Source organism: Protomyctophum parallelum, assembly GCF_964188405.1.
Source record: "Protomyctophum parallelum genome assembly, chromosome: 7".
Taxonomy (NCBI): domain Eukaryota; kingdom Metazoa; phylum Chordata; class Actinopteri; order Myctophiformes; family Myctophidae; genus Protomyctophum; species Protomyctophum parallelum.
Window position 1 is genome coordinate 33447964 of NC_139705.1, and position 138283 is coordinate 33586246.

A 138283-nucleotide genomic window follows, 5' to 3' on the forward strand; every position below is an offset into this window, starting at 1 on the left:
AAAGATATGAAAATATGCAGAAATGGGCCTGCTGTACTGTACTGTATACATTGTCAAAGAAAATGTAATGACAAAATGTCTGATGGATTCCTTGAGTAACCTGTGCAGCCACTGGAATCCACTGATATGATATACATACTGCCCTAGGCCCCTAGCCCACCTGGAGCTGAGGAACACATTTTGTATGTCTGGATTGTCTGTGAAAACTCGCTTAATTGAATACAGTTTCACTCAACTCACGATACGATTCGTATCACGATATGAGGTTCATAATACGATTTTTCACGATATTTTAATCATCATTTAATCATTTAACTTCCCCCTGAGCTTTTTTCACATTTTTTATGTAACTACATTGCAAAAGAAGTATAGCATTACTTTTGACAGTGCAGAAACATAATTGCCTTCCTTGATGTATATACATCAACGACCATCACCTGGGTACAGTCACAGACACACAGCTCCCCTCTACAGAACTCTACTACTGAAAGTGACTGCATGGAGTCTGTCTCATTTCTGTAAAATTACTTAATTTCTGTGCAACAACTGTAAACATGCTTTCTTGTTTAGAACCTAGCTGTAAAAGAAAAGCCTTCTTTGATGGCATCTTAGGATAGATGTAGATCTATTTGACAGTGCCTTCATTGATGTATTAATGAGCATCAACAGCACTTTTTTATCGATTATTTAATTTTATTATATCGATTCATATCGTCAGGATTAATATTGATATATATCGATATACGATATATCGTTACATGCCTACTGATGAACCCTCCAAGCTCGCCAGCTGGAACCTGGACTTCCTGACAGACAGACCAGTGGTGCTGATTGGCACCAGCATCAGTGTCTCTTAGCGCTGGGGGACCCCATAGGGCTGTGTGCTCCTCTCCTGTATTCCTTGTTCCCCCACGACTGTGGGGCCACACACAGCTCAAATTCCATCATAAACTGTACTGACACCACCATCATCATTGGCTTCATTACAGACAATGATGAGATGGCCTGCACGGAGAGGAAGTGAGAGCCCTGACATCGTGGTGTCAGGATTACAACTTAAATCAGCAAAGTCAGCATCCCAGCGTCAGCTACAGGAAGGACATGCCCGCATTCACGTCAATGGGACTGCAGTGGAGAGAAGAGCAGCTTCAAGTTCCTTGGGGTTCACATTCAGCACGGATCTGGGCTGGATCGCAACACATTGGCACCGTCATCAAGGTGGCGAGACAGTGGCTCTTAATCCAGTGTAGGCTGAGATTCAGGCCTCTAGAACTCAACAGGTGTATACAACTTACTACTTAGTCTTTAAGGCCTATTCATTTCAGTTTTAGGTGGTCAGTAAAAACAGAGATGTGTTGTGGTGAGCGGTGAGTCGCTTATCACCGCGGCGTGACTTCATGCTGTAGTTTCAAGGTGGTCAATCACCTAAAACTGCATGGAGTATGAATAGGCCTTTAGAGTATTACTGCCTGTTACAGAAGATGTTCCACTCATGACACTTTTGACAATAGGTCAAAACAGTGAAGGCCTATTATCAAGAATGTCAGTTTCCCCATCTGATAAATGCACGTCTCTGTCTCTCTGTCTGTCTGTACATATGTACGTGTGTATGGCTGTAATCGACACATGCGTTGAACTACTGTATGATGTATTAATGAGCATCAACATCACTTTTTTATTGATTATTTAATTTTATTATATCGATTCATATCGTCGGGATTAATATTGATATATATAGTCCAGGTTCCCTAGTGGGTATCTGTGGAACTGCGCTAGGGTGGTTCAGGTCCTACCTGACGGGCAGAACCATGTCTGTCAGCGCTGCTGGCTCAGAATCCTCCCCGGCGCCGTTGTCGTATGGTGTTCCACAGGGCTCTATTTTAGCCCCAGTGCTCTTCTCCCTATATCTCCTGCCGCTAGGGTCCATCCTCAGAAAACATGGCATTTCGTTCCATTTCTATGCTGATGACAGTCAGATCTATATTCCCCTAAAGAAGAAAGACGCTGATCCTAAAGCTCTTCTCTCTTGCCTGGATGACATTAAAGCCTGGATGGCCCTATAAGCTTTCTAAGCTTCAATGACAAGAAAACTGAGGTGGTGGTGTTCGCCCCAAATGGTTCTGGTAACCCCCCTCCCTTTGATCTAGGCCCCCTGGCACAGTTTGTGAAGCCAACAGTCTCCAACCTAGGTTTTAAAATGGACAACGACTTTAAGCTAGATCGCCAAATTAGCTTAGTGGTGAAGTCTAGCTTTTTTCATTTGCGACAACTGGCAAAGGTAAAACCCTTTTTAACCACTCAGCACCTTGAGACAGTAATCCATGCCTTTATTACATCTCGGCTGGATTACTGTAACGCCCTCTACCTTGGAGCCAGTCAGTCTTCCCTTGCTCGGCTCCAGTTAATTCAGAATGCGGCTGCCCGACTACTAACTGGCACGCGTAAGAGAGAGCATATAACTCCCATCCTCGCCTCTCTCCACTGGCTGCCAGTGAACTTTAGAATCCAGTTCAAGGTTCTGCTTTTTACTTTTAAAGCTTTAAATGGTCTCGCCCCTCCATACCTCTCTGAGCTCCTCCACCCCTACTCTCCCGCCCGCTCCCTCAGGTCAGCTGACCTGATGCTGCTAGAGGTCCCGAGGGCGAAGCGGAAGCTTAGAGGGGACAGAGCTTTTTCAATCGCTGCCCCCAAGCTCTGGAACGACCTTCCCCTGCAACTTAGGCAGGCCCCCTCTCTGGCCATTTTTAAAACCTCACTGAAAACGCACTTTTATTCTTTGGCTTTTAACACAGCATGAGACCTCTGTTCCTGAACTTGCTTCCCCCCCTCCCTTTCTTGTTTTGTGTGTTGTCTTTGTATTCTGTGTTTTTAGTCTATGTGTTTACTTACTGTTTTACCTATGTACTGTACAGCACTTTGTGGCAGCTATGGTTGTTTTAAATGTGCTATATAAATAAAGTTGAGTTGAGTTGAGTTGAGTTCCACACCCCCACATGGACTGCAGTGCCCGGTGTCGAGTCGGTCGGACCCACGGTTGTCCAGAACCGCCACAAAAGGCCTCTGCCTGCACCTTAAATGGTGCAGAGAAAGCAGGTAGGGATGTAGCTCTGATCCATAGCCTGGGGCTCACTTCCTCCCTGGACTACAATTCCCATAATGCTTTGGTGCACTGCTCCTCCTTGTTGATAGGGGGAGGGCTGTCTTACTGAGACAACATCCAAGTCCAGTGAGCCCAGTGTCCATGACATCAGAGACACTGGGCTCACTGATAAAATCTAAAATATCTAAAACCACATATTACACACATAAAGACCCCCAGGAAAGTCTTCTAAACGTCATTAACATATATATTTTTGCAAAAAGGGTGACGTTTCCCTACTAGGCCTGTGTAATGTCAGGAACTGATTGAGGGAAGTAGGAGGATATAGGCTACCACAACAACAATGGAGAAATTATAAGCTATGCTTTATTTTATCCTCTGCATTTGGTATTGGAGTTATATTTAAAAATATGTTTTCATGACACCTTAGCAATTAACCCACCAAGAAATACCTTAGCAACCTGCCAACCTTCCGTCCTTCCACATACCCATGAAGGCTCATCATTCAGAGACAAATGAGACAATTAATAACATTATTATTCAACAATCCAAAAAGTAGTAGTTTGTTCAAACTGTTTAGTTTGTTCAACCACAAACTTGGTTCAGTGGACACAAGCCATAAGGATGCCTACTCTACATCGATTCTAAGACACACACTTTCAAATGCCTTAGTCATACGAGCTGACTGGAAAATATTGTTTAAAAAACATTGTATACATAATACCTATAGTTGAATCTATTCTCTGGAGTCTGGCATCTGATGTTTTAAAATGCAACATATGGGTGGAGGGATTTTCTAGCAAGCATGGCGATGTTCTTGCATGATATTTTGCCTATAGCCGCTGCCTAGATGTAAATGCAATGGCCTTTCACCCCTTGTCTTTAAGAATGCACAGAGGACGAGGACGGATTGGACGTAGCCCTACTTTTTTTTTTTAAATAATAAAAATAACAAAAGGTCATGAATGCCACTGTAGCAGACAGTTTTCACCAATTGAGTTGTGTAATTTAAAACAAACTATATGCCTATGCCTAGGCTAGCCTACATTTGGTATGCGGGCTACTTTAACTTAATTAACACAACACAACAAAAATACAGGCATAGCCTACAGCTCATCCAAAAACAAACTCCATGGACTTGGATGGAGTGAAGAGAGCCTGAGAGCCAGAGTCCAGAGGTAACGTTTGTCCTCATTGATTCACTTTCTCCGAGCTACGCGGCGTACGCGCATCATCCCTCCTCCTTCACATGCTCTCATTACCTCGACGTAGCCTACGGACGTAGTCTCTCTCTCTCTCTCTCCCACGCACGCACAACGCACACAAACACTCTGAGATGTGCTTCTCCGCAAAGGCAGACTCCTAGTCCTATAGCGTTAAGGATAAATACTCGGTCGGCGAGCAGCGAGCATCTCTCCCTCTCACACATTTCCCCCTTTCGCCTTAATTTTGCCCCCATCTCTTCTCCAGGGGGAAGATCTAGTGCGGTCTTTATATCTTCATTCACCTCGATCCATCTTCTCCACCGTGTCGACCAGGCTGGAGCAGCGGGCACTGCACCGGGCTTCAGCAGAGGACAGAGGTGGGTTCTAATAAAACACACTCAACTCAATGACACACGTTCATCTTCATCATGTCATGTCTCATCATGTGTCGTTATGTAGCGCCATAGCGGCATCCTCCACCACCCGACAGGGGAGTGGTGGTGGTTGCACATGCCGGAGGACAGACAGGGAGTATTGGGCTGCAAGTGGCTGCTGCAGCAGCAGAGTCACGGATCCTTTAATAGCGGTATTGCAGCAGTGTTTGACAGAAAACGGGGTTGTCCTATCAGGCGACATCTATCTACCGCATGCCACGCAGTGTGGTGGAAGCATACAGTTTTTCAATCTTTCAATGTTCAAATAATCTATAGTTTGTAAAGGTTATATGTCATGTTGGTAGGCTATACTTTCTGTCGTATTGGGCTAGGCTATTTTAGGAAAATTAGAATTAGGCTACGGGGCTGTACGCTACCGCTACATCGTTTTAAAAACTTGTGCAGTGTCAAAGAGCTAAAGTAGGCAAGTAGCCATGGGCTATTTTACGCAGTCTAACTAACAACGCATTTATTGTGCGCAAGAATTGAAATCCAGGTCCCTCCAGGCTGTGCTTTGGTGCAGTAATAAGCTGTTGAGTTATATTGGCAGCCTACAAGTTAGCTGGTATGATCTTATACTTAGCTGGTATGATCTTATAATGGTAATTTGCCATTATATCAGCTAACTTGCCATTGGCAATGAATGCAATAAGAATAGCCCGACAATAAGAATCTATAGGAAACTCTGGAAAAAACATATTTTCTTTAGAATTTTTCAAAAAATAAAAAAAATAAAAACTAATTCTGTCCAGTGAACATCACTGTGCTCATGTTCACACCTGGGACATAAGCTATATTTGGTGCAGCTACAAATATCCACCCATCAGACCTATTGATGCCAGTGCCACGCACGCACGCACGTGCACGCGCACACGCACACACACACACACACACACACACACACACACACACACACACACACACACACACACACACACACACACACACACACACACAGAGAGAGAGCAGCGCTACTCTTTCTATGTTCCCTTGTATGATGCCAGTAATGAGGGTCATGATCTTAACTTGTCTCCAGATGGTGTACATTAAGAATCCTCTGCACCTGGGGCTCTGCAGAGCCACTGGCCTATGACAAATCTTACATGATGTCTTTGTGCTTTTGAAAGGAGCATCTGTTTAGCCTGCTGGACTATACGGTTGTGGACAGAAGAACTTGTATTAAGTTATTCTTTCCGGGAATATGGATTTTAAGCTAAAGCATGATTCCCTTTTCTCATTCAAATGGTTGTTTAGCCTGAGAGCAACATGGTGAATACTACTTTGGCTCACTGATAGCCAAGCCAAACAACCTTCAGAGATTATAACTTAGTTCTAACAGTGCACAGTTAGAGTCTGTTTAACATCAGTTATAAGTAATCCTGACACATTTGCATTTGATCAGCAGAGAGAGTTCATTTCATTTTGGTCTGGGCATGCTCCGCCTAATCTGGTAATGATGACTATATGATGGGGCTTTTCTTTTCATATAGGCTATAGTTGTGTGAGTTGTGTCAGCTCAGCTACACAAAAAAAATGTTTAATTTACCCATTTGTAACATTACATTTTGTGTTGAATCGCATGGGGAAATCTTTGACACAGCAATGCCGCAGTCAACCATACAGGTGCAGCTGCAGTATTGTTTTGTTGCAGCTGTGAAATTGCAGCCATAGGTGAAATGAAAGCTGTGATGAATGCCCCTCGTCAGTGACTCTGCACTCCATGCCGTCATCAGCAATATGTTTCTTATGGTGTCACATGACTTCTTGTTTCCATCTCAACATGAAATATTGACCAATGTGAAACACAATCACTGGCTATATGTATTCCAAAAACAAGAGTTTATTCATTTGACAGAACATTGGGACCAGACTAGAGTGAAGTGAATGATGAAATTAGAAATTATATTTACAACAACTAATGACCCTGGCTCTCTTGTTCCATAACTCGTTAGTATTAGGCAAATTAGCTCTCTTTCAAAGCAAGAAATCTGAGAAATGTCATTATGATATAAAATCTCGATGGCATGATTGATGAATTCTGTGCATTATTTACTGACTGGACTGCAGGCCACATGACTAACATAAACATACAGGTGTAAATCTCTGGCCTCACCAAATTGTCTGGATTATGATTCAATTTTATTACATTTTCGGAAAATACATGGCAAACTTGCCAGGAGGAACTATTTTACTCAGTATTGAAAAATAGTACTGCAATCAAGACAACAAATATTAGGCCCAAACCGCTCCAATGATTCGCCATGCAACTCCTTGCAACCAGAATTGGTTGCGAGTAGTTGCATGAAACCATTATCCCAATGGCAGTTGAAAGGAGTTGCATTGGTGTGACATGTCCTTAAAGGTATATTCAGTGATTTCACTCAAAAAACCTTAGGTTTCGTTTTTGGCTGTGGGACCCAGCCTTTCGTCCAATCAGGATAGAGAGTCAAAAACGAAACCTAAGGTTTTTTTACCCCCAGGGGTTAACTGGGGACAGGGAGGAACTCCCAGCACACTCTATAGTAGGGAGGATTATCACAACAAAACAAAAAAATAAGTGATATTTGAATTAAGTGAAATCACTGAATATTAATTAAAACTGTTTTGTTGCAAGGAGTTGCCTGTTGCATTGTTGCGGTTTGGGCCTTACATACTGTATCCTACCAAGCTTAAAGTTCTAAGCACATTTATATTGAGTTTGTCTTACTGATATAGCCTACTGTATACTTATAAGGGGTGTACCCTTATTAGTCAAAAGTTTTATTTACCATTATTCAATATACCAGATTATTTGTTCCTAAGCACAATTGGAGAGCCATATAAGGAATCTATTGACAGAGGTCATCACTCATCATAATAATCATAACTGTTCATGACAGTCGAGTTGATGTATACCTACAGTACTTTCATATTTCTAAAGCCTTTTGTTGCCCACTCATGGCAGTGTGTATCGTGTACAATGACAGTGGCTAAATGTACTCCATTATTATGTGATGGGGAAGGGCCGGCTTACACAAGGGCTTTAGGGCAGGGGTTCTCAACCTGAGGGGGGGGGGGGGGGGGGGGGTCGCCAAATTATTTTGGGGGTGTCCCCAGATTATAAAAAAAATCTCCACTTTGTGTTTGTGTAGGACAAGAATAGACACTAAGCCGATTTGCTCAGTCACATATGATGTAAATTCTCCATTCATTGTCAATGGGAATTTATTGTTTGTGTAAGATGAAAATCTACACTAATGAATATAGGAGGGGCTAGCCCCTTAAAAAAAACTGAATAAAACGGCGGGGAGAAAGTGAAACAAGACTCAACTATCGCCGCAAAAGTGCCAGAATGTAGTAGCAATAGCGCCTTCGGATGATATCACATGATTTAATCTCTGTCATCAGCCGTTATCAGCAGCATGCAATGCAGCCAGTATGGACATTTCCACATACTGACGTTGTTGTCAACCATTGTCTTGGTTGTGTTGTCCGACTATTTACTAACCATAACCCTGAATATATCCTTAACCCCTAACCTCAGTCTAAACCAGCCACGTAAGTCCCCTAACCTCATATCAGTCTTAACCGGCCATGTAAGTCAGTTTCACAATGTTTTCACTTCCGCATTCCCTAATGGCCTACTCGCGGTAGGCAGTATGTGGAAATGGTCCATGGTCCAGATAAGAACATACTGGTGATTACTATAACATTCGAAGCGGGTGGTAGCAAAGGCGCTAAAACGGTGAAGCGGCTACACACACACACACACACACACACACACACACACACACACACACAGTCCCAGGGGGCACCGAAACAGGTCGTATAGCACCGGGCACCACGAGGGATTAATCCGGCACTGTGTAATACTGTAGCTGGTTGCATCTTCTCACAGGAGTAGCCTACTCCCAATGGACTTTGCATCCCACAGAGTGAGGGCAAAAACAACACAGAATCATCCAGAATCGTTAATGAAACATTGTGCTGGTGGTCTGCCCAGTGCCACACAATAAACTTCCTCTTGGGACTGGCTCACACAAAATAATCACTACATACTGTACAGTACAGTACACATGTACAGTAACATACAGAATGCACATGAATAGGGAGATGTCAGTGTTAGGGCCGATTCATACTGTAGGCTCTGTAGAGCCTACAATGTGACGTCATTTGAGGTTCGGGGGGGGGGCGGGTACCGTCCTAAAGTCGGCTCTTCGGTGCTACTGAAAATTTCTGACGAGCCAAAATCATTTCGGCACTACAGCGCCGAAACAGCGGTAACATAGGAGTATGAATTGGCCCTTAGTGTATTTGGGCTGACTCTGCACAAAATTATATTTCTGCTGCAGCAGTCACACACTGTAAATCAGGTCTGGGTCCGCCCAACCATCAAATCTGCTGAGTGTCATTCATTGTAGCACTAGCTGAAAGCAAATACACAACATGTCTAGACAAGAGAACGTATGTATTACTTTAAGGACATCTTGGTATTTTTAAAAGATGTCTGGTGTTTTCACATCGTTACTTGAGATGGGATGTTTGGTGGTTGTTTGTTTTGGTTGTAGATTTAAGATTTTATTTGATACTATACCAGAATTATAATTCAGCCTGTCTGGTGTTATATTATGATGTTTCATGTCCATCCATGGTAAAACAAATATCAGAAATGTGCATAAAAGTTATTATAACTCAGATGCCCTTCTGAAACTGCAATCACACATTTTATCACTCCTGGATGTCAGATGAACAAAATGTACCACATGTGTCTTGTCCGTTTTTAGTGGTACCGAGATCTCTCCTGGCCCATCATGGACTAATCTCCTTGCACTGTGTCAGCTTGTCGACATCTCTCCTGTAGGCCATTTAGTTTTGCTGTCAGCCAACAAAGGTCGCATTCGCACCAGAATGTCGGAAAGTGTGCTTCGTTTGGCAGGTGTAAAGGCTCATTCGAATCCTGATGTGCAACCGCATTCTACTTTCAATTCCTACTAAAAACGTGGGTTTCACTTCGCTTCCAAGCGCACCTGACTTCGATTCACTGCATGTGTGAATTAGCCTGGTGAAACCACTCCCCCTGCTGGACAACATTTGCATTCTGCCAGCAGGGAGAGTCTGGGAACTCTCAGGCAGAGATGATACACTCCGGTCCAATTCTGGCCGGAGCGATATGCGGCTGTATGAGGCCGCTAGAGGCGGGATCAACGTGAGACTTATGACATATTGAAGCGCTGCCACAGTGCAAATGTAAACACAAGACTACAACTCGAAATTATTATGGAGATATCAAATGTTTGTCCCGCTGCTTCCGGGTTCATCGTTTCTGCTTGAGAGATCCCAGATGCAGGCAGGATGAGGGAACTGGTGAACTCAATACTGCCGCATTCTGACGAAGTCAGGTTAGGTGTGAATGCAATCGCATCAAGGAAATTAAGAAATCAATGTGGCAGATGAATGAGGAGTAAAAACAGTTGGAGACGGAGAAGGCATATATAAGTGCAAAGATGTCTCGTTATAGACGTGGACACCGAAGGAGACCGAATACGAAATATGGTCAGACGAGCACACCTAGTGTACAGATGTCTGTCTGTGCGTAAACATGTCACTGTGTGTGGGGATCCGAGTGGAGACTTTCTTAATCTTGTTTAAATATAAATACTCAGCATGATCTATAAACTGTATAGCTAACATGGCATATGAGCATTTTATATGATGTCATGATAATCTATGGGAGTACAGTTCATTTTGCGCTCCCATCTCTGCTGTGCCTCGGTGCGCCTCGGAGCACACACACACACACACACACACACACACACACACACACACACACACACACACACACACACACACACACACACACACACACACACACACACACACACACACACACTCACACTCACACACACACCCACACACACACACACACACACACACACGGGTGTAGGGAGAAGAGAAGTCTGGCAGAGTTTAGATAAACTTCACCCACCTTAAACTCCCTCCAGACATATCAAGATGAAACATTCCCAGATGATATGTCTTATTTCCTGTATGGCCAGTGCCACATAATTCCAGTAGTTGGAATGACAATTTTGTCTATAAATTACACACCCCATGAAGCCGTGAATTTATGGATATTTTGGGGGTCCATGAGATTTAGAAGGCATTTCTAGAATCCACCTGTCATGAAATGTAGGTACTTTTTATTTTGCAATAACTACAGTTAATATATAAATTATTGTTTTAGGAATATTTGACTTTTGCTGATCAATTTGACTTTCGTTAGGTTATTGATAATAAGCTTTTATTCTACCCTTAGTACTTCACACATTGCTCTCTCTTGGCTCCTCAGCCAAGTGGGAAGTTATGTTTGACAGTTTATTGAAACAAAATGAGATGAATGTGGAATGGGATGAGGAACCCAAGGTTAGGACGAGAATCTGGGTGAGTGGGTGGGGGGGAAGTCTCGGGAGCTGACGGCCATCATTGCTCTACTTGAGCTCAAGGAGGTCGTCTCTGCTCGGTCACTGCCCCCATTGGATTCCTAGAGCTAGAGAAGTAAGAGACAGAAGGAAAAGCAATAATCGAGGACGAAGGAGGTGGTTGGGGTGGAGGACGATGAATTTGAAAGCATTGAATGGCAGAAACAGACGATCTACAAGAGCAGTACTCACGACTAGAGATATCACGATCCTGTATCGTTATTGGAAAAGTATCGGTATTGGCGCTTTTTGGTATCTTTTTGGTTTTTCGGTATGTGCAAATATGCCAGTCTAACCACTGATCCGGCACAGGGGTATTAAAGGGGTTGACACTATGGCAAGTAAATAAAATGTTGGGGCATGTGGAGTTTGCTTTCGAGTTGCCCAAACTGCAAGTGCACATTTGATTGAGGAGTCTGCTATAAACAACACAAGATAAAATAATTAATTTTCTTTTTTTACCAGCTGCTGTGTAAGCACAGCTGGTCAATGTTCTCTCTGCGGTGCTTTCACGCCCACTTGCTGTAGCTGAGACCTATGTTTCTCATTGGCTGTACTGACAATCTATCGTCCTGATTGGCTACGTTGTCTCTAGGCAACCACACACCTTTTGCCTCTAGCCGACCTCTCAGCCATGGGATATAAGGCAGCAGCTGGTATTTAATTGATGTCATCAATTCTTGTTTATTATTATAAATATCATTCTCTGGTATCGGTATTCGGCCAACACAGAAATTGTGGTATCGGGATCGGATCTGGAACGAAAAAAGTGTATCGGGACATCCCTACACACGAGTCACGACCCATGTCTGTTGTGAAGCAGAACAAACAAGCCGGCCGTGAGATCACAAGTGTATTTATACTGTGGTGATTGCAGCAAGGATTAGGCTGTGGTGAGTGGAGGCAGGTGTAGTGGATACAGGTGATTTGAATGGGGAGTGGCTCATGAGTGAGGGCAAGTGTGGTATAGGGAAGCGATTGAGAACGGGGAGTGGCCGTGATAAGCAGAGAGTGATCTCTACTCCTGAACCTACGTTGAACACAACTACATTTCTGGAGATATAGGACAGACAGACAGACAGACAGACAGACAGACAGACAGACAGACAGACAGACAGACAGACAGACAGACAGACAGACAGACAGACAGACAGACAGTCAGTCAGTTGTGGAATTTATAGATGGCCAAGGGTACCATAACTAATGTAAACTGTATACTATTATACATATACTATACTATATCCCACAATTATGCAAACCACTGTAATAACTACTGCTGATATGAAACAGACAAGCATAGCATAATATAAAGCAGGTTTGTGTGATTTTGTAGACATACATCTGGGTGAACCAGCTAAAGTGTACTGAAAATAGCAATGGATGAGCTTGCGACTCACTGTATGCTGGTAGACATGATACAAGTGTAGGAGGATGGCATAAATCGTGGTCCTCAATCATTGACTCCAAAATAGCAGTGTGACACACCCCATACTGTACAGTATCTCTCCTCCCACACCAGCGCATGACGAATACCGAAGATGCGAGATGGGGGGGGGGGGGGGGGGGGGGGGGTTTATGTTGTTCCACAGAGCCCTATCTTCACTGACAGAAACATAACTATGGCATTTTATCGGCTATTTTAAAGTTGTGTTTTGCCTACCAGCAGCCAATGCATCTTTCTTCTGTTGCCTCTCTCCACATTTATGCTGAGACCATATGGCTGCATCCTATAGAGTGAATGTGGCTGGATGCAGGATTCTGTAAATGGAAGTCTAACCAGTAGTTTTTGAGATATGCGACTGGCAAATCAACTGACAAAGCCATCCTTAGAGCCCTGCTGCTAGCGGGGCTAAACACAGACAAAAGAAATTGAGAAAAGACCAAAAACAATCAAACGTGGGCTGTCAAAAGACAATCAAACACAGGCTGTCAAAAGACAATCAAACATGGGTTGTCGCGTAGCTGGGAACTGCAAGTCTTAGGAAGCCTTTTTGAAAGAGGCTTTTTGAGTGATGGCACGGTGGAGGCATCTATGATGTTGTTTTGTGTGCTCTACAAAGAGGGGGCGGCGACTGAAGCGTTATTCATAGTCTGGATCTTCGGTGGTGAGGTGACCACCGAACTACAACATGACGTCACGAGCCGCGGTGAAGAGCAAACCACCGCCCTAGCCCTTCTCTCTATTTTTACTCACCACCGCTATTTCAGCTCCGGTGGTCACCTCACCACCGGAGCGGTGGTCACCTCACCACCGAAGATCCAGACTATGAATGAGCCTTGAGAATGCCCTGTTCGGTGCTTCGTCTGGGAGATCTGCAGTAAGTTTGAATAATCGGATCGATAGCGACAGAGAACACTGCTGGCTTCCCACTTGCAATATAATATAACACAGTAAATTGTGTTTGTTGGAATGCCCGGCCAAGCTGGAGGCACCGGCGCAGAGGAATCCATGCAGTCTCAGTGGGCAGGTACTTCACTCCACCACCACCCAAATAAAATGCTGCATCCATGTTTTGATGTCCGTTTGGAGGTGAAGTGTAGTGTGGGTGCATGGGTGGGTGGCAGCAGAAACAGATACACAAGGTAAAAACAAAGCAGCAGATGTATACAGTAGACAAGTAACAGATAGAAGGTAAGGCAACTAAGCAAGGCAAATTTATTTCATTATTTGTATGGCACATTGCATTTGAAAGGCTTAGAGATTAGAGTACAATAATACAAAAGAGGTAAAACAGAAAAATTACTCTTGTTTTTAAATGAATAATCGATTATTCGATTATTAAAATGAATAATCGAAAGACACTCAGGGCACTGTTCGACAGTCTAAGACTCTAATGGCAGTGAGGTGGAAACTGTCTTCATATGTGTATGCAGAGGAGCTTGAAGTCACTGCATAACCCTTTCCACTGCAACAACGTCGATGACAATAGGGTGTGCTCCTGTAGTCCACGATCAGCTCCTTGGTCTTGTATTTAGCCGTGGACCCCCATCTAGGAAAAGAGTTTGTGCGAGGGAAGGGACCCTGATAAGAAAAGATTAATTGATTCATGATTAATGTTCCAAAATGTACAGTAAACAAAGGAAAAAAAATAGCCAATCTACAAGCTCATGATGCAACTTGTTGTGAGCCTGTATAGATATAATATTTATTTTTGAATAGCCAAAATATAAAATAGGGTTCAAGTGGTTAAAGGATTAGTTATTAGTTAAGATTTTTGGACTTAAAGCTGTAGGAAATACTTGCCATTAATATAGTGGTTGCAAAGGTATTACTTGATTGCCTGGGTCCTGTGGTGGGAGTTCTGGTCTGGTTTTGGTGAATATGAAGTAGTCATTTGGTGGGGGGGGGGAGGGGGGGACTTTTAGGGTGTAAAACGAGCCCCACATTACTTTTTGCAATATTACTGTAGTGCCGAGTGCATGTGCCACTCATAGATTGGTTGTTTGAGGTTTTTATATTTTATATTGTATTTACTATGGAAGCCAATGGAGAAACAGGATAGGAAACGCCAAAAGAAAATACTGTTGTAAGGAAGGAGGAAGTACAGGTTGGTCACTTCAGGTTCTACTACATCACACGATGAGGTCAAAGGATTGAGGATAAACTATTATCATTAATTATTATGGCAAATACAGGATCATACCATTTAAAAATATTGGCCTATATTGGATATGTTGAAAGGTAACACAGAGGACATTTATTGTAGAAAGTTGGACATGATTTTGTTGACCTTTTTGTTGAGTTCCACTTTGGTGGCATCTCTGGACTGGAAGTAGTTGCAATGTGAGCACTCACACAAAGCTGCTGAGAAGTCTCAATTTTGCTTACTCACTCTTTTACTCTCTGCACCGTGATGAGAGAAAATTGTGCCTACATTGATTGTACCTATATGTGTCTGTATCTGGTTCTTTCTGTCTGTCTCCATTAAAGGAGAATTCCATACTAAAAGGCTTTCTTACCTTTCTTTGTAGCTGTTACGTCCCCACCAAAGAGGTCCAGGTGTTATTTTGTGTAAAAGCTCCTTATTGGCTATTTCCCCTACCATAAGCCCTAAATGAATTGCATTGAATTGAATGGGAATTGAATGGGGCTATGGGGTGTTAGATAATTCACTTATTTCCATCGCTTTTTTTGTATATATCCTCTCTTCATAATGTAAATAATATCCCAAGCGGCACACTTTACTACTTATTTCGATGGAAATAAGCGAATTAGCACAACACCCCATAGCCCCATTCAATTAATTGAGGGCTTATAGTAGGGGAAATAGCCAATAAGGAGTTTTTGCATAAAAAAACACCTGGACCTCTTTGGTGGGGACGTAACGACTACAAAGAAAGGTAAGAAAGGTAAAACAGCCTTCTAGCATGGAATTCTCCTTTAACCTCTGTCAACCCCTGACATCCCTGTCTTGGGCATGTCATTAGGTGAAAGCGTTCAAGAATTTTCACACATTTGCTGAAATGTAAAACATCTATATCTATCAATCTATTGTTTGTGCTATTCGTCGTATAATGAAGTATATAGGCCTTAAGTGCTTAAGTCTCACTTTGCGCTGCATAGTAACTTCATCTTCTTCACATTTGCCCCATCGCTCCCTCTCTACCTCTCTTTTTCTGTCTTTCACAGCCTCTGTCTCTCTCTCTTTCCCTCTCTCTCTCCCTCTGAAAGCCGATGATGATGGCATGAGGCAGCAGAAATGCGAGCTGAGGGTTGTACATCAACGCGTCCTCTCCTCGCGAAACTACTGAGCGAGCGATACGGCCGGGCGCAGTCAGTACAGTATCTGCTGACTGTCCCAGACGCACTGTCATTGGTGCAGAGTGTGCTGCATAGCCCCGCTATGCTTGGCTACCCTTCTGGGAAGTGAGTGGTCTTAACCTCTCCATGCCTATAATTAAACTTTGTCGTACGATGGTGCCAATAGCCGATCTGCAAGCTCACAACGCATACGCATTGTGAGCTTGTAGATCCATCGTGCGACAAGCCAGGCATACGGTAAATAAGTAATTTCGTCCTCTCAACCTCTTATCTCTCTGTCCTCTCAACCTCTTATCTCTCTGTTCTTCCAGAGATATTCAAAGAGGATTTGTTTTACCTAATGTTGCATGGTTGTGAAGTTGATGTCAACATTCTCCTCCCACGAAAGAAAGCATGTTAGAGAAGCTATAGCTTGCCTTGTGCCTAAAGTTGTGTAACTCTTGCACAACAAAGTGTTCAGAGTGCAGAATGTGATTATACGATAGAATAAACGAGTACAAGTTAGAATAGCATGGGCTGGCTGGGCCGCAGCATCAACTATTTGGTCCAGCACTCCTGCAGATATGGTGCAGAATCTACTCTCATCTGGAAAGCAGTATCAATATTCTTACATAATATCTGTCCATATCTGCTATGCATCTAATTCAGGTACTGATTCCCAACTCTTGGTAACAGGCCAAAGTCTGTCTCCACAGTACAACACAAATTATTTAGCCTATAAAATAAGCCAGTAGTTAAATAATGCATCTGTCTGTGGGTTTTGCTCAAAGGGAGAGCTTTGATTATTGTGTTCAAGCTAGACACCATTACTTAACTGATTGAAATGAACCGCAACACTGTAGCAGGTTTGCAGCCTTTCTCCTCCCTTCTCTTCTCTTCTCTTTTCTTCTGTCCTGTCCTTCTCTAGTTCTCTCCATTCTGTCCATATGTTCTCTGTAGTTGAGTGTCTGAAGCTTTTCATTCTCTGCCAGGAAAATTCTACTTGGCTGCCTTTCACCGCTTCCCTTGGCCAGAGCCAGGTTCATGACGTCTCTCTCTCTCTCTTCTCTCTGTCACACTTGCACACACGCACAGACACACACAGGCGTGTGCACACAAGTAGGCGCGAATTGCCATTGGAGAATTGAATATTATTAGATCAGAAACCAGGTTACTGCTTTATTTTAACTTGAATGCCTAGGAGAGACACTTCATTGGTTCCTCTGTGCTGCTGCTAATGTGTGCCATAGTTTTCATGGCAGTCATGCAGTAACACCCAGTAGGAAGGAAATCAAAATGTCAATGTTTCAGGAGTGTCTGTCTGTCTGTCTGTCTGTCTGTCTGTCTGTCTGTCCGTGCGTGCGTGTCATCTACAAGCTCACAACCCTGTGTTGTGTTGTAAACTTGTAGATCAGCTATTTTCAGAAGTGACACGGTCATGCAAGTAAGTATAAAATTGGTCTTAAATGATAATTCCATGCTAGAAGGCTTTCTTACCTTTCTTTTATTTGTAGTTGTTACGTCCCCACCAAAGAGGTCCAGGTGTTTTTCTGCGCAAAAACTCCTTATTGGCTATTTCCCCTACCATAAGCCCTCAATGAATTGAATGGGAATTGAATGGGAATTGAATGGGGCTATGGGGTGTTGTGCTAATTCGCTTATTTTCATCGAAATAAGTAGTAAAGTGTGCCACTTGGGATATTATTTACATTATGAAGAGAGGATATATACAAAAAAATCATAATTTCGACCGATGGAAATAAGCGAATTAGCACAACACCCCATAGCCCCATTCGATTCAATGCAATTCATTTAGGGATTATGGTAGGGGAAATAGCCAATAAGGAGCTTTTGCACAAAATAACACCTGGACCTCTTTGGTGGGGACGTAACAACTACAAATAAAGGTAAGAAAGCCTTCTAGTATGGAATTCTCCTTTAAGTGGACCGTGCTACTTTGAGCTGTTTTACAAATCCAAGATATTGTTCTGTCGGCCTATGGTTCTAGTCATGTACTGTACTGTGCTGTGGAAGTGAGGGCATGTAGACTAGTGAAGTGTCTTGGTGTCAGGACAACAATGGAAACAAGCCCCCGTGACTTTTTTGTGTTATCCTTTTAGCCTTATCTGACTGTACCACATGCTTGTTTGCATTTCTGACTAATAAAGTGTACAATCAAAAAAGAAAAAGTCAGTAATAATGGCAGTTGTAAGTCTTGTCTAATATTCAGTATTCAAAATCATATTTTCTACTTCTAAGAGGCAGACTGAGAACTGAGTGCAGATGGAGATGGACAGAATTTAACAGATGTCAGAAATGGCGTCTAGTTTGCATTACAGCTGCTTAACCCATTCTGTGCGGGAACCCCTTTTGGTGTTTTACAATTTAGGCATTTAGCAGACGCTCTTAATCCAGAGCGATTTACACTGCGCAAAAAGCATGGAATACGGATGTGTATATTACAGGAAACTCCCGTTAAACTTTCCAACAAACTCCGGTAAACTCACGAATTGTACCATCACACCTGCATATTACCGTATATATTAACTGTATATGCCCGCTAAACTTGAGGTTTACGGGCAAAATACAGTGCCCATAATTGCCCGTTAACTCCTCTTTTCACGCAGTATTACATTAAGCAATAACAAAAAGCATGGCATACATCACATATATAAAAAGTAGTTATCATGAAACATGCGTAAGCTAAGAACGTAACAGTGGAGTATCTATATCATGTAAACTATACATACTATGCTATATTATATATTATACATGTGTACTATAAAGTGCTATGACTACATGAAATGCAATTCTAGTGCTGTCTACGTAACATGCTATAAGTCTGTTTACATAAGTGCTATCTAAGGGGCTAGGCTAGGGCAAGTGCTATGGGCCATGGTGGAGTCTGAAAAGGTTGGTTTTCAGACTACGGCGGAAGATTGGGAGTGAGGCTGCATGCAGTTCCGATTGTGATGGGAAGTGCATTCCATAGTTTTGGAGCCAGAAGGGATAAGAGTTTGGGACGTGTGGAGCGTTGTCCCGGCGTTTTTAGTGAAGGTACTTCCAGCTTCCCTGCGTTGGCTGATCTGAGTGCACGCCGCGGGAGGGTTTGTAGGGTACGATCATACTTGTGAGATATGGGTCATGTACTTTGCCATGCCTTTGGTTGCTTTGAATGCCAGCATCAGAGTTTTGTATTCTGTGCGGGCAGCGACCCGGGAGCCAATTGAGTGAGCGGAGAAGGGGGGGTTTTAAAGGGTTTTAAAGAGGGAGTGCCACAATGTTTGTGCCACAATTTTTTTATTTTTCCAGTTTTTCCTGTGTCTATGAGGTGACAGTACTTCATTAGACACCCTGGAGTCGTTTTTATGTGCAATGGTGCATTAACTTTGTATTTAGGGTTTCTTCCTGGAGGCTGAACCCTTGACAGTCAAACGAGCCAATGAAATAAACAGTATACATATAGTGACATCACACTCAGCCCCTCCCCTAACCCCTCCCCCTTTATCATACTACCGCTGTGAGTGCGGCTTCAGTTCAGGTGGATCACCACCCATCACCACCCACCAGGCAAACCAGACATACTTAATAAACTGGTGGGCGAGCCCACATAAAAACAACATTTTAACAAATACTGTACACTTTTTTGAAAAAAGTATACCTCCTTATATAACAATAAGACCCGATGATCATGTTTTAGGGTGGAAAAAAATCACAGCACTCCATCTTTAAGCATTATGCTATACTTTAGCTATTGAAAAATAGCAGATCTACAAGCTCATAGCAAGCTCGAGCTTGTAGATCTGCTATTTATTTATTTTTATCGTGAAAATGTGGTGCAAATGTGGTGAATGTTTTTAACTCAAATCTTTGCTTCTGGGCGGGTCGCTGGAAAAAACACCACTGACATAGAAACAAAGGATTTTGAGAAAACTTTTAGGAAGACCTTTTTTTAGAATCGGCATCAGTCCTGAATGGGTTAAGCCAATATATGAAGTGGAGCTCCTTGGAGCACAGGTCTCGACTACCAGGCTAGGTGGAATCACATGACTCCAGAGAGGCCTTATTACAATTTACAATTTAAGCATTTATCAGATGCTCTTAATCCAGAGCAATTTACATTAAGCAAGAACAAAGAATAAAAAAGCATAGCAATACATCAAATACATACAAATCATACGTAAGCTAAGAGCGTAACAGTGGAAAATCTATATAATGAAACGATGCATATATATATACTATACAGTGCTATGTCTACATAAAATGCTATACTGTAAGTCTACATAAACTGCTCTCTAAGTCTACATAAAAATGCTATCTAAGATACATAAATTGAGCCTTTTCATACGCCTGTAGGAGGTCGAGGTTAGGTCAAGTACTACGGCAAGTGCTATGGCCTAAGATGGAGTCTGAAGAGGTGTTTTCAGACTGCGGCGGAAGATTGGGAGCAAATCTGCAGTTCTGATTGCAATGGGAAGTACATTCCGTAGTATTTGCATACTAGTAAACCTTGGGCAGTAACAGGTTTGCAGCTTTCTTAGGGGAATTGATCCTCAAGGTTATATCCTCTGCATATTTCTGTGGCATTCTATTCTTGGAACACAAGAAGTATGTATTACCAATCTCACCATTTCTCTCTGAATTAGTCATTTGATTCAAGGACATATAACTGGCCTCACACAAAGGAATAGCTCCCCTAAAAGTCAGAGTTATCAGTCTGGCTTTATATTGGATTGACGTTTTGCATCTAGGCCCTACCCTTTTATTTATTTTGCCCCAGTGCCTAGGCAGTTTGTCTACAATTTTGTATTAATACTTCTGAGCCCCTTTTTAGCTTTGGTTAAAACTTGATCATGAATTTAAATTAAAATGCTAATTTTGTTTGTAAATACATCAAAGATGCGATTATAATGGATAAAGCCTTGGCCTGTAAGAGAGGTCATCAGGTGGTCCCCAACCTTCTTAGAGTGTTTCAGAATTACTAAGTTAATTGCTAGCTATTGTAGCTAAAGCAAATGCAATCAAAATTTGTTACCTTGTCCTAAAGCCTTAATATCATGGTACTGTAATGTGCACGTTATCCGGACCCCCGTCCAATGATATATGACTCAGACAGGAGCAGGCTTTGCCTAAAGAACATCTGGTAAAGTGTGGGTGGGACAAAAACGTAATACTGTGATACATCATCGTACATTGTCAAGTAGGCCTAACATGGTATTACATCATGCAGGTGCTTTACATTATGAATCCCCCCCCCCCCCCCCCCTGGTGCGCAAACTTGCGGCACAAGAGCACATTTACATGATGAATTAATGTTTAAGACTTTGTAGTGTTGGCCCCGTGGCTACGACCAGGCCTAATACCCCCTGAGACCCCGACACACATCACCTCACAGTGTTTCAGCACCATAGACAGCAACTTATTTTACCCAGACAAAAGCAGTCTGTGTAGGCCTCTTCTCCAATCAATTTAATTTCCGGTGGCTACATTAAATGTTACCAGTACAAGTTATGATAAAATAGAAAATAATAATAGTAATACAATTCCATTCCATTCCAAAAACCTCTATTATATCACACGTATACACAACATCAACGATACTAAATCTATAATCTCAAATTGAACTCTTTTGTCACTCAGAAGCACTTCACAGGTCAACAGCAACTAGGCCGGATGGCCGAAGGCCAGAGACCTGTCTGTCCGTGTGTGCTAGAAACCTCTGTATACTCGTACTTCTTGTATGCAAGCTATGAAGCACACAGTCCACAGAGGTTGCAAATCTCTACTATCGGAAAGAAACAACTACAACACTTCAAAATGTTATATTATTACTATATTGCGACCGAAGGTCGCAGTAAAATATGGAATCGCGCATTTCCCGTCAATGTATGGGTTAGTCACACACCAGGTAATAGAGCATGTGACATCACGTGACATCATCAGGGATGGAGCATGTGACATCACGTGACATCATCAGGGTAGAGATCCCTGATGATGTCATCAATATTAAGCCCATATATGGAGATCCCTGATGTCATCAATATTTAATGGCCAGCAACTCTACATCTGACCTCAAACCTCAAACCCTTAGATCTCCATATATGGAGATGACCTGTTCTGACATTCCATATGTTGATCCTTTCTTATACTCATTTTTTCAGGAAATGAAGAAAACCTTATATTTTGAAAACAAAGCAATAATGCCTCATCAAAGTTGGTGTTTATATATTGTCAATTACTTGCATGAGACAGGGAGAGGTGGTGGATTTAGCTGCTTTAGCAGATAGTTTGAGGGTCCAATGGAGTTAAGAGGTTTTGTCCGAAACGCTTTTTAATACTTTCCATTAGTTCAATATTGTTTTAACCAACACACAGACGTAAGGGTGTTTAATAGCACTGATTTATGCCAAAAAAAAAACACAATCAAAAATGGAGTTACGTGGTTTCCTCCCTAAATGCACCCACTACATTAACAGTGGTAGTTACAACGGAGCAGTTTAACGTCATACCAAGGACACTTACAGCAAGTTACAGGCACGGGATGGGGGGAAAATTGGGAAATGAGCGTAGTTGATTGGCGCTGCTGTGTGTGTGTGTGTGTGTGTGTGTGTGTGTGTGTGTGTGTGTGTGTGTGTGTGTGTGCGCGTGCGCGCTGCGCTATTTGGGGAGAAGGCCATTCAGAGAATAAACACAGCAGAAAAAGATGGAGAGCAGACTGTCAACCTGGGAACTGCATCCAGCCCTAGAACAAGAAACGGCTGAGTCAACACAACAGCTCACTGGATGCCAGAAATTCAATAAAAACCTCATTTTCATTTGCTCGCATCTCTATTCTCGAATAAAACGTTGCTCTGTGCTTCATAATGAGTAGTCAACTTTATGGATGCGATTTTTTTATTGTGATTAGGAATGTCCTGTATAATATTGATACTAGGGATAGATCCGTTTCCGATCATTTGAAAATGGGAAAATCGGGACAACCCTAATTGTGATATTAAAGATAATGAAAAGAGGAGACATTGTTATTAAATTGATGTTTGAAAAATGTTTAACTTTAGCATCTGAGTAAAACCAAACCTAATTCATAATTACAAGAGGTCATCCATGCTGGCATTGATAAGTGTCATGCATGTGACGTAACTTGTTTAGAGGAAATTCATATGTTGTTGTTGTTTACAAGTTATTATTGTTATATCAATTGTTGTTACTGTGTTAAATTATTATTCATGTCATGTGTAAGGGTATGGGACAAGCATGGAAACAAGACTGCAAGGTCTTTCTTCGGTGAAATCCTTTTTGGACAAAATGCCTGACTGTACATTGTGCTGTTTGCTTATGTTGTCTAATAAAATATTCAATTCAACTCCCTGTGTAAAATATAATGGAGGCTTATATTTACTCATGTTTTATTCAAATCTTTGAAAACTGTTAAAAATATCTCAAATAAACCTCTCCATCCCTGCAAGCCACAGCTCCAACAACTCCATCAAAACAAAAGCATGCAATGCACTTCTGATCAGCATAAATCCTTCAACACGCATGCATGGACGGTAAATATTTGCTTTACTGTATACTGTATGACACCCCATCCTACTCCTCGTAATGTGAAGTAGGAGTTCTTCTGGCACAACTTCACGTTAATATCCATATCCTTTCTGTCTTGCCTCAATGCCTTGGCATTAGATTCAGTGTCGGGTCACCTTGTCATCTGACTATAGTTTATTACTCTCATGTTCATAGTCTGCTGCAAGCCCTTGTATTGTGCAGAGTTAATGAGTCATACAATGGACACATTCTCTCACATTCTCCACCTTCTCTCCCTTTAACCCCTTAAAGCCTCTGTAAGTATTAGTAAACTAATACTTAGTTGATCAGGTCTCCAACACCTGTACCGCTGTGTGTATAAATAAATAACATTTACTTTTTTTAAACAAAGTTACAAGATGTTCCACTGGAAACGTGGGACAAAGATTCTTTATTGGATCCAGGCCAGGACAGCAAAAATGACAAATAAACAAACACAATACTAGATAATAAATAGGTTATAGAAAAACAACTTACATGGAGAACCTCTCCCCATGGCAGCCAACTGAGCCGGTTTCCCTTATTTCTAATAAACCAACCACAGAATAATAGCAATCCACCCAAGATGCTGCTACCCATGTTCGCCTGTTAGCCCTGTTAGCTGATTGATAAGAATCTAATCAATAAGCTAACAGGCACCCACACACAGCTAGGCAGCCTAGCTTCAACAGGCCGCTGATTCCAGATTTCCAGTCATAATAACAGAATGTGCACTAAGCTTCTGTGTGACAAGTTGCAAGCATAATATGCATTTCAATATGAATGTGTAGCCTACTGCTGAACATATTAGAGAACATGTGTGTGTTTACAGGATGCTCTGTGGCACTGGAACGTAATTGCCATAGTGGTTTATGTGTGAATTATTATTAGTATGTAGGCCTACTGTGCTGATTGATTTGTGGTCTGCCCAATTGATTGGCCACTGTGTGTTGTAAGGGCATGGTACTGTAGCTGATGTACGGTATGGACAACTTCAGTAGAAACATTCAGTTTAAATGAGAAATGTGCATGAAAGGTTGCTTACTCATCTCTGAAATGGTTTGCATTTTACCTCCACCTAACCCCATGGTTAAGGCAATCTCGAGAATGGTTATGGATTCAGATTAAAGATTATTTTACACAGTTTAATCAAGTCAAGCACGGAAAATAGACTTGAGTGCACTGCACAACAACACTGGATTAAAATAGGTTGAATATACTTAGTGCTACCCTTGCAGACTGGGTCCATCTGTTGGCTATGTTTTGTAAGTACACTCAGAGAAGTGCACTGAGAGTCGTGAGGTTCACGTTTTCTGTGTTTCCTGTGTAGGTTTTACTGTAGGTTTTAAGGCAGGTTCATTATCAAAACCTGTATGAACTTTTAATTTAGAGAGTGTGAAGTGGTGCTGGAGACTGGGTGTGCCCTAATGACTGGCCTGATTTCAGTTGCACATAAATTAGCAAATAAATCCTATTATATACAGTAATATATACTGAATATATAATACTGTATGTTAGAACATAACATCGGTTGTGATGCCCATTGCTCATTCACAACGTTGTCACATTCACAACTGTTTGGAAATAAATTAACATACATTTCAGAGAGTCGTTTTCACATACCGCCATGATTGTTCTCACATAAAAATGAATATACCGCTAAGAGGTGTCTGTAAGACTAGGGATTTGGGGATGCTAAAATATCCTATTTTTGGGACTTAACAGCCTGTGTGTGTGGTTGCCTTGCTGTGCTGTGGGCTGTCACACAGCATACTCTCTCTTAGCCAGGGGGCCAGCACCAAACATTTGAGTGTAAAATGTGATGTCATGAGTCATGACATACTTTTAATTTGTGTTTTTTCTATTCACATCCACAGAATGAGAGGTCTGCTCTGCCAGAAATATCGCAAATATTTGTGGCCATTTTTGTATGTGTTTTTGTATACTGTACCACACCACAGACAACCATTATAAGGCAAAATTTCATCATACTTTTTAGAATGTGACATGTCAAACTAGGGGGTTTTCATGATTCTGAATCCATTAGTTTTGCACAGAAAACACTCCTTGGCCTAAATTCGGCCATATCCACTATCCAAATGTGCTGACCTCATCACATTTGTGATGACGGCTATGGCCGTATTTAGGCCAAGGAGCGTTTTTCATGCAAAACTAATGGTTGGAATGGATTTAGAATCAAGAAAACCCCCTAGTTTGACATGTCACAATTTTGCCTTATAATGGTTGTCTTTGCCTGGTATAAAAAAAATACATACAAAAATGGTCATAACTTTTTTTCACGATATTTCCGGCAGAGCAGACCTATCATTCTGTGGACCTTAAAGGACCACTTCACCACTTTTCAACCTATCTTTATATAATAGGTCCTCACTAATAATCATGAAAAAATGGCGCAATTTTTTTCTACTCAGTCTGTGTCTCATAGGAGGGCTGTGGGCAATTCAGAAACCGTCTTCCAGTGACATCATCGATGGGGAATACAAGCTAATAGAAACTGCAGGCTTTCCAGTCCTGAAAAGTTGCAATGCGAAAATGGAAGCCATCGTTCTCACGATAATGAAAATCTAAACATTTTTGTAAAAAAATCTTGTTTAAAAAAATAATCTGCCTAATGATGATGTCACTGGAAGACGGTTTCTAAACTGCCCACAACCCTCCTATGAGACACAGACTGAGTAGAAAAAAATCGTGCCATTTTTTCATGATTATTAGTGAGGACCTATTATATGAAGATAGGTTGAAAAGTGGTGAAGTGGTCCTTTAATGACAGAGTGAATAGAAAAAACACAAATTAAAAGTATGTCATCCCATGTTAATCCTTAACCGTTGAGCTTTTGAGCCTGTGGCTCCCCGGCTATCTCTCTCTCTCTCTCTCTCTCTCTCTGGGTATAAACAAAGCTTTACCGTTCACTAGCGGGTAGTACGGCACACAGTTTATGTATGTGCGGCTAGTGCTGACGGCACTTGTGGAGCACCCGGTATGAGTATAGTGATACTTTGCATTCGCACTTGAGTACGATGAATGAAGTAAATTTGATTCTGGATCAATCAGTAATATTGATGAGGCAAGAGGAGATGGAGACAATTTCAGATGGTGATAGATACTGATGGGGAGAAGCACAATAACACTGATGTCAGTGTATGGTAGTTCTGTGAACGAGCACAGTGATACACTGATACTATAGCTCAGGGGTGGGCAACTTTGATGATGGAGAGGGCCACTATAGTTCCACACTCACTTCAGAGGGACACTATAGTTCCACACTCACTCCAGAGGGCCACTATAGTTCCACACTCACTCCAGAGGGCCACTACAGTTCCACACTCACTCCAGAGGACCACTATAGCAACAGCAAATCTGTGCCTGGTTTGCTGGGACCAGATCACATAAATGACCATATGTCTTACGTCATCATTTAGAGCTAGTCATACGTATACTATATACATAATCAGTAAAATAAAATAGCAAATTGTGCCTGATCTGCTAGGACCAGAGTACGTGGTGTGTATATGTATGACTAGCTCTCAATGATGACGTAAGAAATATGGTCATTTATGTAATCTGGTCCCAGCAAACCAGGCACAAATCTGCTGTTTTATTTGCATACGCATCAAATGGCGGGTTGGCTGTCACGGTTTTTGGCACAAAGTAACCACAGTATACCGCTAATCAACTTACAACTACATACTCTATATAGTATATGTATATGTATACGTATGTCTTACGTCATCATTTAGAGCTAGTCATACGTATACTATATATACATAATCAGTAAAATAAAATAGCAAATTGTGCCTGATCTGCTGGGACCAGAGTACGTGGTGTGTATATGTATGACAACTCTCAATGATGACGTAAGAAATATGGTCATTTATGTAATCTGGTCCCAGCAAACCAGGCACAAATCTGCTGTTTTAGTTGCATACGCATCAAATGGCGGGTTGGCTGTCACGGTTTTTGGCGCAAAGTAACCACAGTATACCACTAATCAACTTACAACTACATACTCTATATAGTATATGTATACGTATGTCTTACGTCATCATTTAGAGCTAGTCATACGTATACTATACTATATACATAATCGGTAAAATAAAATAGTAAATTGTGCCTGATCTGCTGGGACCAGAGTACGTGGTGTGTATATGTATGACTAGCTCTCAATGATAAACCACAATATTTTTCCTCCTGATTGTCATCTATGTAGTCATTGTCAAACTTATTTTCATCTCTAACTTGTTCCTCATGAACGAGAGCTGACTGTCCAGGACAACACCAAGGTTCCTGGCTGTTGGGACAGACGTTACCAGGGCGTTGTCTACGGAAATAGTTAGCTCCCGCATAAGAAGAGAAGCTCAGTCTTGTCTGGGTTCAGCTTGAGGTGGTTGGAGGACATCCACTGTGAGATGTCAGCCAGGCATGCAGTGATGCGTTTGTAGCGTGGCCGGGACAGATATGTAACCAATGAACACATTACAGGCACGGTACACAAACCCCCCCCCCCCCCTTCCCCATGTTCTCAGGGACACTGCTTGGCGTGCTGAGAATGAGTTTGGGAGTTTTATTGCCCATTGGAATGCAGGATGCTGATCGCATCTGCAGGACACAAAGGGGAGACCCTCAATATCAGAGTTGGCCTCTCTGATATTCTCCAATGGAAAGCGAACAATTTGAATAAAACTGCTCACGTATTATGCCTTTGAACCACGCATATAAATATTTGTATATATATCGTGTTGAATTAATGTGTGTCTGTAAATAATTATTTTCTGACTTGCCTGACTTCTAATTGACATACGGCTGTACTGTTTGATATCTCCACATGTATAAATTCATGCTGATTCCAAATATTCAGTCAGATGTGTTAACAGGAGTTCCCTAAGACTGTTTAATGCAGAAGTAGTACTTTGGGCTTTAAGCAGAGGGGCAGTGCCACCCATGACAGCTCACACACATCCTGCAGCTCCTTGCATGACAAGGACCACTAGTCTCCGCCTCTTCGATATAAGATGGCTGTCCAAGCAGCCATCTCGCTCTCTCTTCAGGCTCTCTCTACCTCCCAACTACTGGCGAAGGAGTAGGGAAGGTAGACACATGTCCCTTCCCCCCACAGCTCTCCTTCACTGACCAGGCCCTGGGTCGACTTCTGTCCCCACACCAGAGGAGCCATTCTGGGTAGACTCAGTGCCACAGCGGCCGGTTCCCAGAGACCGTGAGGCAACCCAGAACTGAACTGACTACAGCTCCTCTCTACACGCCTCTCAACACCACAGCGAGGATAAGACACCTCAAGTCTTCTCCACCGCTCAAATCTTCAAGAGGGTCAGCTTAAGCCAAGCGTCACCAAGAACGCACAGCTGATCCCGATGAGGGAAACCGGGGAAGCAAGCTGCCTTTGACGACTACAAAACCACCGCCCAGCTACATCCTTCTGGGCCTGCCATCCGCTGCCCCTAGCCGCCCGGGCGAGCTCAGCAGCACACGGCCCCAGCTACCACATGATGTACAGCTACAGACAATGGCTGGCGCCAGCCACTAGCCTCCCTGGCTAGCAACATGCAGCTACATCATCCCAGGCCTGTCATCCACTGCTGACGTCTCCTCCACAACACAGGCGAGCATATCTCACATGAAAAATGGCAACTGAGTGTAGCGTTCAGGGCAGGGTAGATTGTTATTTTTGAATGTAGATCTGCTAATTTTGAAACCTCTTTATTATTTCATGTTTCTCTTTCTTTATTTGTTTCATGAGATATCACTATTTACTTTTACCTGACCTTACTATGATCAAAAGGGTTCATTTAAACCTTTGTCAATTTTGGGATTGTTTGTACACATTTTGATTTTTAATAAATGTATATGATTTTCATTAAGAAGTCGTTGTGTATTCTATCTCAATATTTACAGTACAAGTACCGATTGGAATATTTATTGCAAGTCTGTCCAATAACTCATGTTACATTATACAGTGACGTGAGCAATATAATTATTATATTGTAATATTTTAATAATTCAAAATTCATAAATTATGAATATTGATATTTGAAATATTACGTCCTGTCAGCTATTACCCCATTAGCGATTTATTACACGCTCTTCCACCTGAGTGGCAGAGGGGGGGGGGGGGAGGATAGAAACAGTTGTGTGTCATCGGCATAGCAGTGATAGGATATATTGTGAGTAGAGATGATAGTGCGAAGTTATTTAGTGTACAGTGAGAAAAGGAGGGGACCAAGTACAGATCCCTGTGGGACCCCAGTTTGGGTGCTCGAACAAAAAGAACAGACTGCAAAAGAAAGAATAAGTCTGCACACCATTTTGAAAGCTCCCCAAAAACTTTATTTACCAAGGCGGGGTAAAAGACACAACGTTTCGGGCTCTGTGGCCTTCGTCAGGTAGGCCACAGATACTTGATGAAGGCCACAGAGGCCGAAACGTTGTGTCTTTTACATACAAACATACAGGGGCGGCCTTAGGAATCTGGAGGCCCGTTTCAAGACCAAATATTTTGTTGATACATCCGTATATATTGATACGAATAGTTCGACTGTTCAATATCACACGCAGCTATTGTTTTACTCGTTTCTCCGACATATTGTAAGCCACATTTTTCACATGTGATTAAATAAACACAGTTGCTGGTGCTGGCTGTTATCTGTTGTTTAATCTCCAACATGCGTTTGTAGTTGTATTTTTAACTATTTGTTTGGGTTTGAAGTATTTTGGTCTCTGGCGTGCTGGTGTGTTGATTCCTTTTAGCTTGCTGTGTACCAGATAAAATGGTAAATGGTGCATTTATATAGCGCCTTTATCCAAAGCGCTTTACATAGATTGTGCATTATATTCACCCATTCACACACACATTCATACACCGATTGCGGCGGAAGCCATGCAAGGTACCAACCAGCACATCGGGAGCAATTTGGGGTATAGTGTCTTGCCCAAGGACACTTTGACATGTAGACAGGAGGAGCCGGGATTCGAACCGCCGACCCATGGATCATTGGACGACCTGCTCTATATCTTGAGCCACAGTCGCCCTTAAGAGTTTTGTTTTTTCTGTAGGCCGAGTTTCGCGATTATTATTTTTTTGGCAGAAGGAGAAGGAAAAAAACTAACTAACAATAACAATAGAAGATCAAGTCCTTTCAGGACTCCTTGGTCCTTTAAATAAAAAAAGATCATAGAAATAAATATACAATAAAGAGAGTTCCACCGTGTTCAGTTTGGAACATACAGACACAGGTTTGTGTTTCCACCGCATTGTGTTGGACGGAACAATTGTCATTGTTTGATGCCTAGCTGAATGGTTAGAGAGCCTGTCTGGAGAGAAGGAGTCTCCTGAGGTTTGAATCTCAGTAAGTGATGCTGAGAGGTGGCTCACCATCAGGTGGGATGAGATGTTGATCCATCATTTCTTGATCTTTCTGCTGTTCCTTCATCTGGAATGTGGTCTCGGTTGTTAATGTTGTTGTCGTCTGTTGTCGTTGGTTGCCATGGCTGCCAGTTCCCACCTGATGTCGTGTGGGAGTTCTGATTGGTCCAGAGCGTACTGCATAACTTCTAGCTTACATAACGTCTTAAGACGAGGACTCAAGTCTAAGATGAACAGCTCATCAGAGATAGTGTCAACTCCTTTGTATCCTCCAAAGAGGATGATACAATCTCCCACAATGCAACAGCACATACCATGCATTGGACATGGCCCTTTCCCCTTGGGCTCAACCTTCTTCCAGGAGAAGGTCTCTGGACTGAATATCCACACATCATTGAAGTTCTGGTTACCGTTCTGGTTACCGTTCCAGCCACCAAATATGTACAGCTCTCCATTGTAGATACATGCTGAATGACACCTGCGTCCTTCTGGTAGAAGTTGGGCAGAAGGTGTGTCCAGCCAGACGTTGGTCTCTGTGTCAAACACTCTGATGACCCCCTGGTACCCCCTCCAGCCCCCGAATACAAACATCTTGGTACCAATGATGGTAGCAGAGTGAGCTGATGAATCAGGAGGTGGAGTTCCTCTGGTGTTAATTAAAGTCCAGACCATTGTGCTGGTGTCCAACTTGTACATGTCATTAGTGTATCTAGTCAGCTTGTTGCGTCCATAGATAAACATGACCTTCTCCAACACACAGGCTGAGTGGAAGCTCCTCTCCTCTGGAACAGTCCCAGAAACCCTGGGTTGGAACCATCTGTGGGCGTCAACATCAAATGCATAAAGCACATTGTAATACTGCCCTTCCCAGTACCCTCCCCAGATGTAGACTGTATCTTCAACCAACACAGCTGTGTGGCCGAAGCGCTTGGATGGAACCTCAAGGTGACCGTCTCCTCTTCCTGGTTCCACTGGAGGTAACTTCTTCCAGCATAAAGACACTGTGTTGAAGACATGGACATCCATCTGTCCCATGTTGTTGAAGGTCCCTCCATCCCAGCCTCCAAAGGAATACAGTTTGTTCCTCACTGCTACAGCAGCATGATGGGCTCGCTTTGGTCCTACTGCTTTGGAAACGGTCCAAGACATCACTATGTCTGTCTGTCTGTCTGTCTGTCTGTCCCTCTCTCTCTTCTCTCTCTCGACGTCTACGGTAATTTTCAACACGGTGCATCCTCTTATACAGTATCTTCTGGTGTGACATCACACGAGACACAAACTGTTGCCATGCACGCCTTAACGACGCCAATTAGTGCAGACAGTCCACTGAGCAACTCAAAGTGAGGCTGAATGACAAGCATTTTGCATTCTGGCTCTTTGAGGGGAGCTAGCGCCCCCTATGGCCAGCTTGGTGTGTTTGTGTGTTCTCAGGGACGGCCTTAGGAATCTGGAGGCCCGTTTCAAGACCAAATATGAGGCCCCCATATACCTATGACATCATTATTTTGTTGAGGCCCCCCTGAGGGTGGAGGCCCGTTTCAATTGAAACTGGTGAAACATACTTAAGGCCTCCTATGCAAACATACAAATACAATAAGGGACCATATTCCCATCGGGCTTGGCCCCTTATTATTAGTATAATTCTTCCTCGGTCTTTCAGGGGTCTGTACTTGGCCCCCTCCTTATTTCACTATACATGACCAACTCTCTTCGAATGTTTGCCTATATGACATACTAAGTAAAGGGACGGCAGGCTTCAAATTATGCGTAAATGTTTTATTCTCTGTTTTTGTCCACAGAGGTGTGAGAGAGTAAAACACCCCCCTTCCATTGGCTTTCACCTACTTCTTCCCAGGCCTCATGTATCCTGAACCCACCAATGACTCTCCAGGCCGTCTCTCGCACAGACAACATGCCTCTCCAGGCATGATCTACAGGTGAGCATGAGTTGGTTACACACTACAGGATCTTCACAAAGCAAGACATACGTACACTTTATATACAGTACAGTCAACTCTACCAGAACGCATCTGTGTCATATTTACTCATTTTAGTTGTTGTTATATAAAGTTAGCCTGGCGCAGCCAGACTTCATCTGCCCCTATTGCATACAGTATAGCAACATTATTATTATTATTTATTCATTTTTGTTAATAATAATAAAGGTTTTTCAGAATACTTTGTCAGCATTTAGAAGGTGTTTTTAGAATCAGCCTCGGGTCTAAATCGCATAATATGTGTCTTTTTTATCAGCTTTGTGAGGAAATGGACGCTGCACTTTCTCAGATGGTTATCCAGTAGGAGATCACTGGCCAGTAGCCAGTGTTTGAGTTACGTGTTTGAGTTATGTGAACTGCTGCAGAGATTTTTTTTTTTTTTTTTTTTTTTAACAAACAGACATTACACAACAAAAACAACCACATAATAACAAACAAAAGAAAAGAAAAACAGCTCAGGCACAACACTATTATAAATAAAAAGATTGAATATACAAAGACATGACAAGGACAATGAACCAAAATGACAAGTGACTTTCGAATTTGCTTCTCAACCAGGGAATACATCCATACAGTACATTCATTACATATATTAAAAAGGCAGACAAGAGGACTTCCGGTATGGCGACGAACAGGACAGTCGCATAAAGTTGAGAGCTCCCACAGCCAACTTATTTATGCCACGCTAGATACTTGTAATGTAGAAAACAAGAACCACGGTCAATGAGAAATGCACACGAGAAAGAGAAACAAAAAAAGAAACGAGAAAAGTGATGAAACACACCAAGAAGAAGACACAAGAGGGGACACGCTAGCACCCGAGGCTAACGAAATTAGCATGGCTTCCCTCCAGGCTAGTTTGGACGCTATCAACAGTCAGCTCGGCGCCCTGCGGCAGGAGGTGAAAACGGATTTGAGAACATTCAAAGAGGAAATCGCGACGCAGATGGATAATAAGCTGATTGAATTCAACAGAGATCTCACGCAAAGATTCACCAAGATCGACACGGAGATGAAGGAGCAACGTGCTAAAATGGACGGCGCTCTGCTACGCACCGAAGAGGTTGAACAATGGAGCACCGAAGTAAACCACACTTTGCAACAAATGTTGGAAGAACGTCAAATGATGATAGACAAGCTGGATGCCGTTGAATCTCACTCCAGAAGATGTAATTTGCGTTTATATAACCTACCAGAGGACGCTGAATCAGAATGTGAATCGATGGTGAAATTTATCAACGATTGGCTGAGAAAAGAAATAGTGGACACTGAACTGTCTATACAGCGAGCTCACCGAGCCTTGGCTCCGAAGAGGAACCCGGACCAGCCGCCGAGATCAGTAGTGATTAACTTTCAGCAATTTGCTGTGAAAGAGACAGTGCTATCAACGGCTTGGGGGAAGAAGACTGTGATGTACGGGCAGAACAGAATTTATTTCGATCACGATTTCACGGACAGAGTACTACAGCAGAGAAAAGCTTATGCTGAAATCAAGAGGGTCCTGAATGCGGAAAGCCTGAGAATCAAGTTTAACACACCCTACAACAAGATGAGGATCCACTGGGCTACCGGGAAAGTGGTGTACCACAGCGCAGAAGAAGCAACCAAGGAAATGCGGAAAAGAGGTCTGATGGCCGGCGGAGAGGGAGAAGCGACGGGCGGCGGCGACAGAAACAACACGAGAGAAGGCGGAAAAGAAACCACGCTCATCGAAAGCTTGCGAAATGCCAGGCTGGCCATCTGGACACAAGTCGATCGGACTGCGGCATGGAGGAGAAGGGCGAGAGGACGGCTGCAAGCATACAGTCACGATAAGTAACCAAGAGAGGGAACCTATAGGGTTGTGAGTTAAATCAATGAAAGAAAGGACTGAAACCTAACGTGGGATATTTGCATTCTCGTGTGTGTGTGTGTGTGTGTGTGTGTGGATGTGCGTGTATGTGGGGAGGAGGGGGTTGGTGTAGTTCGCCAGTCTTTTAAAGTACTAAACAACCGAAGTTTAATTCCAACATCATGGTGAATTATACATGCAGCCCCTGATGTGTGCATGCACACGTGCGTGCGCACGTGTGTGTGTGCACGGGGAGGAGGGTTGGTGTGGTTCACTTGTCTCTCAAGGAATACCATTATGTATGAGAACTGAAGCTTTAATCTAACATATTAAGGTGGATTATATATACGGCCCCTGGTGTGTGTGTGTGTGTGTGTGTGTGTGTGTGTGAGTGAGGAGGGAGGGATAGGGTGACTGATGGTGGGGAAAAAGTGTTTATTTTTATTTTTCAACATTTGTCTACATATGCTATGTGTGTTCCCCAGTCGTCCATCTGCATTGTAGATGGAGGATTGAGGAATAATTAATGTAAATAAGACCAAAGGGACACTGATTTGTACGTATGTGGATAAATAGAAGGGTGAGAACATGTGTGATACGAAGGGAGGCAATAAGCATATTATTAGATCCTTCAACGTTTATTTTATTTATTTTGTTTTTCTACCAATAAGGAATATAGAACAATTTGAGTTGGTACAAAGGGAGGTGATGCAACTTTAATTCTAGTATGAGTAAACCTTTAGGGGTAAACTTTAATGCTAGATGGGGGCCCCTTCCCAACAAAGGGATTTCCCCCACAAAACCACAGGAGGGTCAACAAGAAGAGGAGGAGGTTGACAACTCTTTTTGGAAGTCTACATCTGTATATGTATCTGTGTTTTCGTTTTTGTATATAGTTGGAAGGGTTTACAGCTTTACTTTGATCTTTGTATATGAATGCAACAGGAACCTAAGAGGGAACCATCATAATAATTTTGTAGAATACTCTATAACCAAATATGACCACGAAACAGGAAATTAAACTTATGTCTTTGAATGTCAACGGTCTGGGAAACCCGGTTAAAAGAGCTAAAGTTATGACCAAGCTTAAAAGAGAAAAAGCACAAATAAGCTTTCTTCAGGAAACCCACCTGTCCAAATCAGAACATGAAAAATTGAAGAAATTTGGCTATAAGCACACATATTATAGTTCGCATACCAATACCCGTAAAAGAGGAGTGGCGATCCTGATCTCTAACCAAATCAAGTTTGAATGCCAAGAAGAAATAAAAGACAAAGAAGGCAGGTATATTATTGTTAAGGGAACAATTCAGGAGACAAAAGTGACGTTGGTTAATATTTATGCACCACCTGAGAGCGATAAACAATTTTTCAAAACATTATTTGACATCATAACTTTGGAATCAGAAGGAATTTGCTGGTGTGCGGGAGACCTAAATGTTGTAATTGACTATGACTTAGACACCACTAGCTTGAACAGGAATAAAAAGCCCATCTCAAAATTAGTCAAAAACACGTGGGAAGAAATGGGTTTTGTTGATGTTTGGCGAGACTTCCACCCGCTTCAAAGGGACTATAGCCATTACTCCCAGACTCACTCTGTCTACAGCAGGTTAGACTATTTCTATACGCAAAAAGAAAATAGAGAATTGATCCAGGGTTGTGATATTGGAATAGCAGATGTGTCTGATCATAGTGCCGTTTACATGAAGGTTTGTTTGTCTGACAGAAAGAGGAATACAATATGGAGGTTAAACGCTGGACTGTTAAATAATAACGAGGTGGTAGAACAAATTAGAACAGACATTGAGAACTACTTGACTGATAACGATAATGGTGAAACTACTCCAGCAATACTATGGGATGCCCTAAAGGCAGTTATCAGGGGGAAGTTAATTGCAATTTCGAGCAGAATGAAAAAGGAAAAACTGGCTAATTATAAGCAGCTATTATCTGATCTTAAGACACTGGAACAAAGACATAAGATAAGAGCAGACAGACAAATATTCACACAAATGACTGAGGTAAGAAAACAAATCAATAAAATTCTCCAACAGGAGGTGGAAATGAAAGCGAGGTACTTTAAACAGAGCTATTATGAGGCTGGCCCTAGGGCAGCGAGGCTATTGGCTAGACGCCTAAGGAAACAGCAAGCCGATATAACAGTTCACAAACTGATGGACCCTAAAACAAATAAAATAAAATACAAACAAGGAGAAATTGAGAATATCTTTCAGAAATACTATAAAGAACTGTATGCCCAATCACCCACCTCCTCTGAAGAGGAAACCAGAGCATTTCTTGATAAATTGGACTTGCCTAGCATTGGTGAACTAGAAAATAAAAGGATAACCAAAACCATAACCATAGATGAGATCACTACAGCAATAGGAAGATCAAAGGCTAGCAAGACTCCTGGAAGTGATGGATTCCCATCAGAGTGGTACAAGAAATTTGCAAGTGAACTGTCCCCAGTGTTGCATTCTACTTTTAACTGGATTAAAAAAAATGGCTCTACCCCCCCCTCTTGGAAGGAAGCTGTAATTACAGTCTTACCAAAGCCTGGAAAAGACAAGACACTTTGTCAGAATTTCAGACCAATTTCACTACTAAATGTCGACTACAAACTATATACCTCAATCCTATCAGATATAATTAAATCTTTTATCTCAGACATGATAGACGAGGATCAATGTGGCTTCATCCCCGGAAGAAAAACGCAGGATAATATTAGGAGAACTTTACACATTATGCACAAAATAAAGAATAATAACATTTCTGCAGCAATGGTTAGTCTGGATGCAGCCCAGGCATTTGATAAAGTTTCCCACAGGTTCTTATTCCTAACACTGGAAAGATTTGGGTTTGATGAAAAGGCAATTCAGTGTATCAAAACGCTCTATATTAATCCGACAGCTAGAATAAAGGTAAATGGTTCTCTGACAGATAAATTTGAAATAGAACAAGGTTGTAGGCAAGGATGCAATTTAAGCCCCTCCCTATTCGCGTTTTTTATAGAGCCACTGGCCCAGATGATAAGAGACAACGAAAATCTAGCGGGAATAGAAATCAATGGTGAAAGACATGTTGTGAGCCTTTTTGCAGATGATGTATTGGTCCACTTAAAAAATCCATTGGAATCATTTGAACACCTACTGCAAACATTAGATCGGTTTAGTCTATACTCAGGCTACACATTAAACAAGTCTAAAACTCAAATTCTCATGCTCAACTGTAGGCCGAATCAAAAACTCAAGGAAATAAATATAAACTGGGAGGCAAAATCAATTAGGTACTTAGGCATAAACATAACCAAAAACCTATCCAAACTATATGCAAGTAACTATCAAGAAATTGATGATAACATAAAAAAAGATATAGAAAGATGGGCCACATATCCAATGGGGTTTAGTGATAGGATACAAGCGATTAAAATGAATGTCCTGCCACGCCTGCTATATTTATTCCAATCATTACCTATCCCTATACCTAAGACTCAATTCACGACATGGGATAAACTTATATCAAGGTTTATATGGGATGGAAAACGACCTAGAATAAGATACAGTACGTTACAATTACCAAAGAATAAAGGGGGAATGGCACTTCCGAACTTAAAGGAGTACTTCCATGCAGCACAATTGGGACCACTCCTTAACTGGTGCAGTCTACCGTATATAGCTAAGTGGAAGGACATCGAGGTAAAAGGGTTTACAATCCCGATTCATGCGAGTATAGGAGAACGAGGGATCCAAACGAACGTGAAGAGTGAATTAGACCTGGACCCAATAACATCTTTTACTTTTTTTTTTTTTTTTTAAGATATTTTTTTTGCGGCTTACGCCTTTTATTGATTTTCTAAGGGACAGATAGTAGGCTGACAGGAAACGGGAGAGAGATGGGGGGATGACATGCGGTAAAGGCCGTGTCGGGTTCGGGAGTCGAACCCGCGGCACACCGCGACTGGATCACCAGTCCGGTGCCCAGACCGTTACGCTACGGCCTGGGCCACATCTTTTACTTTAACTACATGGTACTCTATAGTGAAACAATTGAAGGTTGGAAAGGAACTGGGTATGTTGAAATGGATTTCATATGATAAGAAGTTTGAACCAGGAAGGTTTGATTCGAGGTTTAAGCAATGGAGGGATCTGGGTGTGACAGCCATATGCCTATTGACTCAAAAAGGAGAATTGAAAAGCTTCGAAGAAATAAAAAGTACATACGACCTGACTAATCGGGACTTCTTCCGATATTTACAGATGAGAGACTATTATAACAAAAACATTAAAAGACCGACGGAAGAAATACACCCCATAATATGAATTATGGAACGGGCATATGGTAGAGTCACACCCAAAGCCATATCTGTTTTGTACTCATGTTTGATGGATTCCAAAAAAACATCCACGGTGTATGTTAAAAATAAATGGGAAAAGGAGTTGGGTGAGGACATTCCAGATCAGATGTGGGAAGATATGTGGGAAAAACACCAGACAACAACCCAATCAAAGGAGTGGAGGGAATTTACATGGAAAAACCAAATACGGTATTTTATAACCCCCCAAATTAAGAGCAAACAGCTTAAGAGCCAACAACCATGTTGGAGATAGTGTAACCACATGAACCCTGACCACACACATGTTTTCTGGAATTGTGCAAAAATACAACCTTTCTGGTTGATAATCCACACAGCTATATGTGAGGTAATAGGATACGACATTCCCTGTTCTTGCCTTGTAATGTACTTGGGTCTTATTGAGGAATCTGTGCATCAGAGAGACCAATACCTGGTCAAAATCCTTCTAGCTGCTGGAAAGAAAGCAATTACAAAAAATTGGCTCAAAACTGACATTCCAGGCTATAAACAATGGCGAGCCATCATGGACAATATTGAGGACATGGAAAAGTTGACATTTAAGATAAGAATAAGAGTAGACCTCTATGAAAAAAGATGGGAAAAGTGGTCGTTGTATAAATAAATATTTTCTTTATTATGTAACTGCATTCATATGATCCGTTTGTTTTATTTTTACTTTATGTTTTTTCTTTTTGATTTTGTTTCTATGTCTGTGTTCGTTTGTCTTTGTACCGTGTTATTGTTGTTTCTGTTTGTTTGATTATGTGTCTGAAAAACCCTTAATAAAAACAAAGTAAAAAAAAAAAAAAGGCAGACAATATAGTTATCATAGGCATCTAAGGTTGGTACGGAAAACCTCCAAGTATCGTGGTAGACAGTGTGGTTCCAATATGATTCAAATAAGGGTCCCAAATTTTGTAGAAAGTGTCCAATTTAGAATGCAACATGCATGTAATGTATTCACAAGGAATACAGCCCATTATAATGTTATGCCATGATTTCTTTGATGGAGCAACATCCTTGATCCAAAACAAAAGAATATTTTTCCTAGCAGCAAACGTTAATAAGTTGAACAACCTCTTATGTTTGACATCAATGACATGATCATCCGGGAGACCAAGTAAAAGACACAACGGATCTAAATCGATCGACACACCAAAAATAACAGAGAGTTCTGACACAATGTCATACCAATAGTTCTGAAGCTTCACACAGGACCAAAGACAGTGAACGTAGTTACCAATCTCTGTCTTGCACTTAAAGCAAAATGGGGACGCACTGACATCCATTTTGTTGTTGAGAGCAGGAGTTATATGTATACGATGTAATATTCTGAACTGGATGGATTTAGTTCGGTTACAAACTGAAATCTGTTTCGCATAGGCCCACATATCTGCCCAGCCCTCATCATGAATAGAGACGTCCAGATCTTTTTCCCAGGACTGCTTAGTAATCTGAGAGGATATAGATGAATAGGAATTCAATACGTCACAGAAAATTGAAATTTGTTTCTTAGATAATTGCAAAGAGAGGGCTGTGAAGCGGAACTATTGGCTAAAAGTGTCCTTAGTAATAAAATGTCTAATTTGTAAATACCTGAAAAATTCAGATTTTGGCAAACCATGACGCTGCTGCAATTGTGTGAAAGACCTCAAGGTATGGCCATCAAGAAGGTCTCCAAGTTTGGTAATGCCCTTCTCATGCCAGGTCCTAAAGCCTGCATCTGGGTGTCCCGGCCTAAAGTCAGGGTTGCCTACCACTGGAGTAAGGGGAGATGTCAATTTAGCACGGCCTTCAATATTACGCACAGACCTCCAGGCTTTGACTGAACATAGAGTGATGGGGTTAGAACTAATTTCCTAATAGACTTAAGGTCCTTTATGAATAATAGATTCCAAAGAGGCCATTTGGACTGTGAAGATTCAATATCAAGCCAAATCGAGGAAGGATCCGATTTAAGCCAATTCGTAAGCACCCTGAGGTGCACGGCCAGTTGGTAATGCCTTATATTGGGCAGGTCTAGACCACCATCTGCGCTATTCATTTGAAGTTTGGCCAATTTCAGCCGAGGCTTCCTCCCACTCCAAATGAAAGTACTTAACCAGCCTTCTAGTACCTTGATAACCTTGTTTGTCAACAATACAGGAATCATTTGCAATGGATAAAGTATTCTGGGGAGAATATTCATTTTGATAAGAGCTATCCTACCTAGCCAAGAGAGGGGTAAGGGGGCCCAACGATCTAAATCTGCCTTTATAACATCTAAAAGAGGAGGGAAGTTGGCCTTGAACAGTGTATCATAAGCAGGTGTTATAGTCACTCCCAAATAAACGAAACCAGCAGGTGACCATTTAAAAGGGAAGGGTTCGGACAGGTCTGGGATAGATGTGTGAAAACCAAGTGGCATGGCCTCAGACTTTGTGAGATTAATTTTGTACCCCGAAAAGGCGCCAAACCTAGAGATCATTTGAGTTAGACAGGGAATAGAGGAATGAGGTGTGGAAATAAAAATTAACACGTCATCTGCATAAAGAGTGATTTTGTGCTCCCTTTCACCGATTCGAACACCAGAGATCAGAGCAGATTGTCTGATTGCCTCGGCAAGTGGTTCAATAGCAATTGCGAAGAGCAACGGGCTGAGCGGATCTCCTTGGGGATTACCCCGTTGAATAGAGAAGTTGTTGGACCTAAGTCCATTAGTCAAAACTGCTGCCGTTCGGGATTCGTAAAGAATTTTGACCCACTTGGTAAATCTACAACCCAGGCCGAATTCCTCAAACGTTTCAAACAGATAGGGCCATTCCACGCCGGTCGAATGCCTTTTCTGCGTCAAGAGACAGCACCATAACGGGGTGGTCGACGCCCTGAGATAGTTGGATAACATTTAAAAGCCTTCTCATATTGTCACAGGAGTTTCGCCCTTTGATGAAGCCTGTCTGTTCTTCTTTAATGATGAAAGGGAGCACTTTTTCCAGACGCATGGCCAAAATTTTGGAAAGCAATTTTTGGTCAGAATTAAGTAAGGCTATAGGCCTGTAGGAGGCGCACTTTTCGGGACATTTTCCTTTTTTGAGGAGAAGTGAAATATTAGCCTCCCGCAAGGACTGAGGCAGGATCCAGGTCTCAGAAGCGTGATTCAACATTGCCAGAAAGGGATCTAATAGAATACTACTGAACTCCTTATAAAATTCACAACCAAACCCGTCCGGCCCCGGGGCTTTCCCAGATGGCATACATTTCAAGGCTTCAAATGCCTCCTCCTTTGTGATTGGGGCATCTAGTAGTACATTCTGAGCAGTCGTGACCATAGGAAGATGCATGTCTTCAAGAAAAGAATACATATCGGAGAGAGCACTATCATCCAGCTGTTCTGTTTTATAGAGATTAGAATAAAATGAGGCAAACTCCTTGTTAATAGTTTTAGTATCAAAAGATCTGACATTATTGGAATCGACAACTTAGGCTATAACTTAGCTCTTTTCTTAGCCAGGTTAGCTAGACATCTGCCGGGCTTATCCCCAAACTCATACATTCTCTGTCTAGCAAATTTAAGGGAGTACTCTGAGTCTTGAATCAACAAGGTATTCAAGGCAGCACGAGTAGCCGTCAATTCCTTAAGCAGATCTGAGCCTGGGGTCAAGATGTGTTTGTTTTCAAGGTCAGTCAGTTTGGATTCAAGGAGTTTGCGTTGTTCTTCCTTTTTACGCCTTTTGGAAGCAACATAAGACATAATCAGTCCACGGGAGTAGGCTTTGCATGTTTCCCAAAGGAAAGAAGGATCATCTGTAGATGATGAGTTAATTGAGTAAAACATTTTGAATTCTGAAGTGAAGTACGAAACAAATCTATAATAAATAATCGAGTCTAGCGTAACATTTATGAGGGGCACTGAAAAAAGTAAACTTCAAATCAGAGGGGAATAGGGCTCTCCAGACATCAGAGAATCCAATATCTGAACATAGAGAGGAGAGCATCTTGGCTTGCCTCGAGGGGGGGGGGGACAAACTAGGTGGGTGTTTGTCCAAGGACGGGGTAAGGTGACAGTTGAAATCTCCGCCCACAAAGGCATCCTCAGTAGCTAGCTCAGAAAAGTCAGAAAGAATCTTAGATAAAAAATCAGCGGAGTAGCCAGGAGGACAATAAACATTCATGAAAGTCACATCCTTACCTTTAAGAACCCCCTTAACAATTACATATCGGCCCTGGCTGTCTATAATAGACTTAAGAGGCCTAAATGCAATATTCTTATTGACCAAAATGGCCACACCCCTACTAAATGAGGAGTAAGCTGTAGCAAAAACCTGCCCTACCCAATTTGTTTGAAGTCTAACATTGTCCTTAGCCTCCATATGAGTCTCTTGTAAAAAAGCAACAGAAACATTCTCCCTCTTCAAAAATGACAAAACTGCCTTCCTCTTGGCCGCCTTTTGAAGGCCCCGAATGTTCCAAGAGCAAAGCTTGAAACTGTCGGAATTAACCATGGTCATCGAACATCAAGTGATACTTAAGCAGAATAGACCTAGAAGGGCCTATAGGCACACTATCCTTACTCATATCCAATAACAAACATGTGTGTCCTGAGCTATAAGACAATAAAATAAAAAAGACAGACAAAATGCAGAGATTTCTTAGAGGGGAAAAAAACTGTCCCTGCAGCTGGCAGCACATTTCAATGACGATGATGAGGAATGGATCCCAAAACCTGCTTACCTGTGTGACATATTCAGCAAACTCAGCCTGTCTTCAGGGGAGAATGGCAACAGCATTTGATTTGGCAGATTAAATAGTTGCATTCAAAGCCAAACTGGCACTGTGGGGATGGTGAGATAACAGGAGCATGAACATGAATATGTTCCAAACATTATCAGTAATTTTGGGAGATACTGAGACCCTGAGGCCGGTGCGTGGTCACTGTCAATGGCGTTTGGGCGCTATTTATCCCAAAGCGCCAAAGACCCAAAAAGTGCAAACTTTGTGTGTTAAGAAGGGACACAGCAATAAATAGAGAGGAATAAAGAGAAGAAACAAACAGGACAACAATATGAAATAACCCCATTCTGCATAAGTATAAAGAGAGTAAAATTGTATATTGCTGGTTAATAATGAAAAGGTCTTCATATTTATTTATTAGGTTGTTTCAATCGGCTTATTTTACACACTGGTACGTTTTTTCCGCTGCGTGTTGCGGATCCGAAAGTATAGGCTATATCTGTCAGCTAAATATTTGGCGGCAGTGTGCAAACGTGATTGACATAAAGTGAGGTAGATATTTTCTTTTAGGTCCTCCAAAATTCGCTCCGATATTTGGCTGAAAAAACGCACCAGTGTGCAAACACCTATATTGATTTTTTTCCATCACATTGGAGGTAAATGGACTTCAATATGCAGCAGAATAGAAAATCTACCTAATAACTTGAAACCCAGTATCACTATTACAATACACACAAACACAATGAAGAGGACACTTGAGAAGTCTGTGAGAGCAAGAGATATGGAAGATTTATCTCCCCAGCAAGGGATATGGAAGATTTATCTCCCCAGCAAGGGATATGGAAGATTTATCTCCCCAGCTATATGGGGAGACTTCCTTTGAGACTCTGTGGAAGACTATTTTAAGGAATTATCTGCATTATTGGACCGTAGCATGGAGAATGACAGGACATAGGGATGACATGATCAAGTTGAATGACATGTGGATGGAGCTGTATATTTGATTCCCTGACACTCATCATTAGATTATAGCATTTTATGTAGACATAGCACTATATATAGGCATAGTTCATTATAGATATTCACTGTTCTCAGCATATGTATGATGGCTATTTTGATGTATTTGATGTATTGTATTACCATGTCTTTTGTTCCTGCGTACTGTAAATCGCTCTGGATTAAGAGTGTCTGCTAAATTGTAAATTGTAAATCATTGAAACACAAAACCAGTGTAGTACAACTAGCAGCCACTAGAGAGAGCTATGGACAGCAGATGTTCTCATGTGGTGTCATGTCATTTAAATCTCTCTCTCTCTCTCTCTCATCCCCAGTGCACGGTATGGCAGCCCCAAAAGACAAGTGCAATTCTATAGGTGAGCCAACACACACACACACGCACACGCACACGCACACGCACACGCACGCACACACACACACACACACACACACACACACACACACACACACACACACACACACACACACACACACACACACACACACACACACACACACACACAGAGACCTCTTGCTTTCACTGGATACTTCAGCTCTTCGCTGCTATGCCTCATTGTGACAGAATGTGACACATTAGACAGTTGGAGGACCCATTAAAATCATATCAGTGAGTAAGTGAAGAGATTTCAAGGAGTGGCAGTGCTTTCAAAAGGGTCTACCCTAAATTATAGATTAAGTACTGTTGCAAGATGGTGAATGTTAATTTGTCAGAGGGAGATTTCGGGAGTGTGGAATGGAATCGCTTGTGCTAAAATGCCATTCTGCTCTAAAAGGGGCCTAGAGGCCAGTTGCTATCTGGTTAGATTAATGGGAGGGTTGTCCGGTTTACCACAGTTGACCTTTATTCTTCCATATTCTTCACAAGAACACAGACGTTTCGGCTATCCAGCCTCTATCAGTGTGTCCCAACTCCCAACGCACTGACATTTGTATTACTGATGAGTGCAACCCTTTTCATTTATATGCATTTTATCAGACACACACCCCTCCTTTATAAGCCCATTAAACTTCAAACTGTTAACTATTTTGAAAAATACACGTCTCTGGTTCTGGTGACTTATATTGTCATTTTTCAATTACTTACTTAACCCATTTAGACCGTAGGACGTGTGGAGCCGTCCTAGCTAATCCAACCGATGGATTGCGAGGACGTGTACACACGTCCTTGCGCATTGATATCAAACAAAATGAAAATATTAGATTTTTTGGGGGGTTGGCCTTGCCTCCTGCTCCTTGCTGTTCGCACATGCGCGCTGCCGTTCACTTCCCTGTTTACGGCTCAGAAAGAATGGCTCGTATCTCCTAATTTAGGGAGCTCTCCGTGGTTTTGACCAGATGGATATACTAAACTCTTACTTTCTTCATGCCTCTCATTTAAAATATGAACGCGAGGGATTATCGAGCGACTTTATCGTAATCATAGCGAGGCAAGCAAGCAACATTATTTCTCCCGGTTTCTGTACGGAACGGAAGGGGGGATATGGCAGATATGCCATATCTGCGCCATATCTGCACCCTGAGCTGCTAATTTGAAATATATCCCGGCACTGATTGTGTTGAAAAATGAAAGTATGAATGAAAATAGAAAGTGATGGTCGTCTATAGAAGGACTGGATCAGCAGTGGTCATCTCCATCATTCTAGACACGGTAGCGTGCAGTAAGAAACCAGATGCGGGCAACATGCCCACACTGCTGGGGGGAGGGGGGGGGGGGATGTTCGCCAATGAGAAGTCCATGCAGCAACAGCCGTGAAACCTTGCACAGTTACCTGACATGACACCAGCTCACCACGGAGCAGACAGACGTAGCTAACAGTTGGTCAGTGCACGGCTGAGCGGAGCGCCCTCTGGGAGGCCATGTTTAGTGTCGATGGACGTGCTCCCTGAAGCGGTGGCTATGGAGCGACCTTCCATCATGTGCTGCTACTCATGCACATCGCCCGCATGAGAGAGGACGAACAGTGGTGGAAAATAAGTTTACTCAAGTACTGTACCTAAGCAATTGGGATAAAAGTGAATTTGTTCCCATAATAAGTGATAATTTGAGCCAGACATTTTTGGAATCTCTTCCATTTAAATTAGTTACAACTCATTTCACATATCTGGGTCTTTAAGATCCCAAGGAATCCTAAGCTGCCTTTTAACACTAGCATGTCTGAGAGGTCATTTTGACCGTTTTTTTAAGATTTTGAAGTTGATTATCTTTGAGTCCATGAAGCTTTCAGAAGCTTCCCGTTCCATGATCATCATCATCCATCACCATTCTATCATCTCAGAATTTTTTGACATCTGAAAAAAATTCTAAATATGAATTTAAGCACATGCTACTTGTGTCTGATTTTACTTTTGGACATGATAGACAAGCTAAAAAGCAATATTAGAGACTGGAAGTTATTGCCTTTATCGATGATTGGTCGCATCAATGCCATAAAGATGGTCTCACTGCCAAGGTTTTTATACCTGTTCCAAAATCTCCCTGTTTTTTTTTTGTTTTTTTTTTGCATTTGTCTTTTTTTTAAACAACTATAGATTTGATTGTTACTTTATTTATATGGGCGGATAAAACCCCTCGCATTTCCAAAACTCACTTACAGAAGGATGTAATATTTAAACATTACTATTGGGCTGCAAATAAAAGGGCCTTGACCTTGACCACACACACACACACACACACACACACGCACACACACACACACACACACACACACAGCACCGCTCAGTTCGAACAGGTGCGATTAAAAGTTCAGTTCCATATTACTTGGTCTATTCGAACCACCACCTTACCGTAGCCTAAACCTATATTCATATTAGCCTATTAGTCTGATCCACTGCCTGTGAATACCAAGTGGTCGATATGGTCTCATCAACAAGATGTAAATCTGGCTTTCATAACAGCCAGTGAGTGCATAACTAACAAAGCATATTCCATGCCATGCAGGCAGAACTACGAAGAAAAGTTTGAAGCATATTGTCACCACAAAGTGTCTCAAAGCACCAAAAAGAACAGCACAGACTAAATAAAGGTTACTATTTATGTTATTTATGTGGTTATCATGGCAAAAAGTGTTATCGGAACTGTAACATGATAAACAGGCACTAATGTAATTTAGGTTAAAAAAAAACAACACATACTGAGATCATTGAGAAAGTGCAGAGTACATCAATTTAAATATCCTAAATTAATTATGTTTATGATGTTTGTTTCATGGTTCTGTATGTGTTCCTCAATGGAAGGGAAGTAATGTGACAGAGCACATTTTTGTGTCAGTGGGACATAGACAGCCCTTTGTACAGAACAACACACACACAGCAAGTGAGTCTGTGTATTACACACACACACACACACACACACACACACACGCTGACCAAGTAACGAGTGGCGTGCTTTTAGCATTCTATTCGCTGCTTCAGACAATCCAAAGCTTTTAGTGCCAACATGCATGCTAAATAATTTAAACTTGAGGGATTATTTTCTGGGCTTTGCGGCGTAGATGGGGGTATACAGGGCTTCGTGTGTGCCATGTCACCAAGTTGTGTGTGTGTGTGTGCGTGTGTGTGTGTGTGTGGGGGGGGGGGGCTGGGTGGAGAGCAATGTTATCCCATTTTGGGCGGGAACCCCTTTTGGTGTTTTAAACATTATGTTATAATTTAGCTATTGAAAAATAGCAGATCTACAAGCTCATAGTGCGCCAGCTTGTAGGTCTGCTATTTTTGAAAAATCGTAAAAATGTGGCGCAAATCTTTGAATATATATTCTTTCAAAGTGAATGTTTTTAACTCAGGTCTAAATGGGTTATAACTCCATCCTGGGCTCTTAGCGGTTCAGACTCAGAGGCAGCACCAGTTCATCTTAGGCTGGGCTCCGCAGAACACTGTGCAGCTACTGTACATCTGGCCGCCGCCAGCCGACAACATGAGCAGCACCGCCGTGTGCCAGAACCCCTACATCAGCCGGACCGGCAGCGGCATCCGGGTAAGTGCTGGAGGGAGCAGAACATGTTGACGGACGGATGGATGGATGGATGGATGGATGAAGAGAGACATGAGTGGACAGATGTTGCATGGATATGCCGCCCCCCCATCTGCTATATAGCTATAGTGTATGGAACTATACATGCAGGTCCTCTGAAGACCCCAGTATAACCTCATGGGGGGCGTGGGGGGGTGCTTGTATGGTCAAGATGTCAGGGATGTGGTTCTCTTCTCCACCCTTCTTTGTCTGATTTTCAAGATACTGTTTTGGCCGCAGTGGAAACACGACAGACGATGTGTTCCATGTTAGCCGTCAGGATGTGGAAAGAGGCTGTTGAAATATTGAGTAGTGTGGCATCTCCCGGTGGTTGCTGCTGTGGCGTTGAATATAGGTCTTGATATCTACAGTGGTGGAAAGTAACTAAGTACATTTATTCAAGTACTAAATACTTGCTTGAGTACAATTTTGAGATACTTCCATTTTTCAATACTTTTTACTCCACTACAATTATTTGAAAACCTTAGTTACTAGTTTGTAGATTATTATCACATACAGTACATGCATCGACAACTTAAAGGGTAAGACCACTTTTTTTGAGGTTTGGGTTGTTTTCTTACCTTATTATGGGCAAACTATTACATTCCATTTACATTATTACACTATTACATTTCCACCACTGTAGATATCAAGACTTCCATTGCCCGTTACAATGGAAGTCAATGAGTGACTATTTTTATTTCTTAAATTGCTAATAAACAACTCAACGGAGCGAAATAACTCATGGAATGATCATCATTTGGTACATTACGTATATTTTAAGGACAATCATTTTGTACTTTTACTCAAGTAAAAAGTTTAATACAGGACTTTTACTTATAACGTATAGTCGTATACGTTGTTATTGATGTACTTCTTCCACCAGTGATATCCAATTACCAATACTGTATACATACTGTATAGAAATTAACTCAACAAAATGAAGCCTCTGTGACGAACAGGAGTTTGCATTTTATTTCCCCATTCACTTGCACTGAACAAGCTACAAACTTACATATACCATGTTTCAAGTCTGAAGTTTTGTACTCTAATATAATATTAGATTAGATCCAGAAAGTATTTTGACCCGAGTGAAATAAACGTGTCACGTGTGAATCAAGAGGGTAGGACCCAAATGCAGGACAACTGCTGGAGGTTGAAAAAAAAAAGAAAACGGTATAGAGCGCCGAAGTCCTGATGTCACTCGCTCATACCCTCGATTCCCCTGGTTCACGGAAGTCATTTCTCTATGGAGAATAACATGGGGTCACCGTAAAAAAATAATAAACAAGCTGTCTCTGTGTTATTGTCGGGGAGGTGTCTCTGTATCGTTTGCGACAGTCAGTCACTCATATATGATAGCGAAAATCCTACTATAAATGCGCCACGTCTCTGCGTACGTGCGTGTGTGTTGTAATGCGAGATGACATGTGTCTAAAATCCCCCTATGGGGATTACAATGCAAATAAAAAGTACATGAACTCGTGGATTTGCTTCGGGTTCATGTACTTCGGTGCTCTATACAAGTGAAACAATCAACACAGGGATAGGCTACTACTGTACAAGTCTAACAGGACACAGGTGGAGCAAACTAATTAATCACAGGTGAGACAAGACAGGCAACAGTAGCTACAGGGGAAACCTGCAGGACACTGAAGACTACAAAATAAAAGTACACAAGTGTAAAGTAAAACTCAAACTGCAACAAGGAAACCAGGAACACAATACTTCAAAATCACAGGAATACAACAGAAAAGTAAAACACCACCGATTACTAGAAAACAGCATGAAAAACAGCACGTCACATGTCAAAATGTGCATGCCATTTTTGTATGCCAGCTCAGTTTTATTCATTGCTTGGGCGAAAAATGGGCTCAACCATGTCAAGGTATTGGATGGGTCTTTTGAAGTGTAGAAATTGTGTTGGAGGTGCAATGCAAGTGAATAAGGAGGTAACACGCGAATGTCCTGTTTGTCACATGGAAGTCCATTTATATTGCATATACCGAATATGCATGGGACACATTATAGTAACAAGCGGCAGCCCTATATTCAACGCTGAGAAATATACAGTATCACTTGCCCATTTAAAATAACAAACTATGTTGGGGTCGCCCGAAGGGTGCTGGTCTAGCAAAGCTAATATAAGATAGATTATAATGCTTGGCAAAGGCTGTGGACTTTGGCCGTGGAAATTGAAGCATCATTATGTCTGACGTTAATACTTTGGTGCACGTAACCTTTAGGTAGCTGTATACTACATCAGAACAGGTGAAATTTGTTTGGTTACAATACTGAAGAAAGTGTGGACACTAGTTTGTGATATGACTTGAATGTGAGCTCTGGTTAGCTTGTTTCGAAATTCATACTTATTACAACTGTAGATTTTTCTGAATAAAATATAAACATGCAATGTGTTAAATTGATCAACGATCACTCTGTATGAAATACGTCACAGCAAATAGACAGACATAGACAATACAGTCCAGCAAACAAAATTATTAGTGTATTTATTATACATGATACTACTTAAAGACCCCAACATTGCAGGCCAGCTTTAGCAGATTGGGAGACAGCCAGTTCTGGAGAAATAATCACTCATCTCAACAGCAATCCAAGGTGGTACAGAGAGTTATCTCTGCCCACATTTTATCATGCCTCCTGCATGCCACAATATCACGAACACTGCCAAGGTACTGTGTGTGTGTGTGCACAGCAATCTCACAGCAGGGGACACCTTGACACCTTCACCGACTTGAAAATTCACCCATAAAGTTTTCTTTTTTTCAAGGAGCCATTGTGCTTGTGTTCAAATAATAGATGTGGACGAAGCAGTGGTTGTGGGGGATGGTCGGTGGTGGCTCTGATTACACTACAGGCCGCGATGCATGGGGCTGATGATGGGGGGGCAGGATTGTCCTGTTGGCCAACCAACCCGACCCCCCTCCCACATGGAACAGGTGCTATTTAAAGCCCTGTGGCTCTGTCCCACTCCCCTCAGGCTGTATAATACCAGTGGTGCGGCACCAGCTCCCGTTCAGTCAGTTTTTCTGTGCGTCTTATTTGTGCATCTTTGACGACCCCTTGTTTGACCCACACCACCTCCACCTCCACACACCCTGTGGCACCTGCTTGACCCGTGGGCCCCGGCTGCACTTGACACGAACCCCCCGAGGCATGTTTGCGACACACCAAAACAGCGTGTCCGAGGTGCGAATCGGCCATGCGGGACGCCGCCTCAGCCGCCAAATGAGTGCATCACATCCTGTTGACAACCACCAGATGCCCAAGCCCGGAGGCGGGGGTGGCGGAGGGGGCCCGCCCGGGGCCCGAGACGGCGGGCCCATGCGGCGAAGCAGCAGCGTCAGCAGCGGTGGCGGCGGCACCGGCGGCTCCGGGGGAAAGATGCTGTCCCTGTCTTCCATGAGCGAGAGCGTGCGCAGTGGCCTGAGCTGCTTCCTGTCGGAGCAGGCTCTGGAGCAGGAGGAGAAGCGGCGGCGCAGTAACCAGCTGGCCGAGTTCCAGAGGCTGCGGGAAGTGCGCTCCGCGGCGCAGCTCAAGAACCTGGAGGACTTCCTCAAGATGAACCATGTGTCGCTGAGGGAGTGCGTGTCCTACGCCACTGGCATGCGGTACAGGTAAGACGTTGTGATGTGACCCGCACTGAGGACATCACGGGCCCAGTGCTGGAGGTTCACGGTGATGGTGGCCCCAGCAGCAAATGGCTTGAGTCGGGGGAGGGGGAGTAGCTTTGTGAGAACTGATGGCCCACTTCTAAAACACGATCTCCCTGTGGTACATTAAAGAGCTCCATGGCAGAGATTCCTGGCGACGCTGAGTCATGCGACTGCATAGTCTTATATACAGTACATGTCATCTAAGAATAACTAGGCTGACATGTACAGTCGGTTATAGGAAGGATTGACCTCTCAACATCAAAGATGGCAAGTGTTTAGCCTGAGGAGCAGTAACCTTAGTATCATGTAACTCCCAAGTATACCTCGGGGATCAAATGCAATACCTGTCCGCACAACAGAGTAATGCAGAGGTGACCCGAGTCAGCTTAAGATGGCATGTGATAACAGTTTTCAATGCAGTGTGTGTGTGTGTGTGTGTGTGTGTGTGTGTGTGTGTGTGTGTGTGTGTGTGTGTGCTCGTGCGTGCGTGCGTGCCCAACATCGTGACTGTAGGCTCAAAAAGTATTTTATTCCACGTGGCGTCTACAGTATGACACCAACTCATACAATAAATCCTATTTATGCCCGCGTTGAAAGTTCCACAGACTTGATTGATGTAAGCCTGGCCTTATACATGAGCTCCACCAAATGATTGGCATATTGTGACATTATTGTTCGGAGGAGACCATATTAATATCTTAAGTTAAGAGAGAGATTATTGTTTCCGAACACATCATTCATTCATGAAGAGCATTTACACTATAATATAGTGTAAATGCTCTTTACGAATGGATGAATGGATGAATGAATGAATGAATGAATAGCAGAATAGCAGAGAATAGCAGACATTTACAGTACATATATACAGTAAATGTCTGCTATTCTCCATTGTCTGGTTGCTAACATATGCTGTTTTTTGACGAGAATACACATGAAAGAGTGTTTGTCCTCTTTTGCCCTGCATCAAGAATCATCATGTGTTTGGCACGGCTCGGATGCAGCCTCATTAGTCTGCCCAGTCACTCCATCTGTCCCACCATCTTTATTTTGGCACACGTGCCGTGCACACATCCTTGTTTTCCAGCAGGGAGTCAGATCAAAGAATAATATACTGTAGGCTACAGTCAGCTTTTAAGTGGTCAGTTATGAATGATGAATTAATTAATAATTATTATTATTACCACTATGTCCTACCACTCTAAAGGTCCTTGTACGCTGGGGGCATTTGTTTTTGTGCCATTAATTTGGCCGAAGAAACTATATTTTCAAACTTGTTTGTGTCACAGAATGCTAATTATTATGCAGCAACAAGGTGACATCATCATTTTTATTCAGCACAAAGTCAACTCTACTGCGCTTCCACACCATGAGCAAGAAAACGGAGCTCCCCAGAGTGCATATCGTCCCCAGGTTGGGTTGCCTACCCAGGGCTGTGTCAGTGGGTGCAGCCTTAAGGACTTGAGGAAGCTGTGGGGGGAAATAGAGTTTGTACAACTTTTGATGCAAGGAAGCTTTGAGAAGGAAAGGACATGGTCACATGACTGGGCTGTGCCATGACACTTTCATGGATGCTTTCATAGGAGCCAAACTACACCCGGAAGTTCGGCAGAATGCACTGGAGTCAATGATAGCTTAGTGACAAACTCATGAACAAATACTATTTCTGAAGAACTGAGACCTATTGTAAAGTAATTGCTTCCGGAAAATAACATAAGATATGTAACACATTATTGTCTGCATGTGTTGCTTTTCGATGTGTACATTGTGTAATTTTATAGAGGTATCTAAAGAGCACAAAGCACCTTTCTGAACGTACCAAGTATTGCGAGACTTCCTGCCGTTTCCTGTCTATCAGTCAAATCTCGCGATACCTCCGAGCCAGAAACGATACCTGCTGCTATGTAGATCCTCAAATAATATTATATACTGTGCACTCTGTGCATATCGAAAAGCAAGTGATTAGAAAACAACCTGTGATATATCTTCTTTTATATTCCTGAACCGATTATATGACAACGGTCTCAATTGTTCATAAATAATGTTTGTTATGAGCTGGTCCAGCCGGCTCCATTCACTGCCATGTATTCATTGAACTTCCGGTGTGAGTTGGCTCCGGTTGGCTCCCATGAAAGTGTCATGGTGCAGCCCAGTCACGTGACCATTTCCATTCCCTCTCATAGCTTCCTTGGTTTGATGGTCATTGTCACATGACTCATGAAACTGTATCCCTATGGACTTGGGGAGATATTAGACTTTTGAGGCCACCACCAGGCAGAGGCTCTGAGCCACTCTGCTACACTCACCCCCCTTTTGACCTCCTCCCACGGGGAAACCCGATCCGGGTCACAGTACCAATGTAACGCCCGGGATTCAAACTCGGGTCTCCTGCGTGAAAGTCCAGCATCTTAACCATAAGACCAAAGGGATATCCCTATGGACCGGGGGAGATATTAGACTTTTGAGGCCATCAGGCAGAGGCTCTGAGACACTCTGCTACATAGATCCCTGACAATGTCACACGGATAATATCCAGTATACTGTATGTGCGCGCAGGCCGGCACCACATGAACCCCACCGCTCATAAGATGCAATGGAAAAGTGGTCACTGGACTCATGTGTAAAAACGGCTGTTATGACAACTAAATGTCCCCTTCGGTGTCAACAAAGGTCTATCTATCTATTAACAGAGATGACTGTCAGTGGACATGAAGTGTTTCAATGTTAAAATCATTATGAAAGCACATTATCCATGACAGTTATCGCACATTACCCATGAAAAACTAAAGAAGGCTACTGGTGCACTGCGCATGCAGCACACCGCTGCCCAAGGTCACCATAATAAGTCATCCATGCACCATTGGTCAAGGCCAGCTGCTGTTTTGACCACAACGCAGTGTAGAATATCCATCTGTACTTTATCTTTTATGACCCGCCGTCTGAGCATGGCCCTTTCTACCGTGAGGGATCGCCCGCGCACATGCAGCGGATCATGCAAGCTATTGAATTACTAAAACACTATTGTTTGAAGACACAGCTGACTTAGTCGGCCTTTAAGTGGTCTGTTGGCTGTCCAGTAAAAATGTCTCCCCGCTCCCAGGCTATAATTACTTTCTCTCATCAACAGTGAGTGTCATTTATATGCCACAACACTGTCATCAGCTGCATAGTGATATGGTAATCGACAACAAGACGTGCTACAGCTGGTCCCATTCATCTGGAGCTATTTCAAGTGTTATGAAGCAGTTGGTGTTTCCCAAACAGTGGGCCGGGGCCCATGTTTGGGTCATGGACCAATGTGTGTTTTATTGTATTCACAATTCACATATAGGTTCAAGGTTCAAGGTTTCTTTATTTTGTGGCATTGATGGCATTAGCCGATACTCAGGGTATAGTACACGGGAGGGGTCAGACACAATTTTCTTAACCTGTCAAATGGTGGTCTGCTCAAAGATGACCAGGGGGGTGATCGGAGGTGTAGACATACCCATGATCTTCCCTGCCATTTTGGATAATCTAAGGCCCTCATTTATCAATTGAGTGTAAAATATGCCTCAAATTCGAGTGTAGTACACCCACGTCGCCACAGCATTTATAAAGTGATCGCAAACAACTGATCCTTCCTTAATTTCGTTCTGACGTTAATAAATGTGACGGCTGAAATCTATCTGGCACGCACTATGAAATCAAGCCTCGCCCTCGTTTTTGCGACATGAACAACTGCAGTACGACCTTGGAAACCATATCAAGTCAAGCCTTCCTTGCCTTTCTGACCGCCTCACCCCCCTCTCATACACACACACACAGACGCACGCACGCACATGCAACTTGCAAGCAACTGTCACTGTGTGTTAGTTGTATATGCAATTATTAAAATGTTTATTAATTTAATATACAACAAGATTAGTGAAAGAAAACCTGAACCTGTGATTATGTTAAGCATTAATTAAATAACATTGCTCATGACGTCATTGGAATGAGTTTGGACACGCGTGGCACAGCCCGTGACAAATGCTGTTTTCCTCCGCTCCTGTTCTGTCTGTCTCTGTCACTGACCTGCATGCACGTTTATGACATTACTCACTGTATATTAGATTGCCTCCGCAGCCTAAAGTTTAGGTCAGGAAGTGAAGTTGGCACCCCGTGATTTTCCATATGACAAAAAAAAGAAGCGGTCCCCACTTTGCGTTGCCTCGACACTGTCGGCATGTCACATTTATTGGCATTCAAGCACGTCGGGTTTATCCTTAATTAAAAGGACGAGACGTAACGCGAGAAAGACATGGCTGTAGATTGCAGTTGCCGTTGGTGGGTAGACTTGACTATAGCTGCATAGCCTCGGTCCCAGGCTTACTTATCGGCGAAAAGAAAATCTAAAGCTGCAGCACTGCAAATGCCTCTCGATCCAGTCATGGAATGAAGTTAGGAGGGGGGGGGGGGGGGGGGGCTACCGGTATGCGCTCATGCGAAACACTATTTAAATGGCTTAAAGCATTGTTTTAAAGCTTGCACACTTGGTAATATCCTACCAATTTCATATGACATGCCTTTACAAAATATTTTTATTTCACATGTAGGCTATTATTAGTTTTATACATTTTAGGAGTGAAAACATATGTTTAGATGCCTGTGACAGCCTCTCAGCTGGTCAAACAATGCTGCTCCGCTGTTCTACGATAGAAAAACAGGTGAGGACAAAGCGTACGGAGAAAATGAAGGCGCTGGTGTACTTTTGCACACACAAGCGCTCTCGAGGGGTCCATCTGATCTTCAAATTCACGACTGTAAATAGGTGATAGCTGATATATAAGCAAATACTGACACTAACTGAGCCCAGCAAGCAGTTTAGCCGCAGTTGCGATACACTGGACAAAGCAATGACAGCATGTCAGTGTACAGTACATGCATCGATCAGTGAATAGTTCAGCACCAACACTGATGGACAGCGACAGACTTGCCTTTCCCCTTATCTCTAAACTTCGTTGTCATTTTGTACTATTTTGAAATTGTTCAACTAGCCGATCTACATAGGCCCCTTGTGTGCTTGTGGATCGGCTATTTGAAATTTAAAAGATTGCGCTGCGTTGCGTTGCGTTGCGTTGCGCTGAGCTGCGTTGCGTTGCGTTGCACAAAACAACAGTGTTTCTCTGTATGATATAGACATAAAGCATACACAGAATTCAATGATGAACAATCATTGAATTCTATTCCATCACGGAATGACAATGAAGCTATGTTGACAAATTCAATTGAGTTTTGATTGTATAGTTTCCTGATTGCAGTCTTTTTTTCAAAAATAGCAGATCTACATGCTTGTAGCGGGGTACTGAGTGCCGCACTATGAGCTTGTAGATCTGCTATTTTTCAACAGCTAAAGTTTCAAATAGTGGTTAAAAGCTAAGGTGACACAGATGCGTCCTCAGGTCTAAATGTGTTAAACTCTAAACATTAAAATGAAAGTAGAATAACTACCGGTATTTAATCAATGTAACATTGTGCGCACCTGTGTGTGTGTGTGTACTGTACGCACACACACACACACACACACACACACACACACACACACACACACACACACACACACACACACACACACACACACACACACACATAAATCACCACATTGTCGTCTCTGTTCAGCCCAATAATCAATGCTGTTGCTGTAGTTTGATGAGGTCCTTGTATTTGTTCCATTATCCTCCATATAGAACTCTGCTTAAACAGTAAAATAATAAAGCAAACAAAATGTGAATGAGCTATGCACAGATGAATGTCGTTTCAAAATGCCATCCTCCTCTCCTTTATGTTGACGAAGGACCAATGGCTGAAAAATACATGCACCGACAAAACAACTACTTTGTCAATATTTATGTCCTGGTCAACATGCAGGGGTTTACACTTGGCATTTTGACATAGGCCTGATCATCTGTGGAATTCTGTGACATAAAAAAACAGACCCATTACGGGGGCCAGCTATAGGGCTGCGGACCCTAGCTGGGGCGAGCTGTGTGTTGCTGTGTGTGTGTGCCTTGTGCGCGCGCTTGTGTGTGTGTGTGTGCCTGTGCGCGCGTGCGTGTGTGTGTGCGTGCCTGTGTCTGTGTGCAGCGTGTGCGTGTGTGTGTGTGCATGTGCGTGTGTGTCATCAAGACATTCAGAGGCTTCACAGAGATAAGTAATGCTGTCATCCTCTTAGCACATGGGATAATAATAATAAGAGAGGGAGTGTACGTGTGTGTGTGCACATGTGTGAGAAAGTGTTGGAGTCGGACCATGCAGGTAATATAATCTCTCTAACAGTTCTCTCTCTCTCTCTCTCTCTCTCTCTCTCATTATTATATATATTATATATTTATCTCCGCCTCTAATGTCAGGCTAGTTATTTAATTTTTTAGAACCTCATAAAGCACAGATGATAAAGACAGAGACAGAGCCTTACCTAATACACCCTTCTTTACCCTTACAGTTACACCCTACCCTCACATAAAGTGAGCACGATAATGAATGTCACAGGCACAGACACACACACACACACACACACACACACACACACACACACACACACACACACACACACACACACACACTTTTAATATACCAGTAAGACGCCCTGAGGGAGCGACCTCAGCTTTGCATATTTTCAAATGGCCGAAAGTAGTTAATAATAATCAAAATCTACAAAGTATATAGTAACTAAAGTTTTCAAATCCATATTGTTCAGATTTATAGCTTGCTACGATTTCTTTGCTAATTGATAACATATCGTGCTTCCTAACCCTCTGAAAGGGAACAACCTCACATAGGGTCAACGTGTTTACTCAAATCTCCGGCCATTCGCAATCTAAAATAACATAACTCCTTGTCTTTATATAGTACTTTTATTATGATTTCATAAACATACATTTAACACAATGAGCTTAGCTCTTTTAGATTGGGTTAGTTATTAGCCCTTGTTCAGGCCTTTGATTAGGTAAAAAACCTGAATGATGAGACAGAATATACATACACATTTGTCAGTTTTACAGGTTTACAGCACAACACATAGATAGCATTTATTGATACTTGATAGCATGAATGCATACCATTGGTCAATGTGAGGTTGCGTTTGGTCGCTGTGCAGTGTAATACACAGCTGGTTCATTGTGCATGTACACGAGGTTGTGGATCCATCTTAGTTGCTTTGAATCTGATTCAAGAGGACCCATGCTCACTCATATAAAACCTCTGTTCTACTCTGAGCATTCCTGCGATTGGCTGTTTGTGCCAGCCCCTCAGCCATTGGTCAGCTTAAGCTTTCCCCATGTGCTGGTTGTTTGTCACCTCCAAGGACTGTCTAAAGAGGATGGGACGCGAAGACCGTAAGGGCGCCGCCATGTTGCTCACATGGTGCTCCATGGAAGGAAAGAAACATGCGCAATGGGCTATATGCAGCCAACACTTCCTCGTTCAGCTTCCTTGGTCTCAACTGCGCATGTTTCTTTCCTTCCATGGAGCACCATGTGAGCAACATGGCGGCGCCCTTACGGTCTTCGCGTCCCGTCCTCTTTAGACAGTCCTTGGTCACCTCCAGGAAGCCTTGGGCTGTGGAACCAGGAAGTGAATCCAGCACATGCCTTCATGTGCTGTGTGGTTATGTGGAGACAGTGAAGATGTGCCCTTATCAGGACCCCCGCTGTGTCAGCCTGTTTTGAGAGAAAGCTGGTGGCTTCCCCCTATTTTATGGCTGGTGTCCTATTTCACACCTCTTTGTCCTGTCAACTCAGTAAGTCAGGGCCTGCTCTGGGGCCACAGGTCCAGTGACGGTTTTGTACTGAGAATTATTGGCAGATGATGCAGTGCACATTTTATTAATAGGAACCCAACGCTGAGATTCATACTCAGCCGAACACATATAGTGGAGTAAAAGTACAATATTTGCCTCTGAGATGTAGTGGAGTAGAAGTAAGTAAGTATTGGAAATACTCAAGTGAATACAAATGCCTCTAATTTGTACTTAAGTACAGTACTTAAGTAAATGCACTTAGTTACTTTACACCAGTGGTTCCCAAACTTGTTCATGTCAAGGACCCCTACATGAAAAGACATGCCAGGGACACCCATTAGCGAAGGTTTTTACGGCTCTAGCAGTGATTCTCAACCAGTTTAATTTCAAGGACCCCCAGTTTGATATGCATTAGTCTACAGACCCCCATTCAATATAATTTATAATATCTGGGACCCAAATTTATATTGTAAAATGAATGCTAATGTAACTCTGAGAGTGTATGAATGGAACCAAATGGACCCTAACAGGTCCATTTGGTTCCATCCGTACACTCTCAGAGTTACAGACCCATAAGGGTCCATTTTGTTCCTAACTATCATTTAGCTGGGGACCCCCTGGTACTCCCTCAAGGACCCCTGGGGGTCCCCGGACCCCACTTTGGGAACCACTGCTTTACACCACTGGTTATACAGTACCTCAAATAAAACGTCTGGGCTATACAGTACCTGTCACCAACACAACTCCACTCAGCGTTCAGACACACTGGTGAGGGCCTCTTGTGCTGAAACATTATTGCTTATACAGACACAGTTGTGTGTGACATTTTCTTTTTCAGGTATAATTTTACGGTCACTCAGCACCTCGCTAAATGATTTAATAATGTAATGTGCCCTCTCTCTCCACAAGGACATGACATAATGAAATAGGGATAAGGAACAAGGGATCTCATTAAAACACATGGAAAAGGTGTGAAACTAAGTCCTCAAGATACTCTACAGTACCTCCCAGTAAAGTCTGGACGGTTGTGTTAATTCATTCTCCAGATGTTATGGTGCTGTTCAGCTGCAACACACATGCTATACGTGTAGAACTGAGACCCGCATAATGTGAACAGCCAACAATTTGGTCTTTTAATACAGGCAGAGAGAGGACCTACAGCCAGTTAGCCTAAACAACCTACATCAATGATGATTATGATTATCTAACGCTTATTTGGTGCAGTATTGGTAATAGATAGATTTGTATTATCTTGTACAGTAGCTCTCTGCAGTGTTCCTCTGGTCCAGCAGATGGCACTATCTGGATGTAAATGGTCATCTTCAAAACCTTTCAGATAATATAGCAAATATAGCAAAACTGGTGCACTCTCCATTGAGCCATTTAATCAACAAACGTGCTATTACTACTTTTTTTACTACTACTACTTGTTTTAATAGTGTTTTTGAATTGCTGTTAATTATCTGGGAAAATGTGTTACTTAAAAATCATAAAACATGTGTTACTAAAGGGCAGTCCATAGTCCATACTGTCTCCGACCACCGAAATTTTCGTCGGAAAGATCAGACTTTTTTTTTTTCTCCGAAGTAGAGTTCGGAGAGTCACAACATCTGGGAGTGCAGCTTTCAGAACAAAAATTCGGAGAAATGCGTTTCAGAAGCTGCAAGTGACGTCATGTTGTAGTTGTACCGGAGCTTTCCGACGAAAAGTTCAGTGGTCGGAGAGAGTATGGACTGCCCTTAAGTAGACTTTCAAGGTACAATTGCCACCCAATTTCCAAAATGAAGTTGCAAAGCAGAAAAAAAAAATTAGTGTTTTATGACAAATTTGTAGAAGCGTCAGTTTTAGTTTATTTAACTTAACCCAGTGTTTCATCATGCGATAGAATTACTACACTTTAAAGGACCTATAACATAACATTTAACTTTTTCAATTTATTTTGTGTTTTTGGGGCTCCCGTACAGTATGTTTTTCTAAAACATACTGTGTGTTCATTTAACTCTGAGATGGTCATGTAAGCGTAAGTAGCTCTTACAAGACTTGAATGTGTACTATTATATTATATCCCGTTTTCTCTTTTCTCTTTGTGGTATTTTATGCTCTACTTCCTCTTTAATCAAGTGGCTCCCTTTGTCCCTTTGAAAATATTCCACATTGAATTGAAAGGGATCTTCTTTTAGACATCACTCTTACATAACCAATCAAGAAAACTAAGAAAATCAAAAGCATTTCCACATTATTTCCCTCATGCCTGAAATAGCCAGGAAATAAAGCTTGGATCTTTCTTTAAGGGTTCTTATTCCCAACTGTCATTTCATTAATATTAAAGAAAGTGGTTGCATGTACAGTATGAGGGGAAACCGGCTTTCTGGACCGGGAGTGTTTGTGAACGTGGAGAAGGTTGCACTAGCATGTTGTTAATGTCATTGCTGGGTGTTGGTATTGTCGTACATGTTGAACAGGAGAGAGACACTACAGTAGGCTATGAAATGATGTCACTGGCAGGTACGGGGTAGGGTACAACTGTGGTGACAACAGAGTTATGTGTGCTGAGCAAAAATAATTGCCTACTGTAAAAAATATAAATTAAAGATTTATTTTAATAATTTGTTATGACTCAGTCATAATCGCCAGCTGCAGCAAGCTCTAGTTTATGAACATCTATAATCAGTTTGTCTCATGGCTTCACGTTGCGGCATTGTTTTATGCCGTTCAGACTACTGTATGTTTTTTGTTTTTTTTTGGGTAAGTCTCCCGTTGGCTTAGAGGCAGCCAATGATGAAAAGGTTTCCACTATAGGTCGCTAGTAGAGGTAATCTGATGCAGTTTCTGGTCCTGTTATTGTACTGTACTGTTGGATATTTTCTATCTGCCCTGTAGCATTTGACTGCAGACAGTGGAAGAGTAAACCAAGATAAACATTCTGGGAAAACTACTTTTCAATGTCCTCGGGGGACTCCTCCCCCTGGTGGGCTCCAGCACACACAGCTCTCTTCAATGACACAGATGGGCCCCTCAAGGTGTGCTTTACTTTTAACGGCTTATGCTTAATTTGTACTCCGTCGTATGACAGCGTCGGGCATCGAAAATAGCAGATCTATCAGTCCACAACACGTCCTGTAGCGACAGGTTGTGGGCTTGTAGTTCAGCTATTGTCATACGATTAAGTATAAACCGGGCTTCAAGGAGACATGGACTAAAAGGAACCCATGCAACCATGCAAGTCCTTTATGCTACTCTGATGCTGCCCAGGGCTAATCAATAAAATGGGGGAACAAACACTCTGTGTTTGTGTGCGGGGTAAGAATTCCCCCTGCGGACTTGCTAGGATAAATGGAGCTGTTCTTCCTCCCAGGAAATCCAATGAAGAGGAGGGGTATGAGGCATGGGTGTCATTGTTTGTCCCCGATGTCCACGGCCCCTTTAGGGGAAGAGCTATTTCTGGCCCAGAGTCTGTGAGAGTACCATATTATTAACCCCTCCCACATTTGTGCATGCATGCGTGTGTGCGTGCGTGCATGCATGTGTGAGAGAGAGAGAGAGAGAGAGAGAGAGAGAGAGAGAGAGAGAGAGAGAGAGAGAGAGAATGTGCCTGTTAAAATGGGAACATGTGCAGAAATTGGACTGATTTATGTCTAAACAACACGAGTCTCTGTGGATGATGCCCTTATAGCTTTGGCATCTTGACAGAGAGTTTAACATTTACACAAGAGCCAGGTCCAATATTGACTGTGCCATCCACACTGCTCTGTAAAAATCCTCCTTAATTTAACTCTAAGAGTGTACACTACAAATGTAACCACATGGACAAATTAACACATACTCGTACGAGTTCTGCATTGTAGCGCTGTGACCCGGAATGGTCAACGTGGGGGTCAATTTGAAGGGTAAATTTGTACACTCTCAGAGTTAAAAAAAAGTTGCAAACATTACGAGTTGTGCATCGTAGGCTAGCGCTATGACATTGACAGAGAGACGCCACACCTTAGATGAGCAACTGATACTGTCTTGAGAACAAAACATTCTCTGAGATGGTTTTGTGCAGTAACCATTGATCCTGAATAGGGTACACCAAGTGACAATATGCCACAGCATACTGTAATAGCCTACTGTACTGTAAGTACCTATCTAAAACAAGTTCAGATGTTAGAGGAAAAGGGGGTTGAGATACATCATGAAATGATGACTTCATATAATAGCCTAAATTAATACGCATTGTTTCATGTCATCAGGAATGCATTCCGTACACCTGATTACAACTCATTCTGAAATACAACACACAGAAGGACAGGGTTATGCAACACAATATTAGCATGGTCATTGCTATAGTCTTGTCTTGTCGAAGGCAATACTGCAAATGCTGGCTTTTCATAATATGACAGAATTGTGTATGAAATGTGTATACAGGTGTGTGTGTGTGTGTGTGTGTGTGTGTGTGTGTGTGTGTGTGTGTGTGTGTGTGTGTGTGTGTGTGTGTGTGTGTGTGTGTGTGTGTGTGTGTGTGTGTGTGCGTGTGCGTGTGCGTGTGCGTGCGTGCGAGAGAGAGATAGAGAGAGACTGTGGTGTGTCTATAATTAATCAAGGTATTTAAATGATAGCAGTTTCTTAAGAATGACTTGGTCAGACAGACATAGAGATAAATGTACTATAGAAAGATGTCCGGGCATACTGGTTCGCAACTTCTACACTGGTGCATGATCTCTAGTGCCTTTCCAAGAGCTCTGCATTCACAATGATCATCATTAATTTAACAGGGTGGAGAAACGCTTCAGTAACTGGTAGCATTTGGCAGTGAGCCTGCTGACAAATCACGAGCACGCTATGCTACTCTGGCATTTTAACGTTAGGGTAGAGAGAGGCCGGCGGGCTGGCCTTGGAAACATCGTGCCCGGGAAGTCTCATATCGTTGTATTTTCTCCATGGCCTTCATTTATATAATAAAGGGCTTTTCCGTATGTAGGCCTAACTACTAGGCTATCAGCTCTCTCTTTAACATGAATCCCAAGGAAGGAGAATTTCAGCCTGTTCCACAGATAAACTCACAAAGGAAAGCCTTTGGGGTCACCAGAATCAGTAATCCTTTTAATCCTTAATGTAGCATTATTAATGCTATCGGGCAGAAACATCTCATCTCCATATTTTAACATTATTAAGTTAATGACCTACTTCTTCATACTACAGTGTAACACAAAAGTAGCAAAATAGCCCCCTTCTCCGCTCCCTCCATTGGCTCCCGATTCTGCATGGCCTTCAAAGCAACCAAAGGTTTGCCACTACCATATCTTCAAAGTCTGGGGACAACGCTCCAGAGACTCTTCTCCCTTCTGGCTCCAAAACTATTGAATGAACTTCCCATTGCAATCAGAACTGCAGACTCACTCGTCACTCCAGTCCTAATCTTCCCCAGTAGTCTGAAAACTCACCTCTTCAGACTCCATCTTGGCCCTTGGCACTTGCCGTAGCACTCGCCTCGATAACCTTACAGGCGTATGCAAAGGCTAAACTTATGTAATTTACATTTATAATTTAGCATTTTATTTTATTTATAATTTAGCATTTTATGTAGATGTAGCACTTTATATAGTCTACTGTATATTCATAGCTTCACTGTACAGATAATCTATTAATCTACTGTTAGACAGATATTAGGTTCTTAGCTTGCTTATGATTCTTGATGACTATTTCTATTAATTTGATGCATTGCCTTGTGTTGTTCTTGCTTACTTCATACACAAATCACTCTGGATTAAGAGCGTCTGACAAATGCCTAAATTGTAGCCAATCTACAAGCTAATTTAGCTACTTTTTAATTTCAATCCTAAAAAGTTACAAGTTTTGGACATGAAGTTTCCATTCGACTATTACATTATTTCATAGAAATTGAACATCATTTTCTAAATTTACTTCCGTGGAAGATTTCTGGAAATGTACCAGAATGTTGCAACCCTACATCCGAGAGGGATGTGGGGATGAGGCTCCTGGCTTACCGGACAGTGGTTGAAGTTCTTTCATGGGTTGAATATCAATGTGGTGAGCCATGGGCTTATCAGATGAAATCTCACACCAGTGTTTTGAAGTGACGTGAGGCGAAAAGGAGACGCTCATCTGGGATTCACAGACATCCAAAAGCTGCTCCCTAGCCCAAACTGTCAGTGAGAAATCTTTCAAGTGCAGAATTGGCCTGCTGCTCAGTCTTTATCAGAAGTTGTTTCATACTGGTGTCTGTCTTCCTTGGCCTTTATCTATATAGTAAAGGGTAGATGACGTCCTGTAGCCTTTTCTGTATGCAAATATCAGCTGGGAGAGGGAGAGAGAGAGAGAGAGAGAGAGAGAGAGAGAGAGAGAGAGAGAGAGAGAGAGAGAGAGAGCGCACAGTGGTCCAATGATAATACATAATATTGTTCTCTCTAATATTCTCCATGTCTTTATGCTACAGCTTCTGTCTAGTATTGTGGAATGTAGGCGTTCAAGCAGCCTTTAAGAAGCCAGTGCATGCTAGCTCCTACACAAGTAATGACAGAATGAATGTATCCATATTTTGTCTTGAGACCCAAATATATGACATGGTTCGCATGAATGACAATTTGATACTGCCTGGCTTCTGCCAAAAAGCTTGCATTGACCCCAAAGTCAGGAGCAAACATACAACTTATTAAATGACACAACATGTCGAGGGCTCAAGGCCCACCTTTATGTCCCAACCCACTGGTAGAGAAACGTTGGTCCAGAGCTGCATCCATCCCTTCTCTGAACCTGGCAGCTGTTCCACAGTCCCCACACACACACACACACACACACACACACACACACACACACACACCCCCTTGGCACCTGCTCCCATTCCACACACCTCAATGTCAAACAGAAGCTCTGTGCTGTCTGTATGTGTGTGCCTGAGAGAGTGCACGTGTGCATGTGAGCAGGGTCAAGTTTCCGCAAGCGCTTGATTGGCGGCGCAATTATGGCTGGCTAAATGGGCCTCTAAGTGGACAGTTTGCTGTAATGTATGTGCGGCTGGTCGGCCACACACACACACACACACACACACACACACACACAATTACTATGCTGTTGTTACTGTAAATCACACATTTTCAACCTATCTTCATATAATTGGTCCTCATTTATGCTCATTGTAAGATGGTACCATTATCATTCCTGTCTAATCTCGCTGTGTCTCAGAGGAGTTTTTATTTGAATGAATGCATGAATAACAGGTTCCTATTTCAGCATGCTAACTTTCCAGGAACAGAAATACTGTAGTTTCTATTTGCATCTGGTAGGCAGCTTCCTGAACAACGAGACGCAGAGGAACAGAAATGGCGCCATCCCATAATGAGCGTTAGTGAGGACCAATTACAAATACAATTTTGAAGATTACTGTATATTGAAAGTGGGTGAATAACCACTGTCGACCAGGTGTCCCTGTTTTGGACATGTCATTACAGTATATATAGCCATGTAGGCTATACTGTGTGTTTGTGTGTGTGCGTGCACGTGTACGTGTGCAAGAGAGAGAGAGAGAGAGAGAGAGACAGAGAGAGAATAATTGCTATCTAGAGTAAAGTACACACAGGCCGTTCACACAGCTGTATGGATATCCACTGTGTCCAACTAACACAGTACTCCATTTGAACCATTTTGACACAAGCTCTGTATGTGGATAGGTAATATACTGCATGTACTGTAACTGTGTTACGGTACCGTACAGCACTCTGTCAGGAAATCATACAGTACATGGATAGGACAAATATTGTTATTGATTTTGTCTGCTGCATGTGCATCGACCAGACAGTTTCAGAGCATACCTATTTACACGCACCTCGACAGTGGGTGCAGGGCCAATAAGGCAATTATGGAAGGAGGTAGGGCCCACACACCATTCTTTTGGTAAAGAATTACTTTATTGAATAGACAACGTTTCAATCTTGTCAGATCTTCGTCAGGTCAGTATACAGATGCATACATTTCATCACTTTTATCCAGTTACCTCAGATTGAGTCCCTCACCCCGTTATGTGCCACCCCCACAAAACACAGGTGAGTCCCATTACTCCTGAGGAGCCAGAATTGTGACAGAGTATACAAAATATACTTATATATACACACCATCTACATAGAATACATCATATATAAAAACATTACTTAAAAACATTTATCTCTAGTTGAGACTCCAGTACCACATTATCTCATGAGTGTGGACATAGAACAATTGAGCAGACAGTGCCAGTGGCCTTGTGGTTAGAGTGTCCGCCCTGAAACCGGAAGGTCAGGAGTTCTATCCCTGGCCGGGTCATACCAAAGACTGTAAAAATGGGACCCAATGCCTCCCTGCTTGGCACTCAGCATCAATGGGTTGGATTGGGGGTCAAATCAACGAATGATTCCTGAGCGTGGCGCACGCTGCGGCTCACCGCTCCAAGAGATGGGTCAAATGCGGAGAACAAAGTTCACTGCGGTAACTTGTGTGACTAATCGTGGGACTTTGACTTTGACTTTGAATGTTGTCTGCTGCTGTGAAATATTCCTTGTTACCATGCAGTAATGCAAGTAAAGTTGATAGGGTAGGTACCCTCACAAAAAGCATGCAGTAATCCTGGTCTCTATACTGCCTCCCCCTGGCCAGCCGGGGCGCCTGATGGAGGGGAAAGGAACTGGTTGGAATAACGTGTTCCTTCCTCATGCATTGAATGAGGTCAGTCTGTTGCACTCCCCAGGTTGGCAGAGGGTACATTAGACAACAACAACAACAGTAGGTTAAAAAAAAAAGAGTTGGATTGTGGGATTAAAGAAAAAGTAATACAACAAAAGAAGCTGCTTTGGTGCTCAGTGCTAATAATTCTAAGTAGGCCAATATGTACAGTAGTTTTCTTTACCACTTGTGATACCAATAAATAGGAACTTAATTATGTTAGTTCCACTGATCCAAGCCAGAACACAAATTAACATTATCTGAAAATACACACAGTCCACCCATCTGACCACTTAACATGGCAGCCAAGTTTTGAGATGTTCATGTGGGACGTGATCCAGAACAGGTTGAGAGTGTGGAGTATAATAACCAGCTGTCCCAGTAATGGGACCATTACAGCAGAACTGCCGCATGGATAGAGTGCAGTGATGATCAAAGACCATCATCGAGAGACAATTTTCCAACATCAAAGCGTATAATTTATGTTGGTGTATTTGTCAATATCACGTCAATGGAAGTGGCATGTTTTTTAAAGTTTGGTTGTGTAGGGCGGCTCTGTAATTAACTGAGTGAAATTCAGGCTGTTGCATGCCTCCGTAAAAGTTGCTTGAGGGCTGCAATAGCAAATAGAAAATGTTGAAATGATTCTGAATCAACGTGATCACAGAAAATGCTGTGTTTGTCCAATCTTTTTTATAGCACTTGGAAGAGCATTTGGAGGGCGAATACAAGTGTAACGTTTGTACAGCCCAGCCCACACTGTATGCCCAGGCAATACAGTATATATTTCACCAGATCGGCGATCTGGAATAGACGATTCATTAATAAAATATTTACAGTAAGTGTGGATTTCAAAAAACACCACCACCTCAGCTCCTTTCTTTTTCCTGTCACGTGTACATTTCAAACAGATATTATTTTGTGAAACATCAACTCGGACAGGCTTCCAGATGTTTATGTTTGGCTTCCAGATGTTTACACAATTTCATGTAGAACCTGAGGCCACATAATATTACATATTTCAGGTGTGAACATTATACATGTGTTGTTGTGTGGTGCCAGCTGCAAATCAATTTTGGCCATTTTTGTCACAGAAATCAGCCTGCAATAATTTCTTTCAAAATAACAGTATGGGTGTCAAGTCACAGGTTCATAGAAAAAATTAAAAATTAAATATCAGATTTTCGTATCAGTGACTGAGGTAAACAAACGTACTGTATAAATCACAGAGATCGTGGGCAGAAATAATTAAAAGACTATGTTATTGTGCAAAACATGCCCCTTCAAGACAAAAGAAAAACATTTTCTCCCCTTCAAGTCCCAATTTAGTAAAGCCAATTCCCAATTCCCCAGCCTCTCTACAAGTACTCCATCTCTGCTAGCCTGCAAGAATTTCATAGCAGGCTTTTAAACCAATTCCAGTCATCATTCCCAGAGTAGCTCACTTTTACGTGGCTTTAAAAATCAATCAAAGTAGCTGCAGGTATGCAGTATAAATTAGGCATTTCATGTATTCAGTAAGAAGCATTCAGGGTATATTGGTTTAGATATTTTCTGTGTCCTTGTCCTTGTTCCTGTGATGCACGGGACCAGCCGTTCCAGGCGTTAGAAGTGTTGGTAGACTCCCATTGTTCTTAAGTTTCATACGCCTCTTTGTTATCTAGTCATTAAAGGTTTTATGACATTTATTTTATTTTCATTTCTTTTTCTTTTTCTTTTTTCTTTTAGGTTTTATGACCTCAATTACACCCAAAAAACCTGAACTTTGAACATTCAGTGGATTTTCTGTGGTCTGAAGTTTTCTTTGGGGTTTGGAAGCCTTTTGAACTACAATGAAAACAGGCAACACAGTGAAAACAGTGACATCTGCTGGCAAATCCCATTGACATAGGGATTTGCAGGATCTTACATCACAATCTGCTGGCAAATCAGAGCACCTGTTTGAGCCAGAAAACCCCAGATCACAGAAAATCTACTTAATGTTAAAAGTTCATGTTTTTTGGGTGCAATTGAGATTAGAAAACCTAAAAAAATAAGAACAATTCACAATCCCTTTAAGCAGTCCAAAGTACTTTTCCTCTTTATTACCAAACCTGCCTCTCCCGTCCATCCATCCGTCCGTCAGTTAGTTAGTCACCCCCCGAGTGGAATAGTAAGAGAGTGGCGACGCGCTTTGATCTCGCGGCAAAGCGGGTGCCTATGGGCTATAGTTCCAAACATTGGAACTATCCCATTGAGATAGAATCAGCACTTCCGCATTCCATTGTTACAATGGGAGTCAACGCTAGTGTCGCTCTCTCTTACTATTCCACTCGGGTCACCCCATGCCTCCATTATGGTCACGCCTCGTGACATCACGCCTCCATTATGCTCACACCTCATGACATCACACCTCGTGACACGCCACACCACCTTATACTGTATGGCCATCTCCATATATGACATTGTCAGTCACTGACACAAAATGTCGTATGACCCTCAAACGTACGTTTCTGCAGAGTGGAAAATTGCTCTGTCGGAAGAAAGGGATGGAATTGATGTTGACAACATTATGAAGCACTTGCCTCCATCACTCTTCACCTGGCACTGTTTTTTCCATGCTAGTCAGACTACATGGTTCACATTGTGGGCATGCCAGCTACTGTGGTTGTGTGCTCTTAATTGTCTGACTTTGACTTAGACCTCTCTGTTCTGTCCAGGCCAAAGACAGCTCATATTGATAGATGCTGCCCTCCGTCCATACTTAACTTCAACATTGGCACATATACCGTTATCTAATTGTCAAACATCAACACGTACTCTAATACATACTCTAATTGACTGAAATAATTCAAAAGTTCAATTGGAATCAAAGGTGAATTAAACCATTTAGATGTGTCTCTACCTGCTACTCAATCATGTGCCAACCTCTCTCTCTGTGTCCAGTGGACTCTTGACCCAGATTTATACTTCCTCGCATGGCAGTGGCACTCGAGGAAGTGGTTTCTAAAAATAAGCGGTTTTCATCAAGCGACCCGGCCGTGCAACAAACTGTAGATTAGGCTTCATGCTCCTGCTGCAATGAATAAATTATCTCAGGTGAGAAGCTATGCAGTGGCGCTTCCATTTCTCTCTCACACTCTCTCGTTCTCTCTCTCTCTCCCTCTCTGGAACAGAGTGACATTCTGACTCACCGCCATTCCGACTATGTAGCTTCCATGTGCGTTTAGGGACAGGGTTAGTAATGAGGCGAGTCGGAATGGCCATGCGTCGGAATGAGTCTCTCTCTCTCTCTCTCACCTTCTCTCTTAAGTCAAATACATAGAAAATAGACGATCTTCAAGCTCACGTTTTGAGCGTATAGATTTCTCACACCAATACTACACTACGCAACCCTGCTGTTGCTGCCCCCCTGTTCATTTTCACGCACGCACGCACGCATGCACGCACGCACGCACGCACGCACGCACGCCACACACACACACACACACACACACACACACACACACACACACACACACACACCTCAACTCAACTCCCTGGCACGTTTCCCCTCCCTCCTCTCTTATTATTATCCCATGTGCTAACAGGATGACAACATTACTGTGCATTACATATCTCTGATGACGGACAAAGACTTTTTGCATGGAGGGGCGGGGGGGGGGGGGGGGGGCAGGGGCAAGGGCAGGGGGTGGGGTTGTTACAGGGGTTGAAAAAGAGAGAGAGAGAGAGAGAGAGAGAGGCTTCCCCTCGGAGTGTCACAGCGTGATTGCTGCGTGTCGATGTGATTGGTCAAGTCGCATCCGTCAGCGGAAAGCATAGAGGTGTGTCTGTGTGTGTGTTGCACGGAGAGCATTCAGTCTCTGTGCGCTCAGCGAGCAGCAGCAGAAGCAGCAGCAGCAGCACTGAGCCCAAACAGCCCACAGACTCTTTCACCCCCCGGTCCTCCCTCCCTCCCTCCCTCTACACTCGTCATTCCATCGAGGACTCTGAGGGAGCGCGGTTGTTGGGAGGCATCCCAGGTGCTGCTGACTCATCTCCAAGTCTTCGGCGGACACACATCGTCCTCGTCAGCGGGACCCCACCACCACCTGCACCTCGTCAGCAGGGCCCCACCACCACCTGCACCTCGTCCTCGTCAGCGGGACCCCTGCGCCTCACCTGCACCCACACCATGCAGGTGTCGTTTGTCTGCAGCGACCAGCACCGAGGCGGCCGCAGCACAGAGGACCGACTCAACCGGCACAATGCCAACAACAGCCCCAGCACCAAGACCAAGTTCCGCGCCGTGGCCATGGTGGCGCGCAGCCTGGGCCACCTCTCAGTGCAGAACCTGCCTTCGTCCAGCGACCAGAGCATACGGACGGGCATGAAATACAGGTAGGAGCGAGAGAGAGAGAGAGAGGGAGAGAGAGAGAGGGAGAGAACCTTTGAAAACCTTTGATTTTATAGTTTCACAAGATAGTATCACCGAAAGTGCTAATATAACACAGCTCTGTTTACACCTTTATTTGATTCCTATTTATATCCAATATTTATTTGTAAATACATTGTTCTATTTTGATTGTCTTGTTCCACTTTCCAGAGTAAGAATCAGTCAGCGAGACAAGATTCTTGTAAGATTGTGCCGTTTTGCAACTGATGGAAAGCAGCTTATTTGTCACAATGGCCAGTGATTCTATTTTTGTACAACGTTGGTAAAATGAGACTTGTGCTTACAGGATGTTTGTTTTTTGCCACAAAAGTTCAAGGTTGAATGGATCAACAGTAAAACGTTGTTTTCTTGTCAGACAACTATTTGCATACTGTAGTGTACAGGATCACTGTGGGAACATTTTTGGTGAAGCAGCAGCTATTTATGTACTCAGCTGGGATTTTGTTTTCAGTCATTTCACAAATTAACTACAATAACTGCCCACAAAGGTTTAAAGCAAAACTATTTTGTCCAAGGTTCAAGCTTGTAGCTTTATGCGAAAGGGCTTCCATTTTTAATAATCCAGTACTTCCACTGCCATCTTCTGCACATTGCCATGACATTAACATGCAAAGAGTGCTGCACATGTTATCAAATGGAATGAATAAATCCCATGTATTACTTTGAAGTGGAAATAGAGTGCCATTCAAAAAGTATTTCTGAAGGCAGAGACTGTTAGACCTGTTAAAATAATACCTTCTTTCGTGATTTTACATTTAATCCAAACTCTTGATGATTTTTGGCACCACTCCCTGCCGTCCAAAACAAATTAATATCACTTCTTCTTTCTCCTAAGCCATATTATGCTCATTCTCTTCAACATGCCATGTCTGTAATTACACTTCAAAGGCTATCTGTATTCTGTAACCACTATACAGCCAGTAAATTGACCCTATGGGAGCCAGCCCAGGGCAAAGCCAGGAGAAGATAGAGACATGCCACCTATGTAGACGTGCTGCGGCGCGACAGCTTGGCTAACAACACTGCAGAGCTCAAGAACCTGATGTTGGATAGGAAATTGTGGAGGGCAGCGATCCAGGAATCCCGAGTTGGTGTTGGCTAGACCTCACTCTCGCAGCAACTGAACTGATGCAGCCTTATCCAAAAGCATTCCACCTTTCGCTCTCCAAGTAGAGACTCCCACTGGGCCAGACTAGCCTCCACCTCCTCCTGTCCACCTGACCAGTCACCAGACTGTAGCCTCTACTGGGCCAGACTATAGCCTCCACCTCCTCCTGTCCAGCTGACCAGTCACCCTGACCAGTCACCAGACTGTAGCCTCTACTGGGCCAGACTATAGCCTCCACCTCCTCCTGTCCACCTGACCAGTCACCCTGACCAGTCACCAGACTGTAGCCTCTACTGGGCCAGACTATAGCCTCCACCTCCTCCTGTCCAGCTGACCAGTCACCCTGACCAGTAACCAGAATGTAGCCTCTACTGGGCCAGACTGTTGTCTCCCAACTGTCAGAATGTAGCCTCCAGGTTAGACTGTCGCCTCCACCGGGCCAGAATATAGCCTCTATCAGGCCAGACTGTAGTATATCCACTCTGAGCCTTATTATAGTTAATTCTCTGTAACTGCTGTAAACACGTATGAACATATATGTTAATAACATTGATGCTGTATCTCATGTTCTGCAAGATAGCACGATTAGATATTAATTACAGTAAAATCCTCAGTATTTGAGAGTGCAGAAATGTTCAATTTAAAATTAAATGAACACTTGACTGTGGGTCTATCTTTTTTATGTATAATTCATATGGGGCATGATTGGGCATGCAGTGCCTCCCCAATCATGGCCACTTTACAAACATCTTTGATTAAGCATCCACTCGTAAATTATTCAAAGATGCCACATTGCCCCCCCCCCCCCCCAGCCCCATTGGTCCCTGATTGGCTGTGCTGCTGTGATCCCTCTCCCTCTCGCATACACAAAAGCATACACAAAATACTTGAGATATAATGACATACCAACTTTTAATAGATCTTCCCTCGAGTGAATAAATGCACGATTAGCGAGACAAATCCTCACTAACAAGCAAGGATAACGTTGTTGTTGTAATGTTGTTGTATTGAATAAAAGGTACAATCGAGAGTTATTTTGACACATTAAAAAAAACAAAAAAAACAACGCACCCAGTTTCTTTCGACTCCTTCAGTAAACTATATCTAGACGTACTGTAGCCTACATGGTTTGGATCATTTCCAATGTCTCCTTTCACTTTTATGTGTGGGCTTGCAAGTGAGACGCTTTCATGTATAAGATCTGCGTGCTTAACACTTTTTCCTGGATCAAGATGCAGATTGGCACATGTGGGAATAGCGCTGCATACGTTATATACATAGTGATGCCTGTTCCAGTGAATGTGTGATGCAGTTTGAGGCGTTGTGCTATAATAGGTACAGTCTGCGTTCATCAAGGCAAGTTGGCCAGAGCCTATATGGCTGGTTGACTGAGTGGAGGGTGTTAATATGTCTTCATGTCAAAGTGGATTCCTCTCAAATGGTGCCCATGCAGTGAGAGAATAGAGCGAGAGAGAGAAACCAGTTGCTCAGATTAACGTTGTCGCACTAGGAGGGCACGAGAGGAAAATCTCCAGCATAGTTAGTAAACACACATACTGTATACAAGGCTGCACAGCACAATATAATATGCAGCAAAATGCTGTGTTATTTTAACCCATACGACAATTAAGAATAACAAAGGTCTCATTTTTGTCTCATACTCTCTCTATGCCGCGGGCTTCATTCACAAATGATCTAAGTAATTGAGTCTCACATATTTAATTAATGAAATTGCCATGTCTCATGGCGACTCATTGTCTTCCATAAGTTCATTCTGTTAGTGTTCACAAGTAAACCCAGAGGCTCGGACGAATGATGTCCCAAGATTGCCGCCTACACATTGGACACAGTGTAAAGTACAAGTGTATAGTGGTCATTAAAATCATTGCGTTACCTCACAGGCAAATTGCTTTGTATAAAGCAACGTGTAGACACTCTGTTTGGTGTACGTGTACTCTTTGGAGAAGAGAAATGCAGACATGCAGTAGTTTCTTCCTTAGACCAAACTATGCATTGTCCCAGTGCAATAGCGTGTGATCTGTTTACAGCAAGACTAGATGGTTAAAATACAAATGGCTCGAGTGCATTGTGTCCACAATACACAGGTTAAGCAAACTGCAATGCAGACATGAAATGAACTCAGACCACCTGAGTGTGAGTACAATTCGTTTTCACCCAATGCGCCAAAAATGCTGAGTCATGGTCAGAGTCCATTTCAAGGACTGAATGGAACCAAGTGTGTGAAAACACCCCGGGTTCTGTTGGAGTGTTCACATTATGTGTACATTTTTATTTTGCCGAGTCACGGCATGGTCTGAGTCCACTTCAGAGGCAGAAAGGAACCAAGCGTGAAAGCACCTTGAGATACTGCGACAAGAAAAGCCGGAGATCTATGGCAGGGCCAGGGTGGGCGAAAGGAAGGAGTAAACAAGAACCAATAATCTACGACATTTTGTGTTGACCCGGTGGCTCGCTCAACCAGACTTCTGTGTCACACACCACCTACTTTCGTCCCCCTCCCACTCTTTCCGTAAGTTAGATGTCTGTCTCTCTCTCTCTCTGCCATAGTCCTTTTCCCCTGGACTGTTCAATAGAGAAGAAATTCAGTCATGACAGCTCTGTCAAGGTCCAGGGAATGCACGTAGGTACGAGCTGGAACAAAAGACTGAAGAGAAAGGCAGACACTCTCCCTCTGCTGCCCTGTCACAAGAGTGATTACACAATTACACAAGGCTTTTTGGTCATTTCTCTCTCTCTCTCATAGCAGAAGCTTAGTGAGACTCAGACAGTGTAGTAGTGGTCGTGACCACATTGCATTACTATGCAATGTGGTCACTGTGAACGTTCAGTTTATGGCTGTAGATCGATTAAACATTCCTTTATAGAAATGGAGCGTTTTCCCCCTGCAGTAACCGATGTTTTCATATACTGTAGGTGAGGCTTCAGTACAGAAAAGCGACAGAGAGAGATTACTTTCAGCATCTTCTGTAGACTATAATAAGTGTGTGTATGTGTGTGTGGGTGCGTGCGTGTTTAATGTATATATATATATTGGATTTTTGTTACTCTGCCTCTTGCTTAAACTAAACTAATTAATGCGTAACAGCATGATGGCAGAAACAAAATCCCTCATATGCCTTCTGGGACACCAGTTCCTTCACAGCCTTTGTTTCAGTATTAAATGTGCTTCTCGGCCCAGCCCCTGAAGGGTCTTTAAATGTCACGTCCTGTCTAACCTTTTCTCATGTCTCTTATTACTCCCAGCTGCTAAACGTTGTGCTTTGCATCATTGTGTGCTTCGACGGTCACCTCATACCGATGGATTCTCCATCACGACATTTACATGGTGAATCTGAGCCATTTGACCCATTCATTAAGAGGCCGATTGTACAAATGCCTTCTGAATCAGCAGGCTAGTTCTCACTAGGGATGATGGGTCATGTGAAATTTCTGTCCGATATCAATATCCGATATAATTTATTGCTGTTATGACCGCTAACTGATATAAAGTAAACCGATATCGAAATGATTTCATTCTGTATAAAAAAAAAGGATAATAATTTGGTCTACCGGTATTCTGAAAAAGCAATGCCTTTCTATTCCAAAACTACAGGGATACACAGTTATTGAAATGTTGGCCCATGTTGGCCCAACATAAACAGCTTGAATGTAGTATTCTTATTTTAAAATGTTCCAACTTGTTGACTCTTTTAAAAGCTTCCCCAGAAAACACAGATGGAATCTGTGTGTGCGCGTGCATACGTGTGTGCGTGCGTGCTATTCAAAAGTCCAGACTATGCACAAACCCCAAAACATGCTCCCATCACTGTGGTTGTTGCAGATGGATAGCACTTGTTTTGGTTCACAGGATGTTGAGTGAAACAAATTACATTCTCGTGTGTGTGTGTGTGTGTGTGTGTGTGTGTGTGTGTGTGTGTGTGTGTGTGTGTGTGTGTGTGTGTGTGTGTGTGTGTGTGTGCGCGCGCGCGCACGCACGCTCACACAAACACAGCCAATATCCGCTACCTTTTGTACCTGGCATCTTCTATCTTTCATCTCAAAAATATGAAATCATATGAGAATTCATCAGTCCTTCACAACATTCAAAGCCTATCATTCATATCTCTGCTGTCGCCGGGGAGAAACTCCAAATTGTTCATTTTTCAGGAAATTAAAAGTATAACGTTTTCAGGAAATGAAGAAAGCCTAATATGTTTGAAACAATGCAATACTGCCTCATCAAAGTTGGTGTTGTGACTTTATATATTGTCAATTACTTGCATGAGGGAGGAGAGATCATGGTGGAGTTAGCTGCTTTATCAGACAGTTTGAGGTAGCCTCGCAGTGGCCAGACACGAATATGCCGGTAAAAAAAAAGGGGAAAAAAAGCCCTTGGCGGAGTGTGATATTAGTATGGCCAAGTCATTCTTTGAGTTAAGAGGTTTTGTCCGAGGCGCTATTTAATACTTTTCATTGGTTCAATATTTGTTTAACCAACAGCGACAGAATAAAACGGACCCTGACAAAGAGGATATTTTGTCTTTGTCAGTCAGGGTCTGTTATGTATCTCCCTTCACTCTCTCACTCCTTCTCTCCTCTGCTGTCTTATTGTTCACTCTCTCACTCCTTCTACCCTCTGTCTTATTGTTCACTTTACAAAGACCAGAAGGTCAACCAGTGCTGTACACGATCATAAAACAAGCATACAATCAACACAAATAGCATAGTAAAAACAACATCGAAGCAACACAAGTATTTTGACAGGTTAATTAGGTCAAACAACATTGAAAGCCAGGGAGAAGAGATGTGTTTTGTTTTTAGTTTTTAATACTGTTTTTATTAGGCCTTTTTTGTATGACAACATCAGAATATTATCGACAATGATAATGAGTTCTGTTAAATAAAATGAAAAAAATAACAGGCAATGTAAATGTTCCACATACAATACATAATAAAAAAGACATAAATGTGATAAACATGAAAAAACTAAAAACAGTTAAAAAGTGTGAACAGACAAACAAAACAGACAACAGGACAGACACTCTTGCTCTCAAACTTTCCCAACATGTTGTTGTAAATTAAGTGAATTACAGACATTATTTTTTTTAAATGAGACAAAATAAAATAAAGGAAAAACACTCGGTTCCTTTTTTTTTCTTTCCAATTTTTTATTGTGCTATCTATTGTGTAAGAGGGGTTAGCGTGCACCTATTGAAATATTCGATGAAGGGTTGCCATGTCTGGTAGAATCTATCTTCACTCCCTCTCAATTCAAACTTAATCTTTTCCAATTGTAAGTAGTGCATAACATCTCTCATAAGTGAAGTGTGAGTCGGAACCTTTGCTTGTTTCCAATTCAACAGTATCAGTCTGCAAGCCAGTAGAGTCACATATTTTACCATGTTATATTGGAAAGTAGACAGTTTGACCCCGGGCCCCCTGACTCCGATAACTGCTGTCAGTGGATCCGGGTCAAAAGGTCTTCCAACAATGTCTGACAGTGATTTAAATATACTTTGCCAATATGATGTTAGTTTAGTGCAATGCCAGAACATATGAGCTAGAGTGGCCGGCGACTGGCCACATCTAGAAGAGATGTGTTTTAAGTAAAGACTTAAAAGCCTCTAAGGAGCGGGCAGACTTAAGGGCAGTCCATACTGTCTCCGACCATCAAACTTTTCGCCGGAAAGCTCCGGTACAACTACAACATGACGTCACTCGCAACTTCTGAAATGCATTCCTCCAAATTTTTGTTCTGAAAGCTGCACTCCCAGATGTTGTGACTCTCCGAACTCTACTTCGGAGAAAAAATAAAAGTCTGATCTTTCCGACGAAATGTTCGGTGGTCGGAGACAGTATGGACTGCCCTTAAATATGTAGGGGCAGACAGCACTTGTCTGTCTGTCTGTCTGTCTGTCTAGTTTGGTCGGTGGTTTGAAGATTCAAAGATAGCTCCATGACAATAACTTGTAACAGGATTATTGCAGTCAAATGTTCTAACCAGAGCTCAAAAAACAAATCTTAACAAAAAATAAATCACAATATATAACCATAATCCATTTCCAACTCAATAGCACACGCAATAACGCAACAATAAACAATGCACGCACTGCAAAAGTGTGCAGTGAACCTAGAGTCATGCTGGGAAGTCTTTCTTTGCCCAATGGCACACACCGGGACGCTTCAATATTCAAGATTTTAGTCGACTAAATCTAGTTGATTTAGTCGACTAAAATGTATGAATTGTATGTATGTTCGTAATCACTTGCTGAAAATAGCAGATCTATCGCATTGTGAGCTTGTAGATCTGCTATTTTCAGCATGCAACCAAGTGTAAAATGACTCATACTGGATCTCTTCGTCCCCTTCCTAGCATTTTAGTCTAGTTTTTTAGCTGTTGACGAAATTGTCAATACATTAGTCTTAGTTTTAGTCATCATATATAGCTTAGTTTTAATTTAGTTTCCATTTAGTTTTCGTCAGTGAAAAAAGGTAGTCGACAAACATTTTTCGTCTTAGTTTTAGTCGACGAAAACAACACTGCTATGTCTGCATCTATTCTATTGTATCTCCTCTCACATGACTCATATTGCTCTGTTCCACTCCATGCATCCACCAGAACATTCTGTAAAACAACACTCACGCCTAGTTCTCTCGCTCATGGTCTTTCCTTATATATTTCCTTACAAATATGACGTAACTTTGTACTATGACAAGAGCGCCCCTCACTTCACAGTTCACACGGGTGTGATTATTTATTATTATTTAAAAAATATTGAATGCGACGTGTTGTGAGCTGGTAGAACGGCATGTATTGGTGCGACGCTCTCCATGTACGATGATGAAGTATGAACATAAAAAAGTCGAAATGTAAGAGATACAACGTTTCTGCATGAAAGAAGTCGTGTGCCGGGTAAATGCACTAAGGGGCGAAACGTTGGGGTGAAACGTCTTAATTAACCGCATTACTGCGTGGCCGGCAGGCCAAAGTGACCCAAAGATCATGGTCTCTCCTATCACTTCACAGTCACTGCGCTGCTAATAGGCTCTGCGTACGCTGGGGGGACCATCTCAGGGCTAAAAGGGATCACCAAACGCTGTGGAACGGGGCCACGCTTTAACCCATTTAGACCGAGGCCGATAAAAAAAAAAGGCTTCTAAACAGTTTTCTGAAAAATCTATGTTTCTATCAGTGGTTTTCAAACTATTTCCTGTCAAGGACACCAACAATTGTATACAATTTTCCGCCCACCCCATCTGAAAATATATCATGTCAGGGAGGGACCCCCCAGAAGCAAAGATTTGAGTTAAAAACGTCCGCTCTGAAAGAATATATATTCAAAGATTCACATTTTCACGATTAAAAAAAAATAGCAGATCTACAAGCTCGAGAGCTTGTAGATCTGCTATTTTTCAATAGCTAAAGTATAATATAATGGTTAAATCATCAAAAGGAGTTCCTGTCCTGAATGTGTTAAAAGGTTTATAAGGTTTATTGAAACAGTTATGTAACTTTGCCAGTGTTTTATCAGATATGTTATGAACCCTCTTGTTGCCAGGGTTTTGTGCCAGGGACCTCCACAAGAGAACCTTTCTGTTATTATATTACATTTCTGATAGAACACTAAACACGGGTGATTTTCACCCGGACGATTATGTTTCTGTAATTTTCACAATGTTGCTGATGTCTGAGGTGGGTGGGTCTAGTGCCTTGTAAAGGGGGTAGACGCCCTTACTTATCACAGTACAAATGTCTCTGTACTGCACTATAGTGGGGAGATGGAATCTTGGAGAGGGTGAATCTTATACATTCTCTCATTACAGCTAACTTCTAGCTGGTGGAATAATAGTGAAATTAAACTGTTCCACATTTTTGCTGGAACTCAGGGACCTCAGGGGTTAGCTGATCCCTAGCCTCGGTACCAGGCTTTCATTTTTGTTGGTGCAAAAATTGAAAGCCTGGAGGAACGCATTGGCCGCTCTGGTCTAAAAGTGGGAGTCAACCCTTCCGGGTGGGCGTCGCTCCAAATGATGTGACGTAGCGCTGCACTAGGGGGGAGAGGAGGGGCCGGGGGTGACGGACAGATCGATGAGATCCAATCAGGGCGTGCGCAAATCTGAGCCGCGACCCGCCCCTCTAGACCAGAAACCTAACACGTTAGCTCAGGCTAGCTGATCCCCACACTGAGAACCACTGATGGTTCTCAAGCCACTCAACCTGTATGAGGGGCCTTCTACCTTGAAAATAGCCAATCTGCACGCTCACAAGGCGTTGCAGTGTGACCGACTCATTGTGAGCTTGTAGATCTGCTATTCTCAGGCAGAACTCTGGCTGTATAGAGTGTACATATGCTCATAATAATACTTTTGACAAATAGGAAAAATTCCAATCCTTAGTCTCTGACTAAGTCTACTGCTAAATAAAGTGACATAACAGCACGTCATCCCTCATGTCAATTAATGACTGCCAAGCATCGTCGGAACGTGTCATTTAGTGTCTCGTGGGAAGTTATGTTCTTGGCCCTGAGTGGACTTTGTCCAACACACACAAGGTCCATCATGTCCTTCAATGATTGGATGCATGCCACTTACTCCAGTCTAGCACTGTGTAAGTCCATCTGGATGAGTGTGCCTGCAATTAATGCCTAGATTGTCATTGCAAATGAATGATGTCCTGACCTCCTGATATCATCATCATACCAGTGTGGTTAAAGGAGTTGTTCACACCAAATAATTACTTATTTTCTATCAATTACACACCCTGTGAAGCCTTGAATTTGTGGAGATTATTTTTTGTCGCATTCCTGAGCCAATAATGTGATGACCGGGTCATTGGACAGTAGGTGACTCTGGCGAGTTATTTGATCTGTGTTGCATGCATGCATTAATGCATGCGTGCACACCAGGGGGGCAGTCAGCCAGATATTTCGTGAAGCCTCATTTGAAATCGGTAGTTCATATAATGCCTGTTGTGGCGCTGGACTGGACCCAAAAAGCCCCATAGCTCCATAGAGGCCCATGTATTTTGGCCCAACTTCACCTAGACTGTATTACCTTAATAAACATGGTCATGAATACTTTCTTCTTCCAGTCACTAGTTTAAAGTCTCATTTCTAATGTCATAATATTCTTTTTGGAAAATTATGGTCCCATTAATTAAAAAAATGACCATAAAGAAAAAAAAACATCGCGTATGTTCTGAGGGGCGTGGCTACCGTTACAGTCTATGATCGGGATTCCCCTCCCACTCGAGTCAAAATTAAAACCAACGGAGAAGAAGGGGGGGAAGTCCCGCCTCGTTGTCTGGGCAGCCAATGGCCAGCTGGTCCTAAAACGGAGCCAGCCAATGGCCAGCTGGTACCAAACGGATCTAGAAAGATGGCGACTTACAGTGCAGGAATAACAGGCTTCATTTTACGTCCATGTTAGACCCGGCGAACGCTTTGTCCATATTTTTTACAGTCTATGGTGCACACACACGTGTGCAGCATTTTGTTACATTTATTGATTGTGTACAATTATTAGGGATGCGCCGATCCAGGCTAAAATTCTAGATCGGGTATCGGTGGCAAATGGGCTTGCTAGGCTAGCAAGCTACAGTAACGTTGCAGCAACTGGATCGTTGCGGTGTGTGTGTGTGTGTGTGTGTGTGTGTGTGCGTGTGCGTGCGTGCGGGGATTCCGAATATTAAAATAATAATAGTAGTTTGAGTATGCTGGCCCACAGTAGCTACAGAATGTGCGTAGGGAGAGGGAACATATGGGGCTAATGCTGGCCATGATGCATTGAATAATATCTGAATAGAACATTAACTAGAGTTATAAATAAGGAATAGAAACCAAAATGATGTGGTTGACTATCGTCAGAAAGAAATTGAATTGTGGTTGTGCTTTATAACTTTCCTTTTAAGTGTAGGCCTAGCTGGTTTATAATCCATAGTTACTATGTATAATAATAATATTATACATAGTAACTATGTAATATTAATTATTATTATAATAATTATAGGCATAATATTATTATGCATAGTAACTATGGATTATAAACCTAAAATAATAATAATTATTATTATTATAATTATAGGCATAATAATAATAAAAAGAATAAACATTTTAAAAACTATGAAAGTGCATAATACTGCACAGCTTTTAGTTGTACTTAGAATGTTAAACCCTCAGAAATCGCTGTGGTTGACCAATATTATTAATCCACGTGTTAATATATATTATATTATTATATATAATATAATATATATAATAATGTATTAAATACATTACATTATACATTAGACATAGGGTATCGGATCAGTACCCTGTATCGGCAGATGGACCCCCATGTATCGAAATCGGTATCGAATGCCAAAAAGCCGGATCGGTGCATCCCTAACAATTATCACTGTACTGTGAGTTTCATGTTCATCTCGTAAGATGTAACATCATTCACGTGTTCGTCCTTCACTCTTATCACACTAGCCCTTTCAAAACCCAATCTTCTGAAATGCATGGCTAGAGATTTGAAATGGCATTTTCTTTATGGCATGGTTCTGTAGGATGTGAACTCAGTATCAAGGTCAAGGTGTCTTTAATGTAATATATTGTGTAAGTAAGTACACAGAACAATCTTTTTGTGTCGAGTATCACTACGCCATCAGAAGCACAAAAGAATGTTCCGTGTGACGCTACGTATAATATAGCTTCCGTTCGTCTTTGACTAGCGAACAATACAAATGACGCTAGATTGTGGATTAACTTATTTTAAAGAGTGGCCCCCAGACCCCCACCAAATGACCCGGAACTACTTAATAATTTCAGCACCATTGCTGTTGATTAAAGTCAATTGAAGCCTAATTTTGATACTGACGCTTAACGCCATTGCCGTTGATTAATGGCAATTGCGCTTTTATAGTGCATTCGATCGATCGAGCCATAATGCTACTTGCGTTAGCCGGTTAGCTAGCTATGTTGTTAGCAGTACACTGGATCGTCCATCTTAGATTGTCGTCGCCATAATAATCCATCGGTTTCTTTCAATCGCCTGTATCTCCTCCTTGTCCCAGATGGCATTTTGATCAAAACAGTGTTTCTTTGACGGCACAGATGAGGAGCCCCCAAGTGCACTGGCATGGACCCATATATTGTAAACAACAGTTGAACGGGACCTGTTAAACTTCCAAGGATAAGCTCCCTACCGGAAGTCTGGAAATGTGGCTTTTCAAAATAAGAGCTCAAATGAAACAAATGCTGGCGTGAATTAGATCAATTTTTTTTCAATAAATGCTAGCGCTGTAAGGGTTAATATTCACCAAAACAAGAGCAGAACTCCCACCACGGGACTCAGGCAATCAATGAATACCTTTGCAACCACTATATTAAAAAGAAAATCTGAACTAACCCTTTAAGCCCGATATAAATAAAAATCATAAACATGACCAACAAATAAGACACCTGTGTGAGAAAAGCTTGTGAAAGGTAATTATTATTATTTTAAATTATTATTATTACCATTATTACTATTAAATAAATCAATATTGCGGTGCCCTATTTTCCAGGGAGACAGTGTCGTGTCAGCTGCTGTGCTGAACAGCATGAAACTCCACGGGGAGCCACGCTGTTAGCACCTAATAAAAAGCCTGTCCCACAACACACTGTATACAGTGACAGCCGTGACCTTCATTTTCGTTGAATTGGCTAAAGCCTAATAGTTAAGGTGTCCCCCCCCATGCCCCCCCCCCACATTGCGCTGCGATGCCTTGTAAGCTGCGTAGATCTGCTATTTTTGGCAAATGCCCCCCCCCCCCCCCCCCCAGAATAGTAATGCTAAGGTTCAATTGTTTAACCACTTAAGCTCTATACGGTAAGACGGATAGAGGAAAGAGTCAATCTACAAGCCATAATGACATACTGTACCTCAAAATAGGGCTGCCAGGTTGAAATGCCAGGTTAAACATAAACTTGTCAACAAAGTTTAAAGCGAGCATGATTAGCGTGTCAGGTGCACGTGTGTGTTTGGCGTGCCTGTGCGTCTGCACATGCGTAGAGGTTTTGTTTTGAGCACAAGGTCGGCCTTTTGAAATCAAATCAATACCTATACAGAGATATAGGCGCACCCTCATACTTTTCACCTTGTTTACAGCACCGCCAACCATCCAGCGTGGGCAAGCAATGTTACTTTCTCTTTGCTTTCAAATAAATAACAATATAAACCTTGCTGCCGAGCGAGCATCATTCACTTTCCAAGGCAGCCGACACAATTGTTGTTTTCATGGCTTCACTTAAGTGGTGTTCTTTCTTTCTCGCAGATGCACTGGGTCGTTCAAGCTGTGCAGATTCAGGGTTGAACGTTCAATGCGAATGAAAGAGAGCGAGAAAAGCAACACTAAAGCATAAGGATGGGGAGAGAGGGGAGAGGTCTTGCACATTGCGGCTGTCATGAAAAGAGTTCTGGAAACGTGTCCTTCAGCCCTGAGGAATGGAACTAATCATGCAGTGAGTGGAGAACACGTTTGGCTTCAGTGGAAGGAGAAGGTCCTCCTTTCTTGTGCTTGTGCAGAGGGACGTCAGTCCAGCTTGCTTGGTTTAAATGTATATGTTTTCTAATCTAAATCCTCAAAGTAACTAATAACAAACGTTTTCAAATCATTGCAGTGGAGTAAATGTACAACATTTGCCTCTGGGATGTATAGTGGAGTAGAAGTAAAAATATTGAATACTGGAAATACTGTAAAAAAGAATACCTCCAAAATGTACTTTAGTACAGTACTAGTACTTCACACTATACTACTGATTTTAGTCCAGCTTTGCCTCGCTATATACATACTCATTCTTAGTACAGCACTAAATACACATGCTTAGTTTAGTTTATTAGTGTGTTTGTTTTTCCATACAAAAACATTCATAAATCATCACATTTCATCACTTCCGTCTGGAAAAAAAGGTATAGACTGAAGCCTAATCTTATTACGTCTACCCTTTTGTTATTTAACTTAAACAAATAAAAATAAATTAAAGAAATATATATACACACCTTTTTCAAGTATTCCAACACATCAGTTCATGCATCTTATTTCTAATAAACAATGTAATGTTCAAATAAAATAAATAAAAGTGTTTGTATGCTTTTTATATAAACAATAGTGACCAGATTTGACTGAGAGACTGCCATCGCGCACATTCCAGCTTTTCACCAGAGGAGAAAAACTTTTTTTTTTTTTTCAAAATGAGTTAATAGCACAGGCAGACTCTTCACATACTAGAGCATGTCTGAAATAAGTGTCAAAGCTGAAATTGACATGTAAATATGAAAAAAAAATGCTTAAACAGCTATTGTAATGTTAGAGACCACAGAAGTGAACCTTTCAAGCCTGTTTTCTCAACTCGCCGTTTTCTGCAAGACATCACTCTATAAGCCATATCTCCAAAACTGGTGGGTCAAACTGAACAACCAATGTCAATTCGAAGCTATGATTCCCTGCTTTGATATGAAATGAAAAAACTAAAATTCAAAAAAATCCAATGGCAGTCTAAATTTGGTCACATTATTATAATGCAATAATAGCAACAGTAATAATCATTTGCAATAGATTTACATGTATCGCCACATTACTAGACTACTACCCACTTAAACACTCTAGGGTTAGTGAAACGGACGTGAGATACAACTGTACTTGGACTGCTTTTTTCCGTCTACACCACAACTCTTTGCCAAAAATAGCTGATCTACAAGCTCACAACATGTTGCAACGTGTTTGTACGCTTGTACATCGGCTATTTTTGCAGAATGTTCCCACCAGGATTGGCTTGCAGGTGTTCAAGTGGCTGCACTGAAAAAATAGTGTCACTTTATCTCTGCGATTATAATAATTTTGTGATCATTTCTGTTGATGTTTGCTTCCATTAATGTGTTCTCTGTTTCTACTATTTTATATGATGTTTTTGAGCTCTCTAAACTCTCTTAATGTGTCATTGACTGGAATCACTTTGGATCAACTCCTATTGTTCTTTAAGCTTGCTATACAAATAAAGGTGACTTGACTAATAATGGATAATACAGGTTCTTTCTTTCTTTTCTTTCCCTTCATGGATAATACAGGTTCTTTCTTTCTTTTCTTTCCCTTCAGACATCAAAGTGTGTTAGGATATGGCTACTGCCTTCCGGGTATCATCAATACAGATATAGTTTTGTCTGGGACTCTGGGTCACATGTGTCCAGGCCAGGGCTTTATCGATCTCTCTGTCCAGTTAGAGCTCAGATACTATTATGGGTTTCTTCTCACTGCACTGCCAGTGTTTTATAAAACATGAGCTGTCAACTTCTCCTCACTGGACAACCTTTCATTTTGTCAACAGGAATCTTGGGAAATCTGGACTGAGGGTGTCCTGTCTCGGATTAGGTGAGTACAGGTGTTGTGCTTTCCGTGTGTGCATCTGTGTGTATGCATATATATTTATTTAACAATAACAATTAGGGTTATATAGACAAATATCTCCTAGCATATATTCGGTTTAGGTTAAGGAGATATGGGATGAATATACAGTATGCGCAAAACCTCTGTGCTGCACTTATATAATATACAGTACAGTGTTATTTTTGGCAGCAAATTTTGATTCTAGTTTTAGTCATAGGTGACATTCCCGTTCGTCCGTCCGTCCGTCCCCCTCTCTCTCTCTCTCTCTCTCTCTCTCTCTCGGGCATGGAGGCACAGCGCTGAGTGCACTGATATAACAGACAGCAGCGCAAAATGTTTACAAGTTTATCGAGATGAAAGTCCCTACTCCCCAGTCGCCACACAGTGACAGCACACCATGTTTACAGCACGCACGCACAGACAGACAGAATATTCTGTAGGCTATATACACTGCCGTGTTTTTATGCGTTTCCTTAAGCAATTGATTAATGTACTCGTCCTCATTTAGATCAGGGCTTCAGTCTCCTCATTCGACCATGTCTATCCATGCACAGTAACGGTTACGGGACATCTTTGCGCTGCGTAAAATATGCCTTCTCCTCAACCGCCACATCGTTTGCTTAATTTCCTTTATTTGCTGCGGATTGCATTTCCACCTGCACCGAATCGAAATCAAGTGCGATTAGAAGCAAAGTGAAATCCCTGTTTTTGGTCGAAGTAGAATGCGGTTCTTTGATGCGCATTAGGATTCGAATGAGCCTTCACACCTGCCAAACGAAGCCGACGAACATTTTTCGTCTTAGTTTTAGTCGACAAAAAACACTGGTGACACCAGTTTGGTGTTATGTGTATGTAGAAAGGACTCATTATAATTGTCCTCTCATTGTTAGGAACATGGGTTACCTTCATTATAATTGTTACCTTCATTATAATTGTCCTCTCATTGTTCTCCACATAGGAACATGGGTTACCTTCGGGGGCCAGATAACAGATGAGGTAAGTGAGAATAAATCAACAACAATGCCTTCACTTAATGTTACTCTGAAATGGCAGCTTAGTCTGAACCTGAGGTCACAGAAGGAGCATCACAGGTTCATACACACAGTAAAGTCCTCTGTGCTCATTCAAGAGTGTGTATACATGGACCCAAATGGTCTATCTCTGGGTCCATTTGGTAACATTTGTGTCCTAACAGAGTTACAAATGGATGAATAAAAAACGGATGATGTTGCTGTGTATCAGACAATACATGAACTGCTGAAGTAAGAGGACCAACACAGAAACAGCTTTCTTGCATCTTTTTTAATGTATTTTCAATAAAGTAATCAATCGATCAAAGTCTGTTCAATTTTGGGAAAGTTAAATACAGTGCATTCGGTTGTGATAATGTTTTCAGGGTCTGACAATGTTTTGCTCATAACTGAACTTTGAAGGTCCTTTCCATGCAATTAATGAATCTGTAAATTAATTCCATTGAACTGTTTGGTGTTGTGCATACAGTACATCTGAATCCAAATCAGGGATACAACATGTTGTGGCCACTTGAGTTTGTGTGACTGTGACAGACACAGAAGAGCTGCCTGCAGCAACATCTTGTACACTACATTTCACTTTTAATATCTAACAGCCAATAGTGTGAACAATAAATCAATGGCCATTTATCAGTAACTTTTACTAACAAACTATTCACAAAATAAAAATAAACAGCCAACACACACGCACGCAAGCTCGCGCACAAACAGTACCGTACAGTAAGCTGTACAAAGCAATGCTATAGGTTTGGGCAGTGTGGAGCTGTCCATGGTGCTGAGTAGTACAGTGGACAGGTGAGCTTCACCAGTCGTTTTCCAAAGACTGGGGAGGTTTCAATTTGGTGTTGAAGTCTACCAGTAAAGACCTATATCATCTGAATATCCTCAGCTAAAGCAAGCATTTTGCTACCTAATAGTTTTCTTTTTTACAACCACATACAGTGAAGGGAAGCTCCGAACACTCAGATCTGCGCACAATCAATGTATTTATTTAGCAAGCTTTCGGTCTACTGACCTTCCTCAGGTCAGTAGACCGAAAGCTTGCTAAATAAATACATTGATTGTGCGGAGCTTCCCTTTATTTTTATCATGTTGCCTTTGTGGCTCCAGCACCTCTCCAGCACCTCTCTTTTCAGCAGATGAGTGGTGGTTCTTTTTACATTTTTACAACCACATACAGTAAAAGTGTGAATTAGGATATACGAGTAAAGACAAAGCAAAGACATCGAATGAAGGCTACATGCAATCTTCAATCTGCATTGGGTTATTTATCAACTATTATCATTAATATAAATGGGTCCCCTGAAAAAACGTTTGGGAACCACTGTAATATATAAACCACATGAACTGTGAGCTGTCCATGGTGCTGAGCAGTACAGTGGACAGGTGAGCTCTGTCCATGGGACTGAGCAGTACAGTGGACAGGTGAGCTCTGTCCATGGTGCTGAGCAGTACAGTGGACAGGTGAGCTCTGTCCATGGTGTGGCTCCAGCACCTCTCCAGCACCTCTCTTATCAGCAGATGAGTGGTGGTTCTTTTTACATTTTTACAACCACATACAGTAAAAGTGTGAATTAGGATATACGAGTAAAGACAAAGCAAAGACATCGAATGAAGGCTACATGCAATCTTCAATCTGCATTGGGTTATTTATCAACTATTATCATTAATATAAATGGGTCCCCTGAAAAAATGTTTGGGAACCACTGTAATATATAAACCACATGAACTGTGAGCTGTCCATGGTGCTGAGCAGTACAGTGGACAGGTGAGCTCTGTCCATGGTGCTGAGCAGTACAGTGGACAGGTGATCTCTGTCCATGGTGTTGAGCAGTACAGTGGACAGGTGAGCTCTGTCCATGGTGCTGAGCAGTACAGTGGACAGGTGAGCTCTGTCCATGGTGCTGAGCAGTACAGTGGACAGGTGATCTCTGTCCATGGTGCTGAGCAGTACAGTGGACAGGTGATCTCTGTCCATGGTGCTGAGCAGTACAGTGGACAGGTGAGCTCTGTCCATGGTGCTGAGCAGTACAGTGGACAGGTGAGCTCTGTCCATGGTGCTGAGCAGTACAGTGGACAGGTGATCTCTGTCCATGGTGCTGAGCAGTACAGTGGACAGGTGAGCTCTGTCCATGGTACTGAGCAGTACAGTGGACAGGTGAGCTCTGTCCATGGTGCTGAGCAGTACAGTGGACAGGTGAGCTCTGTCCATGGTGCTGAGCAGTACAGTGGACAGGTGAGCTCTGTCCATGGTGCTGAGCAGTACAGTGGACAGGTGAGCTCTGTCCATGGTGCTGAGCAGTACAGTGGACAGGTGAGCTCTGTCCATGGTGCTGAGCAGTACAGTGGACAGGTGAGCTCTGTCCATGGTGCTGAGCAGTACAGTGGACAGGTGAGCTCTGTCCATGGTGCTGAGTAGTACAGTGGACAGGTGAGCTCTGTCCATGGTGCTGAGCAGTACAGTGGACAGGTGATCTTTGTCCATGGTGCTGAGCAGTACAGTGGACAGGTGATCTTTGTCCATGGTGCTGAGCAGTACAGTGGACAGGTGATCTTTGTCCATGGTGCTGAGCAGTACAGTGGACAGGTGATCTCTGTCCATGGTGCTGAGCAGTACAGTGGACAGGTGATCTCTGTCCATGGTGCTGAGCAGTACAGTGGACAGGTGAGCTCTGTCCATGGTGCTGAGCAGTACAGTGGACAGGTGATCTTTGTCCATGGTACTGAGCAGTACAGTGGACAGGTGAGCTCTGTCCATGGTGCTGAGCAGTACAGTGGACAGGTGAGCTCTGTCCATGGTGCTGAGCAGTACAGTGGACAGGTGAGCTCTGTCCATGGTGCTGAGCAGTACAGTGGACAGGTGAGCTCTGTCCATGGTGCTGAGCAGTACAGTGGACAGGTGAGCTCTGTCCATGGTGCTGAGCAGTACAGTGGACAGGTGAGCTCTGTCCATGGTGCTGAGCAGTACAGTGGACAGGTGAGCTCTGTCCATGGTGCTGAGCAGTACAGTGGACAGGTGAGCTCTGTCCATGGTGCTGAGTAGTACAGTGGACAGGTGAGCTCTGTCCATGGTGCTGAGCAGTACAGTGGACAGGTGATCTTTGTCCATGGTGCTGAGCAGTACAGTGGACAGGTGATCTTTGTCCATGGTGCTGAGCAGTACAGTGGACAGGTGATCTTTGTCCATGGTGCTGAGCAGTACAGTGGACAGGTGAGCTCTGTCCATGGTGCTGAGTAGTACAGTGGACAGGTGATCTTTGTCCATGGTGCTGAGCAGTACAGTGGACAGGTGATCTTTGTCCATGGTGCTGAGCAGTACAGTGGACAGGTGAGCTCTGTCCATGGTGCTGAGCAGTACAGTGGACAGGTGAGCTCTGTCCATGGTACTGAGCAGTACAGTGGACAGGTGAGCTCTGTCCATGGTGCTGAGCAGTACAGTGGACAGGTGAGCTCTGTCCATGGTGCTGAGCAGTACAGTGGACAGGTGAGCTCTGTCCATGGTGCTGAGCAGTACAGTGGACAGGTGAGCTCTGTCCATGGTACTGAGCAGTACAGTGGACAGGTGAGCTCTGTCCATGGTGCTGAGCAGTACAGTGGACAGGTGATCTTCGTCCATGGTGCTGAGCAGTACAGTGGACAGGTGAGCTCTGTCCATGGTGCTGAGCAGTACAGTGGACAGGTGAGCTCTGTCCATGGTGCTGAGTAGTACAGTGGACAGGTGAGCTCTGTCCACACGCATGCAACCCCATCCCCACAGTGAACTATTGGATAGCTACACGTTTATGAATTGTTATGGAACTTGTTATGGAACTTTCCAGAAAAACAAACCGTAAAATAATGATATGAACAGTAATGAATATACTTAAAAAACTTTACCCATTTTCAACCTATCTTAATATAATTGCTTTTTTATTATTATTATTAATGTGAGAACAATGGCTTCAATTATAGCATGCTAACTTTCCAGGAATAGAAAGCCTTCGGTTTCTATTAGCTTGGATTGCCCATCGATGATGTCACTGGTAGGTGGGGTTTCTGCAGACCTCCTCTGAGACACAGAAGGGGTAGACAAAAATGGTGTCATCTTATAATGAGCATTACTGAGGACCCATTATATGCACCCATTGAAAATGGGTAAAGTCGTCCTTTAAAGGACAACTTTAGTTTTTTTCAACCAAGGTTCATGTTTTAGGTTGTTATTAGAGAAACTAAAAGGTGAGAGTTAATTTTCTTTCATTTGCTGCTTTCTCTCGTTTTGGGAATTTTAGCAGTTTTTGACAGGGGGGCGGGGGCATTCGAGCATGGGGCTAAATATCTATTTCTTTACAAAATAATATGGCAATTTTTTTATTTATTATTTACTATAGTCCTAATAAACCCCAATAAATTACATCTGGCCACAAAAGATCACAGGATCTATTGAATGTGAAAACTGACATATTGAGCCTATACACACAGTATAAGCCTTGCAGTAGGCTACCTTCACATTCAGTAGATCCTGTGATCTTCTGTGGCCATATGTAATTTCCTGGGGTTTATTAGGACTATAATAAATAATACAAAAATAAATCACCATAACATTTGGTAAAAATATACATATTTAGCCCCATGCTCGAATGCCCCCGCCCCCTGTCAAAAAGAGCTAAAATCCCTAAAACGAAAGAAAGCAGCAAATGAAAAAAAAATAACACTCATCTTTTACTTTCTCTAATAGCAACCTCAAACATGAACCTTGGTTGAAAAAAACTAAAGTTGTCCTTTAAGTATTCCATGTATGAAATTATTCAAGCAATGTCACTGTGATAATTATTAATTAATTCATAACTTGCATTCTATCATTTGACCCGTTCCCCTCTCGCTGTCTCTTTATATTCCATCTCTCTATGTTGTTATAGGTGGCAGAAGAAGTGATGACATTAGCCTACGAGAATGGAATCAATCTCTTTGACACGGCCGAGGTCTATGCTGCTGGGAAGTGAGTATGATGTGCACACACGCACGCATGCATGCACGCGCACTCTCTCTCACACACACACACACACACACACACACACACACACACACACACACACACACGTGCATGTGCACACTTCCACTCTCCCCTCCCCTTCTGATGTTCAGAAGGGGAGTCCAAAGTCCCATGAGTCTTTGAGGTCACGGTGACTTTGTTCTTTCCTCTAAAGCCTGCCATGTCTGTCAGGACACCGGCCTATAGTATAGAACACTTTGTAACATCCCCTGACATCTGCTTTTACCTGTCACAGCAGTGTGGTTTGACCTCAAACATTGTATATTGTTGGTCATGTACACCAAATACAATGTAGTGGCACAAAGAAGAGTCTGCCTTGCTGTACATTTTTATTGGCGAGGGAGACTTGGCGAGGGAGACTTGGCGAGGGAGACTTCCCTCGCCATCAGGAGGAAGCATGCCACTCAAGCCTGAGTTATGCACAGTGGTGGATACAGAACGTGTCTAATGAGTCTGACTGGGCCTGGAACAGAATCTGTCTAATGAGTCTGACTGGGCCTGGAACAGAATCTGTGTCTAATGAGTCTGACTGGGCCTGGAACAGAATCTGTCTAATGAGTCTGACTGGGCCTGGAACAGAATCTGTGTCTAATGAGTCTGACTGGGCCTGGAACAGAATCTGTCTAATGAGTCTGACTGGGCCTGGAACAGAATCTGTGTCTAATGAGTCTGACTGGGCCTGGAACAGAATCTGTCTAATGAGTCTGACTGGGCCTGGAACAGAATCTGTCTAATGAGTCTGACTGGGCCTGGAACAGAATCTGTCTAATGAGTCTGACTGGGCCTGGAACAGAATCTGTCAGCGCCTGAGATTTCATAATCATAATGACCGGTGGATGATGAAAATTATGACAGTTTTTCTCACCGTCTATTTGGCTGTTCTCTATGAATTTGCTTGCGGAAAAAAAGCAAACAGGAGCATATTTTCTAGCGCAGCACACGTTTGCCGCTTCTGGGGTTATGGGACGTCATGTGCAGCTGCTGTGTTTCTGAAGCAGTCATGTGCAGCTGCTGTGTTTCTTAAGCAGTCATGTGCAGCTGCTGTGTTTCTGAAGCAGTCATGTGCAGCTGCTGTGTTTCTGAAGCAGTCATGTGCAGCTGTCGTGTTTCTGAAGCAGTCATGTGCAGCTGCTGTGTTTCTGAAGCAGTCATGTGCAGCTGCTGTGTTTCTGAAGCAGTCATGTGCAGCTGCTGTGTTTCTGAAGCAGTCATGTGCAGCTGCTGTGTTTCTGAGGCAGTCATGTGCAGCTGTCGTGTTTCTGAAGCAGTCAGGTGCAGCTGTCGTGTTTCTGAAGCAGTCATGTGCAGCTGTCGTGTTTCTGAAGCAGCTCAGGTGCAACTGCCGTGTCACGCCAGAACGCGATGTTACCATGCCCGGTGGAATCAAACGTTTTTATGGATCTCATACATAATGTATTGCGGGGGAAATATCTCAATTTACCTACCTGTAGTTCCGCACCTGGTTGTACTTAGTTGCACGAGGGTGTTGCACACTGACAATAGCTGTCAAAAAACTCACAACGCCTTGCAAGCCAACAGTTGTTAGCTTCTAGATCTGCTTTATCATATTTTTCCGTGCATGACGCCGAGCAAAAATCATGCGTGACATTTCCAGATGTTCTGACTAGAGACTTTTGAAAGAAGTTGGTGTGACAATGAGCAACGTAAACTAGCGGGAGCAGCGTTGAGTCTCAGATCTCGAGGGCGCTCAAAGGATGGTGATGATTTATTCATCCTCTTCGATCAGGGCAGCTGTGAAATTGACATAGTGGGGAAATGACAGAGCAGGCCATTAGATTTGAATTGGCTGCTGCCACTCCACATTAGATTAATCCCCAGTGAAATCCAGCTGGGAATATTTGTTGTGAATAATATATTAAGGTGGTGCTAATTGTGTACGTGTATGCACACGCACGTGCGTGCGTGCGTGTGAGAGAGAGAGAGCGCAAGAGAGTGTACTGTATTGTTTGTTGGTATGGTGTTTGTAAATGTATTATGTTCCTGTTTTACATATTATTATAAATGATTATGCTAGTAGTAATGCTTGATTAACACCACATCAAATTTATTTTTATGAAACAGGACTAGATTGAACATCTAAGAGGCACTGATTAGCATGATCATGCTTGGATGAGGATTATTGACTCACTAAATACTGTATAATTTTACTACTATACTCTATTATTTTATCGTATGAAAGAAATGATCTGAATCAACATGTTTAATGTTGTGCATGGTCCCTTACAAATAAAGTAAAGTAAAATCTTTGCACTGGCTTGTTCTCCTCTACTATGGGGAGATGCGTGTGCACCCTGTTTACCCAGCGGGCACTGCATGGACAGCTTGTCACGGGTAACCTTTATTTAACCAGGTTGATCACTTAAGAGCAACAATTCCTATAGTAAGACCTGGGGCGGCCATTCTCCATCTCCATAAGGACCTGGAGAGGCCATTCTCCAGCTCCATAAAGACCTGGAGTGGCCATTCTCCAGCTCCATAAGGACCTGGAGTGGCCATTCTCCAGCTCCATAAGGACCTGGAGTGGCCATTCTCCATCTCCATAAAGACCTGGAGTGGGAGCGGCCATTCTCCATCTCCATAAGGACCTGGAGAGGCCATTCTCCAGCTCCATAAAGACCTGGAGAGGCCATTCTCCATCTCCATAAAGACCTGGAGCGGCCATTCTTCATCTCCATAAGGACCTGGAGAGGCCATTCTCCATCTCCATAAAGACCTGGAGCGGCCATTCTCCATCTCCATAAGGACCTGGAGTGGCCATTCTTCATCTCCATAAGGACCTGGAGCGGCCATTCTTCATCTCCATAAGGACCTGGAGAGGCCATTCTCCATCTCCATAAGGACCTGGAGAGGCCATTCTCCATCTCCATAAGGACCTGGAGTGGCCATTCTTCATCTCCATAAGGACCTGGAGTGGCCATTCTCCATCTCCATAAGGACCTGGAGAGGCCATTCTCCAGCTCCATAAAGACCTGGAGTGGCCATTCTCCATCTCCATAAGGACCTGGAGCGGCCATTCTCCATCTCCATAAGGACCTGGAGCGGCCATTCTTCATCTCCATAAAGACCTGGAGAGGCCATTCTCCGGTTCCATAAAGACCTGGAGCGGCCATTCTCCAGCTCCATAAAGACCTGGAGCGTGAGCGGCCATTCTCCATCTCCATAAGGACCTGGAGTGGCCATTCTCCATCTCCATAAGGACCTGGAGAGGCCATTCTCCGGTTCCATAAAGACCTGGAGCGTGAGCGGCCATTCTCCATAAGGACCTGGAGCGGCCATTCTCCATCTCCATAAGGACCTGGAGCGGCCATTCTCCAGCTCCATAAAGACCTGGAGTGGCCATTCTCCATCTCCATAAGGACCTGGAGCGGCCATTCTCCATCTCCATAAGGACCTGGAGTGGCCATTCTCCATCTCCATAAGGACCTGGAGCGTGAGCGGCCATTCTCCATCTCCATAAGGACCTGGAGCGGCCATTCTCCATCTCCATAAGGACCTGGAGCGGCCATTCTCCATCTCCATAAGGACCTGGAGCGGCCATTCTCCATCTCCATAAGGACCTGGAGCGTGAGCGGCCATTCTCCATCTCCATAAGGACCTGGAGCGGCCATTCTCCATCTCCATAAGGACCTGGAGCGTGAGCGGCCATTCTCCATCTCCATAAGGACCTGGAGCGGCCATTCTCCATCTCCATAAGGACATGGAGCGGCCATTCTCCATCTCCATAAGGACCTGGAGCGTGAGCGGCCATTCTCCATCTCCATAAGGACCTGGAGTGGCCATTCTCCAGCTCCATAAGGACCTGGAGCGGCCATTCTCCAGCTCCATAAGGACCTGGAGCGGCCATTCTCCATCTCCATAAGGACCTGGAGCGGCCATTCTCCATCTCCATAAGGACCTGGAGCGGCCATTCTTCATCTCCATAAGGACCTGGAGCGGCGTGAGAGTGAGGAGGAGAAGCGATAGTATACGATAGTAACTCCATTATGTTATCCTAAGTTCATGCAGAGTGGACGTCAGTGAAAGCAAATTATGTAAAAATGTTCTGCTGGAAAATATGCGCCGATTTTCTTTCTGCACGCAACTCACGGAAAACAGCCAAATAGACTGATCAGTGAATAATGCCATGTGTTTATTAACCCTCGTGTGCTCATCGTGAGTTGAGAACTGCCTTAGCCATAATGTATACGAAGAAGCAAAATACTCACTCTGTACATTGTACAGTGTAGTGTACTGTACATGCATCTGTACACAGTCAGTGTACCTGACATCTCAACATGATCTCTCTCTCTCTCTCTCTCTCTCTCTCTCTCTTTCTGTGTGTATCTTTCTCTCTCGCTTTGTCACACACACACACACGCACGCACACGCACACAGAGGCAGAGCAGGAGCTGTCAGCGGCAATCAGATGTGCTGTGTATGTAGTATACTGTAGGCGTGTGTGAGAGTGAGCCATTCATGAAGAACACATTGGGCCTTTAGGCAGACATGAAACATTCAGCCCCCCCCCCCCCCCCCCCCTCTTTCCACAGCCCTCTGTCTGACGTTTTCTGACATGATAGTAAACAAAGGTTAAAAGATTAGTCGCTGTCAGGGCAGAAATCTTGTTTCTCCATATGTCACCTTTTTATGCTGTGCACCCGCTCCATTACGCAGCTATGTGTGTCCCCGTATACGTGTCTGTCCCTGTCTCCGAGCACGGCCCTACTTATTCGTCATGCAAGAGTCATGGTGAGACGTGCTATGAGCTTGTAGACAATACTTCTACAATATTTCTATTACACCAAATAACATAATACAAAAGGTTCTGAACATACACTGTGTCCACCCCGACGGCAACGACATGAGTCTTTGTGTTGAATATTATGATTTGTTGCATTGTTTTGCTTATTGTCATCCTGATGGCTGCATCTCTCATGCTAATTGATATACGATAGTCTCATGGTGATTGATGTCTGGTGTATGTCTCTCTCTCTCTCGCAGGGCCGAGACTGTATTAGGAAATATTATTAAGAAGAAGGGATGGAGGTAGAGTACTCGTTTGTTTGTTTGTGTGTGTGTGTGTGTGTGTGTGTGTGTGTGTGTGTGTGTGTGTGTGTGTGTGTGTGTGTGTGTGTGTGTGTGCGCGTGTGTGAGCGCGTGTGTGTGCGCGTGTATTTGTGATTATCTTGTAATTATATTAACAAGACAATAATAATAAAAATATATAGCAGTGAACAATGAATTTGTTCAGGTGATTCTTGAAGATCACACTGATTTGCCGTCCACATTAAATCTCTGAAAGGTCAGTCAGTCTCCGGACCATCGATCGTCGATATAGTCAAGACTTGTCTGAAGACATTAGACTCTGCTCTGGCTTATGGGGATCCAAATCCAATACATTATGGATGTTAATTAGTTAAATCTTCAAAGGAAATTAAATAAAGGGCAGTCAATACTGGGAAGTGGATAAATGTTATGACTTTATTCCACTGACTCAAGGATTAGCTTTACTTTATCTGAATAGGTGTCAGTATTAAAGGAGTCTTATAAATACTGCTAGTCTAGTTACATGTCGATGCTGAACACAGAATAGTTATTTCACATTAACATAAGCCTCAAGACCTTCCCTCACTGGGGATAACATTTAGGAACGATGGACAGACTCTTATGTGATTCAGCATTCTGTAGTGTATTATGTATTTGTTAAAAAACTACCTAACAATTTAAAACTCTAGTAGCGATATTAGTACTGTAGATATTACTACTGTAAATATTAGTGGAAAATATATAATAATACTATGTTTGCTTTTATTTTTAGCTTGTACACTATTACCAGAATAGGCCACTTAATATTAATATTTCATATGCACTGTGTTCATAATTTATTGCTATATAGCAATATATTCTTAGTATTGCTACGTATATATAAGTGTGTTTGACACACATTACAGCACAACCCGCCGCACTATAGTACACATGCAGTCAAATCCTCTGCGATTCTTGAGTTACAAATGGATAGATTAAAAATGATGCATTTTCTGGGTACATACAGTAGCATATAGTAGTATTAACCAGTCCAGGAGGGAGGACTTGTGATGCTTCGTAGACCACTATAGAGAGAACCTGATCTGCTGTATGGGATCTGTATGAATGGTGGAGTGCACTAAGTTCTAGCTCTGCTGGGGCTGTCAGCCTATAAAGCTGCTATATGACCTAGTCCATCTGAACGGGCTAATTACTATGGATACTGACTGTAAGATTATAGTATACTAGTAGTAGTAGTAGCGTGTATGTACTGTATGTATAACATAATAGTGTACAGTATGTATGTGGACTGTACTTGGTCGTTGAATGAATGAATGAGTTTAAGCTATTTGATGCGTTATGTCATACAGGCGTTCCAGTTTGGTCATCACCACAAAGATCTTCTGGGGAGGAAAGTAAGTAGCCTCTCTCTCTCCCTCTCTATCTCTCTCTCTCTCTCCCCCTCTCTCTCACACACAAGACGTTAATAAAGTAAAATTCCAATCAATATAATCATGCTGACTTGGTTTCTTACTTGTTTGCTTTCCAGAGCAGAAACAGAAAGAGGATTGTCCAGAAAACATATCATTGAAGGTGAGATATAATCGCCAGTAGTTACCAGCTATTTATTACACTAGACTAGACTGGTGCCCGGCTGTAGAGCACCGAGTCGGTAACGATGGAAGTTGGAGATCCATGCCCCACCCGGCTATGCAATACCCGTTGTACCCGTGTCAGAGTACTCGTTCCACCCATCTCTCTGTGTCCCTTTTATGCCCATATATGCCTGTATATTCCTATACAGTATATGAAGTTCTGGACACGAGCCCTGTACAGAGCCCGGGCACTGCACTCCCTGCGGGGGTGTGGAACACGTATGTCGAATTTGAAGTCGGTGGGGCGAACGGTTCTCGAGTTACGTGGATTACAGCCGTACACACTTATGTACAAACAGACGTACAGAGACATGCATTTATAGATAGATACTATTCTATGTATTTTACAATAAATGACTGCATGTACACATGTCGTGCGCACACACACACACACACTTATATTTGGGTCCAAGAGATAAAAGGGTGTCAGTGGTCTGATGCATATCAAACTGGGCGTCCTTCAAATTAACAAAAACCCCCGTTAAAAACAGTGTTGTTGTTGTCATGGTAACAGGTCTTAGAGCGTCGCTGGAGAGACTTCAGCTGGAATACGTGGATGTGGTGTTTGCAAATCGCCCAGACCCCAACACACCCATGGAAGGTATGCACACCCATCATGTTAACAACACACCCATGGAAGGTACTAGGCACACCCATCATGTTAACATAGAAAGATCTCAATCTTAAATCTTCAGTTGCCGGTCCAGATAGGGGTTGTATTTTGTCCACGGTACAAGGCACAGCCATCATGATGAGGTCATTATCTGATGCTCAAAAGCATGGCCTTGCGGATGAAACAGAATACACCTGTGTATTCTAAGACCTAAGGTCAATTCTACAAATGCCTTCTATACTATCAGCAGTTCTCACACTGCGGCAGCACGACATGACACACGCAAGCTTATACTGTATATCTGCATATTCTTTACCCGCCTTTTCTCCCCCAATTTAGTCGTTATGCCAAATAATTCCTCCCCACACACACCTCTGTGTGGTCACTGCTGTCGTAGCCTACTGACTCACCTGCCAGGAATGCCCATCAACCTCTCCGCGTGTCCTGCCTCTCATTGAACATTTATTAGCAAGGCACATTAGTCGCTTCTCGTGTGAAAAGGCCTTTACTCAAACAAACACACACACACACACACACACACACACACACACACACAGAATATTAGACCATTCCTTTCTATAAAATGTTTAACCCCGTAGAGTAGTTGTATCTCAGAGAGTGTACAAATGGGTCCATATGCCCTACTCCTACAGTATGTAGAGGATATCATGTAGTGTTTGCATGCTGTGTGTTGTTTGTGACATTGATCATGCGACAGTGTGAGCTTGTAACACCGCTTTGCGACGAAGTGTACATCTAGCTATAAGATACTATAGTAGTTTAATCGTCTGTGCATTTCAGGCTGCAAAAAGAAAAATCATTAGTAGCCTATATTTAAAAAATAATAATAATAAAAGATACTTGATATTCTGTGGTGCACAGAGTTCTATTTATTATGGGTAACCAAACACAGAGCAGATGGGCGTCGTTAAAGTGACCTTGTGGACAGCTGTAGACTATATTGTCACCCTGATGTTGTCTACTCTATAGAGATAATTACCACCACAGGCCACCGTGTCCTGCATCTCACCTCCGCAATGACTCAGCATTCAGGCAAACTCCAAGCTCTGCATTTCTTGGCAGCCACTTTGAAGTGCTCAGGGACACGCGAGGAGACAAGATGCCGCAGTCATGTCTTGCGAATGTTATGTTTGCTTTCACTCCAGACAGATTATTAGCTGTGGGCATAAGTGCAGTATGTGAGTGACAGGGTAACCACGGCTGAAGCTATAGCTACAGAACATGGCTAGTTTGGCTGTAGATGAAAATGCCACGCAGAAGGAAAGCTAAAGTAACGGCTGAAGTACTTGCAAGGGATTTAGACTGGACAAGAGGGTCTAACTTGAACAACTTTAAAGTACAGGGCTACAAGAAGTTCCACTAAGCTGGCGTGGTTCAAAATTGCGGTCCGGTTGCAATTTTATTGTACCTTGTAGATTAGTCATGTACTATGCATTTTATGTTTTTCTTTTAACTGCAATGATGAGCCTGCACAAACAAGAATTTGTTACTTGTAATGTGACAATAAAGTTTGATTCAAGATTCATTAGAATGTGAGAATGCCCATCCCTACTACTTTCTACTAGTAGGGGGGCCAATCAGAGGCAGGCGGGGGCGGGCCGTGTAGCCATGTAACTCCAGTTACATACTGTGGGTATATCACACGGAAACAACAGGACATTAGCTACTGTATTCACTTTGTTTCATTAGTTTGTTGTGCAGTATGCCATGTGATGTACTTCATCATGCATGCATGGCTTCATGTTTGCAAGCATTAAAAGCTTTATGAGAAATATTGACTTTGCCCTTATTCGTATTATTATTAGACCGTGATGGTAGTTGCTAAGCAGGCGCCAGAAATGTGCATATGTTGATTAGGGGTTTAAAATTGGTCGCTGCCTGCCTTTAATTCCCATAATCCACTGAAATAACATTATGTGCGTTGCCATGCATGGTGGGGAAACATCCGAGGGTTTTTTTTTTGTCTTCTCATTCAGAGATTTCTTCACAATCTTGTTTTGTTTTTGTCACCAGGAGACCCATTTCACTCCACAAAGTCCAGAACATTCATCATAGAAGGTACATGGTACCCTCAGTGAATAGTGTTCTCTCCAAAAAAACAACAGCATTTTATGGCAGTGATTTCCTATAATTACTGCAGCCATGTGCCGCTTTTCCTTTTTCAAAACCCTCCTCAAATCCATAAAATGCTGGACCTTTCCCCCCCCCCACCCCCCCCCCCCCCCCCCCGACTAGTATTAGCAGTAGGTGGAATGCAGTAGAATGGTAGAGATTGATATATTTTAATAATGGATCTTTACAAACATCAACAACAGCAGCAGCACATTTTGGAGTTCATCCACTGAAAGGGGTCTCTCATGACCATTTATTTCTGTTCATTTACTTTTTCTTTCCCCCGTGTTCTCATTTTTTCCCCCTCCATATTCTCTGGTTGTGCTTGATTTGTACAGATATCCTATGTTTTATTACTTATTATATTAAGGTCTACAACTACATACTTTGATATACATTGATATGTTGCATGAGGTAGCTCAAGTGTACTGTATGCATACATTAGGGGTGTAACGATACATTTTAACGATTCAATATGTTGCCGTTTACCGTACATTTTGATATACTTCGATTCTTGAAATTATTATTCGATGCAGTTATTATATCGTTACACCCTGTGTGTGTGTGTGTGTGTGTGTGTGTGTTGCACCTGTTGAAGGTCAATGTCAACATAACTCATGGAAAAAGCCCACCACACTGTTAATAGTTATTATAATAAGCCAGTGTTATTGGACAGAGGTCACAGTAGAACCTCCTTTCTTATCTTTAGGAATTTGTTATTGTTACTCATACAGCAGTTGTATTTCAAATAAATGTCTGGGTTGGCAGTAGTGCCAAAGATATTGAGAATGCTACAACCTTTGATATAAGAAATGTGTTGAACTCAGGATTATGCCTGATTTATTCTAATGCTGCGTTCACATGGGCAGACGCAAAGATCCGGAATCCAAAGGAAAGTACTCACACCTCGAAAGAACTTTCAGGTGCTGAACAAAAAGATACGTATACAGGAGAAGGAGATGTAGTCTGTACACCGTTCCGTAGCTCCCACAGGAAATGTATTTATTTAAGGATGACAACGTTTCAACCCCTTATGGGTCTTCGTCAGGTATCAGGTATCATACCTGATGAAGACTCATAAGGGGCCGAAACGTTGTCATCCTTACACAGATTTACTGCTCCTGGCGGAACGTTCCGTCATAAGGAATCCAACCAGCAACTAACTGCTTCTGGCGTAATGTTCTGTCTGATAAGCTTTATTATTGATATCAAACCGGATCGCTGATTTCATTTTTTTTTCTTCCTTTTTTTGGCTTGGCCTTTCCTTGTTTGCGCAATCCTAGACTGGATTGCGCAACCGCACTGCCGTCCACCTCCCTTTATACAGGCTGACTAAAATAATAACTGAATAACTCGAAATCTACGGAGCTCTCCATTGTTTGGATAAAATGTTCGGAGGTCTTTGGTGATTATCTGGTGGTTTAGATGGAAACATTGGCGCTTTCTAGAGCAAGGATGGCTTCATTTTAGATGGACGCTCCAGACAGGATGTCAGTCCAGCGTGTGCTGCATTGAAATAGGCTCGGCAGTCTGCAGTTGGTTCTGTGTCCAGCAGGAGGCAGTATATGGGTTAAATAAATACATTTCCTGTGGGAGCTACGAAACAGTGTGCGGACTACTTCTCCTTCTCCAGATGCAAAGATCACAAGTGTGGAGCAGCTATGCATGCATCATTGCATCTTTGCATCGCCACATCGCTGGCTTCCATTGACAATGAATGGTAGACTGTATCTTTGCATCGCCACATCGCTGGCTTCCATTGACAATGAATGTATCTTTGTGTCTGCCCGTGTGAACGCACCATTAGTTGTGTGTGTCGTCGTGCTGAAAATAAGCAGATCTACAAGCTTCAAACATGTCACATTGATACGTGTTGTGGGCTTGTAGATCATCTCCCTTTGAGGCGGGAAGATAAGCAGAGCAAAGATATTTTTTTAATATAATGCACATTAATGTAGGTCATAGATAATAGAATGAGATAAGAAAGAGAATTATTAGAATGCTGGAAGGAGCTGATGGAAATTAAAAGATTATCACCATGGCTAATGTAAATTATACAAATTAAACATGAATGATAAGAGTTTCAGGGTGTAAACAATAGCACAGTTCCCTTGAACCATAGAAATTGAAAAGTATTAACTTCTATAGACTGTATGTATGCCCTTAACGTTCTAACCTTTCTGAAAACGTAAAGTTATAGTTGCGAGCTTACAGAAATATCCATATCATTAGCCATCCTTTATTGCCAGTTAACATTGTTTTCAATTTGCGTTGAGCCCTTGTTGACAGGGACTTTCACATAGCTACTAGCAACAATAGATGAAATGGCCTTTACATCTGAGGGATTTAAAAACGTTAACATATCTGAGGGGTCATGTTCCCTTTGTGTTTTGAATGGCCACCATGCTAATGCTCTTGCCTCCAGTTTGATCTGATAGATAGAATGTCACGGCATTGGATTCAGCAATGGGCCATCCACACATAACACATAACTGTATAATGACAATGGTGTGAGCTATTGCGTCGACACTCTGTAAACATGTGGAATGTGAGGGAATGTGAGTGACGTGTTGAACGTGACACCCTGTCAATTGGGACGGATTTTCATTGGCTGTCATTGGTGTTTCTATCATTCACTCAATTCACTCTAACAGTGATCAAAACCATATTGCTGTCATCATCGTTGCGTTAGGATGCTGTTAAATCAACATACTGTAGTGATAGTTATCATTAAATATATCATTCTTGATGTGGTATAAAATACTGGGTGGTGAATAGTAGTCCTCATGGCATTGATACATTATAATACTAAAATCATTAAGGTCTTGAGGTCTTTGCTCTTCGTCTGAAGATAGATTAAAGCTATAGCTTCACAAGCTCATATTAAAGTTCAAATCAGCTAAACTACTGTGATTGATTGGATAAACACTGACCAATCCATTGGAGCAAGCATTGGATCACTAGCAAGCTAAAATATAATCCTCGAATTTAAAGCAATTCATGTGATTCATGAGATTTGGAAGGGGAAAAAATGGTTGAGAACCAGCTGGCTATTCACAATCACACTATTTAGATTTCCTTTATCAACTGGGCATCTCAAATCTAAGATTTGACAAAGCTACCTCCTTCTATATACACATCCATACTGTAGATTTACATAATTAAGATTCATTATACAGAAACCATAGACCATTTAGATGATATGAAACTGAAATGTACATACATGGGCATAGACTGATGTCTTCCAAAGTATGTGTGTGTGCGGGTGTGGGCTCAAAATCTCAAAAGGCGAGCTGTGGGTGGGGCTAAGGTAAGGAAGGCCTGACTGACAATCTACACACAGTATATACTGAAGATGTTTCTGTGTAGTAGTCCAAAGGTCATTGTCAGGACGTACAGAGGCCTTTCACGCTACTATAGTTTTTTTGCAAAATGACCCCTTTCTTTGCCAATACAAAACATGCCCATACAGTACACTCACTCACTTGCTAACAAACACAATTGCATGTCCTTTCATGCAGAGCATGTCTGACTGCAAAGCTAATGTATAGACCCCCTTTCTCTGTGTTTAACTGAAGTTCTTTTTAATATTGCGTAAGGCCAATCTTCATCAAGCCTTTTATTCCTAAGGGTCACTCTCACCTTTAGAGACAAACCAGTTTGTCTGCATGTGCTACCATAATGGTGTACTATAGCGCAGGGCCCATAGAGTTCTTTGTTGCCCCTTGTGTTTGCTTCCGTCCTCGGCTGAGTAGTCGGCCGATGGGAAGTTTTGAGATCAGATAGATATACCTCACCATTGAAGTTATTTTATTTTTGCTATTCCTGGTTTGAACACGTACCGCCTCCATCCCTCTTTCTCCCTCCAGTTCTCCCTCTGTTTCTGTCTAACTGTTATTTCTGTGCAGTAGCTACAGATAAACACAATAACACAAACACCTCAGAAAATGAGTAGTCTCTCAAGAAAGACACGTTGTCTGCCACAATTTTCAAATGTTGCCTCATGCCCATCCGTACTTTGGAAGCTATGAAAATGAATAGAAAATAAATAGGATGTCATGTAATTTCTCCACTTCAGTATTGCCTGTGCAGTCGCATAAATAACTACTACCGGAAAACCAATTTTGTCAAATCCTAGCTTGCTGCTTACCTTACCTTACCTTAAGTTCTAAAATATACGAAAATGTATTTTAAAATATATTTGTGAAAACTGTCATGGTTGGTCTAATATCCTTCCGGCCTGAAGAGCAGATTCCTCTTCTCTCAACATTTACTGGGTGGAGTTACACTGTCTATGAAGCAATTGATGATTGTGGAAGAGATGGGCTATCTTGAGAGACTGGTAAATGAGGGTTACAAAGCATATTGACAGCTGGGTTCTGGTTTTGCAAGAGTGATCCCTGTCATGACTAACTAATGATGTACTGTACGTCTAGTCATCCCATTCTGATTATCCATTTACCTTTTGAAGGTAAGGTGGATTCATTATCTAACACCATTCTGATTATCCATTTACCTTTTGAAGGTAAGGTGGATTCATTATCTAACACCATTCTGATTATCCATTTACCTTTTGAAGGTAAGGTGAATTCATTATCGTAACTCCATTGTGAGACCAGTGAGGGATTTGTGAGGGATTTATTGGTGAGAATGAGGGGTGACACATTTGCCTTAGAACGCTTTTTCTACTGGAAACAAAATAATTTGTCATAGATTGGTGTTGATGTGAAAATAAAACATCACAACATACAGTAACAGAACTGCAAGAAGCTGACAACTTTGTACTCCTTATTTACTGAGATATTTCTGCTTGCTATCTATCTATCTATTGTAAATAAATGTCACCTATATAACCTCATTGTTTTGGGTTGTTTTGCTTCATAGAGACGGTTAGAGCAATGACCCATGTGATCAACCAAGGCATGGCCATGTACTGGGGCACGTCGAGGTGGAGCTCCATGGAGATCATGGTGAGTTCACGTTTGAATAATTTATTTATGTCCATATAAATGATGATGATGATGTGATGCAGTGCAGGAGTAGCTCACGCCGCCTCAGGACTCCTGAATCGACCTCTCTGACCTCGTCTGTGACCCATGCTAGGTCCCCGCATTTAGGTCCACCTCCTCAGTGTTTGCGTTTACACAAACACTCAAAAGCTGGGCACAAATCACAAGTTGCATCCTCAATTTTGCCTTCAATGTTTGCGTTTACACAAACACTAAAAAGCTGGGCACAAATCACAAGTTGCATCCTCAATTTTGTCTTCAATGTTTGAGTTTACCAAAACACCAAAAGCTGGGCACAAATCACAAGTTGCATCCTCAATTTTGTCTTCAATGTTTGTGTTTACACAAACACTCAAAAGCTGGGCACAAATCACAAGTTGCATCCTCAATTTTGTCTTTAATGTTTGTGTTTACACAAACACGCAAAAGCTGGGCATAGAAGGAGCTATTGCGCCCCTCAAAAACAATGCTTCCTCCTTATTGGTCGGCTAGCACTGATGGCTGATACGGAATAATGTTTTGCTAACTGGTTGGCCCGAGGGCCAATGAGCCCAGCCATCTGAATATGAACGCCCCTCACAAGTTCACAACTAAATTGTGCACACGAGTCAGCCAAATATAAGAACTAAATGTTTACACCTGAAGGCTAGCTGTCAAATGGATGGTGTGCACCAGCAGTCAGATGATATTGCAGCACGTTTGGTTAGAAAGAACTACATGATTGCCTTTGCAGCAGAATGCTTATGAAGCAAGACTTGAAGGTGGATGTGATATCTCTGCATGGCTTAACTGCGGGAACTCGGAGTGCTGAGGGTGTGGCCTGACCCCCACCACCGGGTGGCATACGCCTCGCAGCCCCACCCCCAGGAGTTTGAGAATGAACTTCATATTGATGCAAAATAAATCTGTCACAAAATTCTAATAATAATGAAACTGGGGTAGAGGAAATAATAGAAGATTTAGAAAATAAATATTTTTAACCTACAACTTTTTTTTTGTTGCTATAATTGTCCATCTGTGACTGTGTCCTGTGTTTATGTTCTGATGGGCTGCCGTGCACCAATACTGTTGTGTTTATGCAATTTTGTAACGTATGTACAATTCTCATAATACCCCATTCTCATAATATCCACATCCCGACATTTAAGTCTAAATAGTGTGTCATTAAAGTGTCATTAACCCATTTTGACCTGAGATCAGATTCAAAAAATGTCTTCTACATCCTGACAGTTTTCTGAAAAAGCTATATTTCTGTCAGTCGATTTTTCAAAAATAGCAGACCTACAAGCTCGAGCTTGTAGATCTGCTATTTTTCAATACACGTAGCTAAAGCATAACAAAAGGGGTTCCCGCCCGAAATGGGTTAAAATCCTCTGTAATGAGCTAAGCATGATAGTTCATTCTATAGTCTATTTTGTGTATCAGTCTATTAAAGGTTTTTAATGGAAGTGTCTTGTTTTTCACTGCCTATGGCATGGGAAAGAATATTATATCCTTATTGCCTGTCTTATTAAAAAGCCAGAATTGTATTAGAATAAAACAACACCCTAGTAATTCATCAGGCTTTAAAACTTAGATTGCATGTTTTTGTGACAGTGTAGCTGTCCATGGTACTGAAGGTCCATGGTGCTGAAGGTCCATGACTCTGTGGTCTCTGGGCTTGCTAGTCAAACCATCTTCCCACAGCTATGTCGCTTTGGAAACATTGTAATCTGCTGAGTGGTGGAAAGTAACTAAGTACATTTACTTAAGTACTATAATTAAGTACAGTTTTGAGGAATTTGTAGTTTACTTGAGCATTTCCAAATTCCAATACTTTTACTTCTACTCCACTACATCTCAGATGCAAATATTGTACTTTTACTCCACTACATTTATTTGAAAACTTAGTTACTAGTTACTTTGTAGATTTTGATCATTATTATGAAACATACAGTAAGCACTTCAGCCCTACAGTATATACAGTATATTTTGGTCATTTTCAAATTAGTTTTAAACATTTGAAAACTTGAAACGGGGCCTTCTGCACAATGAGTACTTTCTACTTTTGGTACATTAAGTACATTTTGATACCAATACTTTTGTACATTTACTCAAGTAAATTTTGAATTCCGGACTTTTACTTGTAACATAGTATTTCTATAATGCAGTATTGCTATTTTTTTTTTTTAAGTAAAGAATATGAGTATTTTTTCCACCACTGTCGAGCCCTCAAGAGGCGTTTGTTGAAGGCATTGAAGTTGGGGATCTATTCCTCCCACATTAACAGTTTCTCTCACAGAGATACTGTCAGACACAATACCCACATATCGTCACTCTTAAGACCATTTAAGTCATTGACAATAATATAAAGTCACAACACCAACTTTGATGAGGCAGTATTGCATTGTTTTCAAAATATGAGGTTTTCTTCATTTCCTGAGATCCAGAATGCAAATATAAAGTGACAAATACCGCCAAGAGTACTGTGGACGAAATTATTGTCATTGGATGAGACGCGCACACGCGCGCGCACACACACACACACACACACACACACACACACACACACACACACACACACACACACACACACACACACACACACACACACACACACACACACACACACACACACACACACACACACACACACACACACACACACACACACACACACACACACACAATCAACATTATGCCAATTTGTCATTCAGGAGGCGTATTCCGTGGCTCGTCAATTCAACCTGATTCCACCCATCTGCGAGCAGGCAGAGTACCACATGTTCCAGAGGGAGAAGGTCGAGGTTCAGCTCCCAGAGCTCTTCCACAAGATAGGTGAGCGTATCTATCTGCTGCAGAGGTCGGACGTGGACGGAATGTCCACATCAAACGTGTTGTTAGCGGAGGCTGTCACAGTATGAAAAATTAAACAAGGGTTTGCGTCAATGTGCCCCGTTTGTGTGTGCCAGGTGTCGGAGCCATGACGTGGTCCCCGCTGGCGTGTGGCATCATCTCAGGGAAGTATGACAGCGGGGTACCGCCATACTCACGGGCCTCGCTAAAGGTAACGTTCAAACCCATGTAGATAACCGAGTCAGCTCTGTTGTTGAATCATTATAGGCCACACAGTGTAAATGGACCTAAAATGGACCTTTATGGGTCCCAATGGACCCTTATGGGTCCATTTAATGACACCGTTTTACAGGTTCCATTTACCATTCACTGTGCAGCCTCCTGGTTGATTCACCGTGTTGTGCATGCATGTGTGTGGGGTTTGACTTCATATGTTGTGAGCTAGTAGATTTTCACCATTTAAAATAATTCTGTAAAGCGTCATCTGAAAGCAAAAACATTTACGGTTGTAAGAACCTTATTTGAAGGATAGAGCCGTAGCATACGGAAGCAAATCCAGAACCTGTGTGTGAACGGGGGGGGGGGGGGGGGGGGGGGACTGTCAGAGGAACTGTGTCTCTGTCCTGAGCTCTGTGTGCTGTGCCGTCTGCAACAACAGGGCTACCAGTGGATGAAGGACAAGATCCTGAGTGAGGAGGGGCGCCGTCAGCAGGCGAAGCTGAAAGAGCTGCAGGCCATCGCCGAGCGGCTGGGCTGCACTCTGCCCCAGCTCGCTATCGGTAACCAAAAACACCCTGCCGCTCTCTCTTTTTCTCTCTGTCTGTCCGTCCCCATCCCGTGCGTACTGTACGTATGTACAGTACAGCCGCCCCCTTTATTCCGTCCAGTCGTTTGAAAGTATATCCTCCTTTGTTTTTGTGTCCTTGTCTTGTTTTTCATTAGTACTATAGACGAATAACAGTTTAAGTCCACACTAATTATCCGTCAGGTCAACTAGGCCTTTTCGTGGAGGGGTCAGAATAAAATTTGGACTTAAACTGTTATTCGTCTATAGTACGATTTTATTGTGTCTTTGGTGATGGAATTCAATGCGTGTTAACAGGCTGTCCCTGTCAGTCGTTTAAAGTCTATTGCTTTGTCACAGGCTAGATAAAAATGTTGCTTTTATACACACACACACACACACACACACATTAGTGCATCACTATGCACACACACACTCACACACACAGTTGGAGTTCCCTGTGGTGCTCTGAGTCTGAACAGATGGCTTCACTTCTCATCTCTGGTGAAAACTGATCTAGCGTCTCCCCCTCTATATCACTTCCCACAACAACAACAACAACAACAAATATACACACAGAACAACCAGACAGGTGCACATGTGCACCTTCAACCAGGAGTTTCTTTCATAATGCTGTTCTTTGTTGTGATTGTAGCTTGGTGCCTACGAAATGAGGGCGTAAGCTCTGTTCTACTGGGAGCCTCCACCACCGACCAACTGATGGAAAATATCGGAGCGATACAGGTGAGGCAGCGCACGCACGCGCACACACGCACACACGCATACACGCACACACACAAGAGTTAGGGACCATTATTGACAGTCATGGATTCATGCATTTGAAGTCACCATTCATTAGAGGCCGCCCCGTGCAGGGGCCCAGGGGTAAAGGTAAGCCTATCGGCTCACTGGGGTTCCATTGCTCCATGGTGCATCCGGCTTGACCTTATGAACAAATGGATGTGTTCACTGGTGGGAAGCCGGCACGGGAGAGGGCAATCTGTCACTGCAATGAATGAACCTTATAGAGCATTGCGCCCCCCCCCCCCCCCCAGTCTAGTCTACCATGCAAGATTTGGGTTGTTAAAATGTTTCAGACAGGCCCGGACGGTTAGCTGAAACGTCTGGGCACGGCGTGCCGCGGGTTCGGCTCCCGACGGCCTTTGCCGTGTGTCATTCCCATAGAGTATTAAAAGGATAGAGACTAAACTGGCCCCCTCCACTATTCATGTCAGTGGAAGTTGCTCAGTGGCGTTTTGAAGCACCCGGAAGGCTGCCGGAAGGACCGTCTATTTCCGGACACCACATTTTGGTGCCCAAATGCGGAAGTGCAGCTGGGCTTTAACATTGGGCGCTCGGTTGCACAGGGTTTCCTCGTCAAGAATCCACGGGTCCGCCTGCAGTCCTTCCTCTTACCACTAGGGCCCAGCGCTTCAACATTGGAGTGCATAGCTGGCCCCTTGGTCATTCCCCATCTCTCTCCCCCTTTCCTGTCTATTTACTGTACCCTATCAATGAAGGCAAAAAACGCCCAAAAAATATCTTTAAAAAATATATATATCCTACAAAATGACAAATTCACGTCCGATGTAGGGTATAGTGTTAAGTGATCAGATGGGTGGGCCATGCACACGTTTGAGATTTTGTGTGCTCCAGAAAGGGTTGAGAACCACTGTGTTAGTTAGATAATGCAATGTTTCTTCATTAAAGGACCTAATAATCACCCTCGTCATTAAAGCACCGCATACCATAATAATCACACACACATTATGTACACACAAAACGGATGGGAGGAGGAGATGTTGAAGAAATTAGCTCTGCACCCGAGAGGAGCGCAATAAGTTTAGCCCATTGAGTATGACTGCATGATTATTAATGCTGACCATGTTCCAAATCATACCGTTTGTTTGAGGAAACCAATCATTTCCATTGATTTCCAGTTAATTTACTGAAATGTGTTGAGATAGCTAATCCAACAACAAAAATGACTTAGATGTTATCATCTAAAATAGTTACTGGAGAAAATACTGTTTTACAAACAAAAGTCAAACTGACATCCATGACTCCTTAACCATGCAGTTTAGCCAACAAGTCTTTTGTGTCTGAATTTCCTCAGAGGGATCAATCTTATCTTATCGCTCATCTTCAGACGAGTTCCGTAACGTTTTAATGACTTTGGCCAAAATGCAACAAAACTAAACTAAAAAAAAAAACCTATTCATGCGACGCAGATCATCAATTTAAGCTAAAAATAGGAAATACATTTTGAGTAAAAGGGGTTAAGTATGTGTGTGGGTTTTATAAATATTCAACCAAAGTATTGTGACTGAATAATAATTACATTTTGAACACATGTTGTTTTCCCGATTTAGGCCACAAGGTTTCCACCCGACATTCTTTCCTTTAGCAAAAGCAAGCTGACGCTATCGCTTTCACTTGAGAAGCTAATAAGGTCATGCTGAATCTATATGGTCAAAGGGAAAAGATTATACCGATTTAGCATCAAGTGTCATGGCTGTCAGCAGCAACAACTGTCTTGGGTCTAATTTGATTTCTGGGAGATTCACTCAGTGTGCTTTTTTTCTCCCAACATTGTTGGACCCTAAAGCTATTTATAGCCAGATGGGGAAATCTCCTCGCTCGGGCGCAGAGCTCATTTGTTCAGCATCATGTCCTCCTCCCATCCATTTTGTTGTTTACATAATGTGTGTGTGATTATTATAGAAATTAGAGGTATACAGTACAGTATACATTAGCTTTGTCTATTGTATGTTTGCACACATTTTGTAGGTCTTTTTTTGTTGCTATTTTGACTATGAATGAAACACATGAAATAAAAACAAAATAATGAACTTAGATTCTGTCACTAGATTTTGCTCTGACTGAACAAATCTATGTACACTCTGAGTCTTATGAATAAAATAAAGTAGCAGGTACTGTACCTGAAGAGAATTTAGGTTTAAGATAAAACAGACTCTGAAAGGGACTTTGAGCCCACATGATCTGAAACCCAGCAGTTCAAAGGCACTGGTGTCATTTGAGATCTATTTCAGCTGAGCTGTAAGTATACTGAACCCTAGAGCAGGGGTAGGCAACCTTAGGCACGGGGGCCAACATTGGCCCAGTGAAGGGTGATGATACACACTGGCATAAGTGTGAGTGAGAGGATTTTTCTTTTTAAAAGAACATAAAAATGTAACTCTCAAATGCATGCAAATTCTGCACAATTCTACATTCATTCAAACTGAACTCTGACTGGGGGGAGGGAGTCTGGGAGATGGGTGCATTATTTCTAATGATCATTACAATGTCCTGAGGTTAAATAAAATAGTCCAGAAGAAGAAGGAAATGTTGTTATATTTATGGACAATCAACATCTGTTGTAATGGGTTTTATTTTTATGAGGTGTCAGTCATAATTCAACATAATGTTGACATAGCACACTGACTGACTATCAAGAAAATAAAAACACGCGTACAGCACTTCAAGTAAAAATTTTGGGACCATTAGTTCAGTGGTCACAGACCAAATATTTTCTGCCATGGAAAGATTTGTGTTGTAAAAATGTTAAAAAAAATGCCCACTTTGAGAACCACTCCATTAGCTTTGGCCCGGGTAGTATCTTTCTATCACTGCGCTATTATGGAATATGCGTAAGTAACTAATAATTCAATATTTTGTTTTCTATGCGCCATTTCTTTCACAGGTTATTCCAAAGTTATCTTCCTCCATTACGCACGAGGTAGACAGCATTCTGGGGAACAAGCCCTATAGTAAAAAGGACTACAGAACTTAGAAGACTACAGATCCCAGCGGGGGACCATCTGCGATTCAGCTGCTTATGATTGAGACCCACCAAGGCACATAGGAAACATATAAGCCATTTTAATGAAACAGAGTTGGGACAGTTGGCAGAATACACACAGTAAAATCTTGCGTGTTCATTTAACTCTCATAGTAATGAACGGATGAAATAACGGAGGGTTTTATTGTGTAGAAATCAACCAACTGAACATTTTAGTGTTTCCAGGTCTTCTAAAGACCTTGATAAGTGTATGGTTTAGAAAATGCATTGAAAAATCCCATTTGTTTGAACACCCTACTCCGACATTCAAAGAAAAAAGAAAAAGAAGTATAGAGCAATATAGAGGAAAATACTGATAAGCTTTTCTGTCCATTGTCTAAATCACTCATGCACTTTATAAATAAACTATTGTAATCTTGAGCAGTTCCTGGGCAAACCAAAGCTGTAAGATACATGTACAGTACAGCATGGACGGCAGTCTGTAGACAATGAAGACAACAACAAAAAGCTTTGGAGATACCAGTTTAAATTGTGTTAATTATACTGTATCACGCAAATGAATAAAACATTGCAAAGTAATACTGGAATACGGAACAGCATTTCCTCTTTAACTTGGTGAGCTCAGTCTCCCTTTAAGTGTGCGCATTGAGTGATGGCTGGTTTTATTATTTCTTTGCCAATTGTTTTAGCACATAAAAATGTTTCAGTTGGGCTCTGCACAACCTATGGCATAAAGCAGTATTTTTCTTTCTCATTAATCAACCCCAAATTCCAATTCACAAAGAATCCATTTGACATCCGAGAATCCCCCAAATTGCCCCTTTCTCAATTTAATTGATCTTCAAGGGTTTTGCAAATGGTGCACTATAACTTGTGTCCTCAATAGTTCCCAGTAAACTCTGATTTATGAATTACTTAGTCATCTGACAGCGTTCCGTGCAAAAAAAAAGCTGATCTCCAAGCTCACAACGCATCACAATGAGACACGTTGTGAGCTTGTACATGAGCTATTTTCGACACACGACACGGTCGTACGATAGAGAATATGAGCATAACCATAACCTAAGTAGGGGCTAATGGAGTCTGCAAAGCACTTATCCAGACACAGGCCTATGAACCGCCTTCCTCTTGTCTCCTCCAATACAAGCGATGTTAACCTGAGTGCTTATTTTTCCTTCCCTGTGTGTTATTCCACAAGACAGGGTTTTGTGATCGCTCATGCAGTTTAATCAAAGTGAAGCACTAGCTCTGCAGTTATGTCATACAAATGGACACAGTGTTGTGTTGCTGTTGCCTCTCTCAGCACTATGTATACAGTAAATCTTTCCAAACTGTAGTTGTACGTATCATAGGTGGAGGTTATACAGTACATGCACTTTTCCTTTGGATTTCATATAAAAAATATGAATGATCAATGTCGTGAAGGACTGGTTCCCTATTGAAATTTGACAAGCCATCTGCTGGCTAAATGCAGATACAATTAATTTCCCCTCCCCACAGGGACCAGTAAATACAGTACATTTAGGTCTATGCAGAACATACAGTATACTGTATGAGACATAATAGAGCTCACATCTCGTCATATGGTGTGTGTGTGTGTGTGTGTGTGTGTGTGTGTGTGTGTGTGTGTGTGTGTGTGTGTGTGTCAGAGAGAGCATGTGCTCCAGTGACACTGCACTGTTGTTTAAAAAGAGTCAAATTTGTTTCCATCAAAGCCAAAGATGTGCTGACGTGCTTACAGTAAATGCATAACATAAAGGCACTGAGTTTAGCTTCTGAGCTCATTTTAAAGCATAATGAGCTGTGAGGCCGTTTGAATGTGTACTTCATGAGATCCCTGCTGAAATGTGATTACGCGAAACATCATCTGGCATCTGCTCACCTTCATCCTCCCATGCAGTTAAAGTGTGCCTAGGAGATCTAATATGGTGGTGGACTCATCTTGGTGTGTGTGCCCCATTCACCTCCCCTTTGACCTTCTCCCACCAGGAAAATTGACCCATGGATGAGCCCCCAAAACGTGTAGCCACCCAAACTGGGATATTAGGCTTCTGGTATTCTGAGCTATAGAGGGTGGCTTACCAGAATTGCATACAGTGGAAAAAGTCTCCATCTGTGGCTCTTTTTCTGAGGTTTTAGTGCCCTCTTCAGGATAAGTTACAGAGAAATGCATGAAATCATTCAGTTCCACTATAGCCTATACTGTACGTAAATTTCCAGTTTGTCATGACGTTGCGTAACACTGCAATGATATCCTACCGGAACTATATCTGCTTTACTTCACGGTTTTATAAAGACCGGTAGCATAGTATGATGTTCAGAGGCAGTTGAGGGTGTCTGATGAAAAGGTTCCAAAATGTCTCCCTGCTTCTCTGAAAATAGAATATTATGCCAGACTATTTTCAGTGAAAGATATTTCTTCGCTTTCCGTCCTCTTTTCATCTTTTTCATGAGAGCAGTGCACAAGATGATCCATACTGAAAACTTGCCAGAGAATAAATTTATATTTAGTAAATAATATAGTAAATCCTTATATTATACATTTAACACTCAGTATTTTAACGTGTAAGTGTACACCGTACAGTATATAGTTCCATGAATCCTTATCAACTATACCAGCCACAAATAGATCAAATTGACACTGAACATATAATGGTGAATGCGCTTTCAGGATACTAGCTTAATCCAGTAGTTCAAAACAGAGGCCTCTATATTGAGTCCTAGATCACTTTCGCATGGAAACTAAATGATATGAAAATAATCAGCATCTAATACGTCTCATTGTTAACTTTAAGAAGAAGAACAATTATTTTAACATGTGTTGTCCCTTTCGTTTGACTTGCTTGATGGGCTTTGATCATGTGACATGAGGGAGTGTCAGGTGACGTGTGTCGGCGCCATATAGTGTCATATCCCTCCCCTTTTATATTGAGAATGGCGGTGTGATTGCAGCATGATGCATTTCTCAAATCACCCTTTAGATATAACTCACCATCCGTCTGGTGAGGTACAGTCAAGGCATGTGCACTTACAGTAGAAATAGCACTGATGACATGAGGCAAGTCATGCCATTGACGATCATCTCTCTTGAACTATAGCTACACGTTAAGCCACTCACTAGCTAAAGGCTGACACCATCATACAGCGGCGTCTCGACGCCGAGTGACACTGTCTGTGTGACAGTAATTAAGCTTATAAGGCAGCTGAAAAGTCTTGCTGAGGACACACCACTTTACTTGATTTGCTGAAGCTATTATATAGGAGCATATGGGACAATGCTGGGTTCTGAATTTGTTTCCGTTTATATTAGGCGACCATGTTATATTTTTCGTAATTTAAACTACACTAAAGGGTGATTTATTAGTTGCACGGCGGTGTCGTGCACCCAACCTATAGCTGACGAGCACAACGAGCTTGTAGGCGATGAGTTTTAAGTACTTCTATTTTCAGAGTGCAACACCGGTGTACAACCAATTGTAATGGCCCTTAAGCAACACCAGCTTTATTTAATTATTTATTTTTAAAATACTTTTGCATGATATTTCTTCTCTGGTGCCATCTTCCATTAGTTTAATAATTGACAACGTTTTCATATTTTGTCCATATTATTTCCCCTCTGTCACAGTTAATATACTCATAACTACTCACAAGAAACATTTCAGATTTTTTTTTTTGCCTCATTAAGATTTTCCCACATTAAGCCTTTCACTGTAGTATGTCCTGGAAATATAGTTGAAGACAAAATCACAATAATACTATTTCATGGTCTTATTTTTCTAATTTCACACAAAAAACTAGCTAATTGTACATTTGCAATCTCTCCAAATGATGTTAAGGATTGTCAGATACTCTATGTATTGTACTGAAGAGTGTACATATGGAGTTGATGTGTTATTTTTTTATTTCGGTTTGCTTTGTATTTTCTTTTCCTGTGTATATTATATGAGCATTGCTTACAGTATTGTGATTGGGACAGGAGCTAAAGTTATGTGTAAAGCTTGAGAACTTGTAAAAAATAAAATAAATAAATGCTGTAATAAAATCAACATTTTGAAATCAATGGAATTTTGAAGTTGTTTATCGGGGGCTTTAAAGGACTTTGTGTGAGTGGAATACAAGAAGACAGCCATTTGCATTTCCTAACAATAAATCTCAACATGTGGCAAAAATAAACTGGTTTGATGCTACCCTGTCCTATACTTGCAAGGCCAATATGTGCAGAGGTGGAAGAATTAAGTAGGCTCATCCTTTACTTGAGTAAAAGTACCAAGATAGCTATATAGAAATAAAAACTCAATTACAATTAAAGGTCCTGCATGTCCTTACTTAAAGAAATGTGCATAAGTATTAGCAGCAAAATATACTTAAAGTATTAAAGTAATGCATGCATGATTATACATCAACTACTTTGACAATAAGTCAATCACTATTCCACACAGAACTATCATTCATTATGTTAGACACGGGGGACAGTACTACTACTCTGTTTATGTCTGATAAGGAACTGAAAGCCATCTCACCTGATGTACATATGGGCCAAGCACCCTAATGTGTTAGTGGTCAGTCACTTTTTACAAAACTACGAAACTCACAAAAATTGGAAATTGAAAATACCAACTTTGAACAGGTATAACGCATATGTCCTGCACAAGGGGGTTCCACTTCCACCGCGCCGGTCCGTTGCATTTCAGGAGCATCACTGGTATGAGGTAGAAGGAAGGCAGTAGAGCAGACTCAGTCTGCTCCAATAACTCCTGTCCTTTTTGACCTACACTCCTACAGCCATGAAACCTCATTACACATATGCGTCTCCTGAGGAATAACGTTGCCACTGTGACCTACTATAATATAACCTCTCTGACCCTTAGATTTTCTGCTATTTTGAATTTTATGAAAAACGGTTAAATCCAAACACCTCCTGACATTTTTTAGCAATATACTTACACAAAACCTTCTATGCACAAACTATGGACCCATATCTCTGTCACCAAAGGGCGAGGTCATGTGCACGCATTCGCGTGGGTGGCGGTAGACTGCTGGGCGAGTGCTGGTGCTTTGGCATGGGGGTCAGATCAACATTTGAAATTAATTCTGTACTGCATATATATGGAGCGTGTCTTGAGTGTACAGGGTTTGATGATGTCTGGGGGGGGGGGGGGGGTTCCATCTACCTATGCCTCTCAGCCATTATAAAATCCACGGTAAGCTGGGACCTTGCATGGTTATTGCTTTTCTAAAACAGTTAAACATATAGCAATATTAACCTAATAAAACTAGTAAATTCACAAAAGTAGCTACGCTTTGCGCCCACCAGAGCGAGCCACACTTCCTTGTTTTGCTGGCTATGTGACAGGAGAAAGGAAATAACAAACTCACACATAGGCTCCTGGCTAATTGAAATGATCAAGAGCCAATTAATAATTGTACCCTGTCACATGCAACTCTACCTTCATCATCAACAACAATACAATATGCAATAGCCTGAGAGAGAGAGAGAGAGAGAGAGAGAGAGAGAGAGAGACAGAGAGACAGAGACAGAGACAGAGACAGAGACAGAGGCCTACATATAAATTGGTTGTGCTACCAAGCTTCATGAAATAAACCAATACAGCCACACAACTCACAACCAGCTGCCAAAACACAACACACATATTATTGTAGAATAACATCAGTCTTCAATGGTGGCTGTTATGTCAAAGCTCTCTCTGCCTCTAACAGCAGAAACAACACAACATAAGACTGTATAGATTCACATCATCAGCATTCAATTCCATAATCAAAAACCGTCACTGCACTGGCAAACCAGACTGTCATAGGGTTATTTATTTATTTTACCTTGAGCAGTCTTCTACCGTGATAGTGTCAAACTTTGTAACTCGATCATCACGAGTCCTCCAGGCTCCAGCGACGTCTCCATTTGGCTATAGGTTCCTATGCACTTCCTCCCGGTGTAGAAGTGACCCCAGCCTCATTTTCCTCCTTTTTGTTTTTATATTAGGCTATGTAAAATAGGATAGGCTATAAAAAGTGAAATTAGCTAGGCTACATATAGGCGAATTAACTGTATGCTCTGTTGGACTACTAGTAAAGCAGCTAATAAATAGGCATATCCTTGTATGTAACAAAATCACGGGAGAATCCAATCAGTTAATTGGAATGACCAAGACAGCCAGTTAGTCATGAAGATAAATTAAGTTCTCTTTCAGCTGCTTGTCAGGCGGCAACTCTATACTCAACTTCCATGAGATAGAATGTGGCATAATTGCATTACAAGTTTATTTGCTACTTTACTTACAAATATAACAGTCTGCCTTGTGTCAGTGTCATAGGCTACAGCTTGTCTCTAGTCTCTGCTTGTTTTCCACAGGTGTGTGTGTGTGTGTGTGGGGGGGGGGGGGGGGGGGGGGGGGGGGGGGGGGGGGGGGGGGGGGGGGGGGGGGGGAGTCGGACTGGTTTCTCCAAAAAAGACTACAAAAATGGATGTTACATCATGCATGACCTGACCAAGTCTGAAAATAACAGATCTACAAACTCACAACTGAGTTTGTAGATCTACTACTAGGATAGTATGCATTAACTGCATTTAACTACAGTAAACCATTCATTACTTTGATATAAGATAAATAAAAGTGTTTTCTCATTTTTGTCTGAGGAATAATTAAATTCATTTGTATGGAATCTCATTTAAAAATACATAAATATATAAGAAAATCGTATCGTGAACCCAGTATCATAAACCGGATAGAATAGGTTGAGTGAATCATTAAAACGGTTACTTCCATACATGTTACGTATATTCATTGTCAAATCTTCACGTGAAAAATAACTAGTAAGCTGTGAAATAAATGCTGAAAGTACCTGCTGAAATGCATTGGAGTGGAAGTGGGTTATTTTTTACTGTGTGTCAAGATTCTATAATCAATTTAACAGAATCCCACCTCATGAACGAGCCTTCACACGTTCCGTTTGAAATGGTTTACAGATATAGGTCTGTTTATTTATTATTCAGGACTACCCTGAACTATATATTAAGAATTCAACTCAAAAAGAAGAGAATACACAGCGATTAAAAAACTTATTTAAATAAATTCTTTAATCTTTACACACAACTTAATATTTTGAATATTCAGCTGGGTTGATTCCCCCACCAAAAGGAATCACTGAATTCAAGGACCTATCTACATGACGATTCAAAGCTTGAGCATTTTAGTCACTTTTCATATGTACTATTTTGTTAATATTTTGTCTTTGACGTTTCCATATGTGTTTATAATCTCCTTTGTAGAGTTAATTCTTCTTTTTTTTCTTTTTCTTTTTTTTTACTTTTAAAGACACAACACATGTAAACACGGAAATGGAAAATTGGGGACATGACCAGAGGAAGTATATAAAAACAGACAAAGAGACAAGCATCTTGGTGAACGGACGGACGGACGGTATACATACAAACATACAAACATACATAAATACATACGTACATACATACATACAATCATACATACATGAATAGATAAAGCTAATTAATGAAGCATCATTAACCGGAATATAATAATTGTGGTAGTAAATGTAGTAATAACAGTAATAATTGGAACAATATATTGTTAAAAAGCAAAATGATTGAACCCCATAACAGTTCCACACGAAAGTGTTTCGACTCCAGTGGCAATAATTTATTACAGCTTGTGCTTAATTTATACTCCATCATACAATGGAGTTGCGTGCTGAAAACAGCAGCTCTACAAGCTCCCCAACGTCTCACAAACACAATGTGTTCATGAGCTTGACAGTCTATTTTTGGCACACAAATCCATCGTACGACGAAGTATAAATTAGGCTTTGTTCGTCACTCAGCCACCACACTCAGCAATCTACTATATTGCATGCCTAGATATACATTTAAAACTGTCTTGTGGGGTTATAATGTTTTTCCGGGGAAACTTTTTGAGAGGGAATGAATGTATTCTCAAGCAGACATCATAGGTTAAAAGCAGGGGGGGGGGGGATTAGCTAGTAAAGCGATCTCTAAATGACCCATCCCAGCAAAGTTGTTCACGGTAATACTTTGTTCCTCGATGAGTATATGTATGTCATATTGGTCCCTTTTCTATTGGATTAGCCTATACAGATTTATTTCCCTCAAAGCCATCGGTGCATATTGCCTGCTTCCTCTAAAATCTGTACATGTACATGTAGTTATTATAAACATGTCTCGAAGCTGTGCAATGGGCTGGAACTGCGTGTAGGAGATGTGTCTTTTGAAAACAGGAGGTGAACTCCGCTGTCCACCGCGTTGTTGTTGCAGTTGAGGGTGGCCGCCACCGGGAGGCTCTGCTGGCGGCGGTTGGGTCGAGAATTTCGGCGAGGGCGGGGTGGAGGGTCGGGCCGCGGGGAGGCGGGAGGGCTTTGACAAACGGATGCAGGGTTGTCAACGTGGTTGTTGTGGTCGGATCTCGCCGAGTCGTCGTCGATGTCCGTCTCGTCGATCAAGGGAATGCTGTGGACCAAGTCATTGATGAGGAATTCTGGAGGCGCCATGAATTCATGGATGGAGTTCCTGGATCCTGGCTTCTCGACGCCGTCATAAAGGGAGCTACGGAACACTTTCGCCACTCGGATCTGTGGCGTTGTGGAAGGGAACAGATAAGGGAGATGCAAAACAAGCAGAGAAATTTAGAAAGATTACAAAAATAGCCTGATGAAGCTAGATCTATTCTTTATATAAGTATACTCATCTATAAGTTACTCCGTTACTTACTTGTCCATTTTATTGATCAAATGAAAGTAAAAAATCATGATAGGCTACTGTACAATCATTTGCCTTTTGTTACAGTGAATGTTTAAGAAGAATACCAGCCTTTTTGACACGTGCATGCTTTGATCACTTTTTTGTTTTCTTTTTACATTCTCAATATTAGTTTATAATACACACGAACGCACGCACACACAAACACGCAAACACACACACACAAACACACACACACAGCCTGCACCGCTCAATTCACACGGCTGTGAATTTAAGTTCTATCAAATACGAGTGACAGCAGACCCACATCCCAAAAAGGCTGGTGGCCCACTCTTTTCTAATAAACTAACTAATAAACATATATTTCATTTAGCACATTCCAGTTGACAACTTGACAGGTGTTTCACATTGGCAGTCTGAAGAGAACAGAAATTCTACACATGTCAGCACATTGTTCAAAACTGATGGTGTGACCTCAGTGAGGATGAAGACAATACATAAATTACACAGTAAAATAGTGTTAATCTATACATTTGCAGATGTAACTAACTCCAAGAGTGTACACATGTAACCCAATGTTACGGTCCATTTGGTTACATGTGTACACTCTCAGAGTTATATTAACAGGTTTTACTGTGTACAGATTACAATGCAGTACTGTATAAGCTATACAAGTATACATGATTGGTTGAAACACTGACCAGGTACTGGAGAACTTAGACAGACGGCTGGAACATAGAACATGAGAGAGCAGAGAGGGACAGTGACGAAGTAGACAACACAGAACATGAGAGAGCAGAGAGGGACAGTGACGAAGTAGACAACACAGAACATGAGAGAGCAGAGAGGGACAGTGACGAAGTAGACAACACAGAACATGAGAGAGCAGAGAGGGACAGTGACGAAGTAGACAACACAGAACATGAGAGAGCAGAGAGGGACAGTGACGAAGTAGACAACACAGAACATGAGAGAGCAGAGAGGGACAGTGACGAAGTAGACAACACAGAACATGAGAGAGCACAGAGGGACAGTGACGAAGTAGACAACACAGAACATGAGAGAGCAGAGAGGGACAGTGACGAAGTAGACAACACAGAACATGAGAGAGCACAGAGGGACAGTGACGAAGTAGACAACACAGAACATGAGAGAGCAGAGAGGGACAGTGACGAAGTAGACAACACAGAACATGAGAGAGCAGAGAGGGACAGTGACGAAGTAGACAACACAGAACATGAGAGAGCACAGAGGGACAGTGACGAAGTAGACAACACAGAACATGAGAGAGCAGAGAGGGACAGTGACGAAGTAGACAACACAGAACATGAGAGAGCAGAGAGGGACAGTGACGAAGTAGACAACACAGAACATGAGAGAGCAGAGAGGGACAGTGACGAAGTAGACAACACAGAACATGAGAGAGCACAGAAAGGACGGTGACGAACACTGACTGAGCAGCATGCCAAGTCGTAGAAGAACGTTCGCTTTCATGCTGCGATAAAGAAACACGTCCAGCAGATTGAGAAAAAGGCTTGTTTCAATGCAGTGGAAATATAGGAAAAGTCCACACTAGGAAATCCTCAGCGTTGATTTAATGTGAGTGCACGACTCTGGACCCAAACTAGCACTCAAATTTAAACTCGACTCAAACATTTCACATTGAGGATTATACTGTCTGTAACTCGACATGAGAGATTACATTTTATATGACTATAGATGGCCCTGCAAATTTATTGCAGGGCAATCTGTATAGTCCACACCTGGAATAAGCACTGGTCATGTTTTTTAGGGTCAGTGCATGTGTTTGACTGTAGGTCATACTTTTGGTAGGCCGTTTGACCACCGTAAGTTTTATTTTATATAGGAGATATGCTCCGATATCAGAAGGATCGAGTGCAACACTGCAAACCTATAGTGGAATAAACATGCAATAATTTAAACATGCAATTCAAAGCAGCAGTGATATCCAGAAAGCCTCGCACATGCCTCACATCAAAGGATATGCAGAGAAATCCAATTTCCAGAGCAGACAAAGCCACTATGTGCACACGCACACGCGCACGCACGCTACTTTTTATTTTATTTTCTGCCCCACCATGAAATACGCATGTCTGTCTACCTGTGAAAATGAACGGATGTCATGGCAACAGTGATGTAGTGACTATTATATGACCCCATAGACACGCCAAAAATGAAGAATCCAGGCAACACAGAGAATGATGTTCAATGTCCTTGTTCTTTTTGAAAAAAATGCCCATTAATTTGTCATATTAATATGTCAGATTAATTTGGATGTGTATATAGCTACATCTGGGAGATGTAAACATTCGAGTATGCCCCTTGTCAATAAGCTATATATAACTCAAAGTATGATTTTTTTTTAAAGGAAAAAGGAAAGTTGAGGGGATGAGAAGTTAAACAAGGTGTCCTTGAATCAGTGGCTCCTCTGTTTTGAGCCATTGCAACCGGAAGTGCTGACTTATTCAGTCAATTCAATCAATCAATCAATCAATCAATCAATCAATCAATCAATCAATCAATCAATCAATCAATCAATCAATCAATGCAGTGAGTCAGTGACATTCTGTTAGTGACTGAGGATTTTAATGTACAATGTTTTAACCTCCAAAAGATGGACCTACAGTACACAAAGAAAAGTTGTTCCTAAAAGTAGAGAGAAATAAGGCATTTCGGCAGCTGTAAAACAAAATTAAGTGAGGAATCGTTGAAACTGTGGAGAAGAAAGGTTTGATATGTTGAAATGTTGCAGGCATACTGTATACTCGAAGGTTTACATCATTCCATATTTGAATGACAAAACCACTAAATGAAAGCCTTTTCTGCTATAATGGTATCGTGGTTTAGAAGAAAGACTTTGTTCCACTCTCCCATGACAATCTTTTCATAATTGTGTGTAATGTTGTCTTTTCCAGGTTACATTATGCATAAATAATGCAATACTAGTGGTTCATTAGCTTAGACAGCAGTCATCATAATCAACATAGGCTATATTGTTTCACTTTAGCGGATGTTTACTACCAGTATTTATTTAATCTTTGCGGGGGGTATTTACTGAGAATAACAAGGTATGTTTCCAAATAACATTGAAATTAAATCCCTACATTTTGTATTGATTCATTGAAGTCTTCCCTATCAGTCTTCTCTATCATGATTAGTTTCAAAATTAGGTTCTAAATGCTTCCTCAATCGATGTCACTTTGATACATGACCAATTCATATTTTAAATACAGAACGTTGCTCTGAATGCTGGATGCATCATTTTCGTTTGTGTGCAGCAGAGAGCAGCAGAGGGCAGTGCAGCATAAAAGCAAGCAGATTAAAAGGCTGAGGTAGTGAAGAAGAGTTAAAACAATAGAAATAGAAATGATCAAACATCACAGGTTCACAAAACCAACATAACATCAGATGAAGCCAACCAAGAGCTCAGGCACAGCAGTTTGACAATGTGCCATGCATATGTCTCGCACGCGCGCGCGCGCACACACACACACACACGCACGTGCGCACACACGCACGTACGCATGCACACACACACACACACACACACACACACACACACACACACACACACACACACACACACACACACACACACACTCGCAGAGGCATAATAGCAAACACCCAATGATTCAAACAAATTTCAATTTGGATGTTGGATATCACAATTTCTGGCAGCCAAGGATGGACATATAATTCTATCAGGAGGAGATGCAGTTCATTCATGCTCATTCCAAATGGGCTGTTGTGGTCGGTTTGTTTAAATTCAATTTATTTTGCTATGTGCCGGTAATGGATGGCAGAAACTCACTCCCAGGCGCACCAGTTGCATTGGAGAGAACTACGTGAGTGGGAGTAGAAATATTGGTTACGTCATGGAGTTGGCTCAGAACAGACGAGCGGCGGCGCGCAGCACCCTGAAAGGAGCCGCTCCTCTTGAAGGTGCTCACGACTTCCATCTGTTGGGGAAACACAGAAGGACAGGCAACATGGACGACGTGACGCAAAAACCTCTACTGGTTGTGTGGAAGAAGAGAATAGCACGCTCAACAGGTCCAGAACGAATAGAAAAACTAAAGTTGGAAGGAATTTAAAGGTGGCCATGTTAATGGACATGGCAAATAAATAATTTACTTTATACAAAATGAAAACCTCAGTATTCATTTATCCTTTATGGGTCCATTTGGTTACATCTGTACACTCGCATAATTAAATTGACACTGTGGATTTTAGTAGTGTGATTTTTCCCCATGTAGTCCAGACATGAGGGCCTTAGACCAAGTGCCTGGTCAGGACTTTACCCAAAATTACATAATGTTCCGCAAAGTCTGTCCTCTGCTTAGTCTCGCGCATTGAAGATCGTATTGAAAATCTCTGCCTAACGATACTGTACGTCTGGTGAAACCTACGGCCACTTTGAAAACCAATGCAGGGTTTTTTTTTTTCGATCTCCAAATTGTTTTAGCAACTACAAAGATGTCACATGTCACCTGAAGTACGTCGTATGAGTAGACGTATGAGTAGACGGAGATCTCTGATCATCTGGCAATGGAAGGGAATCAAAGTTGTTTTACATTTATTACAATTCCTGAGGCACTAGTCAATTATAAACATACAGGTGTAGGTGCATGTCATGTGCAAATTATGACATAGCCTATAGAAACAAAACGTAAAGACACACAGTGAAGCAACAACTGAATCTGTACTGATCTCTATGAGAGGGAGAGAATAGTAGCGTTATGTGGGGTGCATTAACCCTATGCTACTCTTGGCAGCAAGGCAAATTGTTTAACACACAAAAAAGGCACACACGCGCGCACACACACACACACACACACACACACACACACACACACACACACACACACACACACACACACACACATTATAGAACAAAACAGAAGACAAAAAATTTACAAAAACATGATGAAATGGAATTAAGGCATTGTGATGTTGAAAGGGGTGAAAGAAAAGTTAAAGGACGTTCAACACTGCTACACAGTATTTTCTCATATTTTGTATTGATCACATGATGGCGGCGAGAATGTTTGGTTATGATGTAACCTTTGTTCTTGGAGTGAAGAGACTATCTCTGCATCGCGAGGTCATTCGGAGACAGTATCCCAATCTATTTTGAGCAGTAGTTCTATTTTAAGCAGTGACGCCACGCTAACACTGTAACACACTAATCAAGGTGTGGCCGGGAGCACAGCCTCAGGTGATGGCTGGCTGACAGTTTAACTGGAAAAGATCCAACTGTACCTGAGTCTGAATACGATTGAGTCCTCGGAACCAGAGGATCTGGCCTCGCCGCAGTTCCCTCTCGGCGTGGTCAATCTCGTCCTCGTCATCCGCCATGTCGTCATCCAGGATCTCGTCCCTCTCCCTCCCGCTTCCTGCCGTCTTCAGGCATTTGAGGTGGCTTGTGGGTACGGAGGTGATGACCTGTCACAACCAGGTATAGTTAGCAATCATCGTATCACACTTAATGCAGTTAATCAAGGTCGCTCACTTCTCTCCATTAAAAACCATGCCCTCTTTAGCATGTCAGCATGTTTAGCTTCACCTTAAATAGTGCCATCTGTCAATAATGGGATTTACCTAAACGCTTTATTCACAGTAATCATCAATACGGTATAAGAGAGAGAAACATGTTGATATGCTGCCCATATTTGTGGGTAAAATGAATTGTGGATGTGTATGTCTAAAGAATAGGTATATCCTGTGTTGTATATTGTCTCTATATGTTTCTTTACATCTTTCACATATAATATTTGTTTTACCAAACAAAACACTAACACTAGGAACAAGGTAGGAAAGAGGTGGTGTCACCTGTCCCCAAAGCAGCTCCCCAAGTCCCACAAATAGGCACCACAGCCACTGTTCGGCGTTGAGAGGCGCGCAGCTAAAAGGCTTTCCCCCCCACTGCACGATCACAATCTGAACACAACAGAACAATACAGAGAACAAGCTTAAACACATTGGATTAAGGCAACGTATCAAATTGATATACCACGTTGTTTTGTAAGCCATGTGGAAGTAAAGCTCATTTGGATCCGTTTGCGAATGGTCTAAGCAATCTATTAAATTAAGATTTGTTCATTCCACTGCCCTTCTGATACATTTGTGTTGAATGTTTCAAATGTATTTCAAGATATAAAACTGTCAAATGCATTTGACAGTCTTGAATGAAAATGTATTAGTAATTTAGGGAAGTTGTATTTATACAACGCAGTTTCGGGAGAAGAGACCTCCTTCCGCTTGACCTTAACCACTCCTCCCTCCTTATCAAACTCACCTGCCTTTCATTATCACCCGGCCAATCCCTGGTGCAATCACCACAGAATAAATACACCTGCGATATCTCAACCAAGTTGTTTGTTCTGCTCCACAACAGACCAAACATGGGTTGTGAGTACTGCACTTGTAGATCGGCTATTTTCACTATTCTTCAAAATCGCCATCCTCCTCCACCCCAACCTCCTCCTTCCGCCTCGATTCTCTAGGAATCCAGGGGGGGCAGTGACGGAGCAGAGACGACCAACCGCTCATTCCGAGTAGAGCGAAGATGACCGTCAGCTCCAGAGACTACGCCCCCACCCTGAGTCTCGCCCTACCTTGGGTTCCTCACTCCACTCCGCATTCATCTCATTCTGTTTCAATAAACTGTTAATCTTGAGCGAAGGTGTGCAGGTCTCTTACTAAGTGAAATTCCAAATGTTAATATTTCCTTCATTTTTTGGCACACCAAAAACAATGCATAGTGCAATGAACTTCAAAAAGTCCCTGCTGTAAATTAGCCCTCAAAATAATTCATATTACCTTTCACTGAAATGTTGAAGACTATATTTATCTTACAGTAGGTCTGCTCTCTCCAGTCTGATTAGAGTCAAATTTGAGCCTACTGACCCAATTGTCCATTATTACCAAAATTCATGGGACTGGTCAAAATCAATTGAATGAACAAACACTCAGGATTTAATCAGACCAGTGTGTGTCCAGTGGAAACCTCGTATGAATCTGATCTCAGGTCAGAATGGGTTAATCAGACCAGTGTGTGTCCAGTGGAAACCTCGTATGAATCTGATCTCAGGTCAGAATGGATTTAACTGCGCATGCTAGAAACTCACTTGCACAACAAACGTGCCCACGACAATACTGCAGAAGATCGGGTTGCGGAAGATCCCATCGAACACATTTCTCTCTCCGTGGATCTTGCGTGCATTGATCTCATTGAACAGCTGCATGAGCACAAATATGTTGAAGATGATGGTATAGTGCTCAGACGGGGCCGAGTGCAGCGGGGCGTTACGGCCACTGTCAATGTTGAAGATCTTCTCTCCTGCAGCGGGACAAGGACATCAGAGTCACCATTTGTATATAATGGCAGTGGTGGGAAAAGTACTCAAATGTTTTACATTTTTGTATAAAAATCTACACAGATCTACTCACAATGCGTTGCATCGCAACGCATTGTGAGTAGATCTTGTGAGTAGATCTCGCATTGTGAGTAAAGCCTATGTAGATCGTCTATTTTCGAATAGCCAAAATGTATAGGTTGAAGTGGTTAATGTATGTTTTGGAATAATAATCAAAATCTACAAAGTAACTAGTAACTCAAGTTTTCAAATAAATGTAGTGGAGTAAAACTACAATATTTGGATTCAAAACTTAGTGCAGTAGAAGTGCAGTAGAATTGGAAATTGGAAATACTCAAGTAAAGTACTAATATCTCAAAATTGTACTTAAGTACAGTACTTGAGTAAATGTGCTTAGTTACTTTCCACCACTGGTATTATATATGGTCTTTTGTGTTTTGCTATCAATAGTTTTTATTTTATTTTATTCATCACAAAAACAACACAATTATGAGGTCTGAATGAATAAAAATAACAAAGGATCTAGATTAAAACATCCAGCAGCCATCTGGATCATCATCTTTTTTCTTTTTCTTTTTCCCGGAAATCCCATTAATTCACTTTTTTTAACCTTTTACGTCACGATTCATCTCGTAGTTAGCTGGCTTTGTTTCAGGCTTAAAACTCTTCGAGTGATTTTGAAAGGTAATTTCAACCAATGTAATTACTTGCAAACTGCAAGTAAACGACAGATGCATGGTAACCTAAAAAACGTCTGCAACTGTGTGTCATTTTGAAAAGGGAACTGAAAATAATATAGTATTTATTGAGCAATATTGTAATATGTTCACTCACTAGCTGACGTGGCTCTGTATTGAGGATTTCTCGAGCGCATAACACGTTGTGAGGACTTCTATCTATATATCTAAATACTGATACTGAAGTTCAGTTAAGGTTGAGATTATTGCTGTGTAAATACGGTGGAATGACACAGCAATCATAGAGAGTTCGAAAGAAAAAGCACATCATCTTGAAATTAAGCATGTACGGTACATGTTTACAGGCACAGCACATGCACTCACACTCCAATGAGGTGTGGACCACCTACCTGCAAACAGAAGGGTGAAGATGATGATGAGCTGGTAGATGGCGTGGCCCAGGATGTTCTTCATCATGGTGAGGGAGATGAGGGGGTTGTTGCGGCCGTAGGGCTTCCTTAGCAAGAGGGATTCGGTGGGGGGTTCAGTGGCCAACGCTAGCGAGGCAAAGGTATCCATGATCAGGTTCACCCAGAGCATCTGCACTGCCTTCAGAGGAGAGTCCTATAAGCAAACAACCAGAGAGACAAAGGCTGGAACTGGAGCCGTGCTGCTAGCTGCTACTTTGCCACATATTCGTTTCCGGCAGTCTCAGTGATTCTCAATGTTTTTTTAATTTCCAGGACCCCCAGGTTCATATGCATATTGCATAAGGCCCCGATATACACTAGTCTAAATCATGAGAGCGTTCAGAAAACCCTTATGTTTCTATGTCAGTGGTTCTCAAACTATTTCATGTCAAGGAGCCCTAAAATTCTATGTAATTGGCCTCCGACCCCCATCTGAAAATATGTAGTTCCAGAGAACACTCCAGACGCAAAGATTTGAGTTAAAAACATTTGCTCTGAAAGATTTGCACCATATTTTCACTATTTTTCAAAAATAGCAAACCTACATGCTCGTAGCGCGACACTGTAGATCTGCTATTTTTCAATTGCTAAAGTATAATATAATGCTTAAAAGACCAAAAGGGGTTCCCTGGGTTCTCTGAGAGTGTAAAAATGGAACAAAAAATGGAATCGTAAGAAAGTTAAACACACTATAAGGGTCCAGTTTCCCCTAACTATCCGTCATTTAGCTGGGGGAACCTCTGCGATCTCCTCGAGGACACCTGGGATCCCTGGACCCTACAGTGAGAACCTGTGTCCTAACAAACATGCTGATTACCTGTGTGATGCATGCACCGGTGAAGGCCACAATGACGGCCACCACATTCACTGTGAGCTGGAATTGCAGGAACTTTGAAATGCTGTCATATACGTTCCTCCCCCACATGACGGCTTTGACAATGCTAGAGAAGTTGTCGTCCGTTAAGATGATGTCGGAAGCCTCTTTCGCCACATCTGTACCAGCGATGCCCTGAGCACACAGAGGGATATGGGTTCCTTAGGTTTCCACCATCGAACACATTATGTCAGTGATTATTAGTTTTTTTATCCTCTGGTCCTTCTATGTGGGAAGATTTGAGACTTAAATCATACAGTGTAATTTACATTTTTGTAGTATTTTAGCTTCTACCCACTGAGCAAAAGACGGCTATAGAGCACCGAAGTCTGACGTCACTTTCAGTAGAGGGCGTCAGTCCCCAGGTTCATGTATTTGTTTAGTTGCATTGAAATCCCCATTGAGGCGATTTGAGATCTCCTCATATAACAACTGTGTTTGAAAAATAAACATGTCACCCCGGCCGCTTCACTCATATGGATATGAAGAATCAACTGACTGAGAGAAAACGCTAATGTTACTGCTGCTGAATTAGTTAGATTTTCGCTAGAAGCAGACTGTATCATACATGAGTGACTGACTGTTGCAAACGATACAGAGACACCTTCCCGACAATAACGCAGAGACAGCTTGTTTATTTTTGGACCACAACGCTTATAGTAGACGATATTAAGATCACCCCATGTTATTCTCCATAGAGAAATTACTGCCGCGAACCAGGGGAATCGTCGGGATGAGCGAGTTACGTCAGGACTTCGGTGCTCTATTAGACGTGCGTCAAAAATGCGTAAAAAAAACGGCTAAAATGAAAGTTTTTTAGACATCTATCCTTAGATTAGACGTTGATTAGCGGTTGTTTACAAACAACCGCTAATCAACGTCTAATCTAAGCCATTTTGTATCGCATTTTTAGACGGCCCTTTAGACGAATATTAAACGTCTATTAGACAAAAGAAATGCTCAGTGGGTATGTGGACATTTCATTATCTGTTCGAACTGCGACTCCTAGAAGTCTGTTCGAAGTGAAACTAGTCTTGCCCGGAAGCAAATTCAGCATGATCTGACAGCTGAGAATATTTTGGAAGGTCAAATGACAAAACATTATGTATTCCCTAATCCCTACTGAAAAAAGTGTCTCCGCGAATGCATGAGGCATTTTTTAGTTGGCCATTTGATTAAAACGTGTTAAAAAAAAACACACTCTTCTCTCATACTCTCTCCCTCACTTACTTTAAGGGACTGTCTATCAATTTAAATAGTTTTGTCCCCAGTGGCAGTGACAGAGATACTTGATTTCATAGGTCTAACATAGATCAATAATAAGTCATCATCCTCTCTTCTCACCATGGCGAAACCAACATCAGCTTTCTTCAGGGCAGGCCCGTCGTTGGTCCCATCTCCTGTCACAGCCACAACCTGACGCTGTTCTAGTACTGTGCTATCAATGATGCCTGCCAGGGACATGAAAAATATGATTACTGTCCTCATACCAGAGTGCCTTGGAATGATCCTCAATACTATTGTAGTTCATTCGATTTCTAATGTTTGTTAACTTCTCCTGATTGCATACTAGTTTGTATCAACAAATCAAATGGTACATCTTTCTAAGTTCCACATGTATATTATGTATGTTTTTGTGTGTTTGTGAAAAAAAAAAGTATTTTATTGTGTTCTATAACTAATTAAAATAGATTTTACTTGCACGTCCATGTATTTATTCCGTTAGCCTACCTTAAAATCTTGAGTGTGGGCCATTTGTTAATACCCCAGAATGTCTCCCTCTTTTTCACAGCCTAATGTTGGCAGGTATGTTAGATATCTACCGTATTATCGATGTATTTGTACAGATTAGACACAGAAACACCAACCTTTTACCAGAGTGTGTTTGTCTGTTGGGGATGAGCGAGCCAAAACCCTCAGCTTGGGCCAGATCTTGTCAATGCGCTCTTGTTCAATCTGTTTGAATCATTGGCACTTAATGAGCATGCTTGCATGTTAAACAAAAGTGTTAAAATTACAATGCATTCAATAATAATAATTAATAACAAACAAACAAACAAACATTGCTATACTGTACCTCTCCTTTCTCATTCCGGATTCGTCGATTGAAATCTTTACCCTCAATGCAGATGAAGTCATCCCCTGGATGAATGATGCCACACTTTAGAGCGATGGCACGTGCAGTGTTAATGTTATCACCTGTCACCATGCGCACTGTGATACCTGCCTGCTGGCACTTCTTGATGGCATCTGGGACCTGGGGAAAGGGAAGATTGGTTATTGTTTGTGACAACGCATAATAGTGTGGCCCAATCACAAATTCCATTTGGAATGTCTTCAATATCAGTGAGGGAACATTAATACTATCGCCTAGAATCAACCGTTTTATTCTACACTATAAATTGGCAACTGGCAGATAATTTACATTCAGCAGTTCCCTGAGCCAGGCACAAAAATGAACTCTCCACCAGCCATCTTATTTTTCCCCATCACAATTTCCTATGCACTATCTCATAATGATGAAAAAGAGTTTCAACTTTTAAGATAAGGCTATTATGTGGTATCAACACATCATGCGTTCAATTGCAGAAAGAAAATGGAAATGGCTGAGCCATTGGCAGAGAAAGTTACGACACTCCAATAGACTTCCATTGTAAACTGAGAATATTCATGTAATTTTCAATATGCAATATGCAAAACAAACAGTTGATTTGGAATGTATTTCACTGTGCTCAGAGATAACAACATAACAACAAGAACCACAAGAATCATTCTTGTGGTTCTTGTTGTTATCTCTGTTCTTGTTGTTATCTCTTGAAGAATGTTAGTATAGAATAGTAATGCTTGCCACAGGGCAAGCATTATACATAATACAATCTGGGAACCCTATTGGCAAAACAAAGGATAAACAGCACCCTCTATTTTCCAGAGTCTGTCTCAAGAGACTAAACACAATATAACATAACATAATATAATATAAGATCGTACCTCTGGACGGACAGGGTCCTCAATGCCCACCACAACAATACAGACCATGTCGGTCAGGATGGCATTCTCATTTTCCCAGTCGGGCTCTGGGTTGCCTGGGAGGTCTCGGTATGCGACACAAATGGTCCGTAGGCCATCACACGCCATGGGCTCAATCACCTTCTTGATCATGTCATCCTTATCACGTGGACGGAAGGCCCGCAACTCACCACTCGCAGCCCATTATGGATGTGCACCTTGAAAAACAAGCACAACGCTGGCAATTTAACTTCTGAGAGTGTACAATGCAATTTGGTTACACAAATGGATATATTATGATGATTCTACTGAGTTATTTTGG

At 42.1% G+C, this 138283-nt stretch overlaps 1 protein-coding gene and 1 pseudogene across 3 annotated transcripts in view; one reads left to right on the top strand and one right to left on the bottom strand.

Moving 5' to 3' along the window:
* Nucleotides 1–51810: 51810 nt before the first annotated feature.
* LOC310861232 (voltage-gated potassium channel subunit beta-2-like) lies at nucleotides 51811–120851 on the top strand. Of its 2 annotated transcripts, XM_083768593.1 has the most exons (15): nucleotides 51811–52460; nucleotides 88814–88857; nucleotides 89831–89868; nucleotides 94799–94878; nucleotides 99934–99978; nucleotides 101328–101372; nucleotides 101507–101550; nucleotides 102127–102213; nucleotides 104260–104304; nucleotides 109243–109328; nucleotides 112064–112184; nucleotides 112319–112413; nucleotides 112861–112981; nucleotides 113642–113730; nucleotides 116693–120851. In XM_083768593.1, exons 1-15 carry the CDS (start codon nucleotides 52000–52002, stop codon nucleotides 116780–116782), a joined length of 1491 nt encoding a protein of 496 aa, XP_083624719.1. In that variant the 5' UTR covers nucleotides 51811–51999; the 3' UTR covers nucleotides 116783–120851. The 2 variants fall into 2 exon arrangements, with proteins under 2 accessions (XP_083624719.1, XP_083624720.1); XM_083768594.1 differs by lacking the exon at nucleotides 104260–104304.
* A 3716-nt stretch (nucleotides 120852–124567) lies between these two features.
* Nucleotides 124568–138283, bottom strand: part of LOC310861336 (plasma membrane calcium-transporting ATPase 3-like) — a 40453-nt pseudogene continuing 26737 nt past the window's right edge. The window contains exons 8-17 of the transcript XR_014571053.1: nucleotides 137944–138214; nucleotides 137033–137212; nucleotides 136824–136911; nucleotides 136300–136406; nucleotides 134899–135090; nucleotides 134022–134235; nucleotides 132686–132897; nucleotides 131388–131495; nucleotides 130818–131000; nucleotides 124568–125407 (exon numbers count right to left, since the gene is read on the bottom strand). The product of XR_014571053.1 is annotated as a plasma membrane calcium-transporting ATPase 3-like (transcript). The remainder of the gene's footprint in view (nucleotides 125408–130817; nucleotides 131001–131387; nucleotides 131496–132685; nucleotides 132898–134021; nucleotides 134236–134898; nucleotides 135091–136299; nucleotides 136407–136823; nucleotides 136912–137032; nucleotides 137213–137943; nucleotides 138215–138283) is intronic.

Coding starts and splice junctions, on each gene's coding strand:
- LOC310861232 (XM_083768593.1), top strand. CDS start 52,000: ATGTTTGCGACACACCAAAACAGCGTGTCCGAGGTGCGAATCGGCCAT. Junction 99,979..101,327: donor ATTAAGAAGAAGGGATGGAG/GTAGAGTACTCG, acceptor TATGTCATACAG/GCGTTCCAGTTTGGTCATCA. Junction 109,329..112,063: donor GGAGCTCCATGGAGATCATG/GTGAGTTCACGT, acceptor TTTGTCATTCAG/GAGGCGTATTCCGTGGCTCG.